Source organism: Ranitomeya imitator, chromosome 2, assembly GCF_032444005.1.
Source record: "Ranitomeya imitator isolate aRanImi1 chromosome 2, aRanImi1.pri, whole genome shotgun sequence".
Taxonomy (NCBI): Eukaryota; Metazoa; Chordata; class Amphibia; order Anura; family Dendrobatidae; genus Ranitomeya; species Ranitomeya imitator.
In genome coordinates, this window is record NC_091283.1 from 275,238,695 (window position 1) to 275,382,873 (window position 144,179).

Consider the following 144,179-nt stretch of genomic DNA (forward strand, 5'->3'; position numbering starts at 1 on the left):
AGGTGCCGGTATGTGTCACACTGATGACACACGGATGTTATCTGTGTAATCAGTGTACACGTGTGCTAAATGTTTTGTTGCCCGTGCTGCTGCTAAAAAACAGTCATGTCAGCATGCCTTGACCACAGACACACAGTCCGTGCACAGATCCATTCATTTTAATGGGTCTACGTGTTTAAGTGTCTCCAGTACATTTGAAAACGGTCACCACATACCAGAGACACTGAGGGGTGAAGGAGGCCTTAAAGGGAAGGTACCGCGTTTGTAGATCATTAATAAATCACTGTAATGTAGCATAACATGCTGCTATAACCAAGTTTTAAATGCATGTGAAACAGATTACGTGTGTAATATGAGTTTAAAGAAGGCACTGGGGGCTGACATCTTGGTTTCACAGCAGTTCACGACACTATCAGTGTCATTTTACGGCACCCCATGGACATAGGGTCAGTGCCTGTCTATTATCTCCTATCTCTAACATTGTAGCTGCTTTAGCAGTGAGCTGGGCACGCCTCTGTGGGCTGCACAACTCACTGCTGTAGGTGTGACTGGCCGCCATTTTATAATAGCCCAGTGCTATCTGCCGAGCTCCACTTACTTTCTATCGCAGGAGAGAAGCACTCGCTGGAACCGGAGGATGGGGAGTGCGGGTGATTTATCTCCATGCTCCTCTGTACTCCAGGCACTGCACTGGGCAGACATCCTCTGCTCTCACATGCTGCCCTCCCTGTGTGCTTCTCCTGCTCTGTCTCCGCCTCCTCACACACAGACCCTGTGATCTCTGGTAAGCTGCATTCACAGCCTGCCTCTCTCTCTCTGCCATACAATGTATCTCTCCCCTCCCTCCACAATGCCTGGCCATTCTCTGCAGACCTGGATCTCCTCCTTATCTTACTGAGGGATGAGTCACACAGCTCTGCTCACATAATGCTGCTCCATACATAAACACCACATGTCTTCACTTTTCCTCCAGTCCACCATGCTGCTGAGCCCACTGTGTTCTGCTTTTTTGTAAACTCTGTAGCTGTGTTTCTGATGCAGTAACTGCTGGTGATAGCAGATCACAGGTCAATCACACACAAAATGGCTCTGCCCTGAGTGGCATGGAGGACTAAAAAGTAGTGCAGCACTATACGGATTCCAAGAGGAAATCGGCAAGAATCCCTCTGATTAATCCCACAGCCCCAGGAGGTTGCCTTTCGTCCCTCTAGTGAGGATACGAGGAAGAAGGTGCACACCGTGCTGCATAGAACAACGACTGCTATAGAAGAGGAGAGGCGGAAGGATACATCCGGTCACCACAGGAGAACAGGTGGACTGAAAGTGTGCCGATTACTTGGCACACCAAGGTACAGCAGTTTTCTTCCCCTACCCCTGGGGGTCTATTTCGCACTGTTTCTGGGGAGGCACAGGCAAGAGATCGCTGCAATATCATAATAACAAGATCGCAGCAGCCGGCGGAGGGATCTCAATATTGGAGCCGCACAACACTATATAGTTCCGGGACTAAGGACAAATTGTGAGCCTCCTAAGGGGCACAGGGGGATCGGTACGGTGCGCATAGGGTGGAGGGACTTAAGTAATATCCCCCCCTGGTTTTAAACCCCCCTAAATAAATAAATAAGACACAAAATAGTCCCTGCTGCAGCCCAGAATTAGTGAGACACTGGAATAATCATTAAAGGTCTCTGCTGCCATCTTGTGGCGAAATCTGGAATAACACCAGACTCCTATTACTTCCATTACCTTTGGATTTTAGGATCCAGCTCACGGGGCTTGGCTCACGGCCCCCATGAATATAGGGAACTCGTCCCGGGGTGGGCTTGCTAATGGGGTGCTAGGCTCTGGAGTGACCACCCCACCCCCCATATCCCACCACTACCTTGGACACACAGTGCTTACTATAGACATCTATGGGAAAAACCAGAAAGATCCCTGAACAGAATACAAAATCGGTTGGGGAAATTACCTCTGAAGACATGAAACGTTATCTAAATTCAACTCCCCAGACTAGGAATACAAGGTCTGCAATGACTTCTACTACTAACCGTGATAACTCCCCGTCCGGGGATTCAGTGGGCACACGTAGCTCGTCGGCCCTTTTCCCTACCTCTCCTACCCTCTCTTCCTCTCCCTCCCCTCTTTCTCCTTACCTTTCTGGAGGATTCGCCTGTACAGGCAGGCCTATGCTTACATTTTCCATGATTCATATTCAGACTTGACTTCACACTTGGGTTTCTGCACTGACAATTAATTGCCTTGTTACTTTATATGACATATTTAATTTGATGTTTTGACATGTGTCCAACGGATATTTCTTATGTTTTCTTGGGTGGGTGGGGGGGTCATGGTTCCTCCTTGGGCTTCCTTCCCTTTGGTTGGGTTCTCAGGTAGTATACTACCAAAACTTGTCTTACTGTAGTTAGAGCTACAAGGCTCTGGCTTTGTAGCAATTATAGATATGTTTTGTTTTTTCTTTGTTTCTCTTCTTTTTTTTTTCTACTCCCTTTCCTTTTCTTCCCCTTTCTAAATACTTCCTCTCCATGCGGGTGCTCCTTCCGGGCGGATCAATAAAAATTTGCTGCACAGTGGCGCATTCAAATTATGGGTAAATTAAAGTTTTGCTCCTTTAATGTAAAGGGGCTAAATATTCCTGAAAAAAGGAGACAGGTCCTATACACAAGTCATAAACAGCAGGTTTCGGTCCTGATGCTCCAGGAGACGCATTTTAAAACTGGGGCTGTCCCCCCCCTGTGTTTCAAAATATTACCCCAAATGGTACCACAGTTCCAATCCGCATGCCAAATCTAAGGGGGTCTCGATAGCTTTTCATAAAAACTTTGTGCCGGAAGTGCTGAGGTCCTCTATAGACCCAGATGGTAGATACGTGTTTTTAAAAATTTCCTGTGATACACGTCAATTGGTCTTGGCTAATGTCTATTTTCCGAATCAAGGTCAGCAGAGCTTCAGTGCGGAGTGTGGGAGGCGCTTCGGGAATTCGCTGGCTCCTCTCCTGTGATACTGGGGGGCGATTTCAACATTCCCATGAATCCGGCGGTAGACGTCTCTTCGGGCAAGACTTCATACTCGCTTTCTTCTATTGCTCGGATTAGGAAACAAATGCGAGACATGAGACTAGTTGACATTTGGAGGGTACTTCACCCGGGTACAAAGGACTACAGCTTTTTCTCACAAGTGCATAACACTTACAGCAGAATTGACTACTTTTTTATCTCACACAACCTGCTGGACCTCCCAGTGGAGGCAGAGGTGGGTTCGATATTGTGGTCGGACCATGCCCCGATATTTCTTTCAATTCTGTTCCATTCTAATACAAAATCGGGCTTCTCGTGGCGCCTGAATGAGAACTTGCTCCAGGATGCCCAATGCAAAACCGATGTGGAAAAGACGATATCCAATTTTGTAGCGGACCATGTGGGGGACACCACATCTTCTCCTATGAAATGGGAGACCCTGAAAAGCGTGATACGGGGAGTTCTTATTTCACATGGCGCGCGCTTGAAGAGGGAGAGGGTGGCAGAAATAATTAAACTCTCAGACCAAATTCATAAATTAGAAACCCAACACAAAAGAGATCTCAATGAGGTTACATTCGCACACTTGTCCACAATCAGGCAAAAGTTGCTCACCTTACTGGACCAAAAGTCACGCTACCACAGGGAAAGGCTCCGAAATCGCTTTTACCATCATGGAAACAAAAGCGGCAAGATCTTGGCTAGATACATTAACCCACGAGGCCCAAATACATTTATTCCCTTCATTAAAAATGGGAAAGGGGAAAAGTTATATAGTACCAGAGACATCACCTCGAGCTTCAGTGATTACTACAAAGACTTATACAACATAGATGGCCACTACAAAGATCTATCCACATCCGCTCTCCATAACAAAATTAATACGTATTTACAGCAAAATAATATACCCCTTCTACCGGAGGACGAGATTCTGGGCCTAGAGGGGGAGTTTACACTGGAGGAGGTTTTGGAGACTATCAAAGGCCTGAAACAAGGGAAAAGTCCAGGTCCAGACGGGTACTCAGCCGGTTTTTATAAATCATTCTCCTCATTATTGAGCCCGATTTTTCTTGAAGTGTGTAATTCGGTCTCCTCGGGTGGTTCCTTTCCCCCTCAGGCTTTGGCCGCTCATATCACGGTCATACCAAAACCAGATAAAGACCCCTCGTTATGTAATAACTATCGTCCAATATCTCTTATAAATTTAGACATTAAAATCTACGCGAAGATGATTGCAAATAGATTGAGCCCTCTCCTTCCAAACGTGATAAACCAAGACCAGGTTGGTTTTGTCCCAGGTAGGGAGGCGCGTGATAACACCATTAGGACCATCTCTTTGATAGACAGGGCGGGACGGGAGGGGGGTGATCCCATGTGTATCCTGTCGATCGATGCTGAGAAGGCCTTCGACAGGGTACACTGAGAGTTTTTGTTCCGGGCCCTGGCGGGGATTGGCCTGGGAGAAAATATGATGCATAGAATAAAGGCCTTATATACCTCCCCTAACGCCCAGGTGAAGGTGAATGGCAACCTTTCAGACACGTTCGAGATACGGAATGGTACGAGGCAGGGGTGCCCGCTCTCCCCTCTCCTATATATCCTGTCAATGGAATATCTGGCCACCGCCATACGCAATAACCCCTCCATAAGAGGAGTTAAATTAAGATCAGAGGAACACAAGTTGGCGCTTTTTGCCGATGATATCCTCTTATATGTTACCTCCCCCATAACTAGCATACCCAATATCATTTTTGAAATTCGGTCACCTAAGCAATTTTAAAATTAATTCCCACAAATCCATGGCCTTAAACATATCCCTACCACCACCTGAGGTAAGTGGGCTGCGAGCCTCTTTCCCGTTTGGTTGGCGCTTCGATTCACTTCCATATCTGGGGATCAGAATAACAGCCAAAACATCTGGTTTGTACGATGCAAACTTTAAAAAGGCGTTGCAAAAAGCGGAGCTGGACTTAGAGAAGTGGCATAAACTTCAACTGTCTTGGTTTGGTAGAGTTAATGTAATTAAAATGGACTTATTGCCTCGCCTTTTATATTATTTCCAGACAATCCCGTTATATCTTCCCGCGTCCTTCTTCTCGCGACTCAAGAAAGCGGTCATCCGATTGGTCTGGTCTCATGCTAGATCAAGAATATCACATTTTGTATTAAGCAGGTCCAAGAGGAGGGGGGGAATTGGCCTACCAGACTTCCTAGTATATAGTCGTGCCTCATTAGGTACTTGCATTTTAGACTTATACCACAGCAGTAACAACAAGAAATGGGTGGGCCTGGAGGGTGATCTCGTTGGCGGGGATCCTCAGACGATACTATGGAACACGGGAGGGGGGGGGGGTTGAGGTCGAACCTTCCATTCATGACTAGGAACATGCTTCTACTTGTACGACAGAGTGGCAGAAATACTATAACCTCTACAGTCCCGGGTCCACTAACCCCAATTTACGACAATCCTCACTTCCCCGCAGGTCTCCGTAGGGAAAATTTCCTGAGTAAAAACAGAGCCTCAAGACCCATTATATTTGACTTCATAAATTAGACAGGTATTAAGTCCCTACACAAAATATACCAGGGGGGGGACCTCCTGAGGGCTCTTGGTTCTTTTACGAACAGCTAAAGAGCTTCATAGGCACATCATTTAAACTTAATAAGTCCATGGGGGTGTTAACCCCTTTCGAGAAAATTTGTCTCGCTGAGGAGCCCCCGTCTCGTAAGGTGTCCCTCCTATATAATCTTTTCCAGGAGAGCCAGACCCCAACACATGACTTCCCAACGTTTTTCTCAAGATGGGAGAGTGACTTGGGGATTTCATTGTCCCAGGAGGAAAGAGATAAGATTTTTCTGTTCACCTTTAGGACTTCGCTGTCGGCTGTGTCACAGGAGAGGAGTTACAAGGTTCTGTCGAGGTGGTATAGATGCCCCTGCCAGGTTCATGCTATGTTCCCGGTGATCCCGGATATTTGTTGGAGATGCACATCAGAAAAAGGGACTTATGTCCATATCTGGTGGGAATGTCCACCCATAAAGAAATTCTGGATGTTAGTTTTTGATCTCCATAACAAATTATCCTTTCGCAAAATACAACCCACAGTGGAACTAGCCCTCTTGTCTCTGTGTGACATGTCGATATCTGGTTTTAAGAGGAGTCTTCTCAGACATTTTCTCACGGCTGCCAGGAATTTGATTCCTAGATACTGGAAGCAAGATCGTTACCCCTCAGGCTCCGATTTTGTTGCGGAGCTTAACAACATTTACAGAATGGAACAATTGATAAGTGAATCCATGGGGGATTCGACGAAATTTTTTAACACTTGGGCTTCATGGATTGTATTCAGGGAGACCCCAGAGTTGGACGTATGGTTGTCCAGGTCCTAATTCATATCTGGAGCCGATATGGGATCGTTCGCGTAATGGTTGTTGCCCCTGTCCTCTGGCCTGCCGTCATGGCTTAAAGCCAATATTGGTGACTCAATGATCTTCTCTCCACTACATGAGGCCTGGGGTCAGCCCGGAAGGAGTGCCGCATTCCTCATACCTAGTGTACCCTCTTACCTTCGCCTGCTTTCCTTTCCCCTCCCTCCCTCCCTCCCCCTCCTTTCCTCCACCCCCCCCCCCTTTTTTTTTTCTCTTTCTCTTTCTTTCTTTTTCTTTTCTTTCTTTCCTTCTCTTTCCGTTTCTTTAATTCTTTCTACTTCTGCTTACTTATATCTAACGGCATTCTATACTAATATAAATGATTAAATATAGCTAGTAATGCTTGATTGCCTTTGATGCTGTTTATATGTTTCAACTATGAAAAATATCATTGTTAACTTGAAAGTGTTATCGTTGGCAGTGGCCAACTACATATTATATTTGCTGAGACTTTCTCTTTTTGTATGATCTACGGGTTGTACCCCGTTGAGGTTAACAATTGTCTCAGCACTGTACCATTGTTTGTATTGTTTATTTGCTTCAATAAACCTGATTTATACAAAAATGGCTCTGCCCTGTGATGCTGCTCTTCATTCTGCCCCAGGGATATTAGACCACCCAAAAGGGGAGGGAAATGGTGATGTCAGCAGTTACTGCCCCAATTTTCCAGCAAAGAGTAAAGCTGGTAAGTCTTACTATAGCTGCTTGAGGTCTAAAACGGAAAATGCTCCCCCTAGTGTTCAATATATATATTTGTAAGAAAATATATAATATTTTTCATATAGAAATGTTTGCAAACATTGCATTAATACATTTTATTTACTATTTTAAGCTTAATTTCACAAAAAAACAAACTACAAAAAAACTGGTGGCACCTTCCCTTTAAGGGGGGTACTCCTATTTCCTAGATCCTATCCCAAAATATAGTATGCGTATTAATAATGGCAAATACCTCCAATTAGAAATATGGTATAGTTTTCCTGATTCTCTATGTCACTTAACCCATATCCAGGGCATTGCAGTAGCTTAGACATCTATGGGTATGACCACTAGCAACTAACAGTTACTATATGAGTGGTAGTAACCATGGACACCTAAGCTAATGCAATGCCTTGCACATGGGGTGAGCAACATAGCGAGCCAGAAGAATTATACTACATTTTAATTGGACATATTATTACACCTACTACATATTGGTATAGATGATCAGAGCTGGGAATACCCCTTTAAGAATCTTACATGTTTTTATGGTGTATATTTTTATCTGTTGCTATCGATTGTAACATAATAAAGTTTACTTTTAATCCTCCCTTTATTGCTTCTATATTTTCTACATTTGTGTATTATGTTTGTCGATTGTACTTCAGAGGTTTAGTACCATTGGATATGTGAACAGGTGGCTCACCACTGTCTTAGGTCATAGTGTCATTATACTTTTGAGTTTTATAGAATTATGTATACAGAAATTATGTAAAATATAAGGCATTGATATTGAAAAATAATAAAATCAGTTTCATTCTTGGCAGATGACTGTGGTGTCAAACCGAATACCTATGAAAAGCATGCCATTATTCCAGCTCTACCTCCAGCCCTTCAGAGTAAAAACCAGTCATCGGAGCCTTTTCAATCAGTCACCTATTTGGATTCATCACAGACTGTTAAGCAAAATGAAAGCGGAAAAAGTGATGTTGAACATCAAATAATTCCCACAGAGAAGAAACCATTTACCTGTTCAGAATGTGGGAAATATTTTAAGCAGAAATCTAAATTGCTTATACATGAGAGAATTCACACAGGAGAAAAGCCATTTTCATGTTCAGAATGTGGGAAATGTTATAACTATAAGTCACACTTGCATACACATTACAGAAGTCACACAGGGGAGAAGCCCTATTCATGTTCAGAATGTGGGAAATGTTTTATCCATAAGTCAAACTTGCTTCACCATTTCAGAAATCACACAGGGGAGAAGCCGTATTCATGTTCAGAATGTGGGAAATGTTTTTTAAGGAAGTCAGATCTTCTTCAACATCAAAGAATTCACACAGGAGAAAAACCCTTTTCATGTTCAGAATGTGGGAAATGTTTTAACCAGAAGTCAAACTTGCTTACACATTACAGAAATCACACAGGGGAGAGGCCGTATTCATGTTCAGAATGTGGGAAATGTTTTATGCAGAGATCAGATCTTGTTAAACATCAAAGAATTCACACAGGAGAGAAGCCATATTCATGTCCAGAATGTGGGAAATGTTTCAACCAGAAATCAAATTTGCTTATGCATCAGCTTTTTCCCTGTGGGAATTTGATATTTTCATGTTCAGAATGTGGGAAATCTTTTAACAAGAAATCACATTTCCATATACATCAAAGAACTCACACAGGGGTGAATCCACATTTATGTCAAGAATGCGGGAAAAGTTTTAACTACAAATCAGATCTTCTTAGACACCAAAGATGTCACACAGGGGAGAAACCATATCCATGTCCAGAATGTGGGAAATGTTTTAACCAGAAATCACAGACATACATCAGAGAAATCACACAGGGCTGAAGCCACATTTATGTCAGGAATGCGGGAAATGTTTTAACTATAAATCAGATATTCTTATCCACCAAAGAATTCACACAGGGGAGAAACCATATCCATGTCCAGAATGTGGGAAATGTTTTAACCAGAAATCACAGTTAGACATACATCAGAGAAATCACACAGGGCTGAAGCCACATTTATGTCAGGAATGCGGGAAAAGTTTTAACAACAAATCACATCTTCTTAAACATCATAGAATACACACAGGAGAGAAGCCATATTCATGTCCAGAATGTGGGAAATGTTTTACTCAGAAACCAGATCTTCTTAGACATCAAAGAATTCACACAGGAGAGAAGCCATATTCATGTCCAGAATGTGGGAAATGTTTTAGTTCGCGTTCAGATCTTGTTAAACATCAAAGAACTCATATAGGGTAGAAAGTATTTTTCATGTGGAAATGTTATTCTTGAGAATCATATCTCCTTCATCATCTAAAAACTCATGTAGAGTGGGAAGGAAATAATCCATAAGGGAAATCAATCAGGCAGTAGAGTTAAATTTAGTTGACAAAAGGGTGAACCTGGATATGGCAATATTGTAAGCACAAAGGGGCTTTTGCTGGAGGTAGGTATCAATCCTGGCACCTTAGCTCCTGGATTATCTACTTAAGGTACCTTCACACATAACGATATTGTTAACGATATCGTTGCTATTTGTGACGTAGCAACGATATCGTTAATGAAATCGTTATGTGTGACAGCGACCAACGATCAGGCCCCTGCTGGGAGATCGTTGGTCGCTGAATAAAGTCCAGAACTTTATTTTGTCGCTGGACTCCCTGGAGACATCGCTGGATCGGCGTGTGTGACACCGATCCAGCGATGTCTTCACTGGTAACCAGGGTAAACATCGGGTAACTAAGCGCAGGGCCGCGCTTAGTAACCCGATGTTTACCCTGGTTACCATGCTAAAAGTAAAAAAAAACAAACAGTACATACGTACCTACAGCCGTCTGTCCTCCAGCGCTGCGCTCTGCACTCCTCCTGTACTGGCTGTGAGCCGGAAAGCAGAGCGGTGACGTCACCGCTCTGCTTTCCGGCTCCCAGACAGTACAGGAGGAGAGCAGAGAAGCAGAGCGCAGCGCTGGAGGACAGACGGCTGTAGGTAAGTATGTACTGTTTTTTTTTTTTTACTTTTAGCATGGTAACCAGGGTAAACATCGGGTTACTAAGCGCGGCCCTGCGCTTAGTTACCCGATGTTTACCCTGGTTACCGGCATCGTTGGTCGCTGGAGAGCGGTCTGTGTGACATACATGTGGCCGCAGAAGCTGTGTTCCCGCAAACCGCTATATAGATATGGCGCAGTGATCAGCTAGATCAGCGATCTGTCATTATACAGTTGATGTCCCATCTGGGGACAATGTAAAAGAGTAAAAAAAAGTTAAATTGTAAAAATAAATTTTTTTTAAATCATAAAATTAAGAACAAAAAAAAGAAAAAATCTTAATCCAATAAATACATTTATTTATGTTTAAAATAAAATAAAATGTACACATAATTGGTATCGCCTCTTCTGGAACTACCTGACTGCTCGACTAGTCCCTATAAAACTGTCCCACTGTCCCCTTCAGTGAACACCGTAAAAACAAAAAAAATCAAGGCAATAACTATGCTTTATCATCATATTGCTGAAGAAAAGGTGGAAAAATATGCGATAAAGAAAAGCAATCTACATAAAAATTGTACAGCTGAAAACGTCATCTTGTCTAGCAAAAAGCAAGGGTCTGTCAGCAGAAAAATAAAAGTTATAGTTCTCATAATAAAGCGATCCTTTTTTGTATAAAACAGATTTTATTGTGTAAAACATAAAAAAATATAAAAGAGGTATCGCTGTAATCGTACTGACCCGAAGAATAAAACTGCCTTATCAATAATAATACATGCCGAACGGCATAAAAAAAAATATATATATATATATATATTCAATGATTACCCTAAATGTACCGTTACACTAAGCGACGCTCCAGCGATATAGACAACGATCCGACCTAAACTAGATCGCTGGAGCGTCGCTGTTTAGGTCGCTGTAGAGACGTCAAACAGAACGATGCAGGAGCGATCCAGTGACGTAACGGCGACTCACTTATCGTTCACGCTTCATGTAAAAACGTTGCTGGCGTCGTTGCTTTTGATGTCAAACACGACGATACACGCCGATCTAGTGACCAAATAAAGTTCTGGACTTCTAGCTCTGACCAACGATATAATAGTGGGATCCAGATCGCTGCTGCGTGTCAAACACAACGAGATCGCTATCCAGGACGCTGCAACGTCACAGATTGTTGTCGTTCTCGTTGCAAAGTTGCTGAGTGTGACGGTACCTTAAGGCGTCACTTCAGACAAGAAGGGTCAACAAGTATTTTTAGATACAAAAAAACATGTTTTATTTTATTACAAAAAATAATGCACCACTAGATTAAAATTCAGAGAACAGAACACACTCACTAAGCAGGCAAGAAAAGGGAGTCCAAAGTTAATTTAGTACATAGTCGCCATCTAAAGTGACTAATTAATTAGCCACAAGGAGGACATAAATATGTGTCCTATCAGTTTTGCCCCTTTAGGGTATGTGCCCACGTTCAGGATTGCATCAGGATTTGGTCAGGATTTTCCATCAGTTTTTGTAAGCCAAAACCAGGAGTGGGTGATAAATACAGAAGTGGTGCATATGTTTCTATTATACTTTTCCTCTAATTGTTCCACTCCTGGTTTTGGCTTACAAATACTGATGAAAAAGCCTGACCAAATCCTGATGCAATCTTGAACGTGGACACATACCCTTACACCACGAGGGGTCAAAATCGTATGATCCCGTATGAGGAATTCGATTACTACTCAATATTGACAAAGAGAAAACATGATAGTGTCTGACACTGAAAAAAGACTGAATAAAGTGCTTAATCCTATAGTCTCCTAACAGGAATAAAATTAGAGATAAAGTGGCAACATAAGAGAAATACTTACAATAACATCTAGTAGGTTAGGATTCCCCAGGCCTGCCGCCGCTACGCGCATTTCGCAACTTCTTTGTCAGAAGACGTGGCCTTACCTAGATCCGGCGTGAGTATAAATTTCAGCTGACGAACAATAAGGAGCATCGCAGAGTAAAAGTGCCGGGTCGTGACCGGCGTATGCGTGAAAACAGGACTGTCTTAAAAGTGGGTACTTCTTCCTGCGCTACTGGAGCCATCTTCCTGGGGCCGCGCGTGCGCAAATGGAGTGCTCTGCTGCACGGGGCTTCAGGAAAATGGCCGCGGGATGCCGCGCGTGCGCACAAGAGATCGCGGCGGCCATTTTCCCAAAGCCGAGTTTGCCGCCCCCACCGATGAAAGGGATGACAGCGCAGATCGCGCGCTGTGTCTTCACGTGGGCGCAGGGAATTCGGACCTTGGACATGCGCACACCACTACGCCACCAACGGAAAGCTGGGGAAGAAAAGAGCGCTGTGAACACGCCCACCTGACCAGACCAGCCTGATTGACAGGCGAAAACGGCGACTTTGGTAATGTATTTCTCAGCATACATGGGGAATCAGGGTACACTACATACACTATAGTAACGCACAGCGCAGGCCCTATTTAACAGTATTTATAGCTCAATCTGAAAAAACGGGGTGACAGGTTCCCTTTAAATCAAGTGGCCCCCTGACCCTCCTCCCATAAACCAGTTCAAAAGCGGAGAATCCTGTAGACGCCTGGGGTACCTCTCTGTAGGCAAACAACAGATGGGGATGTACCGCTCCCAGTCTCTCCCTTCAGTCTCCACCAGCATTTTGAGCAATTGCTTTAACGTTCTGATAAAACGCTCGCAGAGACGGTTGGTTTTGGTTTGGGGATGATAGGCCACAAAATCCTGTACTTGTATTCTTTCACAGAGGCTTTCCATCAGATCGGACATGAACTGGGTTCCCTGATCGGTTAACATTAGTGTTGAGCGATACCTTCCGATATCGGAAAGTATCGGTATCGGATAGGATCGGCCGATATTCAAAAAATATCGGATATCGCCGATACCGATACCCGATCCCAATGCAAGTCAATGGGACCAAAATATCGGAATTAAAATAAACCCTTTCTTGCCTTGTAGGTTCATTCTACATGAAGGAAAACAACTAAGAATAATGCCGGATGTATTTGGGGAGGTGGCGGAGACATTAAAGTCATAGAGGTTTATCTCAATCAAATAGAATAGCATGTTTTTTGGTTTTTTTTAAGACGTTCGGAGTGACAAAGATATTGACTATGTAAATTTTTTTTTAAATTTTGTCAGATATTGATGTTTCACTATTCCACGCCCTTCCCCTTCTTTTTTTTCTTTTTTTTTTTTTTCTTTTCCCACACTTTCATCTTCATCATCATCAGCATCTTTGACATCAACTTCTTCTTCACCTTATTCATCTTCTTCTTCATCCTTTACCTTTTTTTTTTTTTTTTTTTATTACATTCTTCATATTCATTTTATTCAACTATTATTATTCTTCCTATTCTACATACTCTTTTTATTCCACTGTTATTATTCTTCCTATTCTACTTCTTCATCATATTCTCATTTGTGACAGGCATTCCCGTAGTTGTTATCTATAAAAGTTGGAAGATTACACCTTCCGTTCTGCCAGTCACAAAAGTTACATTTGTCCGCGTTCAGTTTGGCCTGCAGCATCAGGCTTTATCCAGGGGCACCACGAGGAGGAACGGACTCACCCCCATACACTGCTTAGTCTTCTTCTGCATATAATTTAGATAATATCTTTTGCTCTGATATTAAGTCTTATGCTTAATGTTCTTCTGCTCTTTGTTCTGCAGCCTCTTGTTCTTCTGCTTCTCGGTCTTCCATGTCGTCGTCTCCAGGGTCGTCGTCTCCAGTGTCGTCATCTCCGCCGTCGTCGTCTCAGCCGTCGTCGTCTCCGCCGTCGTCGTCTCCGCCGTCGTCGTCTCCGCCGTCGTCGTCGTCGTCATCGGGGTGGTCTTCCGGGTCGTCGTCGTCGTCATCGGGGTGGTCTTCCGGGTCGTCGACTTTAGGGTCTTCAACTTGGAAATGTAGCAGAAGGTACAAGAAGGCTGAGAAAATGCCAAGAACCAGCTGATGGAACTGGAACTCGGATGGGTACCCGAAGGTTCAAGAGCCTATGGAACTACCGAGGACCAGCTGACGTTACTGGAACCCGGTTACTAAGCAGGAGGTACCCATGCTAAAAAGCACTACCAAGGACCGCCTGATGTTGGCGGAACTCGGATACCCAGAAGGAGGCACCTAAGCCAAAGGCTCTGCCCGGAACCAGCTGACGGTACTGGAACCAGGATGGGGAGCAGAAGGTACAAGAGCAAAAGACACTGCCGAGAACCAGCTGACGGTACTGGAACCCGGATGGGTAGCCGAAGGTCCAAGAGCCAATGGAACTACCGAGGACCAGCTGACGTTACTGGAACCCGGTTACTAAGCAGGAGGTACCCGTGCCTGAAAGCACTACCAAGGACCACCTGACGTTGGTGGAACTTGGATAACCAGAAGGAGGCACCTAAGCCAAAGGCTCTGCCCGGAACCAGCTGATGGTACTGGAACCAGGATGGGGAGCAGAAGGTACAAGAGCAAAAGACACTGCCGAGAACCAGCTGATGGTGCTGGAACCAGGTGGTGGACCCGAAGGTCCACAGGAGAGGAGAGAACAGCTAGGCCGCGAGGCAGCCGCAGTTACAGAACCCCAACTGTCCTACAGGGGGAGCTTGGCCTACTGACACTACAGAACCAGCCTTGACTACCAGTTCACGCAGCCCACATAGGAAGCTCCTAAACTGGAGGCACCCTGGAGTTGGCTAACCCAACAGCACCACGACGGGGCAAGCATAGGCGTCTCAGTGAACTTGACACAACCCGGAAACAGCTGACGGTGCTGAAACCAGGCTTGGCACGAGGGAGTACCTGTGACAAGAACACTGCCGAGAACCAGCTGGCGGTGCTGGAACCCAGATGCGTTGCCCCAGTGTGCAAGAGCCAATGGCACCGAGGACCAGCTGGCGGTGCTGGAACCCGGTTACTAAGCTGTAGGTGCCCGCGCTTAAAAGCACTACCAAGGACCGCCTGACATTGGCGGAACTCGGATACCCAGGAGGAGGCACCTAAGCCAAAGGCTCGGCCTGGAACCAGCTGACGGTGCTGGAACCAGGTGGTGGACCCGAAGGTCCACAGGAGAGGAGAGAACAGCTAGGCCGCGAGGCAGCCACAGTTACCGAACCCCAACAGTCCTACAGGGGGAGCTGGGCCTACTGGCACTACAGAACCAGCCTTGACTACCAGTTCACGCAGCTCACATAGGAAGCTCCAAAACTGGAGGCACCCTGGAGTTGGCTAACCCGACCGCAACACGACGGGGCAAGCATAGGCGTCTCAGTGAACTTGACACAACCCGGAAACAGCTGACGGTGCTGAAACCAGGCTTGGCACGAGGGAGTACCTGTGACAAGAACACTGCCGAGAACCAGCTGGCGGTGCTGGAACCCAGATGCGTTGCCCCAGTGTGCAAGAGCCAATGGCACCGAGGACCAGCTGGCGGTGCTGGAACCCGGTTACTAAGCTGTAGGTGCCCGCGCTTAAAAGCACTACCAAGGACCGCCTGACGTTGGCGGAACTCGGATACCCAGGAGGAGGCACCTAAGCCAAAGGCTCGGCCTGGAACCAGCTGACGGTGCTGGAACCAGGTGGTGGACCCGAAGGTCCACAGGAGAGGAGAGAACAGCTAGGCCGCGAGGCAGCCGCAGTTACCGAACCCCAACAGTCCTACAGGGGGAGCTGGGCCTACTGGCACTACAGAACCAGCCTTGACTACCAGTTCACGCAGCCCACATAGGAAGCTCCTAAACTGGAGGCACCCTGGAGTTGGCTAACCCGACCGCAACACGACGGGGCAAGCATAGGCGTCTCAGTGAACTTGACACAACCCGGAAACAGCTGACGGTGCTGAAACCAGGCTTGGCACGAGGGAGTACCTGTGACAAGAACACTGCTGAGAACCAGCTGGCGGTGCTGGAACCCAGATGCGTTGCCCCAGTGTGCAAGAGCCAATGGCACCGAGGACCAGCTGGCGGTGCTGGAACCCGGTTACTAAGCTGTAGGTGCCCGCGCTTAAAAGCACTACCAAGGACCGCCTGGCATTGGCGGAACTCGGATACCCAGGAGGAGGCACCTAAGCCAAAGGCTCGGCCTGGAACCAGCTGACGGTGCTGGAACCAGGTGATGGACCTGAAGGTCCACAGGAGAGGAGAGAACAGCTAGGCCGCGAGGCAGCCGCAGTTACCGAACCCCAACAGTCCTACAGGGGGAGCTGGGCCTACTGGCACTACAGAACCAGCCTTGACTACCAGTTCACGCAGCCCACATAGGAAGCTCCTAAACTGGAGGCACCCTGGAGTTGGCTAACCCGACCGCAACACGACGGGGCAAGCATAGGCGTCTCAGCGAGTTTGACACAACCCGGAAACAGCTGACGGTGCAGAAACCAGGTTTGGCACGAGGGAGTACCTGTGACAAAAACACTGCCGAGAACCAGCTGGCGGTGCTGGAACCCGGATGCTTTGCCTATCAAACATTGTCTTCCTACAGCCCCAACTAGCGGTGTTGGAGCAAAGGGTAAGCAGGGGGAGCAGAGTGTAGGCCGAAGCCTGCACTGGAGTCAGCTTGTGTCTGCGTTGCGTTTGCAGGACACTTTGCCGGCTACACAGTGGGGGAACAGCAGGCGGTGCTGAACCCCACTAACACATTGGCTGGTGTTTTTCTCTGTGCAGCTAGCACTTCCAGGCTAAAACTGGCGGTGTTATGAGCCCAGGGTCAGCAGGAGGAGGAGAGGAGCAGAGTGTAGGCCGAAGCCTAGTTGAACCAATTTCAAAGGAAACCTTTAACCCCCCCTCAGGTGTTCCAAGGTACAAGAGCAACACCTTGAACAGCATTAATGCTGCACAAGTCTAAGGTTGCTCTCTTCATTTTGCTCCTTGCACACGCTGAATAAAACACGTACACTATTTAGCCCATTATACTGGCAAACAGTAGTGGAGGCGTGACTTTTCTTTTTAAGGAGATGCAGCACAGGTGTCAAAATTTACACCTAGGTGCTGGGCGAAGATTCCTGAGCGTAGTTATTTGCTGTACAGGAGTCTGCGCTCTTGTTATCCCTTGGCCATGCGCTGTGAGCGATGCCTGTCTTCTCACCTCATTTCATGTTGGCCGGTGCGGTTAGCGATGGCCATGAAACCCAGACCCGCAGTGTCTTTTAATAAAGTCACACTGCAGAGCTGGGATTCGTGACCTTGCGCAGTAAATTTTGTCGCCTTTTCCTCATGTCCTTACACCTGCATCAGACTGGGCGGCCTCATCTGATCCCTTCTCGCATGCCGCGGCCATGAGGCCGCACATTCTGAAGAAGGCGGAAGGAGATGAGTAAAGACAGGCGAAGATATCCACTGCTCGTGCCCATCAATCACACCCTCGCAGTCAAAATAAGCAAGACAACGAGGAGCGTGGTTTCAGGCAGGGCGGACGCACAGCCGCAGCCAGCCAACCAAAGATGTCAGAAGACGGGCAGCGCTAACATGGGGGGGCTGCGTGTCATTAAAAAGGAAAGTAACACCTCAGGGACATTGTAATGGTCTGTAATGAGACACATTTTTTCCGTGTTTAATTAAACGTGGGCAAGTAGACAAAGTCAGCCACCTTGTACAAATGCAGCAGTACTGCTGTACAAGGTGGCTGTTATACATAGAAACACCTTGGGGTGGGTGGCAGGGTCCCTTTAATTTCAGTTCATGTGCCTGCGTGGCATTTGCAGGTCACGTTGCCGGCTACACAGCAGGGGAACAGCTGGCGGTGCTGAACCCCACTAACACATTGGCTGGTGTTTTTCTCTGTGCTGCTAGCACGTCCGGGCAAAAACTGGCGGTGTTAGAGCCCAGGGTCAGCAGGAGGAGGAGAGGAGCAGAGTGTAGGCCGAAGCCTGCACTGGTGGCAGCTTTTGTTCTGTTGTGCCTGCGTGGCGTTTGCAGGTCACGTTGCCGGCTACACAGCTGGGGAACAGCTGGCGGTGCTGAACCCCACTAACACATTGGCTGGTGTTTTTCTCTGTGCAGCTAGCACGTCCGGGCAAAAACTGGCGGTGTTAGAGCCCAGGGTCAGCAGGAGGAGGAGAGGAGCAGAGTGTAGGCCGAAGCCTGCACTGGTGGCAGCTTTTGTTCTGTTGTGCCTGCGTGGCGTTTGCAGGTCACGTTGCCGGCTACACAGCTGGGGAACAGCTGGCGGTGCTGAACCCCACTAACACATTGGCTGGTGTTTTTCTCTGTGCAGCTAGCACGTCCGGGCAAAAACTGGCGGTGTTAGAGCCCAGGGTCAGCAGGAGGAGGAGAGGAGCAGAGTGTAGGCCGAAGCCTAGTTGAACCAATTTCAAAGGAAACCTTTAACCCCCCCTCAGGTGTTTCAAGGTACAAGAGCAACACCTTGAACAGCATTAATGCTGCACAAGTCTAAGGTTGCTCTCTTCATTTTGCTCCTTGCACACGCTGAATAAAACACGTACACTATTTAGCCCATTATACTGTCAAACAGTAGTGGAGGCGTGACTTTTCTTTTGAAGAAGACGCAGCACAGGTGTCAAAATTTACACCTAGGTGCTGGGCGCAGACTCCTTACCGTTGTTATTTGCAGTACAGGAGAGTGCGCTCTTGTGTTATCCCTTGGCAATACCCTGTTAGTGCAGGCCGTCTTATGACCTCATTTCATGTTGTCCGGTGCGGTTAACGATGGCCATAAATCCCAGACCCACAGTGCCTTTCCATAAAGTCACACTGCGGTGCTGGGATTCGTGGCCTTGTGCAGTAAATATGTTCGCCGCTCACACATGTCCTTACACCTGCTTCAGACTGGGCGGCCTCAGCTGATCCCTTATTGCCTGCCACGGCCATGAGGCCGCACAGTCTGAAGAAGGCGGAAGGAGGGGAGTGAAGACAGGCGAACATATGCACTGCTCGTGCCCATCAATCACACCCTCGCAGTCAAAATATATGAGACAACGAGGGGCGTTGTGTCGGGCAGGGCGGACGCACAGGCACAGCCAGCCAACCAATGATGTCTGAAGTCGGGCAGCGCTAACAATGGGGGTGCTGCGTGTCATTAAAAAGGAAAGTCACACCTCAGGGACATTGTAATGGTCTCTAATGAGACACATTTTGTACGTGTTGAGTTCCACGTGGGCAAGGAGAAAAAGTCAGCCACCTTGTACAAATGCAGCAGTACTGCTGTACAAGGTGGCTGTTATACATAGAAACACCTGGGGGTGGGGGGCAGGCTCACTTCAATTTCAGTTCATGTGCCTGCGTGGCGTTTGCAGGTCACTTTGCCGGCTACACAGCAGGGGAACAGCTGGCGGTGCTGAACCCCACTAACACATTGGCTGGTGTTTTTCTCTGTGCAGCTAGCAATTCCGGGCAAAAACTAGCGTTGTTAGAGCCCAGGGTCAGCAGGAGGAGGAGAGGAGCAGAGTGTAGGCCGAAGCCAGCACTGGTGGCAGCTTTTGGTCAGTTGTGCCAGCGTGGCTTGTGCTGGACACGATGCAGGCTACACAGCAGGGGAACAGCTGGCGGTGCTGAACCCCACTAACACATTGGCTGTTTTTTTTCTCTGTGCAGCTCGCATTTCCGGGCAAAAACTAGCGGTGTTTGAGCCCAGGGGCAGCAGGAGGAGGAGAGGAGCAGAGTGTAGGCCGAAGCCTGCACTGGTGGCAGCTTTTGGTCAGTTGTGCCAGCGTGGCTTGTGCTGGACACGATGCCGGCTACACAGCAGGGGAACAGCTGGCGGTGCTGAACCCCACTATCACATTGGCGGGTGTTTTTCTCTGTGCAGCTAGCACTTCCAGGCTACAACTGGCGGTGTTATAGCCCAGGGTCAGCAGGAGGAGGAGAGGAGCAGAGTGTAGGCCGAAGCCTAGTTGAACCAATTTCAAAGGTAACCTTTAACCCCACCTCAGGTGTTGCAAGGTACAAGAGCCACACCTTGTGCATCATTAATGCTGCACAAGTAAAAGGTTGCTCTCTTAATTTTGCTCCTTGCACACGCTGAAAAAACACGTACACTATTTAGTCCATTCTACTGTAGAACAGTAGTGGAGGCGTGACTTGTCTTTTTAAAGAAAAGCAGCACAGGTGTCGAAAATAACACCTTGGTGCATGGGCGCAGCTTCCTGAGCATTGTTATTTGCTGTACAGGAGTCTGCGCTCTTGTTATCCCTTGGCCATGCGCTGTGAGCGCTTCCTGTCTTCTGACCTCATTTCATGTCGGCCGTTGCGGTTAGCGATGGACATGAATCCCAGACCCACAGTGTGTTTTGGAAAAATCACACTGCATGGCTGGGATTCGTGGCCTTGTGCAGTAAATATGTTTGCCGCTCACACATGTCCTTACACCTGCTTCAGACTGGGCGGCCTCATCTGATCCCTTATCGCATGCCGCGGTCATGAGGCCACCCAGTCTGAAGAAGGCGGAAGGAGATGAGTGAACACAGGCAAACATATGCACTGCACATGCCCATCAATCACATCCTCGTTGTCCAAAAAAATAAGACACCGAGGGGCGTTGTTTCGAGCAGGGCAGACGCACAGGCGCAGCCAGCTAACCAATGATGCCAAAAGACGGGCAGCGCTAACAAGGGTGGTGCTGTGTATCATTAGAAAGGAAAGTCACACCTCAGGGACAGTGGAATGGTCTCAATGAGACACATTTAGTACGTGTTTAATTAAACGTGGGCAAGGAGAAAAAGTCTGCCACCTTGTACAAATGCAGCAGTACTGCTGTACAAGGTGGCTGTTATACATACAAAACACCTGGGGGTGGGGGGCAGGCTTCCTTCAATTTCAGTTCATGTGCCTGCGTGGCGTTTGCAGGACACGTTGCCAGCTACACAGCAGGGGAACAGCTGGCGTTGCTGAACCCCACTGACACATTGACTGGTGTTTTTCTCTGTGCAGCTCGCATGTCCGGGCAAAAACTGGCGGTGTTAGAGCCCAGGATCAGCAGGAGGAGGAGAGGAGCAAAGTGTAGGCCGAAGCATGCACTGGTGGCAGCTTTTGGTCGGTTGTGCCAGCGTGGCTTGTGCTGGACACGATGCCGGCTACACAGCAGGGGAGCAGCTGGCGTTGCTGAACCCCACTAACACATTGACTGGTGTTTTTCTCTGTGCAGCTCGCATGTTCGGGCAAAAACTGGCGGTGTTAGAGCCCAGGGTCAGCAGGAGGAGGAGAGGAGCAAAGTGTAGGCCGAAGCCTGCACTGGTGGCAGCTTTTGGTCGGTTGTGCCAGCGTGGCTTGTGCTGGACACGATGCCGGCTACACAGCAGGGGAACAGCTGGCGGTGCTGAACCCCACTAACACATTGGCTGTTGTTTTTCTCTGTGAAGCTCGCATTTCCGGGCAAAAACTAGCGGTGTTAGAGCCCAGGGTCAGCAGGAGGAGGAGAGGAGCAGAGTGTAGGCCGAAGCCTAGTTGAACCAATTTCAAAGGTAACCTTTAACCCTCCCTCAGGTGTTGCAAGGTACAAGAGCCACACCTTGTGCAGCATTAATGCTGCACAAGTAAAAGGTTCCTCTATTTAGTTTGCTCCTTGTACACGCTGAATAAAACACGTACACTATTTAGCCCATTATACTGTCAAACAGTAGTGGAGGCGTGACTTGTCTTTTTAAGGAGACGCAGCACAGGTGTCAAAATTTACACCTAGGTGGTGGGCGCAGATTCCTGAGCGTTGTATTAGCTGTACAGGAGTCTGCGCTCTTGTTATCCCTTGGCCATGCGCTGTGAGCGATGCCTGTCTTCTCAACTCATTTCATGTTGGCCGTTGCGGTTAGCAATGGATATGAATCCCAGGCCCACAGTGTGTTTTAAAAAAATCACACTGCGTGGCTGGGATTCGTGGCCTTGTGCAGTAAATATGTTTGCCGCTCACACATGTCCTTACACCTGCTTCAGACTGGGCGGCCTCAGCTGATCCCTTATCGCCTACCACGGCCAGGAGGCCGCACAGTCTGAAGAAGGCGGAAGGAGATGAGTTAAGACAGGCGAACATATGCACTGCACATGCCCATCAATCACACCCTCGCAGCCAAAATATATGAAACGAGGGGGGTTGTGTCGGGCAGGGCGGACGCACAGGCACAGGCAGCCAACCAATGATGTCAGAAGACGGGCAGCGCTACCAAGGGGGGTGGTGCGTGTCATTAAAAAGGAAAGTCACACCTCAGGGACATTGTAATGGTCTGTAATGAGACACATATTTTACGTGTTTAATTCTACGTGGGCAAGGATAAAAAAACAGCCACCTTGTACAAATGCAGCAGTACTGCTGTACTAGGTGGCTGTTATACATAGAAACACCTGGGGGGGGTGGGGCCAGGTTCCCTTTAATTTCAGTTCATGTGCCTGCGTGGCGTTTGAAGGTCACGTTGCCGGCTACACAGCAGGGGAACAGCTGGCGTTGCTGAACCCCACTAACACATTGGCTGGTGTTTTTCTCTGTGCAGCTAGCACTTCCGGGCAAAAACTAGCGGTGTTTGAGCCCAGGGTCAGCAGGAGGAGGAGAGGAGCAGAGTGTAGGCCGAAGCCTGCACTGGTGGCAGCTTTTGTTCTGTTGTGCCAGCGTGGCTTGTGCTGGACACGATGCAGGCTACACAGCAGGGGAACAGCTGGCGGTGCTGAACCCCACTAACACATTGGCTGTTTTTTTTCTGTGTAGACAATACTTCCAGGTGGCAACTGACAGTGTTGAAACCCAGGGAATCAAAGAGGAGCAGAGTGTAGGCCGAAGCCTGCAGTGGAGCAAGTTGAAAGGGAACCTTTAACCCCCCCTCCCCCAGGCATTTGTTGCTGAAAGAGCCATCTTGTACAGCAGTAATACTGCACATGGAAAATGGTGGCTCCGAAAATTATGCTCCTTGCAAACGCTGAAGTACACACTCATATAATGTGTCCCCTCACACCGTCAAACCATCCCGGAAGTAGGACTTTCCTTTGTAATGTGACACAGCACAGCCGTCATTCCAACCCCCTTGGTGCCGTGCGCCACCTCCTCAACGTTGTTTGGTTCTGTCACGGAGCCCGCGCTGTAATGTTATCCCTTGGCCATGCACAGTTAGCGGTGCCCGTCTTCTGACATCATGTAGGTGTCAGGCTGGCAGTGCCTGTGCGTCCAAGCTGCCCGAGATCCAACCTTGCAGTGTAATCTAATGTAGTCCCACTGCGGGCCAGGGATCCATGGGCATGCGCAGTGCATATCATCGCCTCTCACTCACCTCCTTCCTGCTTCTTCAGACTGTGCGGCGTCACGGCCGTGGCATGCTATTAGGGATCAGCTGACGCCGCCTAGTCTGAAGAAGCGTGCAGAAGGGGAGTGAGAGGCTAGTATATGCACTGCGCATGGCCATGGATACCAGGCCCACTGTGGGATCACATTAGACGACACTGCGAGGTGTGATTTCGGGCAGCGTGGACGCACAGGCGCAGCCAGGACGACAACAAATGATGTCAGAGGACGGGCAGCGCAAACTGTGCATGGCCAAGGGATAACATAACAGCGCAGGGTCCATGACGGAATCAAACAACGCTAAGGAGGCAGCGCACGGTGCCAAGGGGGTAGCAATGACGGCTGTGCTGCGTCACATTACAAAGGAAAGTCCCACCTCCGGGACGGTTGGACGGTGTGAGGGGACACATTACATGAGTGTGTAGTTCAGCGTTTGCAAGGAGCATAATTTCAAGAGCGACCTTTCCCTTGTGCAGTATTAGTGCTGCACATGGTGGCTCTTTCAGTAACAAACGCCTAGGGGGGGGGGGGACAGGTCCCCTTACATTTTAGTTGTGCCAGCGTGGCGGTCGCATGACACGTTGCCGGATACACAGCTGGGGATCAGCTGACGTTACTGAACCCCAATAACAGAGGAGCGACTGTTGACTGTGCACACAGCACTTCCAGGCACCAACTGGCGGTGTTAGAGCCCAGGGACAGCAGGAGGAGCAGATTGGAGGTATTGCCGCACACACAGCTGGGGATCAGCTGACGTTACTGAACCCCAATAACAGAGGAGCGACTGTTGACTGTGCACACAGCACTTCCAGGCACCAACTGGCGGTGTTAGAGCCCAGGGACAGCAGGAGGAGCAGATTGGAGGTATTGCCGCACACACAGCTGGGGATCAGCTGACGTTACTGAACCCCAATAACAGAGGAGCGACTGTTGACTGTGCACACAGCACTTCCAGGCACCAACTGGCGGTGTTAAAGCCCAGGGACAGCAGGAGGAGCAGATTGGAGGTATTGCCGCACACACAGCTGGGGATCAGCTGACGTTACTGAACCCCAATAACAGAGGAGCGACTGTTGACTGTGCACACAGCACTTCCAGGCACCAACTGGCGGTGTTAGATCCCAGGGACAGCAGGAGGAGCAGATTGGAGGTATTGCCGCACACACAGCTGGGGATCAGCTGACGTTACTGAACCCCAATAACAGAGGAGCGACTGTTGACTGTGCACACAGCACTTCCAGGCACCAACTAGCGGTGTTAGAGCCCAGGGACAGCAGGAGGAGCAGAGGAACAGAGTGTAGGCCGAAGCCTGATTGGAGCAAGTTGAAAGGGAACCTTTAACCCCCCCCCAAGACGTTTGTAGCTGAAAGAGCCATCTTGTGCAGCACTAAGGATGCAAAAGGAAAAGGTGGTTCTTTTAATTATGCTCCTTGCAAACACCGAAGTAAACACTAAAAATGTGTCCCCTTATACCGTTAAACCGTCCCGGAGGTGCGAATTTCCTTCGTAATGGGACACAGCTGTCATTCCTATCCCCTTTGTGCCGTGCGCTGCCTCCTCAGCGTTGTTTTAAGCTGTCACGGAGCCTGCGCTGTTCTGTTAGCCCTTGGCCATGCCCAATTAGCGCTGCCTGTCTTCTGACATAATTTGGTGTCAGGCTGTCAGTGCCTGTGCGTCCACGCTGCTCCAGATCCCACCTCGCAGTCTCGTCTAACGTAATCCCACTGCGGGCCTTGGAACCATGGGCATGCACAGTGCATATCCTCGACTCTCACTCCCCTCCTTCCCTCTTCTTCAGACTGTGCGGTGTCACGGCCGTGGCATGCTATTAGGGATCAGCTGACGGCGCACAGTCTAAAGAAGGCGGAGGGAAATGAGCGAGAGCCCGAGGGGAAGATATGCACTGCGCATGCCCATGGATCCCAGGCCCGCAGTGTGACTCAATCAGAAGACACTGCGAGGCGGGATCTCGGGCAGCGCGGCCGCACAGGCGCAGCCAGCCTGACACCAAATTATGTCAGAAGACAGGCAGCGCAAATAGGGCATGGCCAAGGGATAACAGAACAGCGCAGGCTCCGTAACAGCTTAAAACAACGCTGAGGAGGCAGCGCATGGCACCAAGGGGGTAGGAATGACGGCTGTGCTGCGTCACATTACGAAGGAAAGTCCCAGCTCCGGGACAGTATAACGGTATCAGTGAACACATTTTATAAGTGTTAAGTTCTGCGTGTGCAAGGAGCTAAAAAAAAAGAGCTACCTTTTCCTTGTGCAGCATTACTGCTGCACAAGATGGCTCTTTCAGTAACAAACGACGGGGGGGGGGGACAGGTTCCCTTACATTTAGGTTGTTGTGCCAGCGTGGCGGTCGCAGGACACATTGCTGGCTACACAGCTGGGGATCAGCTGACGTTACTGAAACCCAATAACACTGCGTCGTATGTTTTTACTGTGCAGCCTGCACTTCTGAGCCGCAACTGGCGGTGTTGGAGCCCAGGAATAGCAGTTCAGGTGGTAGAAAGATGAACACAGCAGGAGACCTGGATGACACCCAATTACTTAATCAGGCAGAGGAGTGGCAAATTCCTGCGAGATCCAGGCCTGGTTCATTTTCAGGAAAGTAAGCCGGTCAACGTTATCGGAGGATAGTCGCATGCGACGGTCTGTTAGTACACCACCTGCAGTACAAGAGATGTGGTGCACTCCGCATGGAAAAAAGGTGCAGGCTGAACACAAAGTCACAGTGTCTATAGAAAAAACAGCCGCACACTCAAGACTTGCAGGTTTTTACGTGAAAGTTGTATTTTTTATTATTAGTACAGGCATCACCAAATGCTTATTAGTGTTCAGAGAAAATGACGGATACTTTAAGTTATGGTTAACGTTTCGACCAAGGCTGGTCTTTGTCAAAACCACACTTCTAATGGAGGGTAAAAAAGGTGCAGAAGCAGTCTGGAGTAGGCGAAGTCTGCAAGGGTCCTGTAGCACTGAGTCCACACTGCATCACCAGTGTGACGGACTCAGTGCTACAGGACCCTTGCAGACTTCGCCTACTCCAGACTGCTTCTGCACCTTTTTTACCCTCCATTAGAGGTGTGGTTTTGACAACGACCAGCCTTGGTCGAAACGTTAACCGTAACTTAAAGTATCCGTCATTTTCTCTGAACACTAATAAGCATTTGGTGATGCCTGTACTAATAATAAAAAATACAACTTTCACGTAAAAACCTGCAAGTACACCACCTGCGGCACTAAAGACATGTTCCGATAAGACACTAGCCGCAGGGCAAGCCAGCACCTCCAATGCATACTGGCTTAGCTCTGGCCATGTATCCAGCTTAGAGACCCAAAACTTGAACGGGGAAGAGCCGTCTGGGAGTACAGTAAGAGGGCAAGCCATGTAGTCTGTCACCATCTGACGGAACCGTTGCCTCCTGCTGACTGGAGCCGCCGGTGATGGTGTAGACATTTGGGGCGGGCACACAAAAGTGTGCCAGAGTTGTGCCATACTGGGCTTGCCTTGGGCAGAGGCACTGCTTCTGCTCCCTCTTTGGGCAGAGCCTCCCCCACTGCCTCGACGCACTGAGCTGCTTTGTAAAGCACTAGCAGCACTCCTCTCAGTTGGACAGGAGAAGATGATGGAATTCACCAGTGTGTCGTGGTACTCCCGCAATTTACGCTCCCGGGTCAACGCAGGGATGAGGTTTTGGACGTTGTCCCGGTAGCGAGGATCGAGGAGGGTGAACACCCAATAATCAGGCATGTTGAGAATGTGGTCGATGCGGCTGTCGTTTCTCAGGCACTGCAGCATGAAATCCACCATGTGCTGCAGAGTGCCAACTGGCCCAGAAACGCTGTCCCCTGCTTGAGACATGATCTCTGCCCGCTCGTCATCACCCCACCCTCGCTGTACACACTGACCACTGGACAATTGTGTCGCTCCCTCCTCTGGACGGAGCTCTTCCTCCTCCATTGACTCCTCCTCATCCTCCTCACAAATTGGCCCCTGCGTACCCCTTTGTGAGGAACCACGTGGCGCTGACTCTCCAGAAGCTGATGGAAAAGGTGACTCCTCATCCTCCACCTCTTCCACAACATCATCCCTTAACCCTTGCAAAGTTTGCTGAAGCAGGCAGATAAGGGGGACAGTCATGCTGACTAGTGCATCATCTGCACTTGCCATCCGCGTGGAATAATCAAAAGGACGCAAAACCTGGCAGACGTCCTTCATAGTGGCCCACTCTGTGGTTGTGAAGTCTGATCGGCGCTGACTGCGACTTCTTTGCGCCTGATGCAGCTGGTACTCCATAACTGCTTGCTGCTGCTCACACAACCGCTCCAAGATATGTAACGTGGAATTCCACCGGGTAGGTAGGTCACATATGATGCGGTGTTCCGGAAGGCGGAATCGGCGCTGCAGAGCAGCAATGCGGGATCTGGCCAAGCTGGAACGCCGCAAGTGAGCACACTCTAGGCGGACCTTGTGCAGCAGGGCATCAAGATCCGGATAGTCCCTCAGAAAACTCTGCACAACCAAATTGAGCACATGTGCCAGACATGGGATGTGAGTGAGGTTGCCAAGGGCCAAAGCTGCCACCAGATTTCGGCCATTGTCACACACTACCATGCCTGGCTGGAGATTCGCTGGCAGTAACCACACATCGCTCTCCTGCTTGATGGCATTCCAGAGCTCCTGCGCTGTGTGGCTTCGATGCCCCAATGAAACTAGTTTCAAGACGGCCTGCTGACGTTTGGCCACGGCTGTGCTCATGTCGGTCATAGGTAAACGTTCACGGGTCCATGTGGAGGTGGACTGTGATGGATCCTGCAGAGAGGAATCTGAGGAACTGGTGTAAGAGGAGGAGTCGATGCGTACAGACTGGATTCCTGCAATCCTTGGAGTGGGCAGGACACGTCCTGCGCCACTCGCACGATCTGTACCTGGCTCAACAACATTAACCCAATGGGCAGTGAGGGAAACATATCGCCCCTGTCCATGCTGACTGGTCCACGCATCGGTGGTGAGGTGGACCTTGCTACTGACGGCGTTCAGTAGCGCATGTTTTATGTTTGCCTCAACATGCCTGTGCAGGGCAGGGACAGCCTGCCTGCTGAAGTAAAAGCGGCTGGGCACCTTGTACTGTGGGACTGCCAATGCCATCAAGTCACGGAAGCTGTCAGTCTCCACCAGCCTGAACGAGAGCATTTCCAGGGACAACAGTTTGGCAATGCCTGCATTCAGAGCCTGTGCTCGGGGGTGGTTGGCCGAGAATGCCCGCCTTTTCTCCCATGCCTGTACTACCGATGGCTGTAGAGTAGACTGGGAGTGTGAGGATGACTGGGAAGGTGGTGCTGTGGGTGGAATTACACAAGGTCTCTGGACAACAGTGCCAGAGGTTCTTCCATGGCGATCCTGGGAGGAAGCCAAACCAGCTGTGCGTGAGCTGGAGGAAGAGGCAACACGAGCTGAAGAGGTGGTAGCTGCCGCTGTTGGTTGGCCTACATCTTCAGTCTGTTTCTGTAACTCCACCGCGTGCCTGGTCCGCACATGTTTCCACATATTTGTGGTATTGAGGTTGCTGACATTTTTCCCTCTTTTTACTTTCTGATGACACAGCTTGCATTTGACAAAACAAATGTCATCTGCAACTGTGTCAAAAAAGGACCAGGCACTGCAAGTCTTGGGAGCGCCCTTTTTGGCTTTGGAAAGAGACAGGCTCCTAACGGGTGCCAAAGTGGAGGCTACAGGCTCCGCAGTCTTCCCCCTCCCTCTCCCTCTTTGGCCCGTAAGGGGAATCTCTTCCTCAGAGCTGCTCCCACCACCTTCCTGTTCCTCACGCCACGATGGGTCAAGGACCTCATCATCTCCACTACCCTCTGCCACCAACTGCTCCTCCTGGGTAGTCTCGGCAGCACAGTACGCATCAGAAAGCGGCACCTGAGTTTCATCATCAGATGCGTACTGCGCTGTGGTCACCGGAGGCACTGGCCCACCTGCCTCTTCAGAGTCAGAGAGAAAAAGCTGTTGGGCATCACTGCACATTGCCTCTTCTTCCATTTCTCCAATGCTGCTTGGCTGGCCCCCTGTTTCCAAGCCAAGAGATTCAGAGAACAGAAGTAGAGACGGCTCCTGTCCTGGGCTCTCTGACTGCCTGGCCAATTTGGCAGGTGGTGAAGAGACAGATGGCTGCTCTCCAGTGCTCTGTGCCTGAGAGGATGTGGCACTAACTGAAGTCGATGCCGAGGCGTTAGCTGCCATCCACCCGACAACGGCTTCAATTTGGTCTTCACGCAGCAGCGGTGCACGGCGCTCTCCGACAAAGCTGCGCATGAAGGACTGTTCCCTGCTGAAACTGAGTGACGACGAGTCACCAGCGCCCGCAGCAGGCACAGAATCACCACGTCCTCTCCCTGCTCCTCTCCCTGCTCCGCGCCCACGCCCACGTGCCTTACTCCCTGCCCTCTTCATCTTCGTTGACAGATAAAGATAAGCAGAAAAGTACTAAGGCCTTAGTGTGCTTATTCCTGAAATGCTCCTCCTAACAGGTGTAAGAAACACTAATGTTGTAAAGTGTGGACTAAACTTTATTATTTTTCAAATGTGGCCTACACAAGTGTTAAGTTGTGTTTGGTGAACTTTACTTTTTTTTTTGTGCAGATCAGGCTACAGAGCTAGTTTAAATCACACGGAGACCGTGCAGACAGCCGTAAACGGCGCTGCAAGGCCAAAAAACCCTCCTCTAGGTTATCCTATGTAGTGTTTTTCCACTATTTAGCTGGAGACGGGTGGAAAGACACTAATAGGATTTTTTTTTTTTTTATTTTAAACAGGCTGCACTATTTGAAAAAAAGTAAATTGTTTTTCAAGGTATGAGGCAGTAACGCACCCGGAGCTGAATCCAACCGGCTATAGCTGCACACAGACTACAGGGCGAGCTGCGCTCACACAGAGACCGTGCAGACAGCCGTAAACGGCGCTGCAAGGCCCAATAAACCCCCTCTAGGTTATCCTATGTAGTGTTTTTCCACTATTTAGCTGGAGACGGGTGGAAAAACACTAATAGGAATTTTTTTAAAAAAATTTTAAACAGGCTGCACTATTTGAAAAAAAAGGAAAATTTTTCTCAAGGTATGAGCCAGTAACGAACCCTGAGCTGAATCCAACCGGCTATGGCTGCACACAGACTACAGGGCGAGCTGGGCTCACACGGAGACCGTGCAGACAGCCGTAAACGGCGCTGCAAGGCCCAAAAACCCCCCTCTAGGTTATCCTATGTAGTGTTTTTCCACAATTTAGCTGGAGACGGGTGGAAAAACACTAATAGGGAATTTTTTTTAAAATTTTTAAACAGGCTGCACTATTTGAAAAAAAGGAAAATTTTTCTCAAGGTATGAGCCAGTAACGAACCCTGAGCTGAATCCAACCGGCTATGGCTGCACACAGACTACAGGGCGAGCTGGGCTCACACGGAGACCGTGCAGACAGCCGTAAACGGCGCTGCAAGGCCCAAAAACCCCCCTCTAGGTTATCCTATGTAGTGTTTTTCCACAATTTAGCTGGAGACGGGTGGAAAAACACTAATAGGGAATTTTTTGTTTAAATTTTTAAACAGGCTGCACTATTTGAAAAAAAGGAAAATTTTTCTCAAGGTATGAGCCAGTAACGAACCCTGAGCTGAATCCAACCGGCTATGGCTGCACACAGACTACAGGGCGAGCTGGGCTCACACGGAGACCGTGCAGACAGCCGTAAACGGCGCTGCAAGGCCCAAAAAACCCCCTCTAGGTTATCCTATGTAGTGTTTTTCCACAATTTAGCTGGAGACGGGTGGAAAAACACTAATAGGAAATTTGAGAAAAAATGTGCAGCAGGCTGCACTATGAGCAAAAAAGGACAACTGTGTGAGGCAGTGTGAACCCCCCCTGAGCTGAATACAACCGGGTATATGGCTGCACACAGACTACAGAGTGAGCTGCACACACACACACACACAGAGACCTTGCAGAACGCTGTTAAAACAGCGCTGCAAGGCAAGAGCAAGGTGAACTGAACAGTGAACACAGCGTTTGCTAAATTAGCCTTGGAAAAGCAAAATAAAGCAATTAGCTATCTCAACTGGCCCTCAGTTAGAACACAGCGTCCTGTCCCTAACTGAAATCACAGCAGAGTGAGCGCAAAATGGCGGCAGCGTTTTTTATAGTGCAGAGTGACATCATTTCAGCAGCCAATCACAGCCTTGCCAGTACTTACATGCCCACCATGCTAAACAGGATGTGCCCACACTTCCAATCATTCCTCATTGGCTGCTGCGTTCTGTTTGAATTCTGGGAACTTCCGATTCCGGTATCCGATACGCGGGAAGTATCGGAATTCGGTATCGGAATTCCGATACCGCAAATATCGGCCGATACCCGATACTTGCGGTATCGGAATGCTCAACACTAGTTAACATTTCTCTGGGGAAATTCACACGAGAGAACACAGTCAGTAAAGCATCTGCCACTTTGTCTGCTCGGATGGAGGTTAGTGCCACAGCTTCCGGGTATCGTGTAGCATAGTCCACCACTGTGAGGATGTACTTTTTGCCAGAGCTGCTAGGCATTGCAAGTGGTTCCCGGACTTTCCAACTCTCTGAGAAACTACACATGATCAACAATAATTGGCGATATCTGTCCCCATCTTGGGCCAATAGAAGTTATGTGTCAGGCGAGCTTTAGTCTTTTGTATTCCAAGGTGTCCGGCCAAAGGAATTTCATAGGGCAATTCTCAATAATTGTTCCCTAAATGGAAAAGGGACGATCAGCCGCCTTTCATGGTCCCAAGATTCTGTAGTATCCGTGGGGATAGTCTCTGTATACAGTCTGCCCTGGTCCCAGTATTTTCTCTTTGCCAGAAGCAGGGGGTTGGTCTGCAAGACATCTGAGCTCTTCCAGACTGACCAGACTGACATCTGTCCGCAGGGCCTCATTGGAAGCTCTGACTGTCAGCTTGCAGGCCCTGGCCTAGTGTGACTGTCAGGCCCTGGTCTGAAGCTGAGTCTTCAGTGTCTGTTATCAGGGACCTTGGTGGGTCTGCCATGTATGGAGGCTCCAGGACCACAGTATGGGCCTCCTGTCTTGGCAGTTCTGTCTGAGACTCATCCTCTAATCTCTGGGCCTGAGTCTGAGGCACAGCCTGACCAGGTTTCTATGACCAGCCCCTCAGGTTAATATCATAATTGCTTGGTTTTTTATTGGACCATGGCCACGCCCCCAATGAATATATTATTTTCTCTTGAGATCCTTGGTGCAAAAGCTCTCCCAGAGATACTATCAGGCCATAATTAACATCACTCTTCCAAGAGCTAGGAGGTGTCAAATGTTACCTTTCTTCTTGGCTTCCAGCAGGACCCCCTGGTGAGATTGGAGGCAGAATTCTACTTGTCCCAGGAAAATACACATTAACCCCTGGGTGCGAACCTGCAGCCTTCAGGACAGATGTTCCTAGTCACACAATTCCTATACATAAGGTCACTGCACACATATATATATACACATATTTCACCACACTATTGTTAGACTGCTTGTGAAACTTGCATAAACGCTAAAGTCTGTCATAATCGTCCAACCAGGGAATTGGTTCTACTGCCGACTCCAGAAAGATCGTGAACTCATCTTCCCTGGATTTCATTACTGATTTGCCTTTGTATGGACGGAAGACTGTTTTTTGGGTGGTGGTTGACCGATTCAGTAAACAAGCTCACTGTCACGATCCATGTTTGGATCTGTGGCAAATCTGGTTTCCTCAGATAAAAACTTTTTTCCTTTCAGGTCATCGGGGGTTAATGCAGTTTCCCTCCCCCCCACCGGTGGCCGCTGGTGTAATTACATTGTTGCCTAGTCTGCTGATGTGGTTGGTGACCACTCCCACCATCCTTCAAGAGGTCACCTTGAAGGATGGTGGGAGTCAGCATAAGCTGACTGTCGGTGTAAGGGTATGTTTCCACGTGCAGGAAACGCTGCGTGTCTGACACTGCATAGAGCCGCAGCGTCAGACACGCAGCGTCCAGATCAGGGCCGGCTCCAGGTTTTTGAGGGCCCCAGGCGAAAGAGTCTCAGTGGGCCCCCCCTTTAACACATACCCCGATTCATGATCGCATATAAACACAGCCATGTAGTATATTACACTGCCCACGTAGTATATAGCAGCCCATGTAGTATATAGCAGCCCACATAGCATATAGCAGCCCACGTAGTATATAGCAGCGCAGCCCACATAGTATATAGCAGCGCCACTCACTCAGGCACTGGTAGGACTAGGAGCTCCTCCTGAATCTGCCTCATAACTTCAGCAGCAGGGCAGCCAGCCAGGGGCGGAGATCAGAGCAGAGAACATGCTCTCTCCCCCCACAAACAATGTCACACTGGCTGCCTTCTCTTAACCCCTATGTGTGCCTGCCTGGCTGCACTCACAGAGTGATAAGATGCTTGTGTCAGAGCTGGCACAAAGGGGTTAAGAGAACGCAGCCAGCAGTGACTTTATAGGCGGAGAGAGCATGTTATCTCCTGCTCTCCCAGCTGTATCTATGACAGCATGAGTGGGCCCCCCTCTCTCCCCAGGGCCCCGGCATTTGCCCGCTGTGCCGGGTGCTGACGCCGGCCCTGGTCCAGATGTTACAGCATAGTGGAGGGGATTGAATGAAATCCCGTCTCCACTATGCGTGGTAACACGCACGCGGCGGCCCTGCGACTCCGGACATGCTGCGCATCTTTTCAGATTGCAGCATGTCCGTATATCTTGCGGCGCCGCAAAATATAGCACAGGACCCTATGCGATGGGTGCGATGATGCCGGATGTGTGCTGTGAACACATCCGGCATCATCGCGTCCCAGAAGGGGGCGGGGCTTACCGCAGAGCGGCAAAGCCGCTCCGACGATACCGCCGGCCATCCTGAAAGTGGACACGCAGCCTGAGGCCGGCTTCACACTTGCGAGTTTTACGGACGTAAGAGCGCAGAAACTACGTCCGTAAAACTCGCAAAAAATACGGCACAATTATTCTCTATGCCCCTGCTCCTATCTGCCGTATTGTACTGATCAGTATTATACGGCTTTCTACGGCCGTACAAAATCGCAGCATGCTGCGTTTGTCACCGTACTGCGCAAGAAATACGCCAATGAAAGTCTATGGAAGCGTGAAAAATACGGATTTCACACGGACAAGCAGTGTGACTTGCGAGAAATACGCAGCGCTGTTAGAGAGAAAAGCCGGTAATTCAGTGCGGTGTACAGTAAAATCACACTGACAGCTTACAGTCCAATAGGTAGAATAAATGTGTACACATAGAATAGGTATATATATATATATATATATATATATATATGTCAGTGAGACACATATATGTATATATATTAATATTTATTCCAGCGCTATACAGCTTGAAAGCCGGTAATTCAATTACCGGCTTTTTCTTTCTCCTTCCTAAAACCCGACATGATTTGAGACATGGTTTACATACAGTAAACCATGTCTTCTCTCCATTTTTTTTGCAGATTCCACACTACTAATGTTAGTAGTGTGTATCTGCAAAATTTGGCCGTTCTAGCTCTTAAAATAAAGGGTTAAATGGCGGAAAAAATTGGCGTGGGCTCCCGCGCAATTTTCTCCGCCAGAGTAGTAAAGCCAGTGACTGAGGGCAGATATTAATAGCCTGGAGAGGGTCCACGGTTATTGGCCCCCCCTGGCTAAAAATATCTGCTCCCAGCCACCCCAGAAAAGGCACATCTGGAAGATGCGCCTATTCTGGCACTTGGCCACTCTCTTCCCATTCCCGTGTAGCGGTGGGATATGGGGTAATGAAGGGTTAATGCCACCTTGCTATTGTAAGGTGACATTAAGCCTAATTAATAATGGAGAGGCGTCAATTATGACACCTATCCATTATTAATCCAATTGAATGAAAGGGTTAAATAAAACACAAACACATTATTTTAAATTATTTTAATGAAATAAAAACAATGGTTGTTAGAGTATTTTATTCTACGCCCAATCCAATCACTGAAGACCCTTGTTCTGTGAAAGAAAAAACATAATAAACCAACAATATACTTACACTCCGCAGATCTGTAACGTCCAACGATGTAAATCCTTCTGAAGGGGTTAAAACATTTTGCAGCAAGGAGCTTTGCTAATGCAGGCTGCTCCTCCTGCAAAGCCCCGGGGAATGAGTCTAAATATAGATCAATGAGCTATATTTAGCTTCATTTGCGGTGAGGCGCCCTCTGCTGGCTGTTTATAGATCGTGGGAACTTGCCTAGAAAGCCTGGGAGCTTTCTAGGAAATTAGTAGAATAAAAGTAGAATATTCTACTCTAGTAGAATAAAATACTCTAACAACCATTGTTTTTATTTCATTAAAATAATTTTAAATAATGTGTTTGTGTTTTATTTAACCCTTTCATTCAATTGGATTAATAATGGATAGGTGTCATAATTGACGCCTCTCCATTATTAATTAGGCTTAATGTCACCTTACAATAGCAAGGTGGCATTAACCCTTCATTACCCCATATCCCACCGCTACACGGGAATGGGAAGAGAGTGGCCAAGTGCGAGAATAGGCGCATCTTCCAGATGTGCCTTTTCAGGGGTGGCTGGGGGCAGATATTTTTAGCCAGGGGGGGGCCAATAACCGTGGACCCTCTCCAGGCTATTAATATCTGCCCTCAGTCACTGGCTTTACTACTCTGGCGGAGAAAATTGCGCGGGAGCCCACGCCAATTTTTTCCGCCATTTAACCCTTTATTTTAAGAGCTAGAACGGCCAAATTTTGCAGATACACACTACTAACATTAGTAGTGTGGAATCTGCAAAAAAAATGGAGAGAAGACATGGTTTACTGTATGTAAACCATGTCTCAAATCATGTCGGGTTTTAAGAAGGAGAAAGAAAAAGCCGGTAATTGAATTACCGGCTTTCAAGCTGTATAGCGCTGGAATAAATATTAATATACAGTGGGGCAAAAAAGTATTTAGTCAGTCAGCAATAGTGCAAGTTCCACCACTTAAAAAGATGAGAGGCGTCTGTAATTTACATCATAGGTAGACCTCAACTATGGGAGACAAACTGAGAAAAAAAAATCCAGAAAATCACATTGTCTGTTTTTTTATCATTTTTTTTGCATATTATGGTGGAAAATAAGTATTTGGTCAGAAACAAACAATCAAGATTTCTGGCTCTCACAGACCTGTAACTTCTTCTTTAAGAGTCTCCTCTTTCCTCCACTCATTACCTGTAGTAATGGCACCTGTTTAAACTTGTTATCAGTATAAAAAGACACCTGTGCACACCCTCAAACAGTCTGACTCCAAAGTCCACTATGGTGAAGACCAAAGAGCTGTCAAAGGACACCAGAAACAAAATTGTAGCCCTGCACCAGGCTGGGAAGACTGAATCTGCAATAGCCAACCAGCTTGGAGTGAAGAAATCAATAGTGGGAGCAATAATTAGAAAATGGAAGACATACAAGACCACTGATAATCTCCCTCGATCTGGGGCTCCACGCAAAATCCCACCCCGTGGGGTCAGAATGATCACAAGAACGGTGAGCAAAAATCCCAGAACTACGCGGGGGGACCTAGTGAATGAACTGCAGAGAGCCGGGACCAATGTAACAAGGCCTACCATAAGTAACACACTACGCCACCATGGACTCAGATCCTGCAGTGCCAGACGTGTCCCACTGCTTAAGCCAGTACATGTCCGGGCCCGTCTGAAGTTTGCTAGAGAGCATTTGGATGATCCAGAGGAGTTTTGGGAGAATGTCCTATGGTCTGATGAAACCAAACTGGAACTGTTTGGTAGAAACACAACTTGTCGTGTTTGGAGGAAAAAGAATACTGAGTTGCATCCATCAAACACCATACCTACTGTAAAGCATGGTGGTGGAAACATCATGCTTTGGGGCTGTTTCTCTGCAAAGGGGCCAGGACGACTGATCCGGGTACATGAAAGAATGAATGGGGCCATGTATCGTGAGATTTTGAGTGCAAACCTCCTTCCATCAGCAAGGGCATTGAAGATGAAACGTGGCTGGGTCTTTCAACATGACAATGATCCAAAGCTCACCGCCAGGGCAATGAAGGAGTGGCTTCGTAAGAAGCATTTCAAGGTCCTGGAGTGGCCTAGCCAGTCTCCAGATCTCAACCCTATAGAAAACCTTTGGAGGGAGTTGAAAGTCCGTGTTGCCAAGCGAAAAGCCAAAAACATCACTGATCTAGAGGAGATCTGCATGGAGGAATGGGCCAACATACCAACAACAGTGTGTGGCAACCTTGTGAAGACTTACAGAAAACGTTTGACCTCTGTCATTGCCAACAAAGGATATATTACAAAGTATGGAGATGAAATTTTGTTTCTGACCAAATACTTATTTTCCACCATAATATGCAAATAAAATGTTAAAAAAACAGACAATGTGATTTTCTGGATTTTTTTTTCTCAGTTTGTCTCCCATAGTTGAGGTCTACCTATGATGTAAATTACAGACGCCTCTCATCTTTTTAAGTGGTGGAACTTGCACTATTGCTGACTGACTAAATACTTTTTTGCCCCACTGTATATACATATATGTGTCTAATGACATATATATATATATATATATATATATATATATATATATATATATATAGACAGTATATATATATATTTTTTTCTTTTTGGGACACATGGATCATTTCTATAGCGGTATGTTGGTTTTGCAAGCCTGCGAGAAAACCACGCAGTACGGATGCCATACGGATTACATACGGAGGATGCCATGCGCAAAAAACGCTGACACACCCTGCCTACGGAGGAGCTACGGACCACTATTTTCGGGACATTTCAGCGTATTACGGCCGTAATATATGGACCGTATTTTCATACGCTGAGTGTGAAGCCGGCCTTAGAGTTCATTCTGTTATTTCGCGTTTTTGATGCATTTTTCACGTGTTTTTTTCCGGAGCTCCCAATGCATTAAATAGCAGGTAAAACGCGAAAAATCCGCAAAATTAATAAACATGCTGCGTTTTTTCCCGCTTTTTTTTTCGTGGAAAAAAATGCATCATGTGCACAAAAATTGCAGAATGCATTCTAAATGATGGGATGCATAATGTATGCATTTTTATGCGTTTTTATAGCGAAAAAAACGCAACGTGTGCACACAGCCTAAAACTTCCCCAGTCTTTCTGTGTCTCTAATGCGTTCCACAGATCCGTAAAAAAAAGTGTCCCTTTTGTGTTGTCTGTCTCGCCCCCTCCTCCTGGGTATTGGGGGCCTTGAAAATAAATTATGAATCAGTGACATCAGAAGCTATTAACACTTTAACAGACGATAGCAGGCACAATACTTCTAGTACATTTCTTCTGCTCCATCTTTGCGAGAGTTAAATGCAGCATTTCAATAGTCTATGTACAATTCAAGAGTGACAGAGTACTTCTCAAGTTTTCTAGCACTGTTCCCACCTTTTTTACTACAATACTAAGAGAGATTAGCAAAATTAGGATTATTTAGTCTAAAAAAGAGACGACTGAGGGGCAATCTAATAACCATGTATAAGTATAGAAGGGGACAATACAGATATCTCTCCAAGGATCTGTTTATACCAAGGAAGGTGATGGTCACAAAGGGGCATTCTCTGCGTCTGGAAAAGAGAAGGTTTTTCCACCAACATAGAAGAGGATTCTTTACTGTTAGGGCAGTGAGAATCAGGAATTCCTTGCCTGGGGAGGTGGTGATGGCGAACTCAGTCAAGGGGTTTAAGAGAGGCCTGCATGTCTTCCTGGAGCGTAACAATATTGTATATTACAGTTATTAGGTTCTTTAGAAGGACGTAGATCTGGGGATTTATTCTGATGGAGTATAGGCTGAACTGGATGGACAAATGTATTTTTTCAGCCTTGCTAACTGTTATGTTACTATGTTATCCTGCACTGCAATGGGTTCCTCACATTCCTTTCTCGTCTGAATAGGACTTCTCTAAACCAGGGGTCCCCAACTCCAGTCCTCAAGGCCCACCAACATGTCATGTTTTCAGGATTTCCTTAGTCTTGCCCAGGTAATAATTGCATCACCTGTGCAATGCAAAGGAAATCCTGAAAACATGACCTGTTGGTGGGCCTTGAGGACTGGAGTTGGGGACCACTGCTCTAAACCACAAGGACCAGTTCGCAAGATGTGTTATGTAGCCCACTCCTTCTAGCTACCTAGAGGAATTTACCGTATATACTCGAGTATAAGCCGAGAATTTCAGCCCATTTTTTTAGGCTGAAATTGACCCTCTCGGATTATACACGAGTCATACCCAGCAGTCGGCAGGGGTGGTGGAGTGGCAGCTGTCTAAGCATACTCACCTGCTCCTGGCACGGTGTCCCTGGTTCCCCGGCACCGGCAGCTTCTTCCTGTAGTGAGCGGTCACATGGTACCGCTCATTACAGTAATGAATATGGACCTGACTCCACTCCCATAGGGGTGGAGCCGCATATTCATGACTGTAATGAGCGGTACCATGTGACCGCTCACTACAGGAAGAAGCTGCCGATGCCGGGGAAGCAGGGACCGTGCCAGGAGCAGGTGAGTATAAGCAGTGCGCGATATTCACCTGCTCCCCGTTCCACCGTCGCCTGCCACCGTTGCGCCTTCTGCATCCTCTGCAGTGACGCTCAGGTCAGAGGGCACGGTGACGCGATTAGTGCGTGCCGCCCTCTGCCTGAGCAGTCAGTGCAGTGGACGGGGAACGTAGCGGCGGCTGGCGGCGGTGGAACGCGGAGCAGGTGAATATAGAAAGTGCCAGGGGCCTGAGCGACGAAAGGTGAGTTTGTGATTTTTTTTTTTTATCGCATCAACAGCATATGGGGCAAATGACTGTATGGAGCATCTTATGGGGCCATAATCAGCATTTATGGAGCATTATATGGGGCAAATGACTGTAAGGAGCATCTTATGGGACCATAATCAGCATTTGTGCAGCATTATATGGGGCGTATTTTGTATGGAGCATCTTATGGGGCCCATCATGAACTGTATGGAGCATTATATGGGGCTCCTGATTCAATATGGATATTCAAAAACACTTAACCTACTGATGTCTCAATTAATTTTACTTTTATTGGTACGGTATCTATTTTTATTTTTGACATTTACCGGTAGCTGCTGCATTTTCCACCCTAGGCTTATACTCGAGTAATTAAGTTTTTCCATTTTTTTGTGGCAAAATTAGGGGGTCGGCTTATACTCGGGTCGGTTTATACTCGAGTATATACGGTATGTCTCTCTCGGGGGTTTATGCTACAGTCGGTACTCACTGATAGTGAAAGGGACCTTATCCTTCAATCTCTGAACTCCGGACGTTGAGAAATCAGTTAGGGTAGAACTTGCTATGGAACTGGAATTTGCTATCCTTAGAACTTTTATGGCTAAAACACACTCTCTCGTTTGTGGCCTTCTCATAACCAGCAATGCTTCTTACATCTCCAGCAACTGCTTAACAATCAGGAACAAGTTTCCTATGTGCCCGTGTATCTCCTCCCAACCAGGGCTGGCACTAACTGCTAACTCTGTCCTACGCTAACTACTGCTGCAGAACACAGAGCATGTAAAGTCACATGACAGAAGACACAGAACAGCAATATAATGTATGAAAAGTCTTCAGAGAGGATGTTTGGACGACTTCACCTTTACAGAAGCAAAGTCACGATCATCTGGTATATTATTTGCTATGCAAATAAACAGCATCTAATGTTACACACCTGTAAGTGGTCCATCATTGCTCCGAGCCTAATGTTATTCAGACATGTGTTGCCTTTAAAGGGACCCTGTCAGGATAAAGCTTTCTCAACTTTCTATGTGGGAATGAAGGTCATAGAAAGTTGAATAAAATTGAACCTTAATATTTATAATCTGATGTTTTACTCCAGAGAAATCCACGTTTTTCTTAATATGTTAATGAGCTGTTTAGATCTAGGGGCGGGACCGAGATCTCCCAGAGAATCTGTCTCTTGAGTTTATTTTAAATTAAAGGGGTAGTCACCAATGTGAGACATGTAGACAAAGAGAGCAGACTGTCAGTCATTACATGTGTCACACTGGTAACAACCCTTTAATTTAAAGGGACACTGTCACCTGAATTTGGAGGGAACAATCTTCAGCCATGGAGGTGGGGTTTTGGGGTTTTTGATTCACCCTTTCCTTACCCGCTGGCTGCATGCTGGCTGCAATATTGGATTGAAGTTCATTCTCTGTCCTCCGTAGTACATGCCTGCACAATATAATCTTGCATTGCGCAGGCATGTACTATGGAGGACCGAGAATGAACTTCAATCCAATATTGCAGCCAGCGGGTAAGGAAAGGGTGAATCAAACACCCGAAAACCCCGCCTCCATGGCTGAAGATTGTTCCCTCCAAATTCAGGTGACAGTGTCCCTTTAAAATATGCTCAAAAGGCAGGAGATCTCTGTCCGCCTCGTAGATCTTAACGATCTCATACAAATCATCCTTACTTGCTTCTTTTTATTATGGATACATTGCCTATATTAACCTAGGAAACTGATCTTGTAAACTTTAGTAACTGGTGAAGTAAAAAACAATTGCACAACAGATTTTTTTCTGGATGAAAAATGGATGATTTTTATATGCTGGTTTGAACCATGCCTAAAAGTGATAGGGGAACACAGGAGATGATGCTAGAGACAAAATACTTGTAAACAATAGAGGGTTCCCCTGCCGGGCTAAGCGCAGGAGCCCACTGCATTACCAAATCCCTCAGATACGCAGAATGGGCGCATAGAAAAAGTGTGACCAACTTAAACCAGTGGCTGCCATCTTTGAAAATACCAGAGGAAAGATGGCGCCTGCACATAACTCACGTCTGAGGCAGCGGTCATGGTGGGAATAGTAACATAGTAACATAGTTAGTAAGGGCGAAAAAAGACATTTGTCCATCCAGTTCAGCCTATATTCCATCATAATAAATCCCCAGATCTACGTCCTTCTACAGAACCTAATTGTATGATACCATATTGTTCTGCTCCAGGAAGACATCCAGGCCTCTCTTGAACCCCTCGACTGAGTTCGCCATCACCACCTCCTCAGGCAAGCAATTCCAGATTCTCACTGCCCTAACAGTAAAGAATCCTCTTCTATGTTGGTGGAAAAACCTTCTCTCCTCCAGACGCAAAGAATGCCCCCTTGTGCCCGTCACCTTCCTTGGTATAAACAGATCCTCAGCGAGATATTTGTATTGTCCCCTTATATACTTATACATGGTTATTAGATCGCCCCTCAGTCGTCTTTTTTCTAGACTAAATAATCCTAATTTCGCTAATCTATCTGGGTATTGTAGTTCTCCCATCCCCTTTATTAATTTTGTTGCCCTCCTTTGTACTCTCTCTAGTTCCATTATATCCTTCCTAAGCACCGGTGCCCAAAACTGGACACAGTACTCCATGTGCGGTCTAACTAGGGATTTGTACAGAGGCAGTATAATGCTCTCATCATGTGTATCCAGACCTCTTTTAATGCACCCCATGATCCTGTTTGCCTTGGCAGCTGCTGCCTGGCACTGGCTGCTCCAGGTAAGTTTATCATTAACTAGGATCCCCAAGTCCTTCTCCCTGTCAGATTTACCCAGTGGTTTCCCATTCAGTGTGTAATGGTGACATTGATTCCTTCTTCCCATGTGTATAACCTTGCTACTTGATTGCGTGGAAACACAGGAACCGTTTCCATTCAAATGTCCATGCTGTTTTTTAGTGCTTCATAAACGAGCGACAAGCACAGGAAAATAAACGGCCTTTCAGTGCAGGCAAAGTAAACAGTTCCAACAATGGCACATTAGAGACAGTCCAGGACACAGACTGATAGCATCCAGCATACAGCTCAGTCTGGAGATAACACACAGGAGGCCTTCTTACCTGCACCTTCTATTACAGACACGGGACTCTAGAGAGGTCATCGGCATTACCATCTAAGATGCTCAAGCCACAGGGCCGGACTGGGACTAAAATTCAGCCCTGGCATTTGAAGTTACACAGGCCCACTTGTCACATGGTGACTGTATAATATCTTTGTACACTTGTACAGTCATGGCCAAAATTTTTGAGAATGACACCAAAATTATATTTTCACATGATCTGCTGCCCTCTGGTTTTTATTAGTGTTTGTCTGATGTTTATATCACATACAGAAATATAATTGCAATCATATTATGAGTACCAATAGGTTAAATTGGCAGTTAGAATGAGTTAATGCAGCAAGTCAATATTTGCAGTGTTGACCCTTCTTCTTCAAGATCTCTGCAATTCTCCCTGACATGCTCTCAATCAACTTCTGGACCAAATCCTGACTGATAGCAGTCCATTCTTGCATAATCAATGCTTGCATTTTGCCAGAATTTGTTGGTTTTTGTTTGTCCACCCGTCTCTTGATGATTGACCACAAGTTCTCAATGGGATTAAGATCTGGGGAGTTTCCAGGCCATGGACCCAAAATCTCTATGTTTTGTTCCATGAGCCATTTAGTTATCACCTTTGCTTTATGGCAAGGTGTTCCATCATGCTGGAAAAGGCATTGTTGGGCGCCAAACTGCTCTTGGACGGTTGGGAGAAGTTGCTCTTGGAGGACATTCTGGTACCATTCTTTATTCATGGCTGTGTTTTTAGGCAAGACTGTGAGTGAGCCGATTCCCTTTGGGTGAGAAGCAACCCCACACATGAATGGTTTCAGGAAGCTTTACAGTTGGCATGAGACAAGACTGGTGGTAGCGCTCACGTCTTCTTCTCCGAATAAGCTGTTTTCCAGATGTCCCAAACAATCGAAAAGGGGATTCATCAGAGAAAATGACTTTGCCCCAGTCCTCAGCAGTCCACTCCCTGTACCTTTTGCAGAATATCAGTTGGTCCCTGATGTTTTTTCTGGAGAGAAGTGGCTTCTTTGCTGCCCTCCTTGAAACCAGGCCTTGCTCAAAGAGTCTCCACCTCACAGTACGTGCAGAAGCACTCACACCAGCCTGCTGCCTTTCCTGAGCAAGCTCGGCACTGCTGGTAGTCCGATCCCGCAGCTGAAACAGTTTTAAGATACGGTCCTGGCGCTTGCTGGTCTTTCTTGGGCGCCCTGGAGCCTTTTTGACAACAATGGAAGCTCTCTCCTTGAAGTTCTTGATGATGCGATAGATTGTTGACTGAGGTGCAATCTTTGTAGCTGCGATACTCTTCCCTGATAGGCCATTTTTGTGCAGTGCAATGATGGCTGCACATGTTTCTTTAGAGATAACCATGGTTAACTGAAGAGAAACAATGATACCAAGCACCAGCCTCCTTTTAAAGTGTCCAGTGATGTCATTCTTACTTAATCATGACTGATTGATCGCCAGCCCTGTCCTCATCAACACCCACACCTGTGTCAATGGATCAATCACTAAAACCATGTTAGCTGCTCCTTTTAAGGCAGGACTGCAATGATGTTGAAATGTGTTTTTGGGGTTAAAGTTCATTTTCTGGGCAAATATTGACTTTGCAAGTACAGTAATTGCTGTTAAGCTGATCACTCTGACATTCAGGAGTATATGCAAATTGTCATTAGAAAAAATGAAGCAGTAGACTTTGGAAAAATTAATATTTGTCTCATTCTCAAAATTTTTGTACATGACTGGTAGGTTACAAGAAGTGATCGGAGTGTAACACGACTATATAACATATAATTACTGCTGTATCCAGCATTACAGCTCAGTCCTATTTATTGCTTTTAGTTGCAGTACAAAGAAAAGCCGCTACTTTACCTACATAACTGGATCTCGTAGATAATGAATCGATGAGATGACCAGAGGCTATGGAACCTCATTCTGATGCTCCATAAACTTTGCCTACAGCCACTTTTGCGCAGCACGAGACCCAGTGACTCTGAAGAGCAGTGACATCAGTAACTCAGTAACGTCACCACTCTTCAGATATTCCGGGTCTTACGCTGAGCTCCGCGACTGTGAAGAGCGGTATTGTTACTACCGTCACCGCTCTTCAGAGTCGCTGGGTCTCGCCAGGTCTGAGCTAGTAGTGGGGGTGTCTGATAGACACCTCTCCATTACTTACACCATGGATTAATAGCAGCTGACATTACGCAGCTGATATCTACCGTAAAAATCATTACACATACCAGAATTAAATGCTTTGGCGGCTGGGAAAAGCAGTAGCTTTATCGCTATTCCCAGGCGCCGGGTGCTAACTACAACTGTCATCATCCTTGCCTGGTCTCCCTGCGAAGCATTTCTGCTGTATTTACATGCGCTGATCTCAGGCCACTAAACGAGTGTGATCGACAATAGTGAAGTCGTTCGCTTGTTTCCCGGCCTCTTTACACCAACTGGGAAAGAATGAAGGGAACAGAACAATCACAATTAGATCAATCTGTCCCCATACAGTATCATGTTATCAGCAGCACATCTACAGTTTACACCGGCGATGTGCTGCTGAGAACAAGGATTTCTGTTCTCAGCAGCACATCGCCGGTGTAAACTGTAGATGTGCTGCTGATAACATGATACTCGATGAATCTCGATGAATAGGCAGCATTTTGCTTGTTTAGTATAACACACCCCATAGTCCTCCATATATTATAATGTGCACCTCAGTCCTCCATATAATATAATACACTCCTCAGTCCTCCATATAGTATAATACACTCCTCAGTCCTCCATATAGTATAATACACTCCTCAGTCCTCCATATAGTATAATACACTCCTCAGTCCTCCATATAGTATAATACACTCCTCAGGCCTCCATATAGTATAATACACTCCTCAGTCCTCCATATAGTATAATACACTCCTCAGTCCTCCATGTAGTATAATACACTCCCTATAGTCCTCCATATAGTATAATACACCCCTCGTAGTCCTCCATATATTAAAATACACTGCAATTCCTCCATATAGTATAATATACTCTTCAGTCCTCCATATAGTATAGTGTACTGCCACAGTCCTCCATATAGTATAATACACTCCTCAGTCCTCCAAATAGTATAATACACTCCTCATAGTGCTCCATATAGTATAATGCCCCGCCATTGTCATCCATGTAGTAAAATTCACTTCCCATTGTACATTGCACCCCATAGTTCTTCATATAGTATAATGTATTCCCCATAGTCCTCGATACAGTATAATGCAGTCCACATATAGTATAATGATGCCACCCCAGAGTATAATGCAGTCACCCCACAGAATATATTTAGCCCCCTGAGTATAATGTATCCCCCAAGAGAATATAATGCAGCCCCCTCATATAGTATAATGCAGCCCCTGCATATATAATATATGGTAGCCCCCTCATAGAGCATAATGCTACCCCCCCATAGAATATAATGTAGCCCCTCCATAGAATATAATACAGCACCCCATAGAATGTAATACAGCCCCCCATAGAATTTAATACAGCCCACCTCCCCATAGAATATCATACAGCCCCCATTGCATATAATGTAGCCCCCATAGAATGTAATACAGCCCCCCATAGAATGTAATACAGCCCACCTCCCCATAGAATATCATACAGCCCCCATTGCATATAATGTAGCCCCCATAGAATGTAATACAGCCCCCCATAGAATGTAATACAGCCCACCTCCCCATAGAATATAATACAGCCCCCATTGCTGTAATGCAGCACAGCCCCCATAGAATGTAATGCAGCACAGCCCCCATAGAATGTAATAAATCCCCCATGGAATGTAGTACAGCACAGCCCCCATAGAATGTAATGCAGCCAGCACCCATAAAATATAATGCAGCCAGCCCCCCATAGAATGTATTGCAGCAAACCACCCATAGAATGTAATGCAGCACAGCCCCCATAGAATGCAATGCAGCCAGCCCCCATAGAATGTAATGCAGCACAGCCCCCATAGAATGTAATGCAGCACAACCCCCATAGAATGTAATGCAGCCAGCCCCGAAAGAATATAATGAAGCTGTTGAAGGAGGATCTAAAGTGATTCTTCACGGTTAACTCAGTGATTTTCAAATTAATTTACAGGGCGTTGCCGGCAACTGAAGATGACCAGACGGAGACGTGTGTCTCTGTATGGGGGATCGAGCAGATCTCTGACCCCCGTTTATTGCGTATCTGTTCTGTCTCCGCCATCTAATATTGTTACCCTGATTATTTGCTTGCATAATTGCAGTTTCCTCAGTATACAGTATTGATATATTCATGCCTTTATTCATCTGTGATGCTTTGGCTCCCTCTAGCGGTCAGAGTTATGTTGGCAGTTCAATCTTGTTTTTGTATTATCCATGTCTGATTCTCCTCCTCCTTTGCAATGCATTATGGTAGCTCAGCCTCCATTTCCCTCCATTTTTCCTTTCACTTTCTTCAGTCTGCCTTCAGGAAAGACGCTTCACTTCATCCCCCTTGCGATTGCATTGCCGGTATGTCTTTATGCTTCATATAGATATTCCTGCTCTATATTAGCTTAGTTTAACCAGTTGTACTCCCAGTTTAGTCACTAGCTTTCTAAATGTTATGCATAATGTATATCATGTGTATTATGTATCTGTTCTATGCCATGCACTGATTCTATGTATATCATTGTTCACAGTTTCACCGCATCAATATACCACTACGTTTAATAAAGCACAGACTCAACCACAGTCTCCTTGTTGGACCCTGGTATAGCGGTTTAGCTGACTGTATAGCTACATATGAGCCTGCCTCAGCTAGTGAGGCCAGAACAGTGAAATGGCAGCCATCCAACTAGTGGGATTCAAGTCACCGGCTACACAGAGACTGAATACAGCTGCAGCAATCTCTGCACAGCCAAGCACTTTCCCAAGACACCATGTCTCACAAATCACATAGGACAAGATCTGTTACTTCCGTCTCCTCAAAGACAACATCCATCAGCAGCGCGGTCGCCATTGCCCGCGCAAATGCTGAAGCCGCCAAAATACGAGCGAGCTTTGCTGACCAAGAGATGCAACTTAAATTAGAAAAAGCACGCCTAGATGACGAAGAGAGAAGGTCACTCTTAGAGAGAGACGAGCAAGAGAGAAGGTCGCGCTTAGAGAGAGACGAGCAAGAGAGAAGGTCGCGCTTAGAGAGAGACGAGCAAGAGAGAAGGTCACGCTTAGAGAGAGCCAACCAAGAGAGAAGAATGCAGTTAGAGAAGGCACGTGTGGATGCCGCCTTAGAAAGCCTAGCAGCAAAAAGGGAAGCTGCCGCAGCCCTCGCCGAAGCAGAATCGCTAGAAGCCGCGCAAAATCCCAAGCTGCATAGCCAAAGCAGTACGTCGAGTCTGGAGTTTCCACTGCAAGACTCACCACAACGCACATCTCAGTATGTTAATGACCTTCCTGATCCAAACTATAACCCTGAACCAGTACCAAAACCAGAATACGACACCTCCAGCGAAGTGAGCGAGAGTCGTCACGAGGCTCAGGACAGAAACAAACTCGAAAATGTGAGGCAAAACAACTCTGCTAATGACTACCTTGCCCCTCATCAGGTAACCAACGTGGATCACCCTGCTGACGCACCGTACATCAGGCCGAAGCAATACGACACCGGCTGGCGCCACCATGAGGACACTAACAGGTACGAACGCACCTCACATCACTATCAGGGCGACCCATCACCAGTATACTCTGCTGACAACCGGTTCACGACAGAATTTGCCAAGTTCTTCACACGACGTGAACTGGTTGCCAAGGGACTCATGAAATTCACTGACCGAGCTGAAGGTTACAGAGCTTGGAAAGCTTCCTTCCAAAATGTCATTAGAGACTTGGGGCTACAACACAGGGAAGAGATAGACCTGTTAGTCAAATACCTGGGAGAAGAGTCAGTCAAACACGCAGTAAGGATCAGAGACATTAGTATAAACCGCCCTGAGACTGGCCTCAAAGAGATCTGGAAAAGGCTGGATGAGTGTTACGGCTCAGCAGAAGTAATAGAAAGAGCCTTGTTCAAAAGAATCGATGACTTTCCTAAAATATCTAACAAAGGTCTCCAGAAACTTAGAGAGCTAAGCGACTTGCTAAAGGAAGTCCAAGTTGCCAAATACGAGGACGACCTACAGGGACTTGCATTTCTCGACACAGCCAGAGGTGTTAATCCTATAGTCCAGAAGTTGCCCTACAATCTACAGGAGAGGTGGCTCACACATGGTTCCACGTACAAATACAAACACAGTGTTCCATTCCCTCCCTTCTCCGTTTTTGTAGACTTCATACACCAACAAGCGAGAATTAGAAACGATCCCAGCTTTGACTTTGCAATACCATATGCCACACCGTCACCACCTGCAAATCCACGCAGAACATCTGTGGAAGTACACAAGACTTATGTTTCTTCTTCAGATTCTAATTACAGGTCTGCTGGCTGCTCCCAATCAGAGACAAAGGTGCAGGACCCTGACAAGCAGTGCCCACTTCATCAGAAGCCTCATCCTCTCCTGAAATGCAGAGCCTTCAGAGGAAAATCTATGCCAGATCGCAGAAGCTTCCTGAAAGAAAACGGTATCTGCTACAAGTGCTGCTCGTCCACAGCTCATCTCGCCAAGGATTGCAAGGTCAGTGTAAAATGCACAGAATGTGGCACCACAGATCATAACACCGCTCTACGCCCTGGCCCAGCTCCATGGAGTACACAAAACACGCCAGCTGACAGTGAGCATGGCGGGGAGGAAAGGAGCACTGATACAGCTACGCCAGACATCACTTCACAATGTACCGAGGTCTGCAAAGGGACAATAGACAGTAGGTCCTGTTCAAAAATATGCCTCGTCAAAGTATACCCGAAGGGCCATAGAGACCAAGCTGTAAGACTGTATGCTATCTTAGATGACCAAAGTAATCGATCCTTGGCTAGATCAACGTTCTTTGACCTATTCAACATCAAAGGGCCAAGCACTCCCTACTCCTTAAAGACGTGTGCAGGTACTGTGACAACAGCAGGCAGGAAAGCTACTGACTACCAGATCGAGTCTTTAGACGGACAATTCTGCCTACCACTACCTACGATCATCAAATGTAACCAGATTCCAGACAACAGATCTGAAATCCCTATGCCAGATGTAGCAATCCATCACGCTCACTTAAAACAAATAGCACACCTCATACCGGAACTCGACCATCAGGCCCAGATAATTCTGCTGTTGGGGAGAGATATCCTACAGGTTCATAAAGTGAGACGTCATATCAATGGACTCCACAATGCTCCCTATGCCCAAAGGCTAGACCTAGGATGGGTCATAATTGGCAACGTAAGCTTGGGACGCATGCACGCCCCATCTTCTGTGACAAGCATGCTGACAAATACATTGGAGAAAGGACGTCCATCTCTGTTTCAACCTTGTAACAATGAGTTCCATGTTAGGGAACTGCCACACAGCATCCAACTGCCCAACCATCTAATAGACTTTACTCACGACAGCAGTATAGTGTCGGGAAGCTATGAGGATCAGTTAGGGTGCACAGTCTTCCAGAGAAATAAGCAGGACAACCAAGTGGCAATGTCGGTAGAGGACAAGTTGTTCTTAGAGGTAATGGACAAGGGACTCGTTAAAGATGAGACCAACAGCTGGGTCGCACCTCTTCCCTTCAAAACCCACAGACCACGTCTACCGAACAACAGAAATCAGGCATTACAACGTTTCTCCTCTCTCATTTGTAATCTGCAAAAGAAACCAGAGATGAAAGATCACTTTTTCTCCTTCATGTCAAAGATTTTTGAAAACCGTCACGCAGAACTAGCTCCCACTCTCAAAGACTCTGAAGAATGCTGGTTCCTACCCATGTTCGGAGTATACCACCATAAGAAACCAGGCCAGATCAGAGTCGTGTTTGATTCCAGTGCTAAATTTAATGATGTCTCCCTGAATGACGTTCTGCTGACAGGACCAGACCTCAATAACAAACTACTGGGTGTACTTATGCGCTTCCGTAAGGATTCCATTGCCTTCATCGCTGACATCCAGCAAATGTTCCATTGTTTCCTTGTGAGAGAGAGAGACAGGAACTTCCTAAGATTCTTCTGGTACAGAGACATTGATCCTACTAAAGAAGTGACAGAGTATCGCATGAGAGTGCACATCTTTGGCAACAGTCCTTCACCTGCAGTCGCCATTTACGGACTCAAAAGGTCAGCTCAGGAAGGAGAACCAGAATACGGAGCAGATGTCAGACAATTCATAGAAAAGGACTTTTATGTCGACGACTGTCTAAAAGCCATGCCTTCAAATGAGACTGCCATCAGTCTTCTCAGGAGAGCTCAGGACATGCTTGCCTGCTCGAACCTTAGGCTTCATAAAATAGCCTCAAACAGCCAAGAACTCATGGAAGCGTTCCCTTCTCAAGACCTATGTAATGGTCTCAGAGACCTGGACCTGGGGTCAGACCCCGCACCAATGCAACGCAGCCTCGGGCTTCTCTGGAATCTACAATCTGACACTTTCACCTTTCAGGTCAGCCAGGAAGAAAGGCCTTTCACACGTAGAGGTGTCCTGTCTACCATCAACAGTCTGTACGACCCCTTGGGTTTCGCAGCTCCTGTTACTATACAAGGCAAGGCGCTACTAAGAGACTTAACTAGGGAAACATCTGACTGGGATGCACCTCTGCCACCTGATAAGAGGATCCAGTGGGAAGAGTGGAAGAACTCGTTAGCGGCACTCTCCAACTTGCATATGCCAAGACCATACACCCCTGTGCCATCTACTGAGATACAGAGCCAAAGACTGTACGTATTTGCAGATGCTTCTGTCAAAGCAATTGCCGCTGTTGCCTACCTCAAAACTGTAGACTCCAAATGTCAGTGCCACATTGGTTTCGTCATGGGAAAGGCCAAACTCGCACCACAACCAGAGCACACTATACCCAGGTTAGAGCTTTGTGCCGCAGTCTTAGCCGTTGAGTTAGCAGAGTTCATCGCATCCGAAATGGATATCGACCTGACACAGGCCAAGTTCTACTCAGACAGCAAAGTAGTCCTGGGATATATCCACAACGAAACCAGGCGATTTTACGTTTATGTCAATAACAGAGTGCTACGAATCAGGAGATCAGTTCACCCACAGCAGTGGCATTACATACCCACAGACCAGAATCCCGCAGATCATGCAACTAGAGCAGTTGACGCAAGTCGACTAGGAAGCACAACGTGGCTCTCTGGACCAAAACTATTGTACATTGAGGAATGTTTTCCAGACACCTTCGAACTTGTAGGAGAGGACTCAGATGCTGAAATCCGCCCTCAGGTGTCTACACTACATACAATGACCTCTGTTACCCAGCTTGGATCTTGCAGGTTCGACAGATTCTCAAGTTGGAAGTCACTTACTCGAGCCATTACTTGCCTGACTCATATAGCTCGCTCATTCGGGACCACCAGAACTCGTGACATGGAAAAATCTAAAGGAGCAGCGAGGCTTACCCACGAAAGCCTAATCACCTTCATGGCTGAAGCTGCAGCTATAATCAATGCAAGACCCCTGGTTCCAGTTCCTAACGACCCTGAGGAGCCCTTGTTATTGACTCCAGCTACTTTACTTACCCAGAAAACAGGACTGTCCAGTGCCCCTCCAGGAGGATTCGACGCGAAGGACCTCTACAAGCGCCAATGGAGACAGGTACAAAGTCTTGCAAATACTTTCTGGGACAGGTGGCGCAAACAATATTTGTCTACCCTGCAGCCACGGACGAAGTGGCAATCTACTAAACCTAATCTGAACATAGGTGACCTTGTTCTTGTGAAAGACTGTCAGATTCACCGGAACCAGTGGCCACTTGGTCTAGTTACCGCAACGTTCCCGAGCAAGGACGGCAACGTCCGCAAAGTTGAGCTAAGGATGACCAAAGGGAATGAACCTAAGACATTTTCCAGACCGGTATCTGAACTGGTCCTATTGTTGCCTTCGGAAGAAAGGAGTAGTGACATCCGTTGATGCCAGACGGGGAGTGTTCTGTCTCCGCCATCTAATATTGTTACCCTGATTATTTGCTTGCATAATTGCAGTTTCCTCAGTATACAGTATTGATATATTCATGCCTTTATTCATCTGTGATGCTTTGGCTCCCTCTAGCGGTCAGAGTTATGTTGGCAGTTCAATCTTGTTTTTGTATTATCCATGTCTGATTCTCCTCCTCCTTTGCAATGCGTTATGGTAGCTCAGCCTCCATTTCCCTCCATTTTTCCTTTCACTTTCTTCAGTCTGCCTTCAGGAAAGACGCTTCACTTCATCCCCCTTGCGATTGCATTGCCGGTATGTCTTTATGCTTCATATAGATATTCCTGCTCTATATTAGCTTAGTTTAACCAGTTGTACTCCCAGTTTAGTCACTAGCTTTCTAAATGTTATGCATAATGTATATCATGTGTATTATGTATCTGTTCTATGCCATGCACTGATTCTATGTATATCATTGTTCACAGTTTCACCGCATCAATATACCACTACGTTTAATAAAGCACAGACTCAACCACAGTCTCCTTGTTGGACCCTGGTATAGCGGTTTAGCTGACTGTATAGCTACATATGAGCCTGCCTCAGCTAGTGAGGACAGAACAGTATCACTTTTTCATAATCATAGAAATTATACTTCAACCAATCAGCATAAGAACATGCTCATGGTTCTTAACCTATAAAAATGCAGGAACAGTCTACGTCAAAGTCTCATACAAAAATACACCCTCAGTCTCATGTCCTGTCCAGATTGCAACAATCAAGGTCTCATAACAACTGTGAACTTTAGTCTAGTAACAAAATGTATCTTAAAACAGCAAAATGGAGTCGAAAAGCACAAAATGGAGAATCTTTCTTAATTTGTTCCTTCACAAAGCCAGCCCCGCATAGAATGTAATGCAGCCAGCCACCCATAGCAGACGCTCTCTCCTCCATCCTTGCATTCAACTGTACCGGCGACATAGCCGCCGGTATAGTTGAATGCGGTGGGGCTGGTGTGTGGGGGGGGGGGGCTTGGGGGTGAGTCGCAGGGGGGGGGGGGGGGTTGGCAAGTCGGCGCTGGCGAGAGGCCCACGACTGCCACCAGCCCTTCTGGCATTTGCCAGAAATGCCCGATGGCCAGTCTGGCCCTGCCAAGCCAGGTAGTCGTAGGCAAGCTTCTGTTCCCACTCGCTTCAGCATCCTACAGACATTTCATGTCCCAGTGTGCTGCTGTGTTTGAGGTGCATCACACTTACTTTTGGACTGCAGGCCTCTTCTCCTTCTGAATCCAGTAATCCCTCTTCTGGAACTAGGGCAGCTATTAATCCAGGAAATACAAGATTCGTAAAAACAACCAAACTTTTACTTGGTGAATTGCAGTATTTATAGGCAAATGAAGATGATAATTTTGTAGTTCACTTCACCAAGCTTCTCCACCACCTCATAGGGGCCTTGGCATTTGGCCAAGAACTTACTTTCCACTGTAATAATTAGTACAAAGACTCGATCCCCAGAGATGAACTTCCTCACCCTGGCTGACCAGTTGTAGGCACTGGATTGAGTCTCTACAGGAGATGTTCTTTTACGATGAGCATCACCTTCACAATCCTCTCGCATCTGGGTGATGTGCTTGATGAAGCTCCGGTGGGGGGTGATTTTGGCTTCCCAGGTTTCCTTTCCTATATCGAGGAGACTCTGCGGATGTTAGCCATACAGAAGTACAAAGAGAGAAAATCCAGTAGAGCTTTGTGGAACCTCCTGGATAGAAAGCAACAGATGAGGCAGGAGACAGTCCCAGTCTCAACCGTCCTTCTCTATGACCTTCTTAAGCATATTCTTCAATGTTTTATTGAACCTTTCCACAAGGCCCTCCATCTGAGGATGGTACATGGACGTCTTCAGTTGTGTAATTTGCAGGGCCTTACACAGTTCCCTCATCACCTTACTCATAAAGAGTGTTCCTTGGTCGGTCAGGATCTCCCTCTATAATCCTGTCCGTGGAAAAACGTGTACCAACTTGCGGGCTATACTTTCACAGAGAAGTTTCTCACGGGAATTGCTTCAGGTTACCATGTAGCATAGTCAAGGATGACCAACATGTATTGATGCCCAATAGCAGATTTAACCAGGGGGCATAACAAGTCCATGGCAATTTGCTCAAATGGCACCAGTATGATAATGGCACGAGGGGACTTCAAGAGAGGAGGGGGCAGATACCTGGCAGATGGGACAGGACCTGCAATGCTTTAAGATTTCCTGGTGACATACAGGCCAATAGAACAATCGCATTTCCCATTCTTGAGTTTTGTCCACGCCCAGATGGCCACCCAAGACATGTGAATGGGCCATCCCGTACACATGGCTCTGCTCCATACACACACGGCTCCGCTCCGTACACCTCATACACACGGCTCCGCTCCGTACACCTCATACACACGGCTCCGCTCCGTACACCTCATACACACATGGCTCCGCTCCGTACACCTCATACACACACGGCTCCGCTCCGTACAGCTAATACACACCCGGCTCCACTCTGTACACCTCATACACACGGCTCCGCTCCGTACACCTAATATACACACGGCTCCACTCCGTACACCTCATACACACACGGCTCCGCTCCGTACACCTAATACACACCCGGATCCACTCCGTACACCTCATACACACGGCTCCGCTCCGTACACCTAATATACACACGGCTCCACTCCGTACACCTCATACACACACGGCTCCGCTCCGTACACCTAATACACACCCGGCTCCACTCCGTACACCTCATACACACGGCTCCGCTCCGTACACCTAATACACACCCGGCTCCACTCCGTACACCTCATACACACGGCTCCGCTCCGTACACCTAATACACACACGGCTCCACTCCGTACACCTCATACACACGGCTCCGCTCCGTACACCTAATACACACCCGGCTCTGCTCCGTACACCTCATACACACACGGCTCCACTCCGTACACCTCATACACACACGGCTCGACTCCGTACACCTCATACACACGGCTCCGCTCCGTACACCTAATACACACACGGCTCCACTCCGTACACCTCATACACACACGGCTCCACTCCGTACACCTAATACACACACGGCTCCACTCCGTACACCTCATACACACACGGCTCCACTCCGTACACCTCATACACACACGGCTCCACTCAGTACACCTCATACACACGGCTCCGCTCCGTACACCTCGTACACACACGGCTCCGCTCTATACACCTCGTACACACACGGCTCTGCTACATCCACACTGTAAACTCCTCCTGACCCCACACAGAAACTTCCCCTCATCCAGCACCATGACAACCAGCACAGCACAGTCCTGCATACACTGAGGCCCCTGATCATGTGACCCCTGACTCCTCCCCTCCTGTGACCTCATCACAGGTCCTGTGCCCACAGAACAGCCATATATGTGGAGTGCGGCTCTGGATGGAGGTCGGTGCTGGAGGCTCCATTATTCTCTATGTGGAGTGTGGCTCTGCGAGTGGAGGTAGGTGCTGGAGGCTCCATTATTCTCTATGTGGAGTGCGGCTCTGCGGGTGGAGGTCGGTGCTGGAGGCTCCATTATTCTCTATGTGGAGTGCGGCTCTGCGGGTGGAGGTCGGAGCTGGAGGCTCCATTATTCTCTATGTGGAGTGCGGCTCTGCGGGTGGAGGTCGGTGCTGGAGGCTCCATTATTCTCTATGTGGAGTGCGGCTCTGCGGGTGGAGGTCGGTGTTGGAGGCTCCATTATTCTCTATGTGGAGTGCGGCTCTGCGGGTGGAGGTCGGTGCTAGAGGCTCCATTATTCTCTATGTGGAGTGCGGCTCTGCGAGTGGAGGTAGGTGCTGGAGGCTCCATTATTCTCTATGTGGAGTGCGGCTCTGCGAGTGGAGGTCGGTGCTGGAGGCTCCATTATTCTCTATGTGGAGTGCGGCTCTGCGGGTGGAGGTCGGTGCTGGAGGCTACATTATTCTCTATGTGGAGTGTGGCTCTGCGGGTGGAGGTCGGTGCTGGAGGCTCCATTATTCTCTATGTGGAGTGCGGCTCTGCGAGTGGAGGTCGGTGCTGGAGGCTCCATTATTCTCTATGTGGAGTGCGGCTCTGCGGGTGGAGGTCGGTGCTGGAGGCCCCATTATTCTCTATGTGGAGTGCGGCTCTGCGGGTGGAGGTCGGTGCTGGAGGCGCCATTATTCTCTATGTGGAGTGCGGCTCTGCGAGTGGAGGTCGGTGCTGGAGGCTCCATTATTCTCTATGTGGAGTGCGGCTCTGCGGGTGGAGGTCGCTGCTGGAGGCTCCATTATTCTCTATGTGGAGTGCGGCTCTGCGAGTGGAGGTCGGTGCTGGAGGCTCCATTATTCTCTATGTGGAGTGCGGCTCTGCGGGTGGAGGTCGGTGCTGGAGGCTCCATTATTCTCTATGTGGAGTGCGGCTCTGCGGGTGGAGGTCGGTGCTGGAGGCTCCATTATTCTCTATGTGGAGTGCGGCTCTGCGGGTGGAGGTCGGTGCTGGAGGCTCCATTATTCTCTATGTGGAGTGCGGCTCTGCGGGTGGAGGTCGGTGCTGGAGGCGCCATTATTCTCTATGTGGAGTGCGGCTCTGCGGGTGGAGGTCGGTGCTGGAGGCCCCATTATTCTGGAAAATACTAAAACCCTATGTGTCATTTGTCTATACCTATGCCTATGGTAGATTTTGCCTATAGTAGATTTTTTTAGTCATATTTGTCTATACCTATGGTAGATTTTTTACAGTGTGCGGGAAATCAGCGATTCCACAGAATTAATGAACATGTTGCTTTTTTTTCCGCGATTTGTTTTTTTTCGCGGAAAAAAATCGCAACATTTGCACAAGTTTTGCGGATTACATTGAAATGATTGGGAACCATATGTAAGCGTTTTTTTCATGTTTTTATCGCATTTTTATAGAAAAAAACCGCGAAAAATACGGAACGTGTGCACATAGCCTTACAACTCCCTTCTCTGTGTACCTGAATTGAGAGAGGGAGGGGGATGTTTTGAGTGAGATAATATTAAGGCTAGGTTCTCATTTCGTTTTCGGGTGAGCGCTAACAGACAGCGTTGCACGGCGAAATTAACGCCGTGCAACGTGTCCGTTAACGCTCCCATTGCCAGCAATGTTAAAGCGCATTGCTAGTGCGTGCCATTTTCGGCACGCGCTAGCGATGTGCCGTTCTTTTGTGGCGCGCCTCGGACGCTGCTTGCAGCTAGCGCTAGCGGGGACATTTAACGCGACCCCTAAAAAGACATTGCGTTAGCGCAATCCACTAGCGCTTAGCGCTAAACGGATTGCCCTGACGCAATGAGAACCTAGCCTAATATTGTTTACCTTGAGATAGTTTATAAACCCTCCTCTCACACATCCAGTACCCAGCAACCACAGAATGCAGAGTAAGTGGACATGCTAGCTGGGGCATATCTTAAGGTACCGTCACACTCAGCAACTTTGCAACGAGAACGACAACAATCTGTGACGTTGCAGCGTCCTGGATAGCGATCTCGTTGTGGTTGACACGCAGCAGCGATCTGGATCCCGCTGTGACATCGCTGGTCGGAGCTAGAAGTCCGGAACTTCATTTGGTCGCTAGATCGGCGCGTATCGTCATGTTTGACATCAAAAACAACTACGCCAGCAACGTTTTACATGGAGCGAGAACAATAAGCGAGTCGCCGTTACGTCACTGGATCGCTCCTGCATCGTTCTGTTTGACGTCTCTACAGCGACATAAACAGCGACGCTCCAGTGATCGGCTCGTTGTCTATATCGCTGCAGCGTCGCTATGTGTGACTGTACCTTACTGAAGTCAAGCTGCAACACCAGGCTCTCCCATCATCACTTTGGTAAGAATTACGAATAACGGTTTTGAGCTCCGTTTTTTTTATTGGAATTAGTTCATATTAGTACAATGACGTTATCTTCCAAGTTTCATTAAGATCATTTTAGGGATTCAGTCTTTATGCGCCATTTTCTGCCATACCTATGCCTAGTGTGTTATCACGGTTGGAAACGGAAAAACGATTTTGAGCTCCGTTTTTTTTATTGGAATATGTTCATATTAGTACAACAACGTTATCTTCCAAGTTTCATTAAGATCATTTTAGGGATTCAGTCTTTATGCGCCATTTTCTGCCATACCTATGCCTAGTGTGTTATCACGGTTGGAAACGGAAAAACGATTTTGAGCTCCGTTTTTTTTATTGGAATTAGTTCATATTAGTACAATGACATTATCTTCCAAGTTTCATTAGGATCTTTTTAGGGATTCAGTCGTTATGCGCCATATTCTGCCATACCTATTCCTATGGTAGTTTTTTTTCTAAAGTTGAATGTTTTTAATCTATTTTTCCTTTCCACTTCACTATTTAAAAATAAATTAGCGGAGGTTAAACTTTAATTGCGTTTTCAACAAGGCAAACCCATACATTGCTATATAGTAACTTTACATTTGAAATAAACACTGAATCCCTAAGTATATCTTTATCGAAAATTTTTGCCTTAGGCCGACCTCACACCTGCGAGTTTTACGGACGTATGAGCGGTTCATAAAATACGGATTGCATACGGTACAATGCTTCTCTATGGCCCAGCTCCTATCAGCCGTGTTTTACTGATCCGTATTATACGGTCTTCTACGGCCATAGAAAATTGCAGTATGCTGCGTTTGTCACCGTATTGCGCAAAAAATCCACTAATGAAAGTCTATGGCGGCCAGAAAAATACGGATTACACACGGACCAACAGTGTGACTTGCGAGAAATACGCAGCGGTGTTAGAGAGAAAAGCCGGAAATTCAGTGCGGTGTACAGTAAAATCACACTGACAGCTTACAATAGAATAGGTGGAATAAATGTGTACACATAGAATAGGCATATATATATATATATGTAGATATACTAGATGGTGGCCCGATTCTAACGCATCGGGTATTCTAGAATATGCATGTCCACGTAGTATATTGCCCAGTCACGTAGTATATTGCCCAGCCCACGTAGTATATTGCCCAGCCCACGTAGTATATTGCCCAGCCCACGTACTATATTGGCCAGCCCATGTACTATATTGGCCAGCCCACGTACTATATTGTCCAGCCACGTACTATATTGCCCAGCCCACGTAGTATATTGCCTGTGACCACAACGTCATCACAGGTCCTGCGCTCATACCAACCCTGGGACCGAAAGCTGCCGTGGACTACAAGGGGCCCTCAGAAAGGTGAGTATATTTTTATTTTTTTAAATGTGACAAACCTGGCTGGGCAATATACTACGTGGCTAGGCAATATACTACGTGGGCTGGGCAATATACTACGTGGGCTGGGCAATATAGTACGTGGCTGGGCAATATACTAAATGGCTGGGAAATGTACTACATGGCTGGGCAATATAGTACGTGGCTGGGCAATATACTACGTGGACATGCATATTCTAGAATACCCGATGCGTTAGAATCGGGCCACCATCTAGTGTGTGTGTATGTGTGTGTGTGTGTGTGTGTGTGTGTATATATATATATTACACACACACACATACTATGTGTAGACATTTATCTTAGCTATTCTATTCTAACCTGTCAGTGTGATTTTACTGTACACCGCACTGAATTGCCGGCTTTTCTATAGAACACCGCTGCGTATTTCTCACAAGTCACACTGCTGGTCTGTGTGTAATCCGTATTTTTCTGGCCCCCATAGCGGCCCTGCACTTAGTAACCCGATATTTACCCTGGTTACAGGTGAACACATCGCTAGATCGGCGTCACACATGCCGATCCAGCGATGACAGCGGGTGATCAGCGACCAAAAAAAAGGTCCTGATCATTCCCCACGACCAACGATCTCCCAGCAGGGGCCTGATCGTTGGTCGCTGTCACACATAACGAGATCGTTAGCGGGATCGTTGTTACGTCACAAAAAGCGTGACGTTGCAACGATATCCTTAACGATATCGTTGTGTGTGAAGGTACCTTAAGGCAAACATTTTCGATAAACAGTGAATCCCTAAGTATATCTTTATTTGAAATGTAAAGTTATTATATAGGAATGTATGAATTAACATTGTTGAAAACAGAATTACATTTTTAAGCTTTGTTTTTCTTGCTGGAAAAAGTTCATATTAATGACAAACTTATTTTCAAAGTTTCATCAAGATCTTCTTAGGGATTCAGTGTTTATTTCAAATGTAAAGTTACTATATAGAAATGTATGGGTTTGCCTTGTGGAAAACGCAATTAAAGTTTAACCTCCGCTAATTTATTTTTAAATAGAGTGAAGTGGAAAGAAAAAATAGATTCAAAACATTCAACTTTAGAAAAAAAACTACCATAGGAATAGGTATGGCAGAATATGGCGCATAAAGACTGAATCCCTAAAAAGATCCTAATGAAACTTGGAAGATAACGTTGTTCTACTAATATGAACATATTCCAATAAAAAAAACGGAGCTCAAAACCGTTTTTCCGTTTCCAACCATGATAACACAGTAGGCATAGGTATGGCAGAAAATGGCGCATAAAGACTGAATCCCTAAAAAGATCTTAATGAAACTTGGAAGATAACGTTGTTGTACTAATATGAACATATTCCAATAAAAAAAACGGAGCTCAAAACCGTTTTTCCGTTTCCAACCGTGATAACACACTAGGCATAGGTATGGCAGAAAATGGCGCATAACGACTGAATCCCTAAAAAGATCTTGATGAAACTTGGAAGATAACGTTGTTGTACTAACATGAACATATTCCAATAAAAAAAACGGAGCTCAAAACCGTTATTCCGTTTCCAAAAAATTTGACCCCTACATTCATGTATTGCAACTTTATGTCAAATAAATACATATGTAAATAAATTGGTTACTCTGCTTCAAATGGAGTGAAGTGGAAAGGAAAACTAAATTAAGAAAATGAAACGGTAAAAAAAAATCTAAAATAGGCAGAGATGAATACGACTAAAATATCTACCATAGGCATAGGTAAATTTGCCACATAGGGTTTTAGTATGCACCCATTATTCTCTATGTGGAGTGCGGCTCTGCAGGTGGAGGTCGGTGCTGGAGGCCCCATTATTCTCTGTGGAGTGTGGCTCTGCAGGTGGAGGTCGGTGCTGGAGGCTCCATTATTCTTTATGTGGAGTGCGGCTCTGCGGGTGGAGGTCGGTGCTGGAGGCTCCATTATTCTCTGTGGAGTGCGGCTCTGCGGGTGGAGGTCGGTGCTGGAGGCTCCATTATTCTCTATGTGGAGTGCGGCTCTGCGGGTGGAGGTCGGTGCTGGAGGCTCCATTACTGGGTGTGGAGATACAGGGTCAGTGGTTGCCCTCGTCCGCTGTCTCGGTTGTCTTTAGAAATACTGTATGCACCACAGCTCACACCATCGAACGTCCGCTCTCTCTCCTCGTGGGCAGAAACTACTCAGACAACACAGGGTGAGGATAGCAGTGTGACAATACTTTAATGAACCACAAAACAGGCAAATATCACGTAGATCAGTCCCAGCACAATACCCAAGATGTTGCACATTACAGAGTCTCGCTCTTCTGCTGTCTCGCCGGGATAATGGCAGCTGTGACTTCAGATCTTCCAGGGTCTCTACCCCACCTGTAACATGCGCACAGAGGGAGGTAATGACATGCGTAGGAAGATGACAGTCCTTTGAGTTCATACAAGGCCAGTTGATCAAATGATCACAACTTGGTGTTAGGGCTCGCGGAACGCACCAAATAATAAGATAGATTAAGGTGCGTTCGCAGCCCGGGGTCCACCGTGCAGAGATGGAACCTGCTGCCAAGTAATGACGGACTATATGGCGGTACAATGAGAATACACACACGGGTTAACTTCACCCTGTGTGAAGGAAGCAAACCCTGTTAAGTCACAGGGCCGCGGTACCGCACACAAGAGCGCAAGCAAGGAGTCACCAAGCTCAGTCCCAAGACTTGGGATCCGAGTCCGACTAGACTACTTGCGCTCGACACCGCTAATGGGGTGTCAGCATAACCAAAGTAATAATAACAGATGCACGAGAGTGCATGCGGTGCCGCACTGGCGGACGCCACTAACCACCCAGGCTTGGGTCAGGAAAGCGCTGTGAAAGCGCACGGCGCCGCACTGGCGGTCACAGCAATTAGACGCTGTATGGAGTAACGTGCTGGTAGCTAAGTCGGGCGCTAGATAGCAATCACCCTCCTTCCGCGAACAGTCATACAATAGGGAGGGGATTTTAATGAACGAATTTCACTCACAACACACACATTTACAAATGTACACTAGCGCATGGCCGTGCGGTCATGCGCAGCTTATATAGCTGCAGCACGTTCAGGACCTTCCAATAAAGGACCAATGGGAACCGCTGCAGCATCTGAGCATGTGACCCTCGATCTCCAATGGGAGATCTCACCCTGGGCATGCTCAGAAGGGAAAAAGCAGGACTTAGATCCCAAAAGCGTCTGCTCGCCGCTGCCCAGCACTGGCTTCAATGGCAGAAGCAGGCAAGACAGCAGTAATCCTATGCACAGAGTGAGACTGAGCAAGGCGCTGGGACTGACGTCTCCGCTGAGCAGACTCCACTGCGGCTGGAGAAGAATGGGAGACCGCAGCGGAGATGGTTCGAGATTTCCCCTGTGCAGAGGTGGGAACTCAACACCTAACACTTGGCTTCTCCAAACATCTCCATGGAACCAGATGACCGGCAGGTCCCAATCTTGGCTTTCTCCAAACATATCCATGGTTCAGCAATGGTCACATGTGGCGGCTCTGTATTTCTTCAGTTGGTGTGATGATGCCATGACTTCTGTAGTGTAGACTTCCTGAACACAGGCAGATCGTCCTTTTTCTAGGTCACAACTCTCATTCCTCAACAGTCTTGGGGGGGGGGGGGGGGGAATGGAAGGAGGCCATCCCTCACTGCTGGAGTGTGCACACAACATGCATAGATTGTCCTTCATATTGCAGAGCACCAATGGGTCATCAGCTTATTAGCAAACATTCAAACATTGTGTCTTTATTTCTCAAAGTTAGTAGAACAATACAAGCACAGATACAATAGCTAATCAGCAGCCAGTCAACCATTGGCAGCCATTGAACATTAAGGCTATGTGCACACGTTGCGGATTTTGCTTTGGATCTGCAGCTGCGGGTCAGCAGCAGTTTTCCATGAGTTTACAGTACCATGTAAACCTATGGAAAACAGAAACCGCTTTGCCCATGCTGCGGTAAAAACCGCGCGGAAACGCAGCGGTTTACATTCCGCAGCATGTCAATTCTTTGTGCGGATTCCACAGCGGTTTACACCTGCTCCATAATAGGAATCCGCATTAAATCCGCAGGTAAAATGCAGTGCCTTTTACCTGTGGATTTCTCAAATCCGCTGCGGAAAAATCCGCAGACCTCAAGAATACGTGTGCACATAGCCTGAATCAATGACAATAAGGGCCAACATTCATTCTCACATGAACTCTAACTGACGTCGCCACTCTGGGTGTGGAGGACTTTAACCCCTTCAGCATGAAGACTCTTGGGGTCTCTGTGTGGTGTGAACATTAACATAATGGCTGCCACTTTAGGCTACTTCCACACTTCCGTCTTTAGAGCTCCGTCGGTTTGGGAAAAAAAACGGATCCTGCAAATGTACTTGCAGGATGCGTTTTTTTTCCCATGCACTTGTATTAGCGACGGATTGCCACATGTCGCATCCGTCGTGCGACTGATGCGTCGTGTTTTGGCGGACCGTCAGCACAAAAAAAGTTCCATGTAATGTTTTTTTGTGCGTCGCGTCCGCCATTTCCTCCCTGGACTGCAGAATGGGCAGCGGATGTGTTGAAAAACTGCATCCACTTACCACGTCGTGCAGTTATTTCACAACGTCCGTCGGTACGTTGGCCCGACGCATTGCGACGGGCCCGTACCGACGGAAGTGTGAAAGTAGCCTTGCCTGGCTCTTCCCGATTGCCTTGGTGTGTTGGCAATTAAGGTAATATTTTGAGGGATTTATGTTTGCTGGCATCAATCCTAGGGGTTAGTGTTGGAGAGACATCTGTCAGACATCCCCATCACTAACCCATTAAGCTGAAAGAAAATAAACACTCCGAAAAATATTTTATTTGTAAAAAAACAAACAAACAAAAAAAACCTACCCCTGGTTCACCAAATTATTATTATTATTATTATACATTTTTATAGCGCCATTTATTCCATGGTGCTTTACATGTGTATACGGGGCAAATATAGACAAATACATTAAACATGAGCAAAAAACAAGGCACACGGGTACATAAGGAGGGATGATTCTACCCGCGAGGGCTCACAGTCTGCAGGGGATGGCTGAGGATACACTAGGAGAGGGTAGAGCTGGTTGTGCGGCGGTTCAGTAGGTTGAGGATAACTGTAGGCTTGTCGGAAGACATGTATAGTGGGATTGGCCCACTCTTGCACAGGGGCCCACCAGAGGGTTCTCCTGTTTTCAGTGGGACAATCCTGTCCCTTATGCTATGTTCACACTAGGCGATTTTTTTATTTATTTATTTTTTTTTTTTTTAAAGCAAAACTTGATCTTTTGGCAGGAAAGAAGCTGAGGCAAAAATGCAGGTTTTGCTGCGTTTTTGGGGCTTTTTGTGCTGCTTTTTTGCTCCATTTTTTTTTTGGTGTTTTTTTTCCCTGATATTTTGGCATGCTACATTTGTCTCTTATGCATGCTGATAAAGTTTAGTGCAAACAAATCTCATTCTATTTAATCAGGTTTTGGTACAAAAAAACGCTACATAACCGGATACCTGATTTTTTTTTTTTTTTTTTTTTTTTTTTTTGGTGCAGATTTCCAGCGTTTTTTCACCACTAATTAATTTCAATGGGTGAAAAACGCTGAAGGAAGTAACATGCTCTATTGTGCGAAAACCACAAAATACTGATGAAAAAAAACCCAAGATGTGTGCATGAGATTTCTGAAATCTCAGACTTTGCTGATACTATACAACGCAGCTGAAAATTAGCATAAAAAAAAAATGCTGAAAAAAGTCACGTGTGAACATAGCCTTACTCTATACAGTCCTTATCATTCTGGGTCAGCCATAACTTCAGGGCAGGATCTAGCTTCTTCTCTTTTTAACATGTTTACAGCTGTAATTAGACAATGATCAGCACTCCCATCATCCTGGTGTTTACATCTCTCAGTATATAAGTAACACCCACTTTGATAGATATTATGGCTGCCTGTTAAAATGGCACTGATAAAATCCACATTTGTCATTCCATTTACAGCTGATCAGAGATCCATTTGATGTTGTCAGCCATTTCAGAATGAAATGAACATACAGCTAGGGCTGCATTTACATTTGTGGAAAACTAGGTATTTTCCCTTATAATAAGGGGGACATTTGAGGTTATCACCCATAGGAGCAATTGTTGACCCTTTCTCTGTCCTATACTCAACTCTTTCCCTACCTAATGACCCCTTATGCCTTAAGGTACCTTCACATTAAGCGACGCTGCAGCGATACCGACAACGATGTCGATAGCTGCAGCGTCGCTGTTTGGTCGCTGGAGAGCTGTCACACAGACAGCTCTCCAGCGACCAACGATCCCGAAGTCCCCGGTAACCAGGGTAAACATCGGGTTACTAAGCGCAGGGCCGCGCTTAGTAACCCGATGTTTACCCTGGTTACCAGCGTAAAAGTAAAAAAACAACAAACACTACATACTTACCTACCGCTGTCTGTCCCCTGCGCTCTGCTTCCTGCACTGGCTGTGAGCGTCGGTCAGCCGGAAAGCAGAGCGGTGACGTCACCGCTGTGCTTTCTGGCCGCTTTGCTCAGTCGGTGCAGGAGGAGTGCAGAGAAGCAGAGCGCCGGCGACAGACAGCGGTAGGTAAGTATGTAGTGTGTGTTGTTTTTTTACTTTTACGCTGGTAACCAGGGTAAACATCGGGTTACTAAGCGCGGCCCTGCGCTTAGTAACCCGATGTTTACCCTGGTTACCAGTGAAGACATTGCTGGATCGGTGTCACACACGCCGATCCAGCGATGTCTGCAGGGAGTCCAGCGACGAAATAAAATTCTGGACTTTATGCAGCGACCAACGATCTCCCAGCGGGGGCCTGATCGTTGGTCGCTGTCACACATAACGATTTCATTAACGATATCGTTGCTACGTCACAAAAAGCAACGATATCGTTAACGATATCGTTATGTGTGAAGGTACCTTTAGACTAGGGTCAGAGGACCCTGCTGATATCCACAGTCTAAATGTAGAGGGGTCCAGAACAATTGATTGGCGGGGAAGATAAGGAAGTGGCATGTCCAATTTCTGACTGCTGGCCCTTTTGTTCTTTAAGAGAGAACCAGAGCTGTTTTGGCATCGGCTCTCATAGAGAACACAGGGCTGATCTTATGTTTCGCAGAGTCATGCGACATAGACTATCAGCCAAAGCATTGTTTTCCCAACTGCTTTCTAAACTTTGTAGGGGGCTTATGACCACCAGAGAGGTTTCAATTAATGCTTTTACTATTCTAGGCCAGGGAGACTTTGAGATTTCTAGAAAAACGGTCTAAAATGATAGTACCGAGCCCTACTTTGTGTATTGCCCAGGGCTCTGTTTCCTATAAAATAAGACTGAGTGTTATTACCATAGTCAAAAGGGCCAACTCTGCGTATGCCATGGCTTGTAGAGTGTCTAATTATTAAAATAAATTTGAAAGCCATGCTGGTTCCAAGGAGTCCACGGATTCCAACATAGTCCACAAATGGCAACCTGAAAAACCTAAAATAAATAGGGAATTAAATGAATATAGACAAGAAGCAGTCCTTCATTCACCATCATAGTACAACCTATGGAACCTTGTTCTGAGATTGAAGTATCATAGGTCACTATGGTTCTCACAGTACCGCCATTCCCCCTCACAGTATAATGTTCCCACAGTACTGCCATTCCCCCATTACACGATATATTTTGTGACACTAGTTACTACTCATGGACAAAATCAAAAGGTCCGAGGTCAGGAGCCAGGAGGGTACGACATAGACGTAATACAAAAAAAGTCAGGTCATGATCCAGGTGTCAAAATACCAAGAAGATAGCGGATCAAGCAAAGAGTGAAAATGCACAGATTCAGAGCACAGTCCTAGGTCAGGCAGCAGTAGAACAGAGCACAGTGAAACAAGGCAAACATACACCAGTGAGCAAGACGCTACAATTTGCACTAGTCTGGTACAGAGAGCTGGCTAAATACCCAGGTAATTATCTGAACCACCATCAGTACATGAATACATAAACTGACCCACCATCAGCACTTGACTACGTCACCAGAACCTCCATCAGTATGTGAATACATCACCAGAACCACCATAGGTATATGAATACATGACCAGAACCAAGAGTACTTGAATACAAGAACTAAGTACAACAATCAATTGTCATATCAATTCAGCCCTATAAGCAATTGCATCGCATGAATTTATAACCCTTCAACTTCCATTATGTCCTTAAAAATGGTAAGGAGATAATGGGAGTTATTAACAGCCATCATCACACTGTGGACCATACAATGATCATTAACATCCAGGTATCTTATGGATTACATCTTCTCTGGAGTCATCTGCTGAAGCAGTGGCCAACTTAGCCAGTGATTGGGAGCATGGAGGACATGTCTTAGTCAGCAATTCAACTTGTGTTCCAGTCCGTATAAGACTAGAGAATACAACATCTACACGTTCTATCTCCAGATATGTTTCCCCTTGTTGTCATCCTTTATGATGTTACATTGGCTCACTTTCTTCTTATTCATTTCCCTACAATATCAGATCTCTCAGTGGACATCTTGTATACTGAGACAATTTTTCTGAAATAATCATCAAGGATGGATATGGACAGGGACCAGATGGCGGAGAGGATATTACACCTCACCCTAGAGATCCTCTTCTGGCTTACTGGAGAGGTGAGAGATTCTGATGACGTCACATTACATCATTCTTATCTATGGGAATAACAGATGGACAGAACTGGAGAGGTGAGGACTCTGGAAATGTCTGTAGTGAGATGTATTCATGTGTCTCTCCATAACCAGGATTACACAGTAGTGAAGAAGACCTCTAGTGAACGCTGTCAGGACCTGGTGTGTGAGGGATGGGGAAGACCCCTAAGCCCAATCACAAGGCCCCCACCTCACCTGATACATGAGAACTTGAATGACCGGAAGATTCTAGAACTCGCTTACAAGATGATTGAGCTGCTGACTAGAGAGGTGGGAATGCTGGGACATTATACAGTAACACTATGAAGGGATCGGGGGGATGACTGTATCATTGTATGTGTCAGGTTCCTATAAGGTGTCAGGATGTTGCTGTCTATTTCTCCATGGAGGAGTGGGAGTATTTAGAAGAACACAAAGATCTGTACAAGGACGTCATGATGGAGGTTCCCCAGCCCCTCACATCACCAGGTAATAGACAGGGCTAAATACACATGTCCTATAATTATCTGTATGTAAAGAACAAATTTAGTCCCTGTATGTGTTTCCTCCAGTTCTATCCAGTAAGAGGACAACACCAGAGAGATGTCCCCTTCCTCTTCTTCCACAGGACTGTAAACAAGAAAATCTCAGTGTTCTTCCGGATCATCAGGTAGATGGAGAGAAGGAGTCATGAGATCTCCTCTATGATGTGTAGACGGCTGTGAAAGTCTTGTGCTCAGTCTTGTTTTATCCACCAGTATTATATGATTTATACTTGTGTAATGAGAACGGTGGAGATGGCAGGATTAGAGCTGATCATAGATGTGACTTCTCCATCTGTCTGTGACTTTTACAATATTTGTTTCAGGGTGAAGCTCTAACCCATATTAATACTACAGAGAAATATGTGACAAGTGATGAGGTGTGTAAAGAGGAGATTCCTACATATCACTACCCAGGTGAGTAGTATCCACGAAATGCAGAGAAGTCACAGATTCTTCTTAGTCACTGGCTGTGGCTACTTTATCGGTTGTGTAGTGTGGTCGTTTCATGTGATCACCATTTTTGCCTCTAGAGTAGAACATTCTCCTCCATCCAAAAATGTTCAAATGATTGTGCGAAAGCCCTTTCCTATTGAACTTACAACCTGGAGGATCCACCTACCTCAAGGGATTAGAAGATTCTGTCCGTTACCTGCCCAGTTTTGTAAACTACAAAGCCATGTCGGAGCCAGAGAAAGCTTGCACAACAGCAAGGGGGCATGAGCTGAATGCTTTCCTGGAACCATGAAGGAATAATCCAAGCTGCAGCCTTTACTGCTGGAGTCTTGCGGACTGCAGTTATGAGAGTCAGGATCAAGGAAGTGGTGCGGGACCTAGGGTAGTCAGAAGAGACAAGGAGGCAAGCCTGGACCACGGCTAGAGAAATGCTGTCGGGCCCACTAGCCACAAGGTACCAACAGTTGGCATCTGGGGTGAAGTCGCTGCGTGCAACTGGCAGCGGAGATGGGAGTCCATAGAAGAGTTTAGGACCCGTCTCATTCAACCAGTGGGCTGTAGAGGTAGAACACTTGCCTTGAAGGCTGCAATAGCTGATTGCTGGAACCAGTTGTCACATTCCTCAAAATGGAGGGGCAACATTGCTGGTATGCGGTGGGTGTGATCCCAGAAGGAAGGGAGCAGGATGAACCCTTCTTGAGGAATGAACTGGCCTGGGAGAAGCTCCTCTATTCCGCTTGAGACCACTCCCGAGAGATCATACTGTGCTTTGGGTTTTCCACCTCCTATGCGGGAGCAGGTGATGGTGCAGGTGACAAAGAGTTCTGTCACCCATTTCTATATGCACATTAAAGACTTGTATGTGGCACTGTTCACACTTTGGCAATGCACAGCATCTAGGTTAACAGCCTAGTAGTCACACCCTTCTATTAGATCAGGCGGGCTGAAAAACGCTATCAAAATGCATCCCATGTGAACAGTCAAACCTGAGGAATTGGAGAAGAATAATCTCACACCTGAAGAGGATTATTGCATTACCCTCCTTAAAAATAGTTTCCTTTCTGTGCAAATTCTGCAAAGCCTTTGAGTGTAGGAGTACATCAAATAAATCTTAAAAATATTTGAATGAAGCCCCCCAGTTGTTGCCTTTCATGGTTCTATGGATGACCTTTCTTATAATGTTTTCCTTGCTCTGAACTTTTTCCAAACCCTTTAAGAGTGTAGAAGTACATAAACTACACTTGCAAAATATTTACTTTAAAAAAAAAAAATAAAATTCTGGATTGAGTTAGTCATCCATACAGTTTAACACATTTTGCGTAATATTACCGTGTTTAAATAAACAAACAAACAAAAAAATACTTGGACTGGTACAATTCTCTAAATATGTTTGCTCCAAAAATTTACTTTTTGTCATGCATACTGTATAACCTGGTTGGGTGAAATTTTGTTTGTTTGAAATGAAAAAAAAAATGGCCTGCTACAGGTGTGCACATTTGGTCCTTCGCTACTCGGTCCTCAGCCGCCACTGTTTGCTATTTGTCCCGGTGTGGCGTGCCCATCTTATACCAGCATGTGTCCACTATTATGACGTGTGCACTTACAAACATGGTTACTGTGATTGTCCACTTAACATCCAATATGTGGACAATCGCTTGTGCTCAGGGATGCTACATTTCCCTAACCACACACTGAGTGATCATTGTGGAGGCTGGGCCCGAATCCCACACTGGCATGGCACATGTGATACCGACACGGAGGAAACAGACTCCGCTGAAGCTAATTTGTCTAGGAGACAAACCGCACACTGCTGCAGAGTTATTGACAGGAATAACAGACCAAACAGATCTGTGGCTCTCGCCGCAGACCCTACAACTTGGCAAGCTCACACATGTACTTTGCTTGTGTAAGATGACTGACTGAGGTAGTCGTGGGTGAGTTGCTGCTTCTGCACACTCTGGCACCCTACAAACAAAACGTGTCTCCGTTCCAGAGTGCTGCTGTGTGTGGGGTGCATCACACTTGTAGCCCATATTCCTCCACTGACTTTATGCTCCTATCTTCCAGAATCTTCACAATAAACAATCCAGGGGACACTGAATTTGTTAAATCAGTCAAACTTTTAATTGCCAGCTTTTGATCATTACTAGTGATGAGCGAGCATGCTCACCACTACTCGGTGCTCGCCTGAGTATCTCACTGCTCGAGATGCTCGCAGCTCGACCAGTATTTCCAGGGTTGCTCGGTGGGAGTTCGGCTCCCCGCCCTGAATGTTTGGCTCTCTTTTTAGATAGTTAATGAACATGCAGGGATTGTTTGCCACACACTGTAATGCCGCAGCCATGTTGGTTGTGGCATTACAGTGATTGGCTGGACACACAGCGTCATCAGGTCGATACCAGACCTGACGCTGCCATGCTCATCAGTTGCTCCGGAATCAGTGTAGGGAGAGTTGCTGCTGAGCTAGGGAGAGATTTGCTTGGTTTTAACTTAGTGTTGGTATGCCATATCTAATACACATATCCATCTCAACTAACAGTCCTTCTGAGGACTAATAAAGCTGCATAGATATCAGTCCTAGGCAGACAGGCAGTGCATGTGGCAGACTTCAGTGCATATAGCAAGAGAGTCCATTCCAGTTCTGTCTGCTACTATTACAGATATTTGCAGACATAGCCTCAGGTATCGGGGGACCAGGAATAAATTTTTTTTTTTTTTTTACAGGCCAGCTATTTCAAACTGTGGCTTCTCCGTCACCCGGGTCATATATAAGTTCGCTCCAAATTCAGCCATTTGTAGAGAACGTGAAAAATATTGTTCTCCATTTAAAATGGGCAAGGCGCGTGGCAAGGTACGGGGAACTGGACATGATGGTGCATGCAGAGGCCGTGGGCAAGCTGAAATTGTGCCACAAGAAACACCCACATCTTCTCGTCCGACCTTCCTGTCCGAATTACTAGGGTACCGCAGCACACTTTTGAACCCAGAGCAGTGTCAAAAGGTTGTTGATTGGATAGCAGATAATGGTTCCAGTCACTTTGCCACCACCACCACCCTGTCTTCCACTCTGTCAAATCTCAGTAGCCTTGAGTCTGGACCACATATTCCTCCCTGATCCGACTTCCTCCCACCATGCAGAGTGCCCAGAGACAACTGATCCCAAACTTGGACACTACGAGGAGCTGTTCACTTTTCCAGTTATAGATTCGGGCCTTTCGTCTGGTCCACTTGAAGCGGGGCAAGAGGAGTTTGTATGTAGCGATGCCCAAATATTTGAGCAGCCACGGTCACACGAAGGCGATGGTGGGAAAGTGTCACCAGAGGTGGACGGTGATGAGACACAATTGCCAGTAAGTCAGGAGGAGGACCATGGTGTGGAAGTGGAAGACCAGGTGGTGGATGATATAGTAACTGACCCAAGCTGGCAGGAGGACATGTAGAGTGAGGACAGCAGCACACAGGGGGAGGGAGATGTAGCACCCCAACAGGCAGGAAGAAGCAGTGTGGTGGCCACAGACAGAAGGCGGGCAACCATTCCCCATAACACTAACACGACAGAAGTTGCCAGTCCAACTGTTAGGTCTTCCCTAGTCTGGTTGGTTAGACTCTGCCGATAACCCCAAAAAGGCCATTTGCACCATCAGCCAGGCCAGCATCAACAGCGGTAGCAAAACTACCAGCCTAACCACCACCAGCATGATCAGGCACATGGCAGCAAAGCACCCGACTTTGTGGGCCGAACCTCAGGGTTCAGGAACACTGCAGGTGACCACTGCTTCTTCCACTGTTATGCATGCAAGCCAATCCCCTGTCCATGGTGCATGCGAAGATGCCTCCTGCCCTGCACCTGTCATTGCACACACTCAAGTAGCACCATCGGCAAGCACGTTCACGTCCTTGTCCCAGCACAGAGTTCAGTTGTCCATACCCTGGTCATTCGACGCAAGCACAAATACGCAGCCAAGGCCACACTACTAAATTCCCACATTTTGTGACTGCTTGCGCTTAAAATGTTGTCTTTTAGGCTTGTGGAGACAGAAGCTTTCCGCAACCTGATGGCGGACGTCCCTCGGTACTCTGTCCCCAGCCGCCACTATTTCTTCCGGTGTGCCATCCCCGCATTACACAAGCACGTGTCCCACAACATTAGCCATGCCCTCAACAATGCAGTTATTGGGAAAGTCCACCTAACCACGGACACGTGGACAAGTACTTGTGGGCAAGGATGGTACATTTTGCTGACGGCACACTTTTAACATAGTGGAAGCCGGGACCCAGTCGGACCTTGGGATGGAACACGTCCTCCCGATGCCGAGGATTGCGGGCCCTAGGTCAATCAGGGTTGCCCCCACAGTCCACAGCTCCTGCACCTCCTCCTCCTCCTCCTCCTCCTCTTCATCCTCCATCTCTGAAATCAACTCATCAGTCAGAAGCTGGAAATACTGCAGCACTGCCTCAGCCAAGCAGCAACAGGCTGTGCTGAAACTCGTATGCTTAGGTGACAATCCGCACAATGCTGAAGAGTTGTGGACAACTCTGAAAGAGCAGGCAGATCTGTGGCCGACACAGTTGAACCTACAGCCAGGCATGGTCGTGTGTGACAATGACCGGAACCTGGTGGCGGATCTGAGACGACGCGAACTCACACACTTACCATGCCTGGCCCATGTGCTTAACCTCGATCGAGTTATGGCAGCTTCTAGTCTCCTATGGAGGCTATTGGAGCATGCAAAAAAAAAGTTTTAAAAAATATAAAAATATATAAAAATTCAAATCGCCCCATTCAAACTAAAACAATAATAAAAAAATACCCATATTTGGTATGGCCGCAATTAATAATCGCCCGATCTATTAAAAAAAGTATGGATTGACCTGATTGCTAAACGGCATAGCCAAAACGCCAGAATTTAAATTTTTTTTTGGTTGCTGCGACATTGCATTCAAATGCAGTAATGGTTGATCAAAAGATCTTATGTGCACCAAAAAGGTATCAATACAAACATCAGCTTGGCACGCAAAAAATAAGCCTGCACTCAACCTGAGATCACAAAAAATGGGGATGCTACGGATATCGGAAAATGGCGCAATTGTTTGGTTTTTTTTCAACGTTTGGAATTTTTTTTCAGCACTTGGATAAAAAAAAAGCCTAGACATCTTTGGTGTCTATGAACTCATACTGACCTGGAGAATCATAGTGGCAGGTCATTTTTAGAATTTATTGAACCTAGTAAAAAAGTCAAACGAAAAACAAGTGTGGGATTGCACTTTCAATTCCTGCAATTTCACCGCACTTGGAATTTGTTTCCTATTTTCTAGTACATGACATGGTAAAACCAATGGCGTCATTCAAAAGTACAACTTGTCCCGCCAAAAACAAGCTCTTACAAGACCATATTGACAGAAAAATAAAAAGTTATGGCTTTGGGAAAAGGGGAGCAAAAAACGAAAACTCTAAAATGAAAATACCTCCGGAGTTAATTATAGGGTTTCCCTACGTCAATTTTTGGAGGGGTCTCCCATTATAATAACCAGTAAAGGCTAAGTCTACAACTGAGAGCTGATATTAATAGCCTGGGAAACTCTATGGGTATTACCCCCTTTCCAGGCTATAAACATCAGCCTACAGCTGTCAGCTTTCCCTCTGCTGGTTAGGAAAATTAAGCCCATGCAATTTTTTCAGAAAACAAATGATTTAATTAAATACATGTACAGTAAACTTCACACACTTTACTTATTATATATGTGACTGACATCGTTATATCGATCTATTCTATCTGTTCTTTTATGGCGGGTCCTGCTGTGATTTTACTGTACGTTGCAGGTTTGTCATCTATCTATTTATGTGTGTGTGTATGTATGTATGTATGTATATATATATATATATATATATATATATATATATATATATATATATATATACATACCAAAAGTTTGGACACACCTTCTCATTTCCTTCACCATTTCCAGTGACTATCTCTTGAAGCTCATCAAGAGAATCCCAAGAGTGTGCAACGCAATCATCAAAGCAAGAGGTGGCCACTTTGAAGAATCTAGAATATAAGACATATTTTCAGTTGTTTCACACTTTTAAGTATATAATTCCACATGTGTTAATTCATAGTTTTGATGCCTTCAGTGTGAATTTACAATTTTCATAGTCGTGAAAATACAGAAAAATCTTTAAATGAGGTGTGTCCAAACTTTTGATCTGTACTGTACATATACAGTGGGGCAAAAAAGTATTTAGTCAGTCAGCAATAGTGCAAGTTCCACCACTTAAAAAGATGAGAGGCGTCTGTAATTTACATCATAGGTAGACCTCAACTATGGGAGACAAACTGCGAAAAAAAAATCCAGAAAATCACATTGTCTGTTTTTTTAATCATTTTATTTGCATATTATGGTGGAAAATAAGTATTTGGTCAGAAACAAAATTTCATCTCAATAGTTTGTAATATATCCTTTGTTGGCAATGACAGAGGTCAAACGTTTTCTGTAAGTCTTCACAAGGTTGCCACACACTGTTGTTGGTATGTTGGCCCATTCCTCCATGCAGATGTCCTCTAGAGCAGTGATGTTTTTGGCTTTTCGCTTGGCAACACGGACTTTCAACTCCCTCCAAAGGTTTTCTATAGGGTTGAGATTTGGAGACTGGCTAGGCCACTCCAGGACCTTGAAATGCTTCTTACGAAGCCACTCCTTCGTTGCCCTGGCGGTGTGCTTTGGATCATTGTCATGTTGAAAGACCCAGCCACGTTTCATCTTCAATGCCATTGCTGATTGAAGGAGGTTTGCACTCAAAATCTCACGATACATGGCCCCATTCATTCTTTCATGTACCCGGATCAGTCGTCCTGGCCCCATTGCAGAGAAACAGCCCCAAAGCATGATGTTTCCACCACCATGCTTTACAGTAGGTATGGTGTTTGATGGATTCAACTCAGTATTCTTTTTCCTCCAAACACGACAAGTTGTGTTTCTACCAAACAGTTCCAGTTTGGTTTCATCAGACCATAGGACATTCTCCCAAAACTCCTCTGGATCATCCAAATGCTCTCTAGCAAACTTCAGACGGGCCCGGACATGTACTGGCTTAAGCAGTGGGACACGTCTGGCACTGCAGGATCTGAGTCCATGGTGGCGTAGTGTGTTACTTATGGTAGGCCTTGTTACATTGGTCCCAGCTCTCTGCAGTTCATTCACTAGGTCCCCCCGCGTGGTTCTGGGATTTTTGCTCACCGTTCTTGTGATCATTCTGACCCCACGGGGTGGGATTTTGCGTGGAGCCCCAGATCGAGGGAGATTATCAGTGGTCTTGTATGTCTTCCATTTTCTAATTATTGCTCCCACTGTTGATTTCTTCACTCCAAGCTGGTTGGCTATTGCAGATTCAGTCTTCCCAGCCTGGTGCAGGGCTACAATTTTGTTTCTGGTGTCCTTTGACAGCTCTTTGGTCTTCACCATAGTGGAGTTTGGAGTCAGACTGTTTGAGGGTGTGCACAGGTGTCTTTTTATACTGATAACAAGTTTAAACAGGTGCCATTACTACAGGTAATGAGTGGAGGAAAGAGGAGACTCTTAAAGAAGAAGTTACAGGTCTGTGAGAGCCAGAAATCTTGATTGTTTGTTTCTGACCAAATACTTATTTTCCACCATAATATGCAAAAAAAATGATAAAAAAACAGACAATGTGATTTTCTGGATTTTTTTTTCTCAGTTGGTCTCCCATAGTTGAGGTCTACCTATGATGTAAATTACAGACGCCTCTCATCTTTTTAAGTGGTGGAACTTGCACTATTGCTGACTGACTAAATACTTTTTTGCCCCACTGTATATGTGTGTGTGTGTGTGTGTGTGTGTATTGAAGAATATTTCCGTGGAAGATATTGGTAAATGACAGAAAATTACTCTGTCAAAGCTCATGTTAAACTCATATTGCAATCTTATGGCATTCGGATGTCAATCGGATGCTAAGTGTGAAAAATTGGATTGTACTCTCATGAAAATTGCATGGCACTTGCATGACACTAGTCCTACTTTTCTGGACTGAAATCGGAACTTTTTTTTCCATGGTAATGGGTGCCAGCCCTTAACACCTAACTCATGAAGCCATTGTCCCCTGTAAACAAGCAAAAACAAAAAACAACAATATCTCTCACCTGTCCAAAGTTGAAAGATTCCAGAGTTTCCAACACCATAATCCATCTGTGTGCTCATCTTGCTCATAATAATAATATAATCTTTATTTATATAGAACCAACATATTCCGCAGCGCTTTACAATTCAACAGTTCACGTATAACAGTTATAACAAAGTAAATGATAATACAATAATTAATGCAACTAGATTGAAGACCCTGCCCATAATAGCTTACAATCTACAATATGGTGGGAGTGACACAAAGTACAAGGGCTTATTTACAATGATGGCCAGCCATCTTGAGGAATTGGGGGTAGAGAAAGTTTGGATGAGTTAGTCACCAGCCAATATTTGTAGTGCTTTTGGGTGCGATGGAGTTTGATGGAGGGTTATGAGGCAACCGCTCCCGCTGAAGAGCTGGGAAATATGACTCCCTGCAGCGAAAGCAGGTGGAGCGCCCCCGGACGCAGGGCCGCGGGTTACTCGGTACCGGTCCTCTCTGTCTCAGTTCTAGGGCTGTCACGGTGGCTGGACCCGGTCCGTGACCCTGCTAAGGGGCGTCCAATAAAAGGGGTGATGAAAGTCGGCTAAAGTTTCGTGACGCCACCTGTGGTGTTCGGTCAGGTCGACCGACGCTTGGGGTCTTTCCACTGCGAAATCAAGCTTCGTCTATACTGCTCCCAGGTGAGCCCGATGACGTAAGAGCCCTCCTGTCTGGACCCGTCTGGTTGGAACCTTGGGGCATCCCATTCAAAGATCACCCCCTCATGACTCACGTCTAACGGTTCACCCATAGATGTTGGTAGCAGGGGCAATATCCCCTTCATGGCGTAAAGGGCCGCCACCACAATCTCAACGGTGGGAGACCAGTCATAGATGGGACTGGAGCGGTCACTGGAGCTGGGTCGATCGGTGGGGCAGGGTCGCTTTTGGTACCTGCGTCTGATGTGGTTCCACCGATGTCGATCGGCTCCGCTGACAAGGACACTAGAGTCTGCTGCGGCTCTGACCACGGCTCTCCCGCTGCGATCTTCTTGCACAGCTCCGACTTCCGTTTCTTCGCCGTTGCCGACCACACGTCTGGAGTCGGGAGGTCCGACACCTCCAGTAGCGGCAGGCTCTGGTTCGCCTCTGGTGGGCTGAGGGGGTCCTGGGTTACTTCGTCGCGGCTCAGGTACCCGCTGGTCGCCGTCTCTACTCCTTCATCTGCGGCAGCACACACACGCGGCTCCTCCATTTTCTGGGGTTTGAGCTCCTGCATTCCTGAGCTCGTCATCCTGCAGCCGTAATCGGAGGGGGCGGTCGCTACTTTTGGCACCGCTTTCGCGATCTCCTCCCATGACACGCCCTCCTTCTGCGCTCCGCGTGGCAATGGCGGTGGTTTTATTGGGAATCTTGGCGGCAATTAACAATGCACAGTCTTTTCAATAAATCACAGTTCAAGCACAATTCCAAGGCACACATGACCCAATTCTTCAGGCTTAGGTACGATCCTGTTCGTGACTCCAAGTTGGAGCGCCCCCAGACGCAGGGCCGCGGGTTACTCGGTATCGGTCCTCTCTGTCTCAGTTCTAGGGCTGTCATGGTGGCTGGACCCGGTCCATGACCCTGCTAAGGGGCGTCCAATAAAAGGGGTGATGAAAGTCGGCTAAAGTTTCGTGACGCCACCTGTGGTGTTCGGTCAGGTCGACCGACGCTGCTTGGGGTCCACTGGGGTGATGTGATGGCTGCTAGATGGTATACCTTCCCACAGGTGAAGTATATCCCTAGGGCTTCCCAGTAATGTAGGTGACGATGGTGTGAGGTGCAGTCAATAACGGGGACACAGGGTTGCAGTCTCTTTACCTTTTACTGAAGACTTCGGGATCCGCAATCCAGAGCACTGTCAACAGGGCTGTCTGAGACTGGCCGGTCTGAAGGCACATCCAGAGTTCCCTTTGCAGGTGGAAATCAGTGCCTACCACTAGCACCTGTGTGTTGTAGTTCTTCCCTGCTGAGCATTCGGGATAGTCCTCACAACTTCTGTTCTCGTTCTTTCTCTTTCTTTCTCTCTCTCCATCCCTCAAGTTTATCTGGATAGGACGCACCCGTTTGACGGGAAGGCTCGGAGCTATTTTGGGACCCTGGAAACGCCCCTCTCCACGTGTGCCCCCTATGTCTGCTTAGGTGATATATGGTAGACAGCCAACCTATAATTAACTGTCCTGCGGTATTTGAAGTAAGGCATAGAGTCAGTTACTTCCTCGGTGTTCCGGTCACCGGCTACGCGCCTCAGTAGGAAGTTGCCTTCTCAGGACACGACTCCTACTGGCTCTCCTTTGTGCTTGATCTCGTTTCTCACTTTCCACAATATCCTTCTCTTTGTGTCCTTTCTTAGGATACTGCCGCAAGGTAGTGCAGGCGCGGTTCCGTTGCTTTCTGTTCGTTCTGCTAGGCCCCTGTCAGGAACCTACCCCTGACAGGTCCTCCCTGGACTCTCCCAGGCTGCGTTCTGTTCTAACTTCCTATCCAACCCCCAGTTTTACCAGTGTGAGGAGTAGCCTAATACATAGTGCCTTTTGCTCCCCCTGGTGGCCGGAGTGTGAAGTGTAATGTGTGACTGTGATACCTGGTCAGGTGAACTCCTTTAGTGCAATCAGACATAACATCACTCCCCTTTTAGGCAGAGCGACATTACTGCACCGACCAGGACTCTGGGGCGCTGCACAGGCCTATGAACTGTGATGACCTCAGTGAGATCATCACAGTTCACCTTGAGAAATCAGGGTGCAATGAGTCATTCTCACCAGGTTTTCAACTTGAGCGGTCGCTTCGGGTCACCGCTCATGCTGATGAGCAAATGTCACACAAATGGATTACGGAGCGGGACACTTTGGATTCTTTCAACTTTGGACAGGTGAGGTGATATTTTTTTTTCATATTTGTTTCTTTACAGGGGACAATAGCTTCACTGGATTAGGTGTTAAAGTGAGTATAATATGATTTTTTTTATTTTTTTTTTATTTTGTACTTAGAATAAAATTATGTAGACAGCAGGGGCTGAATACAACTATCAACATTGTCCCCTGTTCACGCTGTTCCGAGGCAGAGCAGGATACAATGATGTGAGCTGTTTACAACACCCGGAGACGGGAATCAGTACCGCTGATTCCCAGGCACCGGTATGTGTGACAATGATGACACACAGATGTCATCCGTGTGCCATCAGTGTTCACGTGTGCAAGATGTTTCGTGGCCCGTGCCTGCTGCTAAAAAAACAGTTAGGTCAGCGTGCCTTGCCCACAGACACATGGTCCGTGGAAGCACATCTGTGTGCAGATACATTCACTTGAATGTATCTACGTGTTTAAGTGTCTCCGGTACATATGAAATCTGTCACCACATACCAGAGACGCTGACATGTGAAGCAGGAATTAAGGGGTACTCTCATTTCCAAGATCCTATCCCAAAATATAGTAGGTGTAATAAAAATAGCAAATACCTCCAATGAGAAATGTGGTATAGTTTTCCTGATTCTCTGTCGCTTACCCCATGTCCAGGGCATTACAGTACCTTAGTTGTTAGTGGTCATAACCATGGATAGCTAACAGTCACTATATCAATGGTAGTAACCATGGATACCTAACCTAATGCAATGCCCTGCACATGGGTTGAGCAACATAGCGAGTCAAAAGAACTATACTACATATTTCCTAATATTATTATTACACCTACTACATATTGGGATAGATGATCAGAGATGGGAATATCCCTTTAAGAATCTTACATGATTTTATGGTGTATATTTTTATTCGTTGCTATAGATTGTAATGTAATAATGCTTACTTTTAATCTTTATTGCTTAAAAATTTTCTACATTTGTGTATTATGTTTGTCGATTGTACTTTAGAGGTTCAGTACCATGGGATTTGTGAACAGGTGGCTCACCGCTGTCTTAGGTCATACTGTCATTATACTTTTGAGTTATATAAAATTATGTATATAGAAATGATATAAAATATAATGCATTGATATTGAAAAATAAAATCAGTATTATTCTTGGCAGATGACTGTGGTGTCAAACCGGATACCTATGAAAAGCATGCCATTATTCCAGCTATACTTCCAGCCCTTCAGAGCAAAAATCAGTCATCGGAGCCTTTTCAATCAGTCACCTATTTGGATTCATCACAGACTGTTAAGCAGAATGAAAGCAGAAAAAGTGATGTTGAACATCAAATAATTCCCACAGAGAAGAAACCATTTTCCTGTTCAGAATGTGGGAAATATTTTAAACAGAAGTCTAAATTGCTTATACATGAGAGAATTCACACAGGAGAAAAGCCATTTTCATGTTCAGAATGTGGGAAATGTTTTAACCAGAAGTCAAATTTGCATGCACATTACAGAAGTCACACAGGGGAGAAGCCGTATTCATGTTCAGAATGTGGGAAATGTTTTTTCAAGAAGCCAGATCTTCTTAAACATCAAAGAATTCACACAGGAGAAAAGCCATTTTCATGTTCAGAATGTGGGAAATGTTTTAACCAGAAGTCAAATTTGCATGCACATTACAGAAGTCACACAGGGGAGAAGCCGTATTCATGTCTAGAATGTGGGAAAGGATTTAGCCAGAGACCAGATCTTCTTAAACATGAAAAAACTCACACAGGAGAGAAGCCATATTCATGTCCTGATTGTGAAAAATGTTTCATCCAGAAAACACATTTCCTTATGCATCAGCGAATTCACACAGGGGAAAATCTATTCTCATGTTCAGAATGTGGGAAATCTTTTATCCGAAAATCACATTTACGTATACATCAGAGAACTCACACAGGGGTGAAGCCACATTTATGTCAAGAATGTGGGAAAAGTTTTAACTGCAAATCAGTTCTTCTTACACACCAAAGAAATCACACAGGGGAGAAACCATAGCCATGTCCAGAATGTGGGAAATGTTTTATGCAGAAATCAGCTCTTCTTACACACCAAAGAATCCACACCAGAGAGAAGTCATATTCATGTCCAGCATGTGGCAAATGTTTCAACCAGAAAGCACAGTTCATTATGCATCAGCAAACTCTCACAGGAGAAAAGCTATTTTCCTGTTCAGAATGTGGGAAATATTTTAAATATAAATCTAAATTGCTTGCACATGAGAGAATCCACACAGGAGAAAAGCCATTTTCATGTTCAGAATGTGGGAAATGTTTTAACCGTAAGTCAAATTTGATTACACATTACAGAATTCACACAGGAGAGAAGCCGTATTCATGTTCAGAATGTGGGAAATGTTATAGTAAGAGTACAAAACTTGTTGCACATTAGAGAACTCATACAGGGTAGAATCCATTTTTTATGTTAAGAATGTGGGAAATGTTATTCCTGGGAATCATATCTTCTTCATCATCTAAAAACTGATGTAGAGTGTGAAGGAAATAAATAATCAATAAGGGAAATCAATAAGGCAGAGTTACATTTAGTTGACAAAAGGGTGAAACTAGATATACCAGTATTGTAAGCTCAAAGAGGCTTTTGCTGGAGGTAGGTATCAATCCTGGCACCTTAGCTCCTGGATTCTCAGCTTGGAAGGGGGGTTAGCAAATGGTCTATACTAGAAGGAATATCTCCTATAGTCTGTGTAGGAAGAGACAGGTATTTGAAAGGGCACAACTTGGCTCATTGTTCATTTGTAGACAGCATCGTTTAACCACTTCCAGACTTGCGCTGTATATATAAGGAGCCGTAGGAGCTGTGTTCCCGCAAACCGCTGTGATCAGTGATCTGTCATTATACAGTTCATGTCCCTTCCTGGAACAATGTAAAAGAGTAAAAATAAAAAAAAGTTAATAAATTGTAAAAATATGTTTTTTAAAGGTCACTAAATAAAGAACAAAAATAAAAAATATTAATAAAATAAATACATTTATGTTTTAAATAGAATAAAAAGGTCACATACAGTGGGGCAAAAAAGTATTTAGTCAGTCAGCAATAGTGCAAGTTCCACCACTTAAAAAGATGAGAGGCGTCTGTAATTTACATCATAGGTAGACCTCAACTATGGGAGACAAACTGAGAAAAAAAAATCCAAAAAATCACATTGTCTGTTTTTTTAACATTTTATTTGCATATTATGGTGGAAAATAAGTATTTGGTCAGAAACAAAATTTAATCTCAATACTTTGTAATATATCCTTTGTTGGCAATGACAGAGGTCAAATGTTTTCTGTAAGTCTTCACAAGGTTGCCACACACTGTTGTTGGTATGTTGGCCCATTCCTCCATGCAGATCTCCTCTAGAGCAGTGATGTTTTTGGCTTTTCGCTTGGCAACACGGACTTTCAACTCCCTCCAAAGGTTTTCTATAGGGTTGAGATCTGGAGACTGGCTAGGCCACTCCGGGACCTTGAAATGCTTCTTACGAAGCCACTCCTTCGTTGCCCTGGCGGTGTGCTTTGGATCGTTGTCATGTTGAAAGACCCAGCCACGTTTCATCTTCAATGCCCTTGCTGATGGAAGGAGGTTTGCACTCAAAATCTCACGATACATGGCCCCATTCATTCTTTCATGTACCCGGATCAGTCGTCCTGGCCCCTTTGCAGAGAAACAGCCCCAAAGCATGATGTTTCCACCACCATGCTTTACAGTAGGTATGGTGTTTGATGGATGCAACTCAGTATTCTTTTTCCTCCAAACACGACAAGTTGTGTTTCTACCAAACAGTTCCAGTTTGGTTTCATCAGACCATAGGAAATTCTCCCAAAACTCCTCTGGATCATCCAAATGCTCTCTAGCAAACTTCAGACGGGCCCGGACATGTACTGGCTTAAGCAGTGGGACACGTCTGGCACTGCAGGATCTGAGTCCATGGTGGCGTAGTGTGTTACTTATGGTAGGCCTTGTTACATTGGTCCCAGATCTCTGCAGTTCATTCACTAGGTCCCCCCGCGTGGTTCTGGGATTTTTGCTCACCGTTCTTGTGATCATTCTGACCCCACGGGGTGGGATTTTGCGTGGAGCCCCAGATCGAGGGAGATTATCAGTGGTCTTGTATGTCTTCCATTTTCTAATTATTGCTCCCACTGTTGATTTCTTCACTCCAAGCTGGTTGGCTATTGCAGATTCCCAGCCTGGTGCAGGGCTACAATTTTGTTTCTGGTGTCCTTTGACAGCTCTTTGGTCTTCACCATAGTGGAGTTTGGAGTCAGACAGTTTGAGGGTGTGCACAGGTGTCTTTTTATACTGATGATAAGTTTAAACAGGTGCCATTACTACAGGTAATGAGTGGAGGAAAGAGGAGACTCTTAAAGAAGAAGTTACAGGTCTGTGAGAGCCAGAAATCTTGATTGTTTGTTTCTGACCAAATACTTATTTTCCACCATAATATGCAAATAAAATGTTAAAAAAACAGACAATGTGATTTTCTGGATTTTTTTTTCTCGGTTTGTCTCCCATAGTTGAGGTCTACCTATGATGTAAATTACAGACGCCTCTCATCTTTTTAAGTGGTGGAACTTGCACTATTGCTGACTGACTAAATACTTTTTTGCCCCAATGTATTTGGTATCGTCCCTTCTGGAACGACCTGACCTATATAACTGTCCCCTTCAGTGAACACCGTAAAAACAAAGAAAAAAAAAAACAAGGTAAAAACCTATGCTTTATCATATTGCTGAACAAAAAGTGGAAAAATACGGAATAAAAAAATTCTACTTAAAATTTGTACAGCTGAAAACGTCATCTTGCAGAAAACAAACCGCCATACAGGTCCATCAGTAGAAAATTTAAAAAGTTATAGCTCTCATAATAAAGCGATTCTTTTTTTAATAAAATAGTTTTTATTGTGTAAAAGCACTAAAACATAAAAAAATAAAGGAGGTATCGCTGTAATTGTACTGACCGAAGAATAAAACTGCTTTATCAATTTTACTACATGCGGAACAGCATAAAAAGAAGTGAATTACTTTTTTTGTTTATTCTGCCTCCCAAAAATCAGAATAAAAAGCGATCAAAAAAGTAATGTGTCTGAAAATTATACCAATAAACGTCAACTTGTCCTGCAAAAAACAAGCCGTCACATGACTCTGTCAGCAAAACTATGGAAAAATTATAGCTCTCAAAAAATGGCAATGCAGTTTTTGCAACAAAAAGCGTCTCTCAGTGTGTGACAGAAGCCAAAAATAAAAAAATATAAATCTGTTTTGACAGCACAGCAATTTATCTTAATTATCCACACGTTTATTTTCTGTAAGCCAGGAGGAATAGACTGTTATCTATATGTTGAGTTTTGCATTTACCGTATATACTCGAGTATAAGCCGAGATTTTCAGTTATTTTTTTAGGCTGAAAGTGCCCCTCTCATCTTATACACCAGTCATTGTCCCAGGGGGTTTGTGGGGGAGCGGGAGTGGCGGCTGTCACATCATACCCTCCCGGCGCAGTCTCTGCACATCCCTGCTTCTCAGATAGTCTCGGTGCCGGCAGCTCTTCCTGTGTTCAGAGGTCACGTGGTACTGCTCATTAAAGTAATTAATATGGACGCGCTCCCATAGGCGTGGATCGCATATTCATTACTTTAATGAGCAGTACCATGTGGTCGCTGAACACAATAAGAGCTGCTGACACCGAGACCATCTGAGAAACAGGGACATGCAGAGACCGCGCTAGGAAGTGGGGAGGGTGAGCCATGCGATGTTCACCTGTCCCCGTTCAACTGCCGGGCTGTGATTTCTGCGTCCTCTGGCTGTGACGTTCAGGTCAGAGGGTGCAGTGACTGGGTAAGTGCGTGCCCTCTGCCTGAGCAGTCACTGCAGAGACCCGAAAGACACAGTGGCGCGCAGTGGTGGAACGGGAACCAGTGAATATCGCAAGTGGAAGTGGCCTGAGCCAGCCGCAACATCGGCACCTGGCCGCCATAGCGCGCCTGTGTCCCCACCTTCTCAGGACACCGGCACCTGGCTCCCAGCGACGAGAGGCGAGTATGTAATTTTATTTATTTTTTTTTTTAATCGCAGCAGCAGCATATGGGGCATATTATTCTATGGAGCATCTCATGGGGGCATATTATTCTATGGAGCATCTTATGGGGCCATCAACCTTCATGGAGTAGCATATGGGGCATATTATTCTATCATCTTATGGGGCCATCATTAACCTTTGTGCAGCATTATATGGAGCGTATTTTGTATGGAGCATCTTATGGGGCCCATCATGAACTGTATGGAGCGTTGTATGGGGCTCCTGATTCAATATGGATATTTAAAAACATTTAACCTACTGATGTCTCAATCAATTTTACTTTTATTGGTGTCTATTTTTATTTTTTAAATTTACCAGTAGCTGCTGCATTTCCCACCCTAGACTTATACTCGAGTCAATAAGTTTTCCCAGTTTTTTGTGGCTTATACTTGGGTTGGCTTATACTTGAGTATATACGGTCTGCGTTTGTTCTTCAGTTGGTCAAGAACTATATACTATTGTCATATTAGTCTTAATCTTTGATTTTTGATCATTTTGAATTGCTAATCTTTTCCGCTTATATCAGCTCCTACAACTTGTTATATCCAATTCGAACAAGAAGCCTAAGCCATAGAGTAAAATCCATCAATTTTAATGAAACATATACATAATAAAATCTGTAAATGTTAAAACGGAGCACGTGTCCAATAATTATTGCCTGATATTACTATATACCCTACATGTAATCATGAACCAAGGGGGGAATGTGTAAACCACACACGAAAAATGCGATACAATATATCCATGATAAAAAGTAATACTTTATTAGTGTTACAAAAAATCCACAAGTACATGACAGGAACAAAGAAGATAAAATGCATTCATTGAAACACCTGTAGCTGTTTGGACGCCTCAGCCCTAGAGGCAAGCAGACATTAACAGAGTAATTCTATCAGGCATAAACGTAATTTATTAAAAATCACCCATCCCATATTGTGCATCTATCGTATTTCGCCAGAGTATAAATGACAATATACACGTGCAAAATTGCATTAAACAGACTCTGAAAAGATCACTGGTGTGGGGTTAGGGCAGAAAGGCTGCCGTATTATGCATACCAAGCAGTAAGTGCCATACTATCCATATTTACCTCAAGTGACACAAATGAGCATGCAGTGCTGATGTGTCACCCCCGACGCGCGTTTCGGATGTCCTTTGTCAGGAAGCATGACAGAAGAGACAACACCGAAAATATAAATATCTGCCGGACCGGAAGTGACAGAGCCGTGGACCTGAAATGATGCATTTGCTGCCATGGCAACCCTGGACTCAAGTCAGCATCATGCATGGGAGGAGTACGGTTCAAGCACCAAAGCAACCACCCACACATACAGACGCTGAAAGCAGCCAGGAGTTACGGGGCAGGGCACGAAAGCGTACGGGTCCGCCGCACTGTCACAGGAGGTAAACAAGGTGTAAACAGACATGATGCAATAGTGACGAGAACACAGATTACTATCTATATTATTTCGGCTCACACCTAGCCATGCAATAAACTTTAGATAATGGCATATACAAGTATAGATGTTATAACTGCATAAAATATTGAACACGTCAATCGTCCAGATCTATCTATTATCCTAAAGACCCTGTTTATCGTGTTGACACGCCTATAGCACCATTATCTAACATATTCAATTATCCATAACCTTAATAGGAGTATATGTGTTGCCCTCTCTAACGATAATCAACCATATATTGTCAAGTAGGAAAAATACTAAAAAAAGGGTATACCCACATGTTCATTTATACATTGGTCAAAATGAGAGAGGTCAGAAGAGTGATGGCTTCCCATATAAGGGAAACCATACCTTATAGGTACAACTAAACAAAGCGGTTCCCATGCATATCAGTAATATTCACCCCTCCAACCCCCAATGTTACATTATGACCCATCTTTTCCTGTGCAAACATGTATGGCTATACAGATCAACATTCTAATGCATTTACTATATTTAAAGAGACGAATAGAAAATCTTCTTGCAAGAATAAAGCGTCTACACCCATTAGCCTCGTAAACCCAGTCCGAGGAAACATAAGGAAGATCTGAAGAATAGAAAACATGTATACAAAACACCTAAAATAAAAGAAACACAAAAGAAAAAGTAATTAAAACCGGCTAAAATCAATACAGCATAGGTGCCAACGGGTGCATAGACACGCAGCGGACAGCAATCACAGAAATGTGGCAAAATTCAAATTTTCATTTAGACCATGTGGCTGGACCGTATTAAGGGTCCAGATCCAACGAGCCTCCAGTTGGGCCAGACGTTGGGTGGTCTTACCACCACGTATGCCTACCTCCAATGCATCAATACCCTTGACCCTAAAGCCTCTACTCTCACTATGATGATGTAATTTAAAGTGTTTGGGTATGGTCTTTAAAGTTGTAATATCATCCTCATATGTTGCGGCCTGAATGCCCAACACGTGCTCCCTGACCCGGACCTTAAGTTGGCGTGTAGTAAGTCCCACATAGATCAGGGAGCACGGGCAGGTGGCATAGTATATCACATTTTTTGTTGTGCAGTTAATGGATTTCCATATTGTATAGTTTTTCGAACCACTGGAATCCATAAATGAATCACTTTGATCGATGTTGACATGCCACACAGCATCCGCAGGTGGAACAACCTCCCATAACTTTGTTTTTATTCAAAAACGTTATCAGGGGATCACTGACGTACTGACTCCACGTCAGATATTTCCGAAGGTTTCTGGAGTGGCGGTATGTCATCAGTGGCCTATCCGGTATCAGTTGTGCAATAATGGGGTCAGTTTTCAGGATCAGCCATGATTGACAAAGGGCCCTTCTCACACCATCTGCCTGGGAGTGGAAACCAGTGACAAATCTAATTTTACTAGGTTTCTTAGTTTTTACATCTGACTTGTATAGTAACTCATTCCTGTCTGGATCATCTCCATTGAGTCCCTTTTTAACATAACGTCCAGAAACTTTTATTTTGGTCATATGTATAAGTTAATCGTATGTTCTGGTCATTACTGTTCAACATTTGCATGAAATTCTGAAGGGAATCAAAAGTATCCTGCCAGATTATGAGGATGTCGTCTATGTACCGCGTCCACAATAGGACGCGGATCATAGACCCCCGCTGATCTGACAGGAAGAGGTCCCTCTTCCACAGACCCAGGAACAGATTAGCATAGGAGGGCGCGAAGGCCGCCCCCATGGCTGTTCTTTGGGTCTGCAGGAAGAATGACCCCTTAAAGACAAAAAATTATGGGTCAAAGTAAAATCCAATAATTCCAAAATAAGGGCTCTCATCCCCACAGAAATGCTAGATGTTGTCAAGAAGAAATCAATGGCCCGAAGGCCATCACTATGTCTTATATTGGTGTATAGCGACTCTACGTCAGCCGTCACCAATAGGGTTTAGCGAAACGGATCAAAGTCGAGTTTTGTATGACGCTTTCAGTGCCATTTCTCATCCAATGAAGGTGGACGCAGAGTGTGGGCAGCGTGATTACATAGGTCTCGGTCACCACCATCTTAGAGAAGGGCATTACAGTGATTGGCTTGCTTTCTGCGGTGTCACAGGGGCTATAAAGGGGCGTGCACGCCGACCGCCATCTTACTTCTGCCGATCTTAGCATAGGGAGAGGTTGCTGCAGCTTCATCAGAAGAAGGGATATAATTAGGGAGGGAAGATTAACCCCGAAACTGCTTGTGCTGTAGCGATTTCCACTGTCCAACACCACCTTTTCTTTGCAGGGACAGTGGAGTTTTTTTTTTGTGCATCAGCGCTGTAGCTTATTAGGCTGCCCTATAAGGCTCCCTGATAGCTGCATTGCTGTTTGTATGCCGCTGTGCAAACCAACTGCTTTTTTAAAAGCAAAAATCCTGTTGCTCCTTTCTGCACAGTTCTCTTGTTTCTTTGTCCACACTTTTGTATGCAGCAGTCCTTTTTATTGCTGCCATACATGTCCTTTGATCATTATAGGGAGATTGAAATTGTACTACAGCCCTTGTATTTTTTAATATATCTGCCAGCCACGTTGTGCCACTTACATTGTGTAGTGTAATACACTGGGCCTGTTTTTTGCTGCAGTCTCCCCCCAAAAAAAGTGAGATTTAAATTGACAACAAGTTTCTATATGTCAGTTCTGTTTGTCGTATATCTGCCAGCCACGTTGTGCCACTTACATTGTGTAGTGTAATACACAGGGCCTGTTTTTTGCTGCAGTCTCCCCCCAAAAAAGTGAGATTTAAATTGACAACAAGCTTCTATACGTCAGTTCTGTTGGTCGTATATCTGCCAGCCACGTTGTGCCACTTACATTGTGTAGTGTAATACACAGGGCCTGTTTTTTTCCGCAGTCTCCCCCCAAAAAAGTGAGATTTAAATTGACAACAAGTTTCTATACGTCAGTTCTGTTGGTCGTATATCTGCCAGCCACGTTGTGCCACTTACATTGTGTAGTGTAATACACAGGGCCTGTTTTTTTTCTGCAGTCTCCCCCGAAAAAAAGGGAGATTTAAATTGCCAACAAGTTTATATACACCTTCTACCTTGTTTTACAGTAACATATAACGGTTGTTATTTTGGTTAGATTTTCCCAAAAAATGAGGAAGTCTGGTGGAAGAGGCTGTGGGCGGTCGTTCGGTCGTTGCCAGCTGCTACTGATGGTGGTGGTGGTGGTGGAGCATCTGGTGGTAGTGTGAAAAGCAAAATAGCACCTAAGGCTGGAGGTGTTGAGCCAGCATCATCGTCTGGCTACACAAGGCCTTGAAGGCTCCCTTATCTGGGAGTAGGAAAACAGCTTTTAAAGCCGGAGCAGCAGGAAAAAGTTTTGGCTTTCCTTGCTGACTCAGCCTCTAGCTCTTTTGCCTCCTCTTCAGAAGGTTCAAAATCTAAAAGCAGCGAGTCGTCAGTGGATGCTCCCGGTCAGGAACAAGTCGCTTCCTTGTGTCCTTCACCCAAACCAAAAGTGAAGGATGTGGCAGGTGAAACTACAGTTTACTCCATGGAGCTCTTTACACATACCGTACCAGTGTCAGAAAAGGAAATAGTTAACAGCCCATTACAAAATGAATCGGACATGGAGTGCACAGATGCACAGCCACAGCTAGATTATTATGCTGTTCCATTGACTCAGATCACTACATTGCCCTCGCAGTATACTGAGCCAGAATCTGACCCTGATGAGACTATGGTTCCCCGTCCCGAACGCTATAGCACCTTACACGGTGACACAGAGGAAGGTGCACATGACATTGAAGAGGAGGTGATAGATGACCCAGTTGTTGACCCAGATTGGCAGCCATTGGGGGAACAGGGTGCCGCTGGCAGTAGCTCTGAAGCGGAGGAGGATGATCCGCAGCAGGCATCTACATCGCAACAGCTTTCATCTGGCAGGCCCGTATCTGGCCAAAAACGTTTGACAAAACCAAAAACACTTTTAGGACAGCGTGGCCATCCGGTGAAAGGAGCGTGCAATGTCTGAAAAGGTATTCGATAGTAGGAAGAGTGCAGTGTGGGAATTTTTTAACCAAGATCCGAATGATCCGCGTAAAGTTATCTGTAAGAAATGCTCAAAAGCCTTTAGCAGAGGGAAGAATGTCCAAGATTTAAATACAACGTGCTTGCGTAGACATTTAACCAGCAAGCCTGGACTAACTACCAAATGTCCCGTACCGTTGGTGCACCTGCTCAGAATTAAGGTAGTCAGCAACGCTACATTGCTTCCCTCACTGTAAGCCCACCGGTTAGGACACCACCAACAGCAAATGTGGAGGTATTGCAAGGCCAAAGCAGTCAGGGAATCACAAGGTTCTTGGTAGGAAACATTGTAGGTAGGCCAACATCAAGAATACCATCACCAACCCTCTCTCAATCTGCCATGTCCACCACCACCCCTGCTAGTTCCATCATATGCAGCTCTCCAGTCCAGCTCACCCTACAAGAGACTCTCGTTAGGAAAAGGAAGTACTCATCCGCGTACACAGGGTTTGAATGCCCACATTGCTAGACTAATCTCGTTAGAGATGATACCCTACCGGTTGGTTGAAAGCGAAGCTTTCAAAGCCCTGATGGCCTATGCAGTACCATGCTATGACCTACCCAGTCGACACTTCTTTCTGAGAAAAGCCATCCCAGCCCTCCACCAGCATGTCAAAGACCGCATTGTCCATGCACTCAGGCAATCAGTCAGTAGAAAGGTGCACCTCACAACAGATGCATGGACCAGTAGGCATGGCCAGGGACGTTACGTGTCCATCACGGCGCACTAGGTTAATGTGGTGGATGCAGGGTCCACAGGGGACAGCCATAGAGGGACAGTTCTGCCTAGCCCATGGTCTAGGAAACAGTTGGCAGTAGGCGTTCAACACCACTCCTCCTCCTCCAGAAGCGAAAGCTCGTCCACAGAGCGTAGTCGCCCGACCACTCCATCCGCAGCTGCCAGTGTTGCCCACGAGGTGTCACATTATGGAACAGCTAGTGGTAAGCGTCAGCAGGCTGTGTTGGAAATGAAGTGTTTGGGCGACAACAGACACACCGCGGAAGTACTGGCCGAGTACTTGCGGCAAGAAACTCAGTCATGGCTAGGCAGTGTACATCTTGAGGCAGGCAAGGTAGTCAGTGATAACGGAAGGAATTTTATGGCTGCCTTAGCCATTTCAGAACTGAAACACATACCTTTCCTGGCTCACACCTTGAACCTGGTGGTGCAGTGCTTCCTGAAAAATTATCCGTGGTTACCAGCCCTGCTCCTGAAGGTGCGAAGACTTTGCTCGCACATCCGCCGGTCGCCTATACACTCCAGCCGTATGCTGAACCATCAGCGATCACTGAAGCTTCCCCAGCACCGCCTAATAATCGACATTGCAACAATGTGGAACTCCACACTGCACATGCTTCAGAGGCTGTGCGAACAGAGGCGTGCTGTAATGTATTTGTGGGAAGATACACATACACGAGCAGGCAGTTGGATGGCAGACATGGAGTTGTCTGGTGTGCAGTGGTCGAAGCTCCAAGACCTCTGTCAAATCCTTCAGTGTTTTGAGGAATGCACATGGCTGGTAAGTGCAGACGACGCCATCATAAGCATGAGCAACCCACTAATGTGTCTGCTGATGCAAAGTTTGACGCACATTAAGGAGCAGGTATCTGTGGCCGAGGAGGGAAGCCTTGATGACAGTCAGCCATTGTCTGCTCAGGGAACTCTCCTGGACGAGGTGGCGGACGAAGAGGAGGAGGATGATGGGGATGAATATTTATGGGAGGAGGATGCTTCTCAAGGGGGCAATAGAAACTGGTGGCGTTGCAAGGTCAGGTACAGGGTTTTTGCGGGAGACAAATGATGTTGATTTGAAAGAAAGTGCTCCTCAACCCAGCACAAGCAGTGAATTGACACCTGGAACATTTGCCAACATGGCTGATTATGCCTTGCGTATCCTAAAAAGGGACCCCTGCATTATTAAAATGATGACCGATGACGATTACTGGTTGGCCTGCCTCCTGGATCCACGATATAAAGGGAAATTACAAAATATCATGCCACATGAGAACCTTGAGCAAATATTGGCTACCAAACAAGCAACTCTTGTAGACCGTTTGGTTCAGGCATTCTCAGCACACAGCGGCGGTGATGATTCTCACACAAGCAGTAGGGGGCAACATGGCAGAGGTGTTGGAGGTGCACAAATCAGAAGTGGCGTTGGACAGAGGGGTTTTATGACCAGGTTGTGGAGTGATTTTGCAATGACCGCAGACACGACCGGTACTGTTGTATCGATTCAAAGTGACAGGAGACAGCATTTGTCCAGTATGGTTACGAACTATTTTTCCTCCCTTATCGATGTTCTCCCTCACAGGTCATTCCCCTTTGATTACTGGACATCCAAATAGACACCTGGCCTGAATTGGCAGAATATGCATTACAGGAGCTCGCTGGTCCAGCTGCTAGTGTGCTATCAGAAAGAGTCTTCAGTGCTGCTGGTTCAATACTGACCGAAAAAAGGACTCGTCTGGCTACCCGAAATGTTGATGATCTAACCTTCATTAAAATGAACCAATCATGGATTTAAAATTATTTTGTCCCACCTTCCCCTGTTGTCACGTAGCTTGCCTGAAAAATGTCTTGCTTTTGGCCTCATCTTACTGACTGCTCCAATTCCTCCATTTGCAGCTGCTGAATGTCCACCATAGGCCATTTTTCTACCTCCCTAAATGGTCTGACTCCCCCCACAGGGCCGTGGTCGCCACTTGGCGCAAGCACCCATGCGAGTGCCGTTTGCCTGGACAGGTGGGCCCACTTTTGGGCGACGGCACTGGCACAGGGTCACTCATAATACAATGAAGTGTCTCTGACAGTGGTGGTGCACACCCAACGTCAGACACACCGTTGTAATATGAGGGGCCATGTGCCAGTACCGCCGCCCACGAGAGAGTGTTCCCCCCCAGCTCGAACAGTGCTCTACCACTTGCAAAACTTACCTCTCCCTCCTTCACCACTGTGTAGTCTGTGCTGTTAAATCCTTCAATGGCACTGCCAATACAAATTTGTTGAAATGATAGATGATAGTTAACATATACAGGGGCCCTGGCCTCCATTTAGACCAGTTAATACTTTGCGCCTACTACCACTGTCTGCTACTCAGCAGAGGAGCCCACCCCAGTACCTAGCTATGCCACCTGGTTAGTCCTGTTACCAATTTTGAACTGCATTTAACCTACTTTTTTATTTTAGGCCTACTAAGTCTGTGTGAGCCTCTCATAACAGTTGTCCTCCTCCGCTGAACAAAGCAATGCTGCCTGTGTACTCCTGTTACCAATTTTGAACTGCATTTAGCCTACTTAGTTACTTGGGCCTAGTAACTGTGAGCCTCTCATAACAGTTGTCCTCTTCCGGAGAAAAAAGCTATGCCGCCTGTGTACTCCTCTTACCAATTTTGAACTGCATTTAGCCTACTTAGTTATTTGGGCCTAGTAACTGTGTGAGCCTCTCATAACAGTTGTCCTCCTCTGCTGAAAAAAGCTATGCCGCCTTTGTAGTCCTCTTACCAATTTTGAACTGCATTTAGCCTACTTTTTTATTTTAGGCCTACTAAGTCTGTGTGAGCCTCTCATAACAGTTGTCCTCCTCCGCTAAAAAAAGCTATGCCGCCTGTGTACTCTTCTTACTAATTTTGAACTGCATTTAGCCTACTTTTTTATTTTAGGCCTACTAAGTCTGTGTGAGCCTCTCATAACAGTTGTCCTCCTCCGCTGAAAAAAGCTATGCCGCCTGTGTACTCCTCTTACCAATTTTGAACTGCATTTAGCCTACTTTTTTATTTTAGGCCTACTAAGTCTGTGTGAGCCTCTCATAACAGTTGTCCTCCTCCGCTGAACAAAGCAATGCTGCCTGTGTACTCCTGTTACCAATTTTGAACTGCATTTAGCCTACTTAGTTACTTGGGCCTAGTAACTGTGTGAGCCTCTCATAACAGTTGTCCTCCTCCGCTGAACACAGCTATGCCGCCTGTGTACTCCAGTTACAAATTTTGAACTGCATTTAGCCTACTTAATTATTTAGGCCTACTAACTGTGTCTGCCTCCCATTACGGTTGACCTCCATTGAACAAAGCTGAGCCTCAATTTTCACCGTTTCAGATATTAAACTGCATTTGGCCTACTTGTTTGGTTGGGCCTTCTGTGTCTGCCGCTCCTTGCTTTTCTCCTCCACTGAACAAAGCTGAGGCTCAATTTTCACCCTTTCAGATATTAAACTGCATTTGGCCTACTTGTTTGGTTGGGCCTTCTAACGGTGTCTGCCGCTCCTTGCTTTTCTCCTCCACTGAACAAAGCTGAGGCTCAATTTTCACCGTTTCAGATATTAAACTGCATTTGTACCGAAAGAAGATTTGCTCAACAAGAGCAACGCAGTCTATAGTCAGATAATAAATGAGTGACCGCATGGCATGGAAACCCACATAGATGATATATCTTAAAACAGACCGCCAGAACAACATGGGGGTAAATATTATAAACAGTATATTTTATTAAACATATATAATATACAAAAATACGGACAACATGCAAAAAGCAGTGTTAATGGGAAAAAAAGCAGCTAAAAGATACTGGCATCAAATCAGATGACATAAGTAGACGCCAGAAAAGAAAAAATATATATAGACACGTCTCAGAAGACACGGCCGCACACAATTATAAAAAGAGAGAGGTGAACGAGAGGTTAACTGCCGCTGTCAGGTCCAGTTGGTGGTAAATGCAATATAATGACAGATAGTTAAATACTGGTCAAAAAGACCTTAAATTACTCCTAATCTCACACTAGTCTGCCATCTAACCCACATTGGGCTGTAAGCTGCTGACTATTCCACCATGCATCCGGACCTACCAGCGGCACATGTAATTGCAAAAAATGCTGAGTGGCTAACAACAGTGAAACTGTTCAGCTGTCCAATAAATGCAGCAGCATAATATGTTATCCACAGTGAGCCGTTACACCAGTCAATAGTGTGCCAGAACAATTAGTGGTCAAGATCAGATAAAAATGCATTTACCTTGTGACATGATCCTCTCGGTGTGCCGCCGCGTCTGTGAGACACACTATGCCTCGACGCGCGTTTCACCGCCCACGGCTTCGTCAGGAGGCGTGGTTAAAAGGTAAGGGTCACGGATATAAGTACTAATGACAGGGGACCAATAGGCGAATTGGCGCGCCGATGCCCGCGATACCCCGCCCACCAGAGGGGGAGCCCGCTGCGTGACGCGGCCGATGGAAAGGAGGACTTCCGTCATCACCCCCCATCGCCACGGCAACACGCCGAACTCTCCCGAGTGAGGGGCGGGTGCAACGCGCGGGCACAGCGCGTCTGCGCCTCAGTGGATGTAAGTTTGCAGGGTTTGAATCGCCGCAATTAGAAATCGCAAAAAAAAAAACGCAAAAAAACAGAAGGTGCCTAGTTATGACCCAAATTAGGGTCAGCCTGGTAAATCACAGCAACTAAGTAATTGCCGTGCAAATATATACATACATAATCATATCCTCAACATTATAATTTGTAGAATCAGACCATAAATATAAATATAATGGCAATGACCTATGTATAGGCTTAGCCAGTGCAATCAAAAAAATTACATATATGTATTAATACCGGATTTAATAGAACTATCATAAAGGCATACTGGCATATAGTACGAGCGTAATATGGCAGGAAATACTAGGCAATATCCATACTCCGCAGATATACAAGATATTATTAAGGAACAATGTGAGGATATACTTAAGAATTATCCAGACTTATACCAAATGATATAACAAAATATCACAATATCTAAATCATTTATATATAAAGTGGCATTAGTCCATCTTGGTTGATAGATGGTAAAAATTCCTCCTGTCCACTTGGATGTTATGTTACTTCCTTGAATTTTATCCAAAAGCGGTAATGGACATGACTGGATCCCCACGGGAAAACAATATATTAGTAGAGTACCAGGGAAATATCTAAAAGTGAGAATATAAAATTAATACAAAAAACACACAACAAATAAAACCAACACAAAACCGTGACCCCATAAAATAGCGCACAGATGAAAAATATTTAAAGAAAAGGCTTAAAGCTGATGGCCTCATTGAGGCCATTAGGTGTCAACGTGTTAAGTGTCACAATCCACCGTGTTTCTTTCTGAATCAGTTTCTGTTTGAGGTTACCCCCACGAATACCCATGTATACATGGTCAATACCACAAGACCTTTGGGATTGCATTGGTGGACATCCAGAAAATGTTCTGGGATAGTTTTTAAGAGCTGTGGCTCTGCGCATTTGGCTGCATTTTTAATATCCCTCACGTTCTTGGATCCGAATTTTAAATGGTCTGGTCGTCATCCCAATATATATGAGGCCACAAGAGCAACTCATATGGTATGTCACTGCTTCGGTGTTACATGTGATGTGATGTACAATTTTAAATGTCTTGTCGCCCTTTGCATTTAAAAATTCCTTCGTTCTTATGATATTATGACATGCAGGACAGTTTCCACAAGGAAAACATCCCCACGGTGGTCCTTTACTATTTTTTAGAAAGGGATTATTTCTAGGGGGTATGTAGTGGCTACTACATAATGCATCACTCAGGGTCTGAGATTTCCGCCAAGTAATGGAAGGATAGGGTGTGAGTTGATGTTGCAAATCTTTATCGGTTAACAAAATGGGCCAATGTTTTCTGAAGATCTGATTAATTTCCATCCAATTCGAGTTGAACTTAGTGATGAATCTTGGGTGTGAATCGGTCAATAACGTGCATTTGGCCTACTTGTTTGGTTGGGCCTACTAACGGTGTCTGCCGCTCCTTGCTTTTCTCCTCCACTGAACAAAGCTGAGCCTCAATTTTCACAGTTTCAGATATTAAACTGTATTTGGCCTACTTGTTTGGTTGGGCTACTAACGGTGTCTGCCGCTCCTTGCTTTTCTCCTCCACTGAACAAAGCTGAGTCTCAATTTTCACCGTTTCAGATATTAAACTGCATTTGGCCTACTTGCTTGGTTGGACCTTCTAACGGTGTCTGCAGCTCCTTGCTTTTCTCCTCCACTGAACAAAGCTGAGCCTCAATTTTCACCGTTTCAGATATTAAACTGCATTTGGCCTACTTGTTTGGTTGGGCCTTCTAACGGTGTCTGCCGCTGCTTGTTGTTCTCCACTGAACAAAGCTGAGCCTCAATTTTCACCCTGTTTCAGATATGAAACTGCATTTGGCCAACTTGTTTGATTGGGCCGACTAACGGTGTCTGCCGCTCCTTGCTTTTCTCCTCCACTGAACAAAGCTGAGCCGCCTGTTTACTCCTGTTACCAATTTTGAACTGCATTTGGCCCACTTTATTACTTGGGCCTGCTAACTGTGTCTGCCACTCATTACAGTTGTCCTCCACTAAACAAAGCAATGCCGCCTGTTTAGTCCTGTTACCACTTTTGAACTGCATTAAGCCTACTTTATTATTTGGGCCTATATCTGTGTTTTCCTTTAAACTGCTAGATGAGTCTGCTGGTAGATTGACCCAGACCACTACATTCCCCTTGCACTCTACACAGCCAGAATCTGACCCTGCTGAAATTCAGGTTCCCCTTCCCGCATACTATACCACCTTACACGGGGACAAAGAGGAAGGTGCAGATGAAAGTGCAGGTTCCTTCATCAGGTGGGGGGGACATACTCATTGGCACTGGCACAGGGCTCCTCATAGTACGCAAAAGTGTCTCTGGCAGTGGGAGGCGCCGCCCGCCGTCAAACACACCGCCGTACTATGAGGGGCCCTGTTCCAGTGCCAACTAGTGGGCCTCCCCTGCTTGCCGTGACGTATTCCACGTTTCCCAGGCCCACGAAAATCTTGAGCCAGCCCTACCCCCCACAACTGTAGCCAAATGACCCCCTGTTTTCAATGCCTAACTATTATTATAAAGTAAATTAAGATTGACAAGCTTAAGAAATAAGAATTGATGTTTTTGGCATTAAAATGGGCACTGTAGGTGTTTTCCTGTCCTCCAATCACTGCCGACATTGATTCCTCATTGACTTGCTTTGGGTTTCGTGTTTCGGTCGGCCCCCGACTTTTCACAATAATCGGCCGATTTCACCCGACCCGACTTCACGAAACCCGACTCGATCCTAAAAAAGTAAAAGTCGCTCAACTCTAGTTCCGATAATGGCACTTTAGAGACAGTCCAGAACACAGGCTGGATAGCATCCAGCATCCAGCTCAGTCTGGAGATAACACACAGGAGGCCTTCTTACCTGCACCTTCTATTACAGACACGGGACTCTAGAGAGGTCATCGGCATTGCCATGTAAGATGCACAAGCCAGGTAGTCGTGGGTAAGCTTCTCTTCCCACTCGCTTTGGCATCCTACAGACATCTCATGTCCCAGTGTGCTGCTGCATGTAAAGTGCATCACACGTACTTTAGGACTGCCGGCCTCTTCTCCTTCTGAGTCCAGGAATCCCTCTTCTGGAACCAGGGCCGCTATTAATCCAGGAAACACAAGATTCATAAAAACAACAAACTTTGACTTGGTGAATAGCAGTATTTCCAGGCAGATGTAGAGGATAAGGCCCAATGGATTGTTATCTTTTCCCCCAGGTACCAGATACAACTTCAGCCCTGGTTCTCAAGAAAGGTAGAATGTCCCTCTCACTGTCTTCTCTAGCCCTAGGGAGTCTTTCCATCACTAGCAGTATATTCGGATTACCACACCTTCTGCCCCATGTAGTGTGAGTCCATCTTTCCTTGTACCTGAGTTCAACCGAGGTCCCCAACATCCATCTTGAGGTTGCCCCATGCCATTAGACGGAATCACACAAAGTCTATTTTCGGCAATCCACTGCCCCGAGTAATAGGCCCAAGCTGTGCCCAGCAGCCTCTTGACTTAGGCCTGCTACTTAACACGCTGCTCTCCACACTCTGTCTGACTCTGTATCTTCCTGGACTTGACCCTAACTCTCAGTTCCCCCTCCCAAACTGGGCCAGCCATTACAGTTAACCCTGTCTAAGCTAACTGCAGCCTCAGTGGGTATCATCCTTTTATAACATGCATAGACATAAAATGCATTTAACCCTTGGAGTGTCAGGGAGCAAACCACCAGCCCCACCACTACTACAACCATGTAGCTTCCTGGCTCTATGTTCTACATGGAAGCCGAAATCCTAATGGCGAGAAACCAAAGGTTAACACAAGCATTTTTCCCCTTTTAATGCCTCATCCACCTGAGTAGGTCCCTAACAGATAGTATTGTAATTCGTCCACCGCCACTTTATGGCCAAGCATTCCTTTTCTATGATGAAATAATTCTTCTTACATGCCGACAGCTTCCTACTCAAAGAACAGGGTGCTCTTCCGTTAAATATGCTTATTTCGCACATTTATTTAATCAGGACTTTTTACCAGATGCGATACTCTTAAAGACAAATGTCATGATATTTTCGTAAAAAATGTAGTGGTTTATTGGATTGTCCACAAAAAAACCCACATTGCAGCAAAGCATAAAGTAGGTTAAGTAGTTACAAATAGATTGTCCATTTGAGATTCTAAATGGTAAATGGCGTCTGTCTTTGTCATGGAGTAGAAGTCCTCATGGCTACCAGCTATTCATTCTGTCTGGAGTCCATGGAGAATGAAGGAGAGAAGGCAGGAGGTGACAGCCCCCACGTGACAGCCCCCCCACCTCCTAAGAGACATGATTATATATGTCCCATAGAACTCTATATGGTGTTAACTTACACTGAGCTAAATATATAAAGAAATAGCTTTTGTAATGTCAGTGAAAGGCAATGTGCTCAGTACAGAATTGAGAATAATTAAACATTGATTGGAACCCTCAGAGTAAATATATTAATAAGATCTTCTTTCTTCTTTCCTTCTTCTTTGGCAAAATAATTTAATGTCCACATTAATAGTAATAATAATAATAAATTGTTATACGTACTCAATAACATAATGATATGTAAATTCATGTTATGGTAAGCCGTGACAAATATTCATATAAAATATATATAATTATACTTCCCTATACATAATTGAAGCATCTTAGGTGCTATCATAATCATCTGATGTCATCTGGTCTTCATCTTGATGTCTTCTTGTTGGTTCTTTTCAAACAATCTTTATTATAATTCTTTTGAAATAGATGATAGCATGTAGATAGTGTATGTCATGTGTCAATCAAAGTCCATACATTCAAATGTTGATAAGAAAACAAAGTCCAAAAGATGAAATGTATCTTTAATATCTGTGCAGTGTCACCTTTAGAGACCTGGACTTACATTGGCTTGCCTTAGATATCATCTGGAATCCTTCCATATCATCCGCACTGGTCTTGGAACAGGTGTGACGTCTTTGGTCAGCACAGCAAGGGTTAAATTGACTCTTCCTTGCTAAACATAGCACCATAACCAGTTATTAATACACAAGACACATGTCAGGATTGTAGCGTCCTGACAATTACTTAATTGTTCACCAGATTTCTTTGAAGCTTTACAGGTTATAGGAAACCACTGGAACGTGATAAAAACGTAATAACACAGTTCATCTTAGCATCATAGGATCATCGTCCTCTCCAATTGTGGTTGTCAGTTTAGATACTATAATCATGGTTGTCGGTGATGGATACTGCAGTCGTAGTTGTCAGTGATGATATAAATTGTAATTGACACAGTCTATTATTACTCAGAAATCATAACTTTGTTACCTTGTAGAACTTCTGGATAGCAGCTTTTTCTTCTTGTAACTTTTAAGAATCAATTGAATTAAGGAATATGAAAAGTCTTTATTAACGTAACTCCAGTATCTTGATTGAAGTCTTCATTCCCTAATTCTATACCAAATCTGGAAATTTCCTAATCTATAATATCACAGCGTACCATAGCAATCAATAATATCCATGTAATTATCAGAATATTAATATGGATTTCATTTTTGGAAAAATAAAATAGTAATAAATTATAATACATTATTAACCATATTCTTCATGTGATAGGCATTTTTCCTCTTTTTATGCCTCATCCACCTGAGTAGGTCCCTAACACATAGTATTGTAATTTGTCCACCGCCACTTTATGGCTAAGCATTCCTTTTCTATGATGAAATAATTCTTCTTACATGCTGACAGCTTCCTACTCAGAGAACAGGGTGCTCTTCCCTGTTAAGTTTGCTTATTTCGCACATTTATTTAATCAGGAATCTTTAACATCTGCGATAGTCTTAAAGACAAATATCATGATATTTTCATAAAAAATGTAGTGGTTTATTGGATTGTCCAGAAAAAACATTGCAGCAAAACATAAAATAGGTGAAGTAGTTACAAAGAGATTGTCCATTTGAGATTCTGAATGGTAAATGGCATCTGTCTTTGTCATGAAGTAGAAGTCATCATGGCTTCCAACTGTTAATTCTGTCTGTCTGGAGTCCGTGGAGAATGAAGGAGAGAAGGCAGGAGGTGACAACCGCCACGTGACAGCCTCCCCACCTCCTAAGAGACGTGATTATATATGTCCCATAGAACACATGTTATCTCTATATGGTGTTAACTTACACTGAGCTAAATATACAGAAATAGCTTTTGTCATATCAGCGAAAGGCAATGTGCTCAGTACAGAATTGAGAATAAGAATAATTCAATTAATAATTAATTTGTAACACTCCCCGTGTATCACCTGAGAAAGGACTACTCCTAAACCAACTTCTGAGGCGTGTTTCTGGAGTACAAATTCCTTCTTAATGTCGTGGGCAACCAGATCCGGCTGCTTGCATATCAGCTAGTATCAGTTCTTGAAAGACCGTCTCCGCCTCCACAGTCCATTTGGCCATAGCTGATTTTGTCCACTTAAGGAGGTCCGTCAGGGGTGTGGCCATCATAGCAAAGTTTGAAAGGAATCTCCTGTAGTACATGATTCCCAAGAAAGAGTCTAACTTGCTTCTTTGAGAGTGGTCTTGGTCAGTTTTGGATTGCGTCCATTTTACTGATCTGGAGTTTGATCTCACCGCTACCTGCTACATATCCTAAGTATTTGCCCTCTTCTTTCCCCATGGCACATTTTTTCAGATTTATAGAAAACCCCACTTTTCTGAGAGCATCAAGCACCGCCATAGCGTAATTCTTATGGAGTGCGAGGATCTGGTCCATGACCCTCTGGAATGTGTCCGGGGCTCCCTGTAAATCAAACAGCATTCAGATGTTTTGGAAGCATCCATCAGGCATAGAGAAAGTAGTGTTATCCTTGGCTTCTTTTGACATGGGGATTTGCCAATAAATCCAAGGTGGCTATATACCTTGCCGGCCCAAGTCTCTTCAATCAGGTCATCGACACACTGCATCAGATATGCATCGAACTTGGAGACTTCATTCAGAGATTCGGCATATGTTTTCTTTACTTTTAAATCAGCTCTCGCCAGGCCTCAGGAATTCGTTAGGGCTTGAAGTTCACCCGCACATGGGATTCCGTCAGAACCTTGTGTTCTATGACATTTGTACACCCTTGAAAATCTGAGAATAGGTCCCTGTTCTGCTGCAGCAACTCTCGACACTGCTGTTTTTGGACCTGTCTTCGCTATTGCTATTTCTTCAACATCTGCTTCTGGCTTGATCAGCAAACATGGCATTTCAATGGGCTCCATGTCTTGCCATGGCTTGATAAGATTCACATGGTACACTTGGTACGATTTTCGTCTTCCAGGTTGGTGAACTTTGTAGTTCACTTCACCAAGCTTCTCCACCACTTCATAGGTGCCTTGCCATTTGGCCAAGAACTTACTTTCCCACTGTGGGAATTAGTACGAAGACTCGATCCCCAGAGCTGAACTTCCTCACCCTGGCTGACCAGGGCACTGACACTAGATTGAGTCTCTACAGGAGATGTCCTTTTTTTAATGGGCATTACCGCTCCTGTATCTGGATAATGTGCTCGATGAAGCTCCAGTGGGGGGGGGGGGGTGATTTTGGCTTCCCAGGTTTCCTTTGCTATATCAAGGAGACCCTGCGGATGTTAGCCATACAGAAGTACAAACAGAGAGAATCTGGTAGAGCTTTGTGGAACCTCCTGGATAGAAAGCAACAGATGAGGCAGGAGACAGTCCCAGCCTCAATCGTCCTTCTCTATGACCTTCTTAAGCATACTCTTCAGGCTGTGTGCACACGTTGCAGATCCACAGCGTTTTTTTCTGCGCGGAATTGCATCAAATCTGCAATGTAGTGCACACCCAATGTAAGTCTATGGGAACCGCACACTTGATGTGCACGTGCTGCGGAAAAAAACGCACAGAAACGCAGCATTTTATTTTCCACAGCATGTCACTTCTTTTGTGCAGATCTGCAGCGTTTCTGCACCCATTGACTTGCATTGTGTCAGTCCAATCCGCAGCAAAACCGCAGGTTTAAAAAAGATTTGTGGTTTTGCTGCGGAGTTGGGTGCGAGAAACACTGCAGATCGGGAGAAGGAAGAGTGTGTGGGTGGAGACTGTTTGTGTGGGCGGAGACTGTGTGCGGTGAAGATGTGCTTGTCTGTGTGCAGGTGTTTGTGTGTCTGTGTGCAGGGATCGCGGGGCTGTACGGGGATCGTGGGGGTCTGTAGGGATCGTGGGGCTGTACGGGCATCTGTGGGGCTGTGTGTGTTTGTGTGTGTGCGTGGCTGTGTGTGTCTATGCGTGGGTGTGTGTGCGGGTCTGTATGTAGGCAGGCATCGTTCGATGGGACTACTAATCCCATCCGTCTATGCCTGCTACAGTGACAGGTAGCCGGATGATGGGACAGTATAGTCCCTTCATCCGGCTACTGTGTTCAAGTGTAAAAAAAAATAACCACATACAGAACATACAACATACAGTGCATACAACATACAGTACATACAGTGCATACAACATACAGAACATTCAACATACAGAACATACAACATACAGTACATACAACATACAGTACATACAAAACATACAACATAGAGAACATACAACATACAGAACATTCAGTACATACAATATACAGCACATACAGTATATACAGAACATACAGTGCATACAACATACAGTGCATACAACATACAGTATATGCAACATAAACATACAGTACATACAACATACAGAACATACATACAGTACATACAACATACAGTACATACAACATAAAGTGCATACATACAGTACATACAACATAAGAGTACATATTCACCATCACCTTGATCCCCGAAGCCATTGCTCACCTGTAAAAAATATTAAAAATAATAAACCAACAATATACTCCCTGATCCAATTAATATGAATGTCCCACGACGATCTGCCGTGGAGAGCTGCCGCATCAGCTGATGCGACTGCTCTCTGGGAAACAATGATGGAAGGTATCATTCTGCACTGTATCCCTCCGCCGCTGTGAGAAATAGTTCCTACTCTTACTTGCGGCACTGCTGAACTACAGTAACCTCTTCAGTGATGCACTGCAGGAACCATTGTCTCCTGTCAGTGTGTAACTGGAGGCCTATAGAGCAGTGACATATGGTTGGTTTATTATTTTTTGCAGGGGATCGAGTATGGTAAGTATGGTGAAATTAAGAATATTAAAATACTTTATTCTGGCTGTCTTTTTTTAACTCTTTCACTACTATAGGATTAATAATGAATAGGCGTCTTATTGACGCCTCTCCATTATTAACCGGGCTTAGTGTCACCTTACAATACAAAGGTGACATTAACCCCTTATTACCCCATATCCCACCACTACACGGGAGTGGGAAGAGAGGCTAAGTGCCAGAATTGGCGCATCTTACAGATGCGCCATTTCTGGGGAGGCTGGGTGCTGGTATTTGTAGCCAGGATGGGGGCCAATATCCATGGCCCCTCTCTAGGCTATGAATATCAGCCGGCAGCTGTCTTCGTAGCATTTCTGGCTATAAAATATAGGGGGACCCCAAGTCATTTTTTGGGGGTCCTCCTATTTTAATAGCCAATAAAGGCCTCGCAGACAGCTGTGGGCTAATATTCATAGCCTGGGAAGGGGCCATGGGTATTACCCCATTCCCAGGCTACAAATATAATGCCCCCGACCGTCGGCTTTCCCCCTCTGGCGCAGAAAATTGCACGGGAGCCCACGCCATTTTTTTTCAAAAATTAAACATATTGTTCATTAATAAACATCGGCCTTACTATTATATATCTATGCATATCTATAGAGATATATCTATCTATCCATCTATTATCTATCTCATTCCTTCTATCTATTATTATTATACATTTATATAGCGCCATTTAATCCATGGCGCTTTGCATGTGAATAGGGGACAAATATAGACAAGTACATTAAACATGAGCAAAAAAACCAAACAAACAAGGCACACCAGTACATAAGGAGGGAGGGCCCTGCCCGCGAGGGCTCACAGTCTGCAGGGGTTGGGTGAGGATACACTAGGAGAGGATAGAGCTGGTTGTGTGGTGGTTCAGTAGGTTGAGGATCATTGCAGGCTGTAGGCTTGTCGGAAGAGGTGGGTCTTCAGGTTATTTTTGAAGGTTTCTATGGTAGGCAAGAGCCTGATATGTTGTGGTAGAGAGTTCCAGAGTATGGGGGAAGCACGGGAGAAGTCTTGGATGCGGTTGTGGGAAGAAGAGATGAGAGGGGAGTAGAGAAGGAGATCTTGAGAGGATCGGAGGTTGCATGAAGGTAGGTACCGGGAGACTATCTATTCAATCTATCTGTGTGTAATGGAGTGTGGGTTGGACAAATGTAAAAGAGGAGGTTGGAGAAGAAATAACATCACAAATCTTTTTTTTTTTTTGTTCAATAATACATCTTTATTAAAGGGAACCTGTCATCCCCCAGGCATTTGTAACTAAAAGAACCACCTTGTGCAGCACTAATTCTGCATTCTGTCAAGGTGGCTCTTTTAGTTCTTGTCCCTGCCAATGCTGAAATAATCGGTTTTAGAATTTGTCCCTCATACCTTGAATTGGTCAGGGGGGCAGGTCTTTCCCCTCTAACACAGACACACCACAGCCGTCAGTTACTTCCTCATGTCTCCCTGTCGCCGCCTCCTCAGCGTTATGGCATTTTCATGGCACCTGTGCTGTAATCTTAGTCCTTGGGCATGCACAGTTAGCGCTGCTCGTCCACTGACAGCACATGATGTCTTTCTTATTGCGCCGTGGATACGCGGCCCAAGATCCCGCCCTGCAGTCTCTTCTGATTTATTCACACTGCGGGGCTGGGAATCTTGGGCATGTGCAGTACTTATCTGCGGCTCTCCCTCATCTCCCTCCGCCTTCCTCCTACTGTGCAGCGTCATAGGAATCGTCAGATATCGTCAGACTGTACTATGTTGCTGCACAGTAGGAAAGCGGCGGAGGGAGATGAGGGAGAGCCGCAGATAAGTACTGCGCATGCTGTTATGAACTGGTGGTTTAGGAGCAACATGGGACGAGCTCTGAAGGAGGTAGTACCTGTACTGACCGCAGTTCCTAAGCTCAACACAACACTAGAAGTAGCCGTGGGATGTACCTGTCACTCCCTAGACACCTCGTCACAGCCTGAGAACTAACTACCCCTAAAGATAGAAACAGGAAAGCTATCTTGCCTCAGAGAAAATCCCCAAAGGATAGCCCCCCACAAGTAATGACTGTGAGTGGAGACATACATAGAATGAAACCAGGATGTAGCAAAGGAGGCCAGTCTAGCTAGATAGATAGGACAGGACAGGATACGGTGCGTTCAGTATAAAAACTACAAAAAATCCACACAGAGTTTACAAAAATGTCCACACCTGACTAAAGGTGTGGAGGGTAAATCTGCTTCCCAGAGCTTCCAGCTAGCTGAATTGATCCATACTGACAAGCTGGACAAAACATAGAATGCACAGAACAATTAAGTCCACAACAAGTGGACAGAAAAGAGCAAAGCAAGGACTTATCTTTGCTGAACTGGTCAGAATATCAGGGAAATCCAAGCAGAGATGTGAATCCAACCAGGAACCATTGACAAGTGGCACTGGCTGAAGGGAAGAGCCAGGCATAAAAGCCGAGCAGAAAGACAATCAGTGGAAGCAGCTGCAGACTGCTAAATCCAAGGAGCAGCCATTCCACTTAAAACCACCGGAGGGAGCCCGAGAGCAGAACTCACAAAAGTGCCACTTACAACCACCAGAGGGAGCCCAAGAGCGGAATTCACAACAGCATGCCCAAGATTCCCAGCCCCGCAGTCTTAATAAATCAGAAGAGACTTTACGGTGCGGGATCTCGGGCCTCGCGTCCACGGCGCAATAAGAAAGACATCATGTGATGTCAGTGGACGGGCAGCCACCTTGACAGAATGCAGCATTAATGCTACACAAGGTGGATCTTTTAGTTACAAATGCCTGGGGGGTGACAGGCTCCTTTTAAGCTTTCAAAAATGCATACAAATTTGCATCAACAAACCGCATGAAAAAATGCATCAAAATTGTGCAAAAAAACTGCAGGCAAATCTGCAATGTGTGCTCATAGCCTCAATGTTTTATTGAACCTTTCCACAAGGCCCTCCATCTGAGGATGGTACATGGACGTCTTCAGTTGTGTAATTTGCAGGGCCTTACACAGTTCTCTCATCACCTTACTCATAAAGAGTGTTCAATGGTCGGTCAGGATCTCCCTCTATAATCCTGTCCATGGAAACCTGTGTACCAACTTGCGGGCTATACTTTTCACAGAGAAGTTTCTCAGGAGAAATGCTTCAGGGAACTACGTAGCATAGTCAAGGATGACCACCATGTATTAATGCCCACTAGCAGATTTAACCAGGGGGCATAACAAGTCCATAGCAATTTGCTCAAATGACACCAGTATGATAGGTAATGGCACGAGGGGACTTCAAAAGTGAGAGGAGGGAGCAGATACCTGGCAGATGGGACAGGACCTGCAATGCTTTAAGATTTCCTGGTGACATCCAGGCCAATAGAACAATCGCATTTCCCGTTCTTGAGTTTTGTCCACACCCTGATGACCACCTAAGATATGTGAATGGGCCATCCCGTACACACGGCTCCGCTCCGTACACACACAGCTCCGCTCCGTACACACACGGCTCTGCTCTGTACACACACCACTCCGCTCCGTACACCTCTTACACACACGGATCCGCTCCGTACACCTCACACATGGCTCCGCTCCGTACACCTCGTATACACACGGCTCTGCTCCGTACATCTCTTACACACACGGCTCCACTCCATACACCTCTTACACACACAGCTTCGATCTGTACACCTCAAACACACACGGCTCCGCTCCGTACACCTCTTACACACACGGCTTCGCTCCGTACACCTCGTACACACACGGCTCCGCTCCGTACATCTCTTACACACACGGCTTCGCTCCGTACACCTCTTACACACACAGCTTCGCTCTGTACACATCTTACACACACAGCTTCGCTCTGTACACCTCATACACACACGGCTCCACTCCGTACACCTCTTACACACACGGCTCCGCTCCGTACACCTCTTACACACACGGCTTCGCTCCGTACACCTCGTACACACACGGCTGCGCTCCGTACACCTCTTACACACACGGCTTCGCTCCGTACACCTCGTACACACACGGCTCCGCTCCGTACACCTCGTACACACACGGCTCCGCTCCGTACATCTCTTACACACACGGCTTCGCTTCGTACACCTCGTACACACACGGCTCCGCTCCGTACACCTCATACACACACGGCTCTGCTCTGTACACCTCTTACACACACGGCTCCGCTCCGTACACCTCTTACACACACGGCTTCGCTCCGTACACCTCGTACACACACGGCTCCGCTCCGTACACCTCGTACACACACGGCTCCGCTCCGTACACCTCTTACACACACGGCTCTGCTCTGTACACCTCATACACACACGGCTCTGCTCCGTACACCTCGTACACACAAGGCTCCGCTCCGTACACCTCATACACACACGGCTTCGCTCTGTACACCTCGTACACACACGGCTCCGCTCCGTACACCTTGTACACACACGGCTCTGCTTCTTACACCTCATACACACACGGCTCTGCTACATGACTGTAAACCCCTCCTGACCCCACACATAAACTTCCCCTCATCCAGCACCATGACAACCAGCACAGCAGAGTCCTGCATACATTGAGGCCCCTGATCATGTGACCCCCGACTCCTCCCCTCCTGTGACCTCATCACAGGTCCTGTGCGCACAGAGCAGCCATATTTCTGGAGTGCGGCTCTGCGGGTGGAGTTAGGTGCTGGAGGCTCCATCAGGGCTGCCACTAGAAATTTCGGGGCCCCATACTGGCAAAATTTTCGGGGCCCCCTTGAAACTCCGCCCAGGCTCCACCCCAGCCCCGCCTCCAGGCTCCACCCCCCGAACTGTCCACAGTCCCACCACTCTCTATTGGAAAATCTCCACTTCTCACCTATCACACATTGACAGTTCCCATCACCAGATCACACATATAGCCGGCAGCTTTTGTTTTGGCCAAAAGATTTTTTAAGCCGCCACCACAACAAGGTAGACACTTTTGGCCGGGCCCTACTCTACTGTAACCTACTAAATATTTGTTAAAATATGCAATACAATTTAGGTATATTTTTATTTATTTTTCAATTTTTAAAATGACCTATAATACTACATACAAGGAACAAATACCACACTATGACCAGATGACATATTACCACCACAGTGATCGAATAATATAAAATACAAGGAACAAATACCGCTACACCATGACCAGACCACATATTACCTCCACATCATGACCAGACCACATATTACCAACAATGACTGAATACTACAATACTGATCAGTAATACAAAAAAAACCCACAATACTATCACCATCAGTGCCATTATGCACAGGAGATCTGTAATTAGTAAGCAGTGTCTGTGTACAGGTAATACAGTGATCACTGGTGACATTACACACAGGAGCTCTGTATATAATGTATAGATAATACAGTGATCACTGGTGACATTGTACACAGGACCTCTGTATATAGTATACAGTGTATAGTGTAAGTGTATAGGTAACACTGACTCACCAGTGACGTCTCTAGGTGAAGTCCTTCATCTTTCATCCAGCACAGACCGCCATCACTTTATCCAGCCAGGACTCGTCTCTGCAGGAAATAAAACAGTTATCTCGAGTTCCGCTTGTAGAACACATTACTTAATTTTCCCAACTTCTACATTACACCACATGAAGAAGGCAACATAGTATCACTCTACACAGTAACAGGACCGCCCCCCCCATTTAAAACAGTATACTCAAAAAATAAAATAAATACATCACTGCAATAATAATATCCCTTAATTAGCCCCTATGGTAATATTCGCCATCCTGGCCACCGTGTGTCTCATTTCAGGCTCCAGCCATATGTTCTCTCATCCTGCCCTCATGAGTATCCATTCTACCCCATATGATCTCCCCATCCTGCCCCATCTGTCTCCATCGTATCCATCCTGCCCCATCTGTTTCCAATCCTGCACCATCTCTGTCCAGCACTCTGCCCCATCTCTGTCCAGCACTCTGCCCCATCTCTGTCCAGCACTCTGCCCCATCTCTGTCCAGCACTCTGCCCCATCTCTGTCCAGCACTCTGCCCCATCTCTGTCCAGCACTCTGCCCCATCTCTGTCCAGCACTCTGCCCCATCTCTGTCCAGCACTCTGCCCCATCTCTGTCCAGCACTCTGCCCCATCTCTGTCCAGCACTCTGCCCCATCTCTGTCCAGCACTCTGCCCCGTGTCCAGCTTTCTGCCCCCCCGTGTCCAGCTTTCTGCCCCCCCCGTGTCCAGCTTTACTGCCCCCTCTGTGTCCAGATTTACTGCCCCCTCTGTGTCCAGATTTACTGCCCCCTCTGTGTCCAGATTTACTGCCCCCTCTGTGTCCAGATTTACTGCCCCCTCTGTGTCCAGATTTACTGCCCCCTCTGTGTCCAGATTTACTGCCCCCTCTGTGTCCAGATTTACTGCCCCCTCTGTGTCCAGATTTACTGCCCCCTCTGTGTCCAGATTTACTGCCCCCTCTGTGTCCAGATTTACTGCCCCCTCTGTGTCCAGATTTACTGCCCCCTCTGTGTCCAGATTTACTGCCCTCTGTGTCCAGCTTTACTGCCCCCTCTGTGTCCAGCTTTACTGCCCCCCTGTGTCCAGCCTTCTGCCCCCCGTGTCCAGCCTTCTGCCCCCCGTGTCCAGCTTTACTGCCCTTCTGTGTCCAGCGGCCTTCTGCCCCCCCCCCCCCGTGTCCAGCTTTACTGCCCCTGTGTCCAGCGGCCTTCTGCCCCCTCTGTGTCCAGCTGCCTTCTGCCCCCTCTGTGTCCAGCTGCCTTCTGCCCCCTCTGTGTCCAGCTGCCTTCTGCCCGCTCTGTGTCCAGCTGCCTTCTGCCCCCTCTGTGTCCAGCTGCCTTCTGCCCCCTCTGTGTCCAGCTGCCTTCTGCCCCCCTGTGTCCAGCTGCCTTCTGCCCCCTCTGTGTCCAGCTGCCTTCTGCCCCATCTGTGTCCAGCTGCCTTCTGCCCCCCTGTGTCCAGCTGCCTTCTGCCCCCTCTGTGTCCAGCTGCCTTCTGCCCCCCTGTGTCCAGCTGCCTTCTGCCCCCTCTGTGTCCAGCTGCCTTCTGCCCCCCTGTGTCCAGCTGCCTTCTGCCCCCCTGTGTCCAGCTGCCTTCTGCCCCCTCTGTGTCCAGCTGCCTTCTGCCCCCCTGTGTCCAGCTGCCTTCTGCCCCCTCTGTGTCCAGCTGCCTTCTGCCCCCCTGTGTCCAGCTGCCTTCTGCCCCCTCTGTGTCCAGCTGCCTTCTGCCCCCCTGTGTCCAGCTGCCTTCTGCCCCCTCTGTGTCCAGCTGCCTTCTGCCCCCTCTGTGTCCAGCTGCCTTCTGCCCCCCTGTGTCCAGCTTTACTGCCCCCCTGTGTCCAGCTGCCTTCTGCCCCCGTGTCCAGCTGCCTTCTGCCCCCCTGTGTCCAGCTGCCTTCTGCCCCCCTGTGTCCAGCGGCCTTCTGCCCCCTCTGTGTCCAGCGGCCTTCTGCCCCCCTGTGTCCAGCTGCCTTCTGCCCCCCTGTGTCCAGCGGCCTTCTGCCCCCCTGTGTCCAGCGGCCTTCTGCCCCCTCTGTGTCCAGCGGCCTTCTGCCCCCCTGTGTCCAGCTGCCTTCTGCCCCCTCTGTGTCCAGCTGCCTTCTGCCCCCCTGTGTCCAGCTTTACTGCCCCCGTGTCCAGCTGCCTTCTGCCCCCTCTGTGTCCAGCTGCCTTCTGCCCCCCTGTGTCCAGCTGCCTTCTGCCCCCCTGTGTCCAGCGGCCTTCTGCCCCCTCTGTGTCCAGCGGCCTTCTGCCCCCCTGTGTCCAGCTGCCTTCTGCCCCCCTGTGTCCAGCGGCCTTCTGCCCCCTCTGTGTCCAGCGGCCTTCTGCCCCCTCTGTGTCCAGCTGCCTTCTGCCCCCTCTGTGTCCAGCGGCCTTCTGCCCCCTCTGTGTCCAGCGGCCTTCTGCCCCCTCTGTGTCCAGCGGCCTTCTGCCCCCTCTGTGTCCAGCGGCCTTCTGCCCCCTCTGTGTCCAGCGGCCTTCTGCCCCCTCTGTGTCCAGCGGCCTTCTGCCCCCCTGTGTCCAGCGGCCTTCTGCCCCCTCTGTGTCCAGCGGCCTTCTGCCCCCTCTGTGTCCAGCCTTCTGCCCCAACCCCCCCCCCGATCGCCGCTCTCCGCTCTTAATAGAAAAAAAAAAAAGTTCTACTTACCTGCCGCGCTCCTCTCTCCACGCAGCTGCACTGTGCACTCGCCGGCGACTGACAATGACGTCAGACGCCGGCGACCTGCACGCTGCGGCTGGCGGCTGTTAACTATTGACGTGCGGGCGCGGGCCCGCATGTCAATAGCGTACAGCTGCAGCGCCGGCCGCCGCTAAGGGCCCGGTTCAGCCTGCGGCTGCCGGTAGGGGCCCGGTGAGCAGGTAAGAGGGGCGATGCGGGCCCCCTCTGCTCACCGGGCCCCTTACGCCAGTCACGGCTGTAATGCCCTGATGGCGGCCCTGGGCTCCATTATTCTCTATGTTAAGTGCGGCTCTGCGGGTGGAGGTCGGTGCTGGAGGCTCCATTATTCTCTATGTGGAGTGCGGCTCTGCGGGTGGAGGTCGGTGCTGGAGGCTCCATTATTCTCTATGTGGAGTGCGGCTCTGCGGGTGGAGGTCGGTGCTGGAGGCTCCATTGTTCTCTATGTGGAGTGCGGCTCTGCGGGTGGAGGTCGGTGCTGGAGGCTCCATTATTCTCTATGTGGAGTGCGGCTCTGCGGGTGGAGGTCGGTGCTGGAGGCTCCATTATTCTCTATGTGGAGTGCGGCTCTGCGGGTGGAGGTCGGTGCTGGAGGCTCCATTATTCTCTATGTGGAGTGCGGCTCTGCGGGTGGAGGTCGGTGCTGGAGGCTCCATTATTCTCTATGTGGAGTGCGGCTCTGCGGGTGGAGGTCGGTGCTGGAGGCTCCATTATTCTCTATGTGGAGTGCAGCTCTGCGGGTGGAGGTCGGTGCTGGAGGCTCCATTATTCTCTATGTGGAGTGCAGCTCTGCGGGTGGAGGTCGGTGCTGGAGGCTCCATTATTCTCTATGTGAAGTGCGGCTCTGCGGGTGGAGGTCGGTGCTGGAGGCTCCATTATTCTTTATGTGGAGTGCGGCTCTGCGGGTGGAGGTCGGTGCTGGAGGCTCCATTATTCTCTATGTGGAGTGCGGCTCTGCGGGTGGAGGTCGGTGCTGCAGAGTCTCCATTATTCATTGCTTCCAGCCATCTAGCAGCACAGTCCCAATTTGGGGTAACTCTCCCGGGTGTTCAGGATCCTCCCGACTCTCACTCTGCCTGTAAGTCGCCTCCTCTCCAGCTCACTGTGTTTAGTGCTCACTAGTTCTTCTCTGACTCTGGGGGAAGGCCGACATCTCTGTGCTCTAATTAACTCATTCTTCACCTTTTTTCCCGTCTGGGCCCTGGTGATCACACACACAACTTGTGCTGGTACATAGAGATACATTCCTATATACCAGTGTATTCCTATGTACCTGCATTCTAGAGCTGAAATGGAAGTCAGAGATTTTTTTTCCTATAAAATAACAACAATTAGAATAATGATTTATTGCAGTTTTATTATCCACTTGGTGACCAAGCCAAAATTTCAAACTCTAACATGTCCATTTACAGAATTAAGATTGTTTTTTTCATGAATCATTGCATTTTGTTAGTGTTAAATTTAGATGTAAACGTTTTGCTTTTATTATAAAAAAAGAAATGAAGACGTTTTGACAAAAATTGTAAAGAATTAACAATTTTCAAACTTTGAATAATTATACCTATAATTCAGGTAGTCATATGGAGCACCCTCTAGGGCCGTGAGGATGCTGGGTACCGGCCTGTCCTTAAAGGGATGTGTCATGGGAGCAGTGACCCGGTCCGTGGCCCTGGGCGTCCAATAAAAGTGATGATGAAAAGGGGAATAAAGTTTATGGGAAAAGGGGAATTGTTTGTGACGCCACCTGTGCTATTTGGCAAATAGGATGTTAGCCGGCGCTGCTTGAAGAGACCGCTGGGGCTGATAGTGATGCAGCAGTGTTGTTACAGCTCTCCACAGGTAGAGCTACACCCCAGGGCAGTGATGGTGTTAAAGGATGATGGTGGTTGTAGTGCAGGGCAAGTGACACAGGAATAATATAGTGAACCTTACCTAAAAATGAAAAAGTTCTGGCTGCTACAACTGAAGGAATGAGCAAAGAATAAATCCATAGGTCCCAACCATCCCGAATACAGCAGAACAGTCCCAGATTTGGGTCTCTGTCCTGTCATCCTGGCAGTCTGCTGAATGTCCCTGACTGCCATCATGCCTCCTTCTGACATCTCCTCCTGCCAGGGTAGGAAAAAATGGTAAATGGGTCTAACTATGTGTGCAGTTAAGGGCATGTCAAGAATGTTGCTGTGGCAGCTATACATAGTTTGTCCCTCTTTGTCTTTGGATTTCCAGCAGAAACCAATAGGCAGTGTAATGAATTGTATTATTCAATATCTCCTTACTCTATATTCATTTTTAACCTTTTTTGTGATCCCAACTGAAATGAGAAAGATACTTGATGTCTGTGTTATGCAGGAAGGTGGCGCACATGGTTCGTGGGCCCACTGTGCCGGGCTTACCTAGGAGGGGCGTAGTGGGCTACCAGGTGTTCACTGGAGCTCCTGATGGTGGAGTCAGGCTTGGCTGCAGGTAGCTCCAGGTACCACTCCTAGGCCGTCAATGGTACTGCAGCTGCTGACCCCAGGGGGATAGGACTAGGACCCCAGGCAGATACGGATAGGACTAGGTCTCTGTTCAGACTACTAAATTCTGGATCCTCTATAGAACAGTTACTGATCCAGACTAATTCAGAGACTGTTTGTAGCAGTCCGGACATACGGGGGACTCGGATATTCACACACTCAAACACGCAGGTCACGGATACTGATTCAGGGACAGGCCGCACACAGACCTGGGGACAAGGTTCAGGACTCGCCGTACAAGGACTTCAGATTCAGGACTGTCCGCACAATGACCAGGGACTACAGAGGCAGCACACTGGTCACATCACGGGACCTCACAACTTCACTAGGAGACCACCTCACTCACTACTGATTCACTGTAGTACTTGACACCACTCTACCGGGGATGGGGTCTTTTAAACAAGATGCCTCCCAGCTATTTGCTGGGATCCATCTTGCAGGTGTACTCTTAAACTAAATACCTCTCAGCTATTGCCAGGAGGCATTTTACTATGTGGGAAAGCTGCCCCCATAAGAACACGCGAGCACGCACTGGGAGGTGCGATGGGAACACGCTGAGGACCACGTTGCGTGGCTGAGGCAGTGAATATGCCGGCATCCCAGCATGGACTGAGAAGGAAGACCATGAAGAGGCCCCTGTAATGGTGTTACAGTCTGAACTCTACATTTTAGGTTATTTTTGTTATCTAGCAGAACCAACCCAGTAATTTGTTGTTTGTTTTTTTTATATTATGTTTGTACATAATCTCACCTTCTTTCCATTCAGGTTCCTGATAAATCTTACTTTTACATTGACATCTACTACACAATCTGCCTTGACGTTCAAGGATGGATATGGACAGAGACAAGATGGCGGAGAGGATATTACTCCTCACCCTAGAGATCCTCTTCCGGCTTACTGGAGAGGTGAGAGATTCTGATGACATTAAATTACATTGTAATACAGGTGTCTGGATGCAATGAGCAGAGATCAAGAGGCGGAAACATCCAGGGGTAGATATAATGCTATTTATATACAGTAGTAACTTTTATACAATTGGTGTTAGTAGCTATGTAATTTTACAGTAGAGAATACAAAATGTTTAGAATAAACGAGAAAGTCTTTCACTATTTAACGTTAGTGCCCTTTTCACAAAGGTGGTGCACCTAGTCTTGGGAGTCACCACATGAGTTCTCACTCAAAGCTCTGGCCCTACCGGAGGTCACCGGGTCTTCCCATTTCCCGCTAGGCCACAAGTCTCTTTTTGATGTAGTCTATTAAAGCCCATTGAGCCTCCCATGCATCAACTGGCCCGCTCCCAACCTGTACTCCACTTGATCCTGGTACCGTTGATTATAGCTGGAAATGATGGCCCTGCTTTCTTGCACCGTTCCTCCACAATTGCAGGCGTGCCTCTCCTGTCGCAGATGTTGACACAAGTCTCTGAGGCTTAAGGCGGAGAGGACTCGGCGTCAGTTTGTTGTGAATTCCGCTCTTGGGCTCCCTCCGGTGGTTTTAAGTGGAATGGCTGCTCCTTGGATTTAGCAGTCTGCAGCTGCTTCCACTAATTGTCTTTCTGCTCGGCTTTTATGCCTGGCTCTTCCCTTCAGCCAGTGCCACTTGTCAATTGTTCCTGGTTGTATTCACATCTCTGCTTGGAGTTCCTTGTTATCCTGACCAGTTCAGCAAAGATAAGTCCTTGCTTTGCTCATTTCTGTCCACATGCTGTGGACTTTATTGTTCTGTGCATTCTATGTTTTGTCCAGCTTGTCAGTATGAATTAATTCTGTTAGCTGGAAGCTCTGGGAAGCAGATTTACCCTCCACACCTTTAGTCAGGTGTGGAGATTTTTGTAAACTCTGTGTGGATTTTTGTAGTGTTTAATACTGACCGCACAGTATCCTGTCCTGTCCAATCTATCTAGCTAGTATGGCCTCCTATGCTAAAATCTGATTTCATTTCTGCGTATGTTATTTTCCACTCCTCTCACCGTCAATATTTGTGGGGGGCTATCTTTCCTTTGGGGATTTTCTCTGAGGCAAGATAGGTTTCCTGTTTCTGTCTGTAGGGGAAGTTAGATCTTAGGCTGTGCCGAGGGGTCTAGGGAGTGTCAGGTACCCCCCACGGATATTTCTAGTTGCGCTGCTAGGTTCAGGGTTTGCGGTCAGTACAGATACCACCTCCTTCAGAGCTCGTCCCATGTTGCTCCTAAACCACCAGTTCATAACACAGTTCTTGACAGGCGTAGTTGGGACTCGGAGACTTGACCAGCACAGGGTGCAGCTTCTGGCTCTGACCAGTGTAAGCCGTTCTTGGGGATATTTTCTGGGGAATCCAGACCTTGCCAGTCTGTGAACAACACCTGGGCGGCGTAGACTCCCCTCTGAGGCCTGCAACGCTGATCTCACTGGTGTCTCTTGAGCATATCTGCCCTGCTCCCTTCCCTGGCGACAAATCTCCTCATGAATGGGTGTGCAGAGCTTTTATAGCAGGGAAGTCTTTCCTGTGGGTCACCTGATCCAGTCCAGCACACGAAGTCACTCCCCTTGCAAACCTTTCTGCATACTTTTACATTTTCTGGCGGATAACCAGTTCATGCAGCATTACATGAACACCTACATTATGACTGGTCCGAACAATTATTACCATCAACCTTTCGTGTCTCCCCTATTTTCTCATAGATTGTAAGTTTGTGAGCAGGGCCCTCATTCCTTTTGGAATCTGTTGATCTATGTTTTTATTGTTATGCTTATCTATTGTCTGTACAAGTCCTCTCTAAAATGTAAAGTGCTGAGGAATATGTTGGCGCTATAGTAGTAATAATAATAGTAATAATATTATTACTTTGGTTCCACTTGATTTCAGCTGGCCAGCAGATGGCAGTCCCTCCTCATCAATGTCACCTTCTACAAGCGTTCTCCAGATATGTCATATCTTCCTGTTACATTCCTCCCCCCTTTTTGCTCGCCAGTCATCGGGCAAGTGTAATTCTTTCTAATTCGAAGTTTCCTCACAAGTAGGCCGAGTTCGGTCAACAGTTGAACGCACTCCTTGGTCTTTTGCTGTATGTGGGACCAGACATTTAGGGGGAATTCCAGCATTGGCCAGCTTAGTCCTGCTGAGCTCTTCCTGTAGAGGTGCGTCTGGGGTACTTGGAGACTCAACCACTAGAGGTGGTAAATTGACTCCAAGTTAGTCTACTCTCCCATTTGAGAGCGGCAGTGGCATGTCTGGTGAAGTCATCGGCCATGCAAGCCATTCTTCCTCTAAGGCCAGAGTCACACACAGCGAAATACGGCTGAGTCTCACAGGTTAAAACCAAGCTCTGGCACCGGCACTCCGGAGCGGAGCGTGCGGCCGCATAGCAATACATGGAGCTGCACGCTCCACTCCGGAGTGCCGGTGCCAGAGCTTGGTTTTAACCTGTGAGACTCGGCCATATCTCGCTGTAGTGTGATTCCGGCCTAAGACTCCTCTTTGCGTGACCTCAGCCACTTCTGTTGGGACCCCCACCTCGTTACGGTCTTCTGCTTCTGAAGAGCAGGGTTGCAGCATATTCCTGTGCAGCACCCAACATGCCACAGCATCATCTCCCTCAGGAAAAACATTGTAGACTGAGTTATTCGGGTGAATCTTCCTCACCACTCGGTAGTAGGGTACCGCCTTCCAACAATGATCCAGCTTGTTCCTGGGTCGTTTGGTCTGCACCAATACATGGTCCCCTGGCTGAACTTTTCCTCCTGGCCCTGGGGATTGACTTGAATATTCACCTGCCCAAAATTATTGCTCAACCAGGTTCTGGATTTGTCATTTCCTCAGATACAATACAGTTCAGCCATCACTCGCCCTTGGAAGAAGGCCCCTTAGTCGGAGTGAATTTGCTAAGAGCATCCATATATGTGAATGAAGTGCTGACAGATGGCTATGGTGGCAGCTTTGACTGTCTGATCCAGAGTGGGAGTCACTACCACAAACTTGGTGAAGTGATCAGTCATCACCAAGCAATACCTGCAGCCATTGTATGAAATTTCGATCATCAGGACCTCCTAAAGGTGCAGAGGTTCAGATACCGTGAATAGGAGCTGTCTGTTCTGGGGCTTTGTTCAGCTCACATCGGTGACATTCATCATACTCCTTCGAACTTGTTGAGGCCAGTACACCAGTCGCTGAAGTCACTGAAAGGTTTTCTCTACACCGAAATGGGCACACCTCTCATGAGCTTCTTTAGCCAGCTGTATTATCAGCTCTTCTGGAGCAAATACTTGCCAGGTAACATCGAAATCTCGAGGGAGTTGAATCCTTCAGCACAGCAGCCCATCTTTCAGCAAGAGCCTTTCCCACTGGCCCAAGATCTGCAGAGTAATTGGGGTGAAGCAGCCCTAGCTTTCTGATCAGGCGTTTGCGCCAGAGCGCCTCACTTCCTCAGCCTTGCCAGCTCTGGATCAGACTGTTGCAGGTGTATCCACTTGTCCCTTAAATGGCCAAAAATGTGGATGTGTCTGGGCTTTTCTCTAGACTTCTGAGCGGTTACTACAGCCGCGGCGAACTGCCTAAAATCCAGGATCCATCTCCCTCAAGCTCTTCATCTATGTCTGTGTTTGCTCCGGCTTGGTGTGACTCGGGACAAGGCGTCTGCATGCGTATTCTGAGACTAAGGCCGGGATCACACACAGTGAGATACGTCCGAGTCTCGCAGGTTAAAACCAAGCTCTGGCATCGGCACTCCGGAGCAGAGCGTGTGGCCGCATAGCAATACATGGAGCCGCACGCTCTGCTCTGAAGTACCGGTGCCAGAGCTTGGTTTTAACCTGCGAGACTCAGTCGTATCTCGCTGTAGTGTGACTCCGGCCTTATAGGAGATCCTGTACTGGTATTTAGACATCCTTGTGACCCACCTCCGTTCTAGCTCTCCCAGCTTTGCATTTTGTAGGCGAGCCAGGTGGTTGTTGTCCGTCCACACGTGTATTTCTGACCCCGACAAATACTCAGCAAATTTCTCAGTCAGGGCCCATAGCTGCGCTGCAACTTCAGTTTGAACGAACTGTAATTGTCTGGGTACTTCTCTGTAACCAAATGGCATACGTGATCACCCACTCTCTTCCTTATTGTACCTGAGCCAGTAATGCTCCCAGTCCTTATAGGCTTCTATCAGTGTACAGAAGGAAGGGCTGCGAGAAGTCAGAATAGCCCAAGATTGGGGCATCTGTCAATGCTATCTTCAATGCCTGAAATGCTTCCTCTTGTCATTGTTCCCATTGAATGGGTTGTTTGGCTCCCCCAGCCGTGCCCCGCAACAATTCGTTGAGTGGTACCGCAATCTTGGTAAAGTCCCTTATGAACCTGCGATAGTATCCGGCTAGCACTAGGAACGCTCACAGTTCTACCAGGGCTATAGGGGTGGGTCACTTCAGTATTGCAGCCTTCTCTGCTGTGTGGTAAACTCCCTCACTAGACATGGTGTGTCTCAGGTATTCAATTTCTCGCTTCAATAGATGACACTTCCAGGGCTTTATTTTTAATCCATGTCTTTGTAGCCGCTCTCACTAGCTCCAGCCGGTGAAGATGCTCTTCAAACTTGGCTTGGTAAATAATTGCCATCCAGATAGATCAAAGTGGCTTCAAAGTTCACGTCTGCCAAGCATCTTTACATCAACTGCTGAAAGGTTTCTGGAGCATTCGTCAGTCCGAAAGGCATCCGGTTGAACTCGAACAGGCCCATAGGGAGGACAAAGGCTGTTTTTTGACAGCCCTTCACAGCCACTGGGACTTGCCAGTAGCCACTGCCTAAATCAAGTGAAGAAAAATACTTGGCTTTTCCTAACGCAGATAGGGACTTCTCAATTCTGGGCAAGGGAGTGGAGTCCCGTACAGTACACTCATTCAGCCTCTGATAGTCCATGCAGAAACTCGCGCAGTGCACCATCTTTTATCCGAACTAACATCATGGGACCGCCCATGGACTCTGGCTCTTGCGGATTACGCCAATGCGCAGCATGTGGGCCAACAGTTCTTTAACCTCCTGGTAGATCTGAGGTGGGAACAGCCGACACCTCTCTCGAATGGGAGCAGTGGTTCCTGTAGTGATCTCATGAGGAATGGCATGGGTGCACCCAAAGTCATCTTCATACTGTGCAAACACCTTTCGATTTCACTGTAATAACTGTTTCAAGCTGCCCAACTTACATGGAGGAAAATTGTGAGGTTGGCCTCCATCTGTTCCAAGAGGTGAAGTCCAGCCAGTGGTTAACTTCGATTTTCCTGACTATCAAGCGACACTGCTAAGGTCCATGTGTCTCTTCCCACAGGTGTCAGTCCTAGACCATCAGCTCTGGCATCAACTGTAGACTTGCTCCACTTATGTTTTTACATCGCACTGATACTCGTCCCTGTTGCACAGTGGCCAGGGTGCGGGCAACCGATAATCTGGAGATCTCTTCTTCTCCCTCTATAGGCTCAATATGGACATCTACATTTTCTATGGATACATGGCCAGTACCGGCATAGTGAGTACAGTCTGTCCCACTGGCAGTGTCACTGTGGCTTCGGGCGGTATCAATACTTTACAGAGATATTGGGAGGCAGCAGGTAACTTCTGAATTTCGCTTACTCACACTAGTTGCTGGAACACCTTACTTACATGGGTCCAACTGTTTTTAATGGGGCCCTCAGCTAAGAATTCTTTTAGTACATTCATTTCTAGGGTTACAATGGGTCCTCCGCCTCCGGACCCCTTTGTCAACACTATTCCTTTTCGGCTCAGATCCTTAATGCACACCTGGACAGATATCCACGCTACTCCTGCTACTTGGATAGGCAGTTGATTAACCACCACCAGTCGGATGTTTTATTCTTTTCTGGAACAAGCAACTTCTGGAAATGCATTTTGGTCACCTGAGACCCTGTGTCCATCAAGCAATGAATGCGTTGCCTATTGAATTCAGCCCAGGTAATGGGTCTCTCGGAGACAATATCCTCAGAATTCACTTTTCCTACCCACTGAGGCTCGAAACCCCATGGTATATTCAGGGCCGGCGTCAGCACCCGGGCAAGTGCCAGGGCCCTGGCGAGACGGGGGGCCCATGACGGTAAGACACTGATGCACATCATGCGCTCCTGGGGCCCTCGAAGCCGGACTACATCCCTCCCTGTGCTAGTGTGCTTGACTGTCACTACATAGTCAACTCCACTCCCAGCCTGGACTTGGAGGCGGAGCTGGAGCTGACATCCCCGGCAGCAGGAGGCGCGGCACACAGAGCTCTGGGATTCGGGACTGATGCTGCGCAGCTGCAATAATACTCACCATGGGGATACGAAGAGTCCCTTCCGGGCCGGCGGTCGTCCCTTCCGGGTGAGAGTGAGGATGAGCTCGTCATCTTACATCCTCGCTCACACACAGATCGTCACGACACAGCAGGTCCGGGTCCAGCGCGGCAGCGAGCAGCAGTCAGTGCACGTGACGGGTGCACCCTGTGTTCACAACGGATGGGGGCGATGGCGTGACTCGTGAGTGACGACTGTGACGTGACAGTGAAGCAGTGAGTCTTCCTTCCTGCCTGATCCGACCCAAAGCATTGCTGGGGATGCAGCCTGCCTAGGACTTGTAGTCTGACACAAAACAGACCTACAGTATGGCATCTGAGTGATGCTAGGACTGTAGACTATATACAACATGACTGGCTATGCAATATACTACGTGGGCTGCCTGTGTTATATACTATGTGGGCTGCCTGTGCTATATACTACGTGGCTGTGTTATACTACATCATTGGGCTGTGTTATATACTACATGGCTGTGCTATATACTACGTGGGCTGTGTTATACAGTTGTTGCCAAAATTATTGACACCCCTGCAATTCTGTCAGATAATACTCAGTTTCTTCCTGAAAATGATTGCAATCACAAATTCTTTGGTATTATTATCTTCATTTAATTTGTCTTAAATTAAAAAACACAAAAGAGAATGAAGCAAAACATTGATCATTTCACACAAAACTCCAAAAATAGGCCAGACAAAAGTATTGGCACCCTCAGCCTAATACTTGGTTGCACAACCTTTAGCCAAAATAACTGTGACCAACCGCTTCTGGTAACCATCAATGAGTTTCTTACAATGCTCTGCTGGAATTTTAGACCATTCTTCTTTGGCAAACTGCTCCAGGTCCCTGATGTTTAAAGGGTGCCTTCTCCAAACTGCCATTTTTAGATCTCTCCACAGGTGTTCTATGGGACTTAGGTCTGGACGCATTGCTGGCCACCTTAGAAGTCTCCAGTGCTTTCTCTCAAACCATTTTCTAGTGCTTTTTAAAGTGTGTTTTGGGTCATTGTCCTGCTGGAAGACCCATGACCTGAGGGAGACCCAGCTTTCTCACTCTGGGCCCTACATTATGCTGCAAAATTTGTTGGTAGTCTTCAGACTTCATAATGCCATACACACAGTCAAGCAGTCCAGTGCCAGAGGCAGCAAAGCAACCCCAAAGCATCAGGGAACCTCCGCCATGTTTGACTGTAGGGACCGTGTTCTTTTCTTTGAATGCCTTTTTTTTTTTTTTTCTCTCCTGTAAATGCTGATGCCTTTGCCCAAAAAGCTCTACTTTTGTCTCATCTGACCAGAGAACATTCTTCCAAAACGTTTTAGGCTTTTTCAGGTAAGTTTTGGCAAACTCCAGCCTGGCTTTTTTATGTCTCGTGATAAGCTAGGTTCACATTGCGTTAGTGCAATCCGTTTAGCGGATACGCTAACAGATTGCGCTAACGCAATGTCCAAAAAGGGATTGCGTTCGGCAATCCCGCTAGCACAGATGCCCGATCTGCGCTTGCAAGGAACGGAACCTGAACGCTGCAAGCCGCATTCGAGGTCCGCCCGAAACTAACGGCACATCGCAGACGCATGCCAAAAGTGGAATACGTTTGTGATGCGTTAGGGATCCGTTAGCACATTGCAGTCAATGGGTGCGCTAACGGATCCGTTACATAGCGTTAATTGCGACAATTGCGCCATGTAACGGAGTCCTTTAGCGGACACCCACTAACGCAATGTGAACCTAGCCTAAGAAGTGGGGTCTTCCTGGGTCTCCTACCATACAGTCCCTTTTCATTCAGATGCCGATGGATAGTACGGGTTGACACTGTTGTACCCTCGGACTGCAGGGCAGCTTGAACTTGTTTAGATGTACAGTGGCATTTTGATCGCTACGACGGCACGATCCGTGACGCTCCAGCATCGTAACAATATCGCTCCAGCGTCGTAGACTGCTGTCACACTTTGCAATGTACGACGCTGGAGCGATAATTTCATGACGTATGTGCGATGTAGAAGCCGTTGGTTACTATGCGCACATCGTATACAATATCGTGCACACCTTTGTTACACCATGCGATCATGCCGCCACAGCGGGACACTAGACGACGAAAGAAAGTTTCAAACGATCTGCTGCGACGTACGATTCTCAGCGGTGTCCCTGATCGCAGGAGCGTGTCAGACACAGCGAGATCGCTGGAACGTCACGGATATATCGCTGGAACGTCACGAATCGTGCCATCGTAGCGATCAAAATGCCACTGTGTGACGGTACCCTTAGTCGAGGTTCTTTATCCAACATCCGCACAATCTTGCGTTGAAATCTCTTGTCAATTTTTCTTTTCCGTCCGCATCTAGGGAGGTTAGCCACAGTGCCATGGGCTTTAAACTTCTTGATGACACTGCGCACGGTAAACACAGGAACATTCAGGTCTTTGGAGATGGACTTGTAGCCTTGAGATTGCTCATGCTTCCTCACAATTTGGTTTCTCAAGTCCTCAGACAGTTCTTTGGTCTTCTTTCTTTTCTCCATGCTCAATGTGGTACACAGAAGGACACAGGACAGCGGTTGAGTCAGCTTTAATCCATGTCAACTGGCTGCAAGTGTGATTTAGTTATTGCCAACACCTGTTAGGTGCCACAGGTAAGTTACAGGTGCTGTTAATTACACAAATTAGAGAAGCATCACATGATTTTTCGAACAGTGCCAATACTTTTGTCCACACCCTTTTTTATGTTTGGTGTGGAATTATATCCAATTTGGCTTTAGGACAATTCTTTTTGTATTTTTTTTTTTTTTCCATTTAAGACAAATTAAATGAAGATAATAATACCAAAGAATTTGTGTTTGCAATCATTTTCAGGAAGAAACTGAGTATTATCTGACAGAATTGCAGGGGTGTCAATACTTTTGGCCACAACTGTATACTACGTGGCTGTGCTATATACTACGTGGGTTGTGCTATATACTACGTGGGTTGTGTTATATATTATGTGGCTGTGCTATATACTACGTGGCTGTGCTATATACTACCCATTTTGAACTTTTACAATTGTTTTACGTCAATACTTTCTAATTATTTACTTTAAAAAGTTTTCCATTAAAAAATTGTCATTCAATGTAGCAGTTTTCTTTGCAACAAGTTCAGCTAACAATAAAATGCCTACTGGTAACTGAGGAAGAGGGACTGGCCATAAAAATTTGCATATAGGGGGTTCTATAAAGCCCCTCTGCTGTATGGCGTTGTAGAATTTACAATCACTATCACTCATGTAAGAAGTGAAATCTGGCATTGTACTATACCTATATTTCTCTGCTGTATCTGCATCATGAATCATAAAATGTGTTAAAGTGGGGGCGCCCACTGAGACTCTTTCGCCCGGGTGTTGTGAATTCTGCTCTTGGGCTCCCTCCGGTGGTTATGAGTGGTAGTGCTGCGGTAGTTGGATGGCAGCATTTATCAGGTGTATCCATTTTTTGCAATCTGTGCTGGGCTATTTAAGTCCTGCTTTATCCTTTAGTCAGTGCCAGTTGTCAATTGTTTTTGGAGGATTCACATCCATTCCTGGTCTCTCCTGGTCTGCTGTTCATTTCTTCAAAGATAAGTTCTGGCCTTGTTTTTGCTGTCCACTGCTGTGGACCATATAGTTCTGTGCATTTTCATGTTTTGTTTTGTTCAGCTTTGTCTGTGAAGGATTTTTTTGCAGCCAAGCTGTGTCTCTGGAGATGCAGATATACCCCCCCCCTTGTCTTTAGTCAGATGTGGTGATTTGTATTTTCTGTGGTGGATATTTTCTAGTGTTTTAATACTGACCGCATAGTACTCTGTTCTATTCTTTCTTTTTAGCTAGTATGGCCTCCTATGCTTAATTCTGATTTCATGTCTGCGTATGTTATTTCCCTCTCCTCTCACAGTCAATATTTGTGGGGGGCTATCTATCCTTTGGGGATTTTCTCTGAGGCTAGATAGGTTTCCTGTTTCTGTCTTTAGGGGAAGTTAGTTCTTAGGCTGTGTCGAGGGGTCTAGGGAGTGTTAGGTACCCCCCACGGCTACTTCTAGTTGCGCTGCTAGGTTCAGGGTTTGCGGTCAGTACAGGGACCACCTTCTCCAGAGTCCGTCTCATGCTGCTCCTAGGCCACCAGATCATAACACCCGGGGCCCTCAAAAACCTGGAGCGGGCCCTGGGTATATTCCACGACCATGGGGCGCTTTAGTTTAATGGGTGCCCCGTCTCCTCGTTTCTCAATTCGGACAACTTCTTGAAATGTGCCCCCTTCCACAGGAGATTCAACACTCTCGTGTTCCGCTGATGGGCTACATACGCGGCATGATGTGGTACGGAAAGAGCAACTTTGCCACTCTGACCTCCTCTCACATGAGGTCGGGTGATCAGCTAGAGGATTGGCAGCAAGGGTCCCCTTGATGCTGCACAGCTCACCTTGAATGTCCCAAATCTCTTGACATTAAAACCCCCAAATATAACAGAAATCATGGAAAGTCTACTACTAAGGCCGATTTCACACATCCAGATAATTCCAGTACCGGAGAAATCGGTACAGGAGTTGTCCGTGTGTTCACGTGGCACATCAGTGTGGCACATGTCCGGCAACAGTGTGCCGACTGAGGACCACATGGACCGTGCAGGAGACAGCACTACAGTTAAGGGCTGTCCTCTGCTTTTGGTGCTGAAGCCGGCATTCATTCCTTCTCCCCAGCAGAGTTCGCTGGAGAGAAGGAATGAAAAATCAAGGTTTTTGGTTTTTTTTTGGTTGTGTTAAAAATAAAGTTTGGGGTCACCTCCCGCCTCCCATCCCCTGTGCGCCTGCCCGCTTGCCGAGAAATACTCACCCAACTCCTGCGATGTATGCTCTCAGCGCCGGCAGCCTGTCCTGTGTGAGCGGTCACGTGGTACCGCTCATTACAGTGATGAATATGCGCTGTGAGATTCTATGAGCTGTCCCAGGCCAAAGGTGTAGATGGAGAAGAGCAGGGGGCCCTTGGACTGAACCAACAGATAGGGGGCGTGGTGTGTGAGTGGGAGATGCTGAATGTCCGGCTTGTTAGGTATGATGTGATCCAAGATAGGGCCAAGTCTGTGATGCCAAGAAATGAGGGTCTGTAGTAATAGGGAATGGTCCACTGTGTCCAGGAGGAGGAGGACAGTAGTGTCGCTTGGCGGTTAATAGGTCATTGGTGACCTTAGTTAGGGCAGTTTCAGTGGAGTGGTGTGGCCGGAAGCCAGATTGTAAGCAGTCGAAGAGGGAGCAAGATGAGAGGTGGGCGGACAGTTCAAGATGGAAGTGTTTTCCAGTAGTTTTGAGGCATAGAGGAGAAGTGATATGGGGCAATAGCTAGATGCAGAGGATGGGTTAAGGGAGGGCTTTTGAGGATAGGTGTGATTGAGGCATGTTCTCTTCAACATATTTATTAACGATCTGGTAGAAGGTTTACACAGTAAAATATCGATATTTGCAGATGATACAAAACTATGTAAAGCAGTCAATATAAGAGAAGATAGTATTCTGCTACAGATGGATCTGGATAAGCTGGAAACTTGGGTCGAAAGGTGGCAGATGCTGTTTAACAATGATAAATGCTGGAGGATGGGCGACTGGAGGTGACTAGCCAATTTAAGTACCGTACCTTGGAATATGGGTATCTATGCCTGTTACTGACTATATACATAGAAATCTGACTCCAATCTTAGGTGTTCTTAAAGCGAAAGCGGATGCTTGGCTTAAACTGCATTTATCTGTGGTAGGTAGGGTGAATCTTATTAAAATGATTTTGATGCCAAAAATACTGTATATTCTTCATAATGCGCCAGTTTGGATACCACGCGGGAGATTTAGACAGATTAACTCTCTGTTCAGGAATTTGATATGGGGGAGACCGCATCCGCGTATCAAACTGGAGACACTTCAGCGACCCAAGGAAGATGGGGGATTGGCATTGCCTAACCCTGAAATATATTTTCTTGCAGCCCAGAGTCAGCATCTAAAAGGCTGGGCGCATGAAGGGTCATCTGGGGCGGTACAGCGGCTGATGGAAGTGGTGACAAAAAGAAGGCCAGTGGTACAATGTTTGGAGGATGGATCCCTGGGGGCTCTGGGGAAATTATACCCGACTGTGTTGTTGATACGCAGGCTGTGGGGTAGGCTGAGACATATACGGGGGGTCACGGATTTGACTAGATTCTCACCGCTATGGCATAACAGCAACTTACAGGAGTTTGAGGCACTGGGGGTACTGACAGAATGGCAGGTGAAAGGATTCAATACGTGTATCAAATAATTGAGCGAGGTGAATTGAAATCATTTTCCCAATTACAGGCGGAATTTGGTCTTGGGACTGTGGGGGAATTTCAGTATTTGCGGATGAGGCATGCTTTTGGAGCTATATAGAAACGGAGGTATTGGAATTCTGAGGGATATAGTACTGGAGTATGTGTGTAATGAAGAGACTACTGGGGGAGTCATATCTACTTTGTATAAAGATCTGTTGCACACTTTCCTATTGGGGTTTCCAATAATGGCGAGAGCTAAGTGGGAAAGGGATCTGGGTCCAATGGAGAATGAGACTTGGGAGTCGGTGCTAGAATGGGTCCCACGATTGTCACTGAGCGAACCGTATAGACTGTCACAGCTCTATGTGATACACAGAGTTTATAAGTCACCGATGGTGCTATATAAGGCTGGTTTGCGTGATGATTCTGAATGCCCGAGGTGTAAAACTGCAGATGCTGATATACTCCATATGATGTGGACGTGTCCGAGACTGGCTGCTTTTTGGGTGGTAGTTTTGAGTCGTATGGAAGGTGCGTATGGATGTAAGGTGCCAAGGGATCCTATAGTGTGCTTGTTGGGATGTGTGGATGAGATTGGAGTGGATAACAACCTGAAGATAGCTATTGCCAGATTGTTATACATGGCTAGGAAGGTAATAGCTCGAAATTGGATTAGGGAAGAACCGCCGTCAAGAGGAGAGTTCCTCCAGTATGTGAAACAGGGCCTGACTCTAGAAAAGGGGTTTTATAAAAAAAAGAGGGAAAATCGAAATGTTCAATAAAATGTGGTCTCCGTGGATTGCTATGGGATAGGGGTATTATAGAGGGAGAGTTAATTAAGGTTCCTAATTAATGGTAATGTTAAATGTGGCTTATATTATTGGCCGAGGGATTAGATAGTATATTGGTCTAATGATGGAAGTGCTAAGCAAGGTGAGCTGCTTTGTTGGGTGGGTTTGGGGGGTGGTGGGATTGAAGGGGAATGTTTGAAGGGGGAGAAAAAAGCTTTGTATTGAAAATGAGAATGTAACATGTCATTTATCTTGTTATTCTTAATAAAAATTTATTTGAATAAAAAAAAAAAAAAAAATGATAAATGCAAGGTTATACACATGGAACGAAGGAATCAATATTGCCATTACACACTGAATGGGAAACCACTGGGTAAATCTGACATGGAGAAAGACTTGGGGATCCTAGTTAATAAACTTACCTGGAGCAGCCAGTGCCAGACAGCGGCTGCTAAGGCAAACAAGATCATGGGGTGCATTAAAATAGGTCTGGATACACATGATGAGAACATTATACTGCCTCTGTACAAATCCCTGGTTAGACTGCACATGGAGTACTATGTACAGCTTTTGGCACCATTGCTCAGGAAGGATATAATGGAACTAGAGTGAGTACAAAGGAGGACAACAAAATTAATAAAGGGTATAAGGGAACTACAATACCCAGAGACATTAGCAAAATTAGGATTATTTAGTCTAGAAAAAAAGACGACTGAGGGGCGATCTAATAACCATGTATAAGTATGTTATGTATGGAGGTAGCTGCTCCTGGTATGCACCTATTCACACTAGTTTGGATGTGCGAGTCTTTTTTCTGTCATTCACATGTATAAGTATATAATAGGACAATACAAATATCTCTCCAAGGATCTGGTTATACCAAGGAATGTGACGGTCACAATGGGGCATTCTCTGCGTTTGGAGGAGAGAAGGTTTTTCCACCAACATAGAAGAGGATTCTTTACTGTTAGGGCAGTGAGAATATGAAATTCCTTGCCTGAGGAGGTGGTGATGGCGAACTCACTTGAGGGGTACAAGAGAGGCCTGGAGCGTAACCATATTGTATTTTACAGTTATTGGGTTCTTTAGAAGAACTTAGATCTGGGGATTTATTCTGACGGAATATAGGCTGAACTGGATGGACAAGTGTCTTTTTTTTCAGCTTTGCTAACTGTTACTAAGGATCAGGAGGGTTAACTTGGCCTGAATGGCTCCCTGTGGAGTTGGGAAGGTTGCTGAGCATAGCCCCCAAGGGTATATTTCTTTTGCTGGAGTTGTTTCACAGGCTGGTCCACCATCTCTGTGTTTGAATGCTGCATCCTGCCTAATATGCCAAAAGTAATCTGGGTGTTTGGATGCAACAAGCAGAGATCACGAAGCGGAAACAGCCAGGGGTTGATATAATGCTATTTATATGCAACCGTAACTTTTAAACAATTAGTGTTACTTGCTATGCAATTTAACAGTAGAGGGAATAACAACATGTTTAGAATTAAAAAGAAGGTCTTTCATTAGTTAACGTTAGTGTCCTTTTCAGAAAGATGATGTGCCCAGTCATGGAACTCACCACTTGACTTCTCATTCAAAACTCTGGTTCTAGCGGGGGTTACTGGGTTTTCCCACTAGGCCACAAGGCTCTTCCTGAATAGTCTATGAAAGCCCGTTGAGCCTCTAATGAACCAACCGGCCCGCTCCCAACCTGTACTCCTAGTCCCTGCTGACCCCATTACCGTTAATGACAGCTGGAAATGACAGCCCTACTCACCCACATCGTTCCTCCTCAATTGCAGGCGTGCCTCTCCTGTCGCAGTCTCCACACAGGTCTTCTTGGCTTGACCATTGGCGGAAGTCTCTCAGGCTCAAGACGGAGAGGACTGGGCATCAGCTCTTTACAGGCGTAGTCGAGTCTCGGAGACTTGACCGCAGTATGCAGGCTCTGGCCAGTGTAAGCTGTTCTTGATGATCTCTTCTGGGGAATCCAGACATTGCCAGACAGTGACCGACATCTGGGTGGCCTAGACTCCCCACAGAGGCCTGCCATGCTGGTCTCAGCAGCCTGTCTGTCCTGCTCCCTTCTCTGGTGCCAAATCTCATGGATGGGCGCACAGGGCTTTTATACCAGGGATGTCTTTCACCCAAGATCGAGTCAAGCACACAAGGTCACTGACCTTGCAAACCTTCCAGCATACTTTGGTTCCAATTGATTTTGGCTGGCCAGCAGATGGCAACATCTCATCAATAGCACCTCATGCAAGAGTGCTCCAGGTGTCCTAATTTCTTTTTACAACATCATTATTATCTATGGGAATAACAGATGGACAGAACTGAAGAGGTGAGGACTCTGGAAATGTCTGTAGTGAGATTTAATAATATATCTCTCCATTACCAGGATTACACAGTAGTGAAGAAGACCTCTAGTGAGCGCTATCAGGAACCTGTGTCTGAGGGATGGAGAAGACCCCTGAGCTCAATCACTGGGCCGCCACCTCACCTGATACATGAGGACATCAATGACCGCAAGATCCTAGAACTTCTCTACAAGATGATTGAGCTGCTGACTGGAGAGGTGACACTGCTGGGACATTATACAGTAACGCTATGAAGGGATCGGGGGATGACGGTATCATTGTATGTGTCAGGTTTCTATAAGGTGTCAGGATGTCGCTGTCTATTTCTCCATGGAGGAGTGGGAGTATTTAGAAGGACACAGAGACCTGTACAAGGAGGTCATGATGGAGGTTCCCCAGCCCCTCACATCACCAGGTAATAGACAGGACTAAATACACACGGCCTATAATTATCTGTATGTAAAGAATGAATTCAGTCCCTGTATGTGTTTCCTCCAGATCTATCCAGTAAGAGGACAACACCAGAGAGATGTCCTCATCTTCTTCTTCCACAGGACTGTAAACAAGAAGATCTCAGGGTTCCTCAGGATCATCAGGTAGATGGAGAGAAGGTGTCATGAGATCTCCCCTATGATGTGGAGACGACGGTGAAGGTCTTGTGCTCTCTTTCACGGTTATTCATTCGCTGATTGGTCTCGGCAGCTGCCTGTCATGGCTGCTGCGACCAATCAGCGATGGGCACAGTCTGATTAGTCCCTCCCCCTACTCCCCTGCACTCACTGCCCGGCGCCCGCTCCGTAATCCCCTCCACTCACCGCTCACACAGGGTTAATGGCAGCGGTAACGGCCCGCGGTGTAACATGCTCCGTTACCGCTGCTATTAACCCTGTGTGTCCCCAACTATTTACTGTTGATGCTGCCTATGCAGCATCAATAGTAAAAATGTCATGTTAAAAATAATAAAAAAAAAAAACAACAAAAAAAAACTGCTATACTCACCCTCCGCTGCCTTTCCCGCTCCTCGCCACGCTCCCGGGACCGCTCCATTGCAAGCGGCAACTTCCGGTCCCGTCCCAGGGCTGGTGTGCGACAAGGACCTGCCGTGACGTCACGGTCATGTGACCGTGACGTCATCATAGGTCCTGCACACACCAGCCCTGGGACCGGAAGCTGCTGCTTGTAATGGAGAGCGTGGCGAGCAGCGGGAAAGGCGGCGGATGGTGAGTATAGCAGGACTTCAACGGCCCTGCGGAAGGTGAGTACATGTTTATTTTTATTTTTTTTAAGTATCTATACTACGTGGCTCTGTGCTGGGCAATATACTACGTGGACATGCATATTCTAGAATACCCGATGCGTTAGAATCGGGCCACTATATATATATATATATATATACATATATATATATATATATATATATTAAAGCTGAGTGTATAGGACCGCCCGCTCGTCATATCCACACTCATTCTAATATCCCACATCATCCCGTCAGTCACAGGACTACTACCCTAATATTCCACAAAATCCCGTCAGCCAGATCCACCAGACTAATACCAGTAATATCCCACATCATGCCATCAGATCCACAGGACAAATACCTCTATTATCCCATCAGCCAGAGCCACCGGACTACTACCCCTAATATCCCACATCAACCCGTCAGCCAGAGCCACAGGACTACTACCCCTAGCTTCCTGCCGATATCCCGACTGCTGTGACACCACTGATTTATCCCTCAGCAGACAAACGTCAGCAGAGAAATAATGGCACATCCCGGGCTCACTGCCCCCTGAGCACATCAGACTCGCCGCGCCTTGCAGTTTCGGCGTCTGCTCCTCACAACGTGGCCTCCGATATTGAGCCCAGGATGTGCTTGGTGCTCGGAGGGTGGTGAGACCGGGATGTGCTTGGTACTCGGAGGGTGGTGAGCCCGAGATATGCTTGGTGCTCGGAGGGTGGTGAGCCTTGGATGTGCTTGGTACTCGGAGGGTGGTGAGCCCGGGATGTGCTTGGTGCTCGGAGGGTGGTGAGCCCGGGATGTGCTTGGTGCTCGGAGGGTGGTGAGCCCGGGATGTGCTTGGTGCTCGGAGGGTGGTGAGCCCGGGATGAGCTCGGTGCTCGGAGGGTGGTGAGCCCGGGATGTGCTTGGTGCTCGGAGGGTGGTGAGCCCGGGATGTGCTTGGTGCTCGGAGGGTGGTGAGCCCGGGATGAGCTCGGTGCTCGGAGGGTGGTGAGCCCGGGATGTGCTTGGTGCTCTGGGTCGTTATTTCTCTGCTGACATTTGTCTGCTGAGGGAGAAACCAGTGACATCACTGCAGGCGGGATACCGGGAGGAAGCTAGAGATAGTAATCCTGTGGCTCTGGCTGATGGGATGATGTGGGATATTGGGGGTAGTAGTCCGGTGCCTCTGACAGGATGATGTGGGATATTAGTGGTAGTAATCCGGTGTCTCTGACTGATGGGATCATGTGGGATATTAGGGAGTGTGGCTATGCAGAGTGGGTGGGGCTATGTGGAGTGGGCGTGGCTTGACACACACACACACACACACACGGATAACTGTATAATGAAAACGGTGGAGATGGCAGGATTAGAACTGATCATAGATGTGACTTCTCCATCTGTCTGTGACTTTTACAATATTTGTTTCAGGGTGAAGATCTGATCCATATTAATACTACAGAGACATATGTGAGGGGTGATGAGCGGTGTAAAGAGGAGATTCCTACATATGACTACCCAGGTGAGTAGTGACCACTAAATACAGAGAAGTCCCCGCTTAACTACATATCTGCAGGTTAACAACGTTATTTCTGGTGACAGGTTCCCTTTAACATAGCACAAAAATGTACCAATAAAAATCCTCAACCCGGACGTAGAACGGGTTCAATAGCTAGTCCTGATATATAGTTCCACATCCTTGTATATGCTCCTCCAGCCTGGTATATGCTCTCCTAGACTGTTATATGCTCCCCCCATCCAGGTATATGCCTCCACCCCCCCCCCCCCCTCCCCATCCGGGTGTATGCTCCCCCCATCCTGGTGTATGCTCCCCTGGACTGGAATATGCTCTCCCATCCAGATGCTCCCCTTGCCTGGTAAATGCTCCCCCATCCTGGTACATGCTCCCCTAGCCTGTTATACGATCTCCTATCCTGGTCCTCCAGTTTGGTATATGCTCACCCGTCTTGGTCCCCCAGCCTTTTATATGCTCTCCTAGCCTTGTATTTGCTCATCCGGGATTTGGATGTTTCGCCCCCAGCAGTTCGCCCCCGGGCACATTTACTTCACCTGTGGGAAGTTATACCATCTAGCTGCCATACCATCACCCCAGAGGACCCCTTTAAGCAGCATCGGTCCCTACTGACCGAATACCACAGGTGGCGTCACGAACAAACTTTATTTTTAAACTCCCTTTAAAGACCTTTCCCTTTGCTTGGGCGCTCAGGGCCATGGACCGGGTCACAGCCATGGTGACGTCCCGTTCAAGTACCGGACCCGGTACCGAGTACCCCACTGCCCTGGAGGGCGACTCCACTTGAAATCATGAACAGGATGCACCCGGGGGCGAACTGCTGGGGGCGAAACATCCTAAAACCATGCTCATCCAGCCTGGTATTTGACCTCCATCCTATTATATACTACCCCATCCTGCATGCGCTGCTGTTGTGCTATATACATACATACAAATAAACCTTTTCCCTTTCGCCACGACAGCACCCCACTGGAGAGAGGGATCCGCCCCGCAGGAACAGGAAACCTACCGAGAAATAAAAGCAGGCGGTCCGCCTCTCCTCCTCAGTTTAGGTTTCCTGTTCCTGCGGGAACAATCCAGGAACGACAGGACTACAGGACATACCTGGGCTAGCATGCCGCCTGCGCGGTATCCTTGAGAACGGCAGGGGCTGCAGCTCAGAAGCAGCGTCGGGGGAGTTCCGTTAGACGGCTCCCTCCTCAGCTGGTGGATGGAGCAGACGGCCGGGTCCGGGGAGAACCTCCATTGCGGTCTGGCGCTGAATCCCGGACCGCGCATGCGCCGACCGCCGCAATACTGGCTACCCCGGAACTGAAGGAGTCACTTCCGGGGCGCCTAGGCCGGATCTGGGGCGGGGGAGCCAGCGGCAACCCGCGCATGCGCATTGCGCATGCGCATTGCGCAGCGGGGGAAAAAAAAAAGAGGAAAAAGGGCGCACTATTTAAAAACGCCCAGAAACAATAATGCGGCGATGCAGAGATGTCATCCCCAGGTGCCATGGACCCCACAGCTGGAGATCCAGTGCCCCCCACCAAAGATCACACCAAAGGATCCTCGGAGTCCGCTCGTAAGAGTGACGGTTCCAGAACAGGATCTCGGCCTTCTGATCCGGTACTATTCGCTTCACTGGGTGAGTGTTTAAACTCTGCCTATTAAGCTGACGCTGTCTCCCTATTTCTCTCTCTTTTCTCTCTCTCTCGCTACTTATTACGCCCAGTCTAAAAAAATGACAAAAGTCCAAGCATAAGGAATGTGCCTTGTGTAGCCAGCCCCTTCCGGACTCATACCCCAAAAAACTGTGCAAAGACTGTTTCAAGGAAACAACTCAGGGAGCGACAGTGTCCGTTACGGACTTACGGGCCATTATTAGAGAGGAGCTTAAAAATATGACCCAGGAAACACCAACACTTATGTCAGACTCCGAAAGTGACCAGACGGTACTGTCAGAAGCCTCACTATCATCATCATCATCATCATCATCTTCCTCAGAAATCGAGGGGCGTTCATGTTTCCCCTTAGACAGTGTGGACAACTTGGTAAAATCAATCCGCAATACCATGGGGTGTGAGGAGGTAAAGGGTGCGCAAACCATGCAGGAAATTATGTTTGCGGGTTTGGCAGAGAGAAAGAGGAGATGTTTTCCGGTTATACCAGCGGTGAAAGCATTAATTAAAAGAGAGTGGGAGAAGCAGGATCAAAGAAGCTTTTTGCCCTCCGCGTCTAAACGTAAATATCCGTTCAGTGATGAGGAGCTCCTTACATGGACCAAAGTGCCTAAGGTCGATGCAGCCGTAGCTTCTACCTCCAAGCAGTCCACTCTACCTGTGGAGGATGCGGGACTTCTGGTCGATCCATTAGATCGCAAAGCTGAATCATCCCTTAAGCGATCTTGGGAGGCGGCTACAGGAATTTTTAAACCTGCAGTAGCCAGCACCTGCGCTGCCCGGTCAATGATCATTTGGATTGATCAGTTGGACCAGCAGATCGAAAATAAAGTTTCGAGAGAGAAACTTAGAGCGGCCATCCCCTTAATACGTGGAGCAGCAGCTTTTATGGCGGATGCATCTGCCGACTCGCTTCGGTTAGCAGCGAGATCCGCAGGTCTTGTGAACAATGCAAGACGCGCACTTTGGATGAAAAGTTGGAAAGGGGACGCGCAGTCTAAATCCAAAATATGCGCAATCCCATGCGAGGGTGAGTACCTCTTTGGCAAGACCTTAGATGAGATACTCAAAAAGGCAAAGGACAGGAAGAAAGCGTTCCCTGATTCCTCTACTCCCTTTTACAGGAGAGCCTTTAAGAGGAGACCGTTTGGTAAAAGGAGGCAAACGGATAGGTCTACAACATGGACTGCTAAAGAGGACAGGCAAAGAGGTACCATGTTTAGAAGACCCAACCCCCCAAAAGACAATAAATTCTGAGGATATACCAGTAGGGGGCAGACTGAAATTTTTCGCCACACAATGGGAAAAAGTAACATCTAGCTCGTGGGTTTTAAACATCATCCGAGATGGAATTAAACTACAATTCTCTCGTGTTCCCCACGAGTCATATATTATAACATCCCTCAGCTCGCCCGCACAACAGCAGGCTCTAGAGCTAGAAATTCAAACCCTATTATCAAAGCGGGTTTTAGTCCAAGTCCCCGAGGGACAGGAAGGCAGAGGATTCTACTCTCCCTTATTCCTGATTTCTAAACCCGACGGTTCTTTCAGGACCATCATAAACCTTAAAAAGCTCAATTCATTTGTTAAAAACCATACATTTAAGATGGAATCCATTAGATCCACTATAAAACTCCTCTTTCCAAACTGTATGATGGGGGGCATTGATTTGAAAGATGCTTATTATCATCTCCCTATCCATGACAGATACCAAAAGTACCTCAGAGTAGCAGTGACAATCAACGGCGAGATTCATCATTTCCAATATACAGCCATGCCCTTCGGCCTTTCAACAGCACCGAGGATCTTTACCAAGATAATGCTAGAGGTGATGGCCTACCTTCGCCAAAAAGAAACCTTAATTGTTCCCTATCTGGATGACTTTTTGGTCATTGGAAATTGTTACTCAATGTGCTGATCGTTTGGCTCATGCAATTTCCTCTCTACAGGATTTAGGCTGGATAATCAATACCAACAAATCCAGACTCACTCCGCTATCCTGCCAGGCGTTCTTGGGGTTCCATCTAGACTCCGTATCTCAAAAGTGTCTCCTGCCTCAGGTAAAAATACTACTGATCAAACACAAAGTCCTAGCGGCGATAAACAATCCACGTATATCCCTAAGACAAGCTATGTCCTTACTAGGATCTCTTATCTCTTGTATACCTGCGGTAAAATGGGCTCAACATCATACCCGTACACTGCAACACCAGATTTTACAAGAAGATAGACGGTTATCTGGTCACCTAAATGTGAAAATAACCTTATCTCAGGAAGTTTTAACTTCCTTAACGTGGTGGCTGAATTCAGACCATTTAATGAGTGGTGTTCCATGGATAATAACACCATCTCATACCATAACCACGGACGCCAGTCCTCATGGATGGGGCGCTCATATGGGGAATGATTTTTGCCAAGGGCTTTGGAACATGGAGGAAAGCTGCTATTCCTCTAATGTTAAAGAATTAAATGCAGTAAAATACGCCTTATGCCATTTTCTCCCACAGCTACGAGGGAAAGACGTCAGAATCCTTTCCGACAACACCACCACAGTGGCGTATCTAAACAGGAAAGGAGGCACGCGATCAGAGACTCTGATGTCTTCTGCTACAGAAATCCTGAATCTAGCAGAAAGTCACCTAACATCCCTTACTGCACTGCACATAAGAGGGGAAAACAACCAGCAGGCAGACTTCTTAAGTCGACACACCTTGAAACAAGGAGAGTGGTGCCTAAACCAGCAGATTTTTCGGGATATAGTATCCCTATGGGGTCAACCTCAAATAGATCTCTTCGCCACAAGGAGAAACAAAAAAGTCCGGAAATTTGCCTCCCTATCTCTAGCGGATCATCCGGACATTCTGGACGCTCTCCAAGCCCCTTGGCAGTTCAGTCTAGCATATGCTTTTCCGCCGATCATACTGCTGCCCCAAGTCATTCGCAAAATCAGAACCGAAGGAGCGAGGGTGATACTAATAGCTCCATTCTGGCCCAAGAGACCATGGTTCTCGTGGCTGCAAACCATGTCGGTCTCAGATCCTTGGGTCCTCCCCTCAACACCCAATCTTCTCTTCCAGGGTCCGTTTTTCCACCCTCAAGTGGACAGTCTACATCTCACGGCCTGGAATTTGAGAGGCAGATGCTAAAATCAAGGGGGTTCTCGGAGGGATTGATAAACATGCTCCTCCAGAGTAGAAAACCTTCCACTACAAAAATTTACACAAAAATATGGAAGAAATTCCTACAATTCCATACATCTTCAAACACCTCAGAAATTCCGATACAGTCTATCCTGGAATTTCTTCAAAAAGGGAGAGAACTAGGTTTAACTGCAAACACCTTAAAAGTTCATGTTTCAGCACTAGGAGCTCTCTATGGCCATAACATTGCGGGGAATAGATGGGTATCCCGATTTATTACAGCCTGTGAACGGATAAATCCAGTTAATATACCTAGAGTTCCTCCCTGGGATCTAAACTTAGTTTTACAAGCCCTAACAGACTCTCCATTCGAACCAATAGATTCAATACCAATCAAGATCCTATCACTAAAAACGGCCCTCTTGGTAGCACTGACTTCAGCCAGGAGAATCAGTGACATCCAAGCAATCTCTATAGATCCACCTTTCCTGCTAACTTTTCAGGATAAGTTGGTCCTTAAACCAGACCCTTCCTACCTTCCCAAAGTAGCTAAGACATTCCATAGGTCTCAGGAAATAATCTTGCCCACTTTCTTCAGTAATCCTTCCACTCCTGAAGAACAAAAGTACCACACTCTAGATGTTAAAAGAGTAGTGTTAAAGTACATTGAAAGAACCTGTAGCTGGCGACAGTGTAGGGCTCTGTTTATTTCCTTCCAGGGTCACAAGAAGGGTCATGGAATAACGAAAAGCACGTTATCCCGGTGGATCAGAGAGTCTATCAGACTGGCCTATTCCGCGAGTAAAGAAAACCCTCCGGAAGGCATAACAGCGCACTCTACCAGAGCTATGGCATCCTCCTGGGCAGAAAGGGGAGAGGTCCCAATTGAGACTATATGTAAGGCGGCAACTTGGTCAAATCCCTCTACATTCTATAATCACTATAGGCTTGACCTATCGTCAACTTCTGACCTAGACTTTGGCAGGACTGTCCTCAGCACGGTGGTCCCCCCCTAGGTGATGGTCTCTGTAAGATCTCCAGTGGGGTGCTGTCGTGGCGAAAGGGAAAAAGCCGGATTACTCACCGGTAATACTCTTTTAGTGAGTCCACGACAGCACCCTCTTATATCCCTCCCTATATTAATATAGTACTTACTATTGAGTAAAATTCTTTTAATCATATATGAGCAAATAAGTTTGAAAATGAAATAAATTATATTTGCCTAATACTGGCAGTCCTCCGGGTACTCTGAAATCAAAACTGAGGAGGAGAGGCGGACCGCCCCCTTTTATTTCTCGGTAGGTTTCCTGTTCCTGCGGGGCGGATCCCTCTCTCCAGTGGGGTGCTGTCGTGGACTCACTAAAAGAGTATTACCGGTGAGTAATCCGGCTTTTCCCCCACTCCCCTACTACGTGTTGTCTGCGTTAAATGTTTAAATAAAATGGCGTTTAAGTCAGCTCAAGTGCATACCGCACTATCCTGCACCATTTTGTTGAAGACACTGTGCGAATTTATCTTCAATAAAATGGCACCAGAGATCGTGCCATGTGCAGGCGCTGAGTCCAGCCCAACTCTCCTTCTCAAGCCTCGCCGGAGCTCATGGTATATCGTCACATATTCGGTCACCGCCTACAAATACCGCAATTTCTGGTGCTACACTCCTCCTTCTCCATCCTCGTCCTCCCTGTCACCTCTATTAACGCTGGATTTGTCCTTCTGACACTGGCCACACTGCACAGA

The 144,179-nt window shown here is 46.7% G+C and overlaps 1 protein-coding gene and 1 pseudogene across 1 annotated transcript; both read left to right on the forward strand.

Moving 5' to 3' along the window:
- Positions 1 to 3,129: 3,129 nt before the first annotated feature.
- On the forward strand, positions 3,130 to 84,370 carry LOC138666401 (zinc finger protein 585A-like; annotated as a pseudogene).
- LOC138666909 (oocyte zinc finger protein XlCOF29-like) lies at positions 56,756 to 69,624 on the forward strand. The gene is made up of 3 exons (XM_069755093.1): positions 56,756 to 56,800; positions 69,142 to 69,275; positions 69,405 to 69,624. Exons 2-3 carry the CDS (start codon positions 69,198 to 69,200, stop codon positions 69,615 to 69,617), a joined length of 291 nt encoding a protein of 96 aa, XP_069611194.1. The 5' UTR covers positions 56,756 to 56,800; positions 69,142 to 69,197; the 3' UTR covers positions 69,618 to 69,624.
- Positions 84,371 to 144,179: the final 59,809 nt, after the last annotated feature.

What these genes read in the sequence shown, in the direction of transcription:
- LOC138666909 (XM_069755093.1), top strand. Translation starts at nt 69,198, where the DNA reads ATGGATATGGACAGGGACCAGATGGCGGAGAGGATATTACACCTCACC. An exon ending in TCTTCTGGCTTACTGGAGAG is followed by an intron (nt 69,276 to 69,404) that starts GTGAGAGATTCT and finishes CTCCATAACCAG; the next exon opens with GATTACACAGTAGTGAAGAA.